The sequence below is a fragment of the Ranitomeya variabilis genome, chromosome 5, assembly GCF_051348905.1.
Source record: "Ranitomeya variabilis isolate aRanVar5 chromosome 5, aRanVar5.hap1, whole genome shotgun sequence".
Taxonomy (NCBI): domain Eukaryota; kingdom Metazoa; phylum Chordata; class Amphibia; order Anura; family Dendrobatidae; genus Ranitomeya; species Ranitomeya variabilis.
This window is the reverse complement of record NC_135236.1, coordinates 274,199,534-274,343,712: the sequence shown is the minus strand read 5'-3', so window position 1 is coordinate 274,343,712 and position 144,179 is coordinate 274,199,534. Positions and strand designations below refer to the sequence as shown.

At 43.5% G+C, this 144,179-nt stretch overlaps 3 protein-coding genes and 4 non-coding genes across 9 annotated transcripts; 5 read left to right on the top strand and 2 right to left on the bottom strand.

Moving 5' to 3' along the window:
- Positions 1-36,385: 36,385 nt before the first annotated feature.
- Positions 36,386-36,457, top strand: TRNAP-UGG (transfer RNA proline (anticodon UGG)). The gene has a single exon. It is a non-coding gene; the product is annotated as a tRNA-Pro (tRNA).
- A 467-nt stretch (positions 36,458-36,924) lies between these two features.
- Positions 36,925-36,996, bottom strand: TRNAP-UGG (transfer RNA proline (anticodon UGG)). Its single transcript has one exon. It is a non-coding gene; the product is annotated as a tRNA-Pro (tRNA).
- A 253-nt stretch (positions 36,997-37,249) lies between these two features.
- OPN1SW (opsin 1, short wave sensitive) lies at positions 37,250-75,916 on the top strand. The gene is made up of 5 exons (XM_077264352.1): positions 37,250-38,169; positions 41,571-41,739; positions 43,784-43,949; positions 73,195-73,434; positions 73,686-75,916. The coding sequence occupies exons 1-5, from the start codon at positions 37,824-37,826 to the stop codon at positions 73,812-73,814; spliced, it is 1,050 nt and encodes a 349-aa protein (XP_077120467.1). The 5' UTR covers positions 37,250-37,823; the 3' UTR covers positions 73,815-75,916.
- Positions 41,866-41,939, top strand: TRNAT-AGU (transfer RNA threonine (anticodon AGU)). Its single transcript has one exon. It is a non-coding gene; the product is annotated as a tRNA-Thr (tRNA).
- On the top strand, positions 54,814-54,885 carry TRNAP-AGG (transfer RNA proline (anticodon AGG)). The gene has a single exon. It is a non-coding gene; the product is annotated as a tRNA-Pro (tRNA).
- Positions 75,917-76,543: 627 nt separating the features above from the next.
- Positions 76,544-97,069, bottom strand: CALU (calumenin). Of its 2 annotated transcripts, none has more exons than XM_077264354.1 (7): positions 96,952-97,069; positions 94,838-95,069; positions 91,836-92,029; positions 82,852-83,018; positions 81,704-81,764; positions 81,334-81,533; positions 76,544-79,223 (listed from the first exon to the last, which is right to left on the bottom strand). In XM_077264354.1, the coding sequence occupies exons 2-7, from the start codon at positions 95,056-95,058 to the stop codon at positions 79,119-79,121; spliced, it is 948 nt and encodes a 315-aa protein (XP_077120469.1). In that variant the 5' UTR covers positions 95,059-95,069; positions 96,952-97,069; the 3' UTR covers positions 76,544-79,118. The 2 variants fall into 2 exon arrangements, with proteins under 2 accessions (XP_077120469.1, XP_077120470.1); XM_077264355.1 differs by lacking the exon at positions 91,836-92,029 and adding an exon at positions 91,591-91,784.
- Positions 97,070-111,543: 14,474 nt separating this feature from the next.
- On the top strand, positions 111,544-133,561 carry GCC1 (GRIP and coiled-coil domain containing 1). Of its 2 annotated transcripts, none has more exons than XM_077264349.1 (4): positions 111,544-111,768; positions 126,667-127,161; positions 128,977-129,499; positions 131,048-133,561. In XM_077264349.1, the coding sequence occupies exons 2-4, from the start codon at positions 126,689-126,691 to the stop codon at positions 132,155-132,157; spliced, it is 2,106 nt and encodes a 701-aa protein (XP_077120464.1). In that variant the 5' UTR covers positions 111,544-111,768; positions 126,667-126,688; the 3' UTR covers positions 132,158-133,561. The 2 variants fall into 2 exon arrangements, with proteins under 2 accessions (XP_077120464.1, XP_077120465.1); XM_077264350.1 differs by lacking the exon at positions 111,544-111,768 and adding an exon at positions 126,244-126,327.
- Positions 133,562-144,179: the final 10,618 nt, after the last annotated feature.

Below are 144,179 nucleotides of genomic sequence, written 5' to 3'. Positions count from 1 at the left end.
AGACACGGCAGAGAACACAGGGCTGGCAGAGACACGGCAGAGAACACAGGGCTGGCATCACGGCAGAGAACACAGGGCTGGCAGGCACGGCAGAGAACACAGGGCTGGCAGGCATGGCAGAGAACACAGGGCTGGAAGGCACGGCAGAGAACACAGGGCTGGCAGGCACGGCAGAGAACACAGGGCTGGCAGGAATGGCAGAGAACACACAGCTGGCAGGAACGGTGTATGAAGGTGTGGTGTAAGAAGGAACAGGTTGGGACCTGTTCACACAGGAGATGCAGGTATGGAAACAAGCCAGAAGTAAAGGAGAATGAAGGAACAGGTTGAGACCTGTTCACACAGGAGATGCAGGTACGGAAACAAGCCAGAAGGAAAGGAGAATGAAGGAACAGGTTGGGACCTGTTCACACAGGAAGAAAAGTGCAAGGCTGCAGATAAGAGCAGAAGAGGAGCAAGAGATAGCGTAGCAACAAAACCTAAGCAGAACTGCAAGGAATGCGGAGAGGAGCTGCAGCAAGAGATTACTGCAGAAGCTAAGCAGAGCGGAGCCACAAGGAATGTGGAGAGGAGCTGCAGCAAGAGATTTCTGCAGCAGCAAAGCAGAGTAGAACCGCAAGGAATGCGGAGAGGAGCTGCAGCAAGAGATTACTGCAGCAGCAGAAGCTAAGCAGAGTAGAAAGGAGCAGAACCACAGGAGTGCAGAGCAGAGGTAAAGCCACAAAGGTACAGAGCAGGCAGAGCCACAAGAGTGCAGCGCAAAAGCAGACTGAAAACACAAGGAAAGACACAACAGGGAAGGAAGCCACAGACAAGGAGACCGAGATAAGACTAAGTTCAGACAAGGAAAGGGAACAAGACAAGAACAAAGACACAGGGACCAGGATATTCTACCTCCTGGAGGGCGGACAACAAGATCAAGGCAAGAACACTGAGAAAAGCCTCTAGAGAGGGAGTAACACAGAGCAAGGCCTGGCAAACTCAGAAGCTAAACACAAACTGAGCTAACACATTGCACAGGCCCAGTCCACTGGGTGGAGCTGCACTAAATACTGGAGGCCTCTTGGTAATTGGTCAGGAACAGATTAGACAGGTGCACCTGATTCCTATAAGAACCAGAGAGTTCAGGCGCCACCCCCCTATACACACAGCCAGGAAGCATGCAGAGAGCAGAGGAACAGAATATGGAGCTGGCAAGAAACAGAAACCACATCATGGCCTGGAGCAGTGGGGAAGATACACTATGTTCCAAATTATTATGCAAATAACATTTTTATCAGATTTTCCTAAATGGTTGGTGCAAATGACAGTCAGTCTAATAAAAGTCATCACCCGTTAGATTATACATCGAATTTTATTGAAGAAGCCTCCCAATGATAACAGTATAATCTCCAAAATGAATAAAAACTCAAAATGCACTGTTCCAAATTATTATGCACAGTATAATTTCTATACATTTGATATGTTTTAAAGAACTGAAAATGCTCATTTGTGGAATTTGCAGCATTAGGAGGTCACATTCACTGAACAAAAAAGCTATTTAACGCCAAAACATCCCAACAGGCCAAGTTACATGTTAATATAGGACCCTTCTTTGATGTCACCTTCACAATTCTTGCATCCATTGAACTTGTGAGTTTTTGGAGAGTTTCTGCTTGTATTTATTTGCAAGAAGTTGGAATAGCCCCCCAGAGCTGCTGTTTGGATGTGAACTGCCTCCCACCCTCATAGATCTTTTGCTTGATGAACCTCTAAAGGTTCTCTATAGGGTTGAGGTCAGGGGAAGATGGTGGCCACACCATGAGTTTATCTCCTTTTATGCCCATAGCAGCCAATGACTTAGAGGTATTCTTTGCAGCATGAGATGGGGCATTGTCAGCATGAAGATGATTTTGCTCCTGAAGGCACGTTTCTGCTTTTTAGACCATAGAAGAAAGTTGTCAGTCAGAAACTCTATATACTTTGCAGAGGCCATTTTCACACCTTCAGTAACCTTAAAGGGCCTTACCAGCTGTTTCCCATGATTCTGGCCCAAAACATGACTCCTCCACCTCCTCGCTGACGTTGCAGCCTTGTTGGGACATGGTGGCCATCCACCAACCATCCACTACTCCATCCATCTGGACCATCCATGGTTGCTCAACACTTATCAGTAAACAAGACTGTTTGGAAATTAGTCTTCATGTATGTGTGGGCCCAATACAACCAATTCTGCTTGTGAACACTGTTTAAGGGTGGCCGATTAGTAGGTTTATGCACCACAGCAAGCCTTTGAAGGAGCCTACACCTTGAGGTTCGAGGGACTCCAGAGGCACCAGCAGCTTCAAATATCTGTTTGCTGCTTTGTAATGGCTTTTTAGCAGCTGCTCTCTTAATCCGATGAACTTGCCTGGCAGAAATCTTCCTCATAATGCCTTTATCAGCACAAACACATTTGTGCTCAGATACAGCCACAAATCTCTTAACAGTACAATGATCACGCTTATGTTTTTGGAAAATGTCTAATGTTTTCATCCCTTCACCAAGGCATTGCACTATTTGATGCTTTTCAGCAGCAGAGAGATCCTTTTTCTTTCCCATGTTAGTGGAAAACTGTGACCTGCTTAATAATGTGGAACATCATTTTTAAGTAGTTTTCCTTTAATTAGAATCACCTGGAAAACCAATTATCACATGTGTTTAAGATTGATTTCAGTGATCCATTGAGCCCTGAGACACAATACCATCCACGAGTTTATTTGAAAAACAAAACAATTAAATCTTTATGACACTTAAATCCAATTTGCATAATACTTTGGAACACAGTGTAGTGTGAGAGGTGAGAGGCCATGCCGTGATGCCAGCAGAGTTGTTACACCAGTCAAGAATGGTCAGAGTTGTTCTGAAGCCACTCCTTTGTTATTTTAGCTGTGTGCTTAGGGTCATTGTCTTGTTTGAAGGTGAACCCTCGGCCAAGGCTGAGGTCCAAAGCACTCTGAAGAGGTTTTCATCCAGGATACTTCTGTACTTGGCTGCATTCATGTTTCCTTCAATGACAACCAGTCGTCCTGTCCCTGCAACTGAAAAACACCCCCATAGCATGATGCCACCATCACTATGTTTCACTGTTGGGATTGCATTCGGCAGGTGATGAGCAGTGACTGGTTTTCTCCACACATACCGCTTGTCACCAAAAAGGTCTATCTTCGTCTCATCAGACCAGAGAATCTTATTTCTCATAGTCTGGGAGTCCTTCATGTGGTTTTTTTAGCAAAGTCTATGCGGGTTTTCCTATGTCTTGCTGTCACAAAGTGACTGTGCTGGCGTGACACAAAACGGCGAAACACCCAAGGATACACCGGGGACACTTTAACAACGTGGGCCCTGTTGGTAGGGAATGGACACCTTCTACACTCACCTGAAGGTGTGTCCTGCTCTTACTACCGTTCCTATATGGGTTCTTTCAACCCGTCGGCGAGCAAGATACCTAATCCCTCACTTGCCCTGCTCTTATCCCTAAGTAGGGAACTGGCAGGTGAGAGCACTGGTCCCACCGCTGCACTAATACAACACAGGGGAAGTTACAGACAACAAAGGGACAAAGCAACAATAAACACCACACTTAGCTTTCTATGCTGCAATGCACCGCACAGCAGAGTAATGCACCAGATATCAGTATTCAGCTGAAGAACCACAGCACTCAGCAAGCTCCTTCTCCAGCTAGGTTGGTCTCCAAAAGGACCTGTATAACCAAGTCAGCTGATGCATCAGGTGACCTTTAAAAGGAAGGTAGGTGGGAGTGGGAGTTAATCTGAGATGCCAGATCCAAACATGGATCTTGACAGTACCCCCCTTTCAATGAGGGGCCACTGGACCCTCAACACTGGACTTCACCAGTCAACAACCTAGGATGAGGACGCCTCGATCCACCAGAGTTCACCTCGGCAGTCACCTAACCCTCAAGTTTATGGCAAACATGGCCTGAAGAAAATACCAACAACATAGGCTCTGGAGGTGCCACAAATCTCTAGAGCGCCGACCTGGGGAATGAGTTGTGTACATGCATAACTGGAGGTAACTCCAACTGAAAAGTCCCTGGGCTGAGAATGACCGACACCCGATATGGACCAATCACCTTGGAACTCCAGGTCCCAGTTGCACACTTCCACCTAATATTTTTGGTGGACACCCATACGTACTCATTCACACACAGGTCCGGACCTGAACGTTTATTTCCATGCATGTTTGCCACAAGATGGTGAATTCTTTGAGGAATTTACAACAGAGGCGTCCCCCTGTGTCACCACACTCAAACCCCCAAAATGCTCAGAGGGAACCCCCACCCTCCCCTGACCAATCCTCCTAAGGGGGCTCTGACATTCAGGGTTAGCATGTGGTGAAGGTTGAGTAAAAATAGAGGAAATATACACTCTCTGGTCGAATCCCTCCACACGACCAGGGGGACGCGGCTTCTTAGGTTGTACAGGTATTTTGGTGCAAGCTGGGAAGACACCGATGAAATGACCAGTCTGCTCACAGTAAAAACATGCCCCCACACCACGGCGAACCGCAGGCAACCCCGTTTGGGAACCAACTCTTCCCACCTGAATGGGTTCGTCCGCCTGCTCAGGTGTGTCCCCCTCCCTAGCAAGGACTACCAGGGGCACATTTGGTGTATCTCTCCCTCAAGCGTCTATCTACCCGGATGGCAATGGACATGGCTGCCTCCAACGACCTGGAGGCAGCGTACCGCAGAAGAGTATCTTGCAACCTTGGAGACAGATCCTGCCTAAAATGGCTCCTAAGGGCAGGGTCATTCCACTGTTGGGGATGACCCTTAAGAAGGGAGATTATAATCCCCACACGCTGTTCCTCACTCCCTGATGAACAGGGGAGGAACCTGCAGTACAATTTACAGGCTTCCTGAAAAACCAAAAATGTATCTCTCCCTCCAGAGAACCTGTCAGGGAAGAGATATTTTGGGTTCTGTTTGATCCTGCACCTGGACCGATACCCAAAACCCCTCAAACTGCTGCATCTGCTGCACCACCTCACCACGCAGCATCTTAAACTCCTCGGTGAGGTTCTGAAGCAGTTGGGAAAAGGCCTGCATTTGAGCCATGGCTCACCAGAAAAAAATGGGATGGTTGGTTACAATGTCACTAAGTGACTGTCCTGGCGTGACCCGACCCGACGAGGGGACGGTCACAAAATGGCGAAACACACAAGGGTACACCGGGGACACTTTAACAACGGTGGGCCCTGTTCGGAGGGAGCAGGGAATAGACCCCTCCTGCACTCACCTGAGGATGTGCCCTGTTCTTACTAGCGTCCCTATACGGGTTCTTTCAACCCGTCGCCGAGCAGGATACCTAATCCCTCACTTGCCCTGCTCTTATCCCTAAGTAGGAAACTGGAAGGTGAGAGCACTGGTCCCACCACTACACTAATACAACACAGGGAAAGTTACAGACAACAAAGGGACAAAGCAACTATAAACACCACACTTAGCTTTCTATGTTGCAATGCACCACACAGCAGAGTAAGGCACCAGATATAAGTATTCAGCTGAAGAACCACAGCACTCAGCAAGCTCCTTCTCCAGCTAGGTTGGTCTCCAAAAGGACCTGTATAACCAGCAGTCAGCTGATGCATCAGGTGACCTTTTAAAGGAAGGTGGGAGTGGTCACCACCTGCATAGGCAAACTAGGCAGCAATGTAATTACACCAGCGGCCACCAGGGAAAAACTGCATTAACCCCCGATAGCTTGAAAGGAAAAAAGTTTTAATCTGAGAGGCCAGATCCAAACATGGATCGTGACACTTGCACTGAGAGGCTTCGGTCGGCCCCTCTGCTATAAAGGCCCGACTCGTGGAGGGCTGCAGTGATAACTGACTTTGTGAAACTTTCTCCCATCTCCCTACTGCATCTCTGGAGCTCAGCCACAGTGATCTTGGGGTTCTTCTTTACCTGTCTCAACAATGTTCTTCTCCCACTTCAGGTGGTCCCAAACTTCTTCCATTTAAATTTAACTTTTAATACAATGGAATTAAAAAAATTCCCTAGAAAAATTCTTAATTCTTAACAAATGCAAATCGCACCTCCCAAAGGTTTAGATCAAGGAATATTGCCAGGGAACAATGGACAGTGTAATGATACAGTCCTCACGCTGCCCCTATAAATGCCCTAATAAGCTGATAGCCTGCCTGACAGCTGAGGTTGGCACCCTAAAATTCGATGTGGCGCCCCCACTCAACGTCGGCTGTCCTTTGATATTGCTGCAGGCCCCTATTACTAAACCCGTACCAATACTACCCAACATGCACACAAATGAAACAAAGTATCTATGATCTCGCTAATAGTCTCTAGACTCTCTTATAATACTGAAGGGTTTTTTGACATATGATAATGTAACTATATTAACCCTTCCAAGATAAGAATGGTTATCTTCACCTCTAAAGCATAACCAAATGTTCAGTAAAGTGCATAAGTGTTTTAATGTGAACAATAGAGCTCCACACCTGTACTTGCACTACCCCTAATAGGGATCAAGGGTTTTTAACATGTGATAATGTAAGTATATAAACCCTTTCAAAATAAAGATGGTTGTCTTCACCTTTGAGCCATGGCCAGATGTTCAATAAAGTGCATAAGTAACTCCCTTTGGGACAAGATTTCTTATTATATAATAAACAATACATAAAGCACCCTTAAAAAGGTACCAAAACAATAACCAAAAACCAGAATTACTTATTATATCCTAGACAATACATTAAGTACCCTGCACAGGGTTGTATAGAAGCAAGATTTCAGAGATAGTGCATCATGCACCCCCAAAAAGGAGCTAGGGTACACACAAATTTTTTTCTAGAAGGTGATAAAGAGTTCATTGACCACCATTCATATAGAATTCTAGAGGTGTAGCATACACCAATAACCAAGCTTTCATTTAAAGATCATAGGTTGTTCATTTGTCACTCATAATGCAGAAAAAGATGATAGTAGATCACTTATCAGGTTAAGATAGCCAGAGTAGCCAGTAGACCCTTGTCCCTATGCGTTTCGCCCCCTCCTGTTATCGGGACTCATCAGGGGACCATAAATAGGAGCATGCCATAATAGCCAAAGGTGAAGACAACCATCTTTATTTTTTAAAGGGATTATATACTTACATTATCACATGTTAAAAACCCTTGAGCACTATAAGGGGTAGTGCAAGTATAGGAGTGGAGCTCTATTCTTTACATTAAAACACTTATGCACTTTATTGAACATTTGGCTATGCTTTAGAGGTGAAGATAACCATTCTTATCTTGGAAGGATTTATATATGTACATTATCATATGTCAAAAAGCCCTTCAGTATTATAAGAGAGTCTAGAGACTATTAGCATATAATAGATACTTTGTTTCATTTGTGTGCATGTTGGGTAATATTGGTGCGGGTTTAGTAATAGGGGCCTGCAGGGATTTCAAGGGACAGCTGACGTTGAGTGGGGGCGCCACATTGAATTTTATGGTGCCAACCTCCGCTGTCAGGCAGGCTATCAGCTTATTAGGGCATTTATAGGGGCAGCGTGAGGACTGTATCATTACACTGTCCATTTTTCCCTGGCAATATTCCCTTGATCTAAACCTTTGGGAGGTGCGATTTGCACTTGTTAAGAATTAAGAATTTTTCTAGGGAATTTTTTTAATCCTATTGTATTAAAACTTAAATTTTAAGGATTGTTTTTCTTTCTGGTTTTGAACTGAATACTTATGACCATGTGATATTTCAGTTTTTCTTTTTTATTAAATTTGCAAAAATGTCTATGTTAGGGCTAGCGGAACGCACCGAGTAAATGGATCGCCCCCAGGCGCAGGGCAGTGGGGTACTCGGTACTGGGTCTCTCCGTCTCGGTTCTGGGGATGTCACGGTGGCCCGACCCAGTCCGTGGCCCTTCTGAGGGGCGTCCAATTAAGTCTACGTTCACATTTGCGGTCTGCGCCGCAGCGTCGGGCGCCGCAGCGTCGCCGCATGCGTCATGCGCCCCTATATTTAACATGGGGGCGCATTGACATGCGTTGCACTTGCGTTTTGCGACGCATGCGTCACTGCGGCGCCCGCGTCCGGACACAGAGGACGCAGCAAGTTGCATTTTTGCTGCATCCAAAATCAACCAAAAAAAGGACGCATGCATCGCAAAACGCAGCGTTTTGCTGCGTTTTTGTTTGCATTGTGCGTTGCGTCGCCGACGCTGCGGCGCACAACGCAAATGTGAACGTAGCCTAAAGGTGTAGTTTGTCAAGTGTTCGTGACGCCACCTGTGGTATTCGGTCAGGGTGACCGACGCTGCTAGGGGTCCGCTGGGGTGATGGAATGGCAGCTAGATGGTATACCTTCCCACAGGTGAAGTAGGTCCCCAGGGCTTCCCTTGATGAGTAGGTGGCAATGGTGGATGTTGTAAGGTGCGATGAATAATGAGGACACAAAGGTTGCAGTCTCTTTACCTTTTACTGAAGACTTCAACGTCCACAGTCCAGAGCACTGTTCACAGGGCTGGCTGAATCCGGCCGGTCTGAAGGCACATCCTGAGTTCCCTTTGCAGGTGGAAATCAGTAGCTTTCCTACTAGCGCCTGTGTGTTGAAGTACCTCCCTGCTGATGTTTATTATTATTGATGCGTTCGCAACCCGGGATCCACCGTGCAGGGGAACCTGCTAGTAAATGGTGGCACTATATGGCGGTATAGACTAGCTCTGTTACATCACAGAGTAGCCAGGAAAGGAAAGCTCTGCGCCCTGTTAGACTTCACAGGAGCACAGGTTAACTGCCCATCAGAGAGCAGTCAGTGGTCATGCAAACATACAATCTCCTCACCGGAGGAGCCGGTATTCTAGGGGCTTATTTCAGCCGGGGCCCTAAATCCACGCACACAATTTCCTCGCCGGAGGTGCCGGCATTCTAGGGGCTTATTTCAGCTGAGTCCCTGAACACACATAAATGACCACACTGGCACATGCACGTAACAGATTCAATACTAGCGCATGGCCGTGCAGTCATGAGAGCCTTAAATAGCTGCAGCAAGTACAGGACCTTCCTAGAAGGACCAATGAGAGGCTGCTACAGAGCCTGAGCACCTTCAGGACCTTCCTGGAGGACCAATGGATTTAGCTGCAGTATCTGAACATGTGACCCTCGATCTCCATTGAGAGATCTTACTCTGGGCATGCTCAGAACGAGAAAAGCAGGACTTAGTCCCAGAAGCGTCTGCTTGCTGCTGCCCAGCACTGACTTCAATGGCAGAAGCTGGAAAAGCAGCAGTAACACTTTGTACAGAGTCAGACTGAGCGAAACGCTGCGACCAACGTCTCTGCTGAGCCGGCTCCACTGCGGCAGAAGAAAGAATGGGAGACTGCAGCGGAGATGGCCCCAGATTCCCCCTGTGCAGAGGCGGGAACTCAACCCCTAACAGTCTACATCTCAGTTTTTTTTCAGTCAACATGGGGCGAGAGTGTACATTAATGAGAGAAAATGAACTTTCTTGAATTTACTAAATGGCTGCAATGAAACAAAGAGTGAAAAATATAAAGGGGTCTGAATACGTTCCGTACCCACTGTACGTACAACTTGGATGTTGAAGATTAATATTATTATCTATTTATATAGCACCATTAATTCCATGGTGCTGTATATGAGAAGGGGTTACATACAGAGTTATAGATATCGTTTACAGTAAACAAATTTACAATGACAGACTGGTACAGAGGGCAGAGGACCTGTCCTTGCGGACTTACATTCTAGGTTATTGTTCACACACGTAGGTATCCGGAAACAGTTCTGAAGCTGACCGCTCTAGGACCAAGGCCAATGGACACAGGACTGGCCGCACCAGGACCAGGAGACTGGGTATAGGAACCACAGATGAGGTTTCAGGATTATAATACCGCCAAAGAGGTCACAGGAACACGGAAAAACAATGCTAGACTAACAGGAACACAGGAATAACTTTAACAGACTAAGGACGGAGGACCTGGAAACATACAGTTGTACAAAGCAACACAACTAAACTATAGGGGTTGCTCAGGCACCTCTCAATTAGGGAGGGTTCCTTTTATACAAAATGCCTCTCAGTTATTGGCTGGGAGACACCTTGCAGGTGATTACTTTAACTATATGCTTCCCAGCTGCTTCCCTGCTGGAATACAGTGCAGAGTGCACAGAGAAGGAGGAGACAGCTCACAAGGAAGCAGCTGCAGCTGGGCAAGTGAGTAAGTCGGCGTCCTCACATGATGGGAGAAAAGGAACCATGAGTAGGCACTGGTTTACAGTGGAGACTACCGTGGAGGCCATCATACTGTGTGGAAACTACTGTGGGTGCCATCATACAGTGTGGAAACTACTGTGGGTGCCATCATACAGTGTGGGGGCTACTGAAGGGTCCATCAAGCAGTGTGGTGACTACTGTGGGGGCATTATACAGTGTGGGATTACTGTGGGTGCCTACATACAATGTGGGACTACTGTGGGGGGCCATCAAACAAAGGTTGGACTTCTGTCGGGGCCATCATACATTGTGGGGACTACAAAAAAAATGAGAGAAAATGAACTTTCTTGAATTTACTAAATGGCTGCAATGAAACAAAAAGTGAAAAATTTAAAGAGGTCTGAATACGTTCCGTACCCACTGTACGTACAACTTGGATGTTGAAGATTATTACTATCTATTTATATAGCACCATTAATTCCATGGTGCTGTACGTGAGAAAGGGGTTACATACAGGGTTTTAGATATCGTTAACAGTAAACAAATTTACAATGACAGACTGGTACAGAGGGGAGAGGATCCTGTCCTTGCGGACTTACCTTCTAGGTTCTTGCTCACACACGTGCTGTGGGTGCCAACATACAATGTTGGACTACTGTGGGGGCCATCAAACAAAGGTTGGACTTCTGTGGGGGCCATCATACATTGTGGGGACTACTCTGAGTCCCATCATACATGGAGGGGACTACTGTGAGTCTATCCTGTTTATGGGGGCTTTAGGGGCATTATACTGTGTATTGGGGATATTTGGGGTATTATTCTGTGTGAGGACTAGTGTTGGGGCATTAAACTGTGTATAGGGTGATTGTATTGTGTATAGGGGCTTTGGGAGCAATATACTGTGTGAAGACTATTCTTGGGGCCATCACACAGTGTAGGGAGCATTATACTGTTCTTATGGGGTTTAATACATCATACTCTGTTTAGGGGACCAATGTGGACTTCATACTGTGTATAGAGAAGCAGTGGGGGACATCATACTGTGTATAGGAGGTTGAGAAGGCATAATACTGTACATAGGGGAACTGAGGGACAATCATACTGTGTATGGGGAGCAGAAGAGACATCATTCTGGGGGGGGGGTCTTTGTGAACCATCACACTGCATATGAAGCTGAGAAGGCATTATATTGTGTATAGTGGAGCGACAGGCTCATAATACTGTGTATAGAAGAGCTGTGAGACCATCATTTTGTGTATAGGGAAGCTGTGGGCCCATCATACTGGTTATAGAGGAGCTGTGGGGACATTACATTGTACATAGCGGAGCTGTATGCACATCAAGCTGTGCCTAGGGAAGCTGTGGGTGTATTAATATTTTCTAGGGGGCAATTTTAGAGGAAACGAAGGAGCCATTTTACCTTGGGAGGGGCACAGTGGTGAGCATTTGTATGCAGGGCACTAACAGGAGAACTGTTTTTGTCCCACACAGCATGTTTAAATACAGAAGCTGCAAGCTGAGAATTGGGTTATCAGTAGGGTAAGGAATTTGTGTGGGTTGGTAATAGATGGGGATAGTGCTGGAGATTTGAGACGTCAAATGTGTCTTTGCTGCAATCTCTGCAGGTGAGTTTTGGCTGAAGAGGTTCTAATGATGGTCTGGGCAGATGGAAAAGGAGGGAAAAGTAGACGACTCAATCAGGAAAGGGCAGCATAGTGGCTGAGTGGTTAGCACTGTTGCTTTAGAGTGCTGGGTTCATGCTGGGTTCTTTGTTCTCCCTGTGTTTGGGTGGGTTTCCTCCCAAAGACATACTGATAAGTTATTTAGATTGTGAACCTCAATGGGGACAGTGATGATAAAGTATGTAATGTGCTACAGCATATGATGTTACCTCATAAACCATGCATAATAAGTCAGAAAATCATCTGTAAGTCTATATATACAGCTCTGACAAAAATTAAGAGCACTGCAAAATGTTCAGTTTGTCTGATTTTTTTCTTTATAGGTATATTTTTGAGTAAACTGTAAATTGTTCTTTTAGTCTATAAAGTTCTGACAACATGTCTCCGAATTTCCAAGCAATAAATTTTGTATTTTTTTCTGACAAAGAAAAATTGTCAAAATTAAAAAACAAAACAAAACAGTGCTTTCAGACCTAAAATAAAGCAAAGAAAACAAGTTCATAATAATTTAGAAACAACAATACTAATGTTTTAACTCAGGAAGAGTCTCTCAACGCATTTCGAAGTTCACATAACTTCTTCTTCAGGAGTCCCATAGTGCAGGAGTCAGTGGGGTGTGAAGGTCCCATACTTACCTTCTGGCAAGAATCAAACTGCTAATGTGGTAAAACTATCACAAGGACGGTGAGTGCTCTTCATTGTCTTCATATTTGGACATAATATAGTAGTGTACACAGTTACAAACAACAATTGTGTTTTCTCCATAGAAATATTGAAACATATCTTGGAGGAAGTGCTTCTTAAGCAAAAAATAAATAAATAAAACAATGAACCTAAACTGAACTCGGGTTCCCATAGTGCCATACATAGGGTACACATGTAATGATAGATAACAAGATAACAAGCAACTAAAGGATTATCCAGCTTTACAGAGCAGGATTAATTAACGCAAAGTCTTCCTAAGTATCTTACTGAACAAAAATCAGAATGGTCTACAATAAACTTAGTACCACCATCTACATCCTGTTTTTGCCATTTAGCCCAGAATTGGTTCATATGGTACACTATTACTTACTCAGTTATCATAAATCACACATCAGAAGAAATTGGACAATTTGTCTTGAGGTTTTTCTGAAGTGTGTTCTTCCCGCTGCTAACTGATAATGCAGGATAATGTTATAGGAAATGAGGGCAGCACTTTGTGAGAAAGGTCACATTAAGAGGATTTAAAATATCTCCATTTGCTGACAGGTCAGCCTTCAAGCTACTGTGTTAGCACGGTTTACAGCAGAAAGCTGAAGATTATAGAAATCAGGATTGCTTTTGGAATAAAGTGAGGCACATCTGATGCATTGTTATAGAACTGTCCACCTCCTCTAATGCCGAACCAATGAAAACAAAATTAAGATTTTTACTGTACAGCCATATGTGCATTGTGTTATCATTTCACGTAAGGCCGGGATGAGGGGTAGGCAGAGTAGGCACCCGCCTATGGCACTGCCTCCTGCATCCTGGAGGGGGGCGCACTTGGGAGGGAAAAAAAAGTGCCATGACTGAATGTCTGCGGCCTAACAGCACCTTCCTCTGGTAGCAGACATTCAGCAAAGTGACAGCCGGCATGAATACAATTGATGTCAGATCTGCAGCGGGACAGGAGCAGAGGAGTCGTCGTTAGCTTCCTGCCCTGCTGAGATATCCAGCAAAATTAAGGCCACTTCTGCCTGCGCCCTGATGGAGAAAGCGCACACAAGGGATGGCGCAGCATGGTGACATCATCGCGCCATCCAGCATCCACTGCTGTACAGGGAGCAAGAGGAAATGGCAGCCACGGTGTACAGGGAGCTGAGATTAGGCGAGTATAAGCTTTTTTTGCCAATGAACGGGGGACATAAGAGGGGTTGGCTATGGAGGACATACTGTATGTGGGAATTGTTATGCAGGACATATGTGGGGTTGGCCGTGGGGAACCTAAGATATGCTGGCTGTGGGGAACATAAGACAGTCTGGGTGAGGGGACATAAGTCATGCTGGCTGTGGGGACATACGAATGGGCTGCCTGTGGGACCTATAACAAAGGGGCTGTGGGGGACATCATGTTATTTCAGAGACTGTGGTGAACATTATACTGGGAGCTGTGGGGGACATTATACTGAGAGCTGTGGGGGATGTTATACCTGGACTATGGGTTCATCATACTACAGTATATTGAATATGTGGGGGCATCATTGCATAGGAGGCTGTGGGAGGGAATCATCCTGTATAAGGCGCTGTGGAGAAAATCATACTGTATATGGGGGGATGTCAGGGACATCATAGTGTATATTAGGGGGACGTTGTACTGTCTGAACGGCTGTGGTCACCATTATACCATGTAGGAGAACAGTGTGGGGGGATACAGTTTGGAGATGAGCAATTGTAAGTACACAGTGCTATATAATATGATTGAAATTTATTAAGAGAATAAAAATTTTGATGGGAGGAGTGCTTCTTTGAAAACAATCATGCTTATTATTAGTTTAGTTTCTATTAGGGTATCTGTCAAATGATGGACATTTTAATTGAAACCAACCAGCCTCACTCCCTGTTGAGCCTCACTGCTAAAGTACATCATTTTTTTTAACTTTTGCTGGTAATTTTTTGGGAAAAAGGAGGTTAACGTACTTTAGGGATCCTTTTAACTTAGTCTCTGACTCATTCCTTTACTTAGTTGCTGAGTATTCATCAGGGCGGAGGTGGTGGTGGGCGCCATCAGCCTAGGGCACCAAAATACCTTGTCCCCGGCCCTGATTTCATGGTTTGGGACAATAGACCTTAGGATCTTAGTTTTAATGGGGTTCTCCTATAATAGAAGGAAAATATCTATAATTAGAAAATCACACTTGTTTTGTCCAGAGAAGAAATTACTGTAGTAAATCAAAATGGTCACTGCCTTGTTACACTTGTTAAATCTCTAATGGAATATTAATAGGACAGATGTCTGTAAGCATGTGTAGTCGGAAGTCCACTGCTGTGACCTGGAGATAACCTATACCATGTACTAACAATTAATTTCACCATGTCAAAGCAGCCACTTTGTATTCAGAAAGACATGCTGTACAACCGTGTGAGTGGTCTCTTATAACCTCAGCGGGGAAAAAAAGTATTTAGTCAGCGACCAATTGTGCAAGTTCTCCCACTTAAAAAGATGAGAGAGGCCTGTAATTGACATCGTAGGTAGACCACAACTATGGGAGTCAAAATGAGAAAACAAATCCAGAAAATCACCTTGTCTGATTTGGCAAGATTTATTTTGCAAATTATGGTGGAAAATAAGTATTTGGTCATTAACAAAAGTTCATCTCAATATTTTGTTATATATCCTTTGTTGACCATGACAGAGGTCAAATATTTTTAAGGTGACCCCTCAACACAGGAAGAAGTTGTCAGCGTCCGAAGAACCAGGGACGTGCAGGGACCGTGCCAGGAGCAGGTGAGTATAATGGGGGCATTGTGCGATATTCACCTCTCCTCGTTCCACTGCCGGGCTCCGTATTCCGCGTCCTCTGTCTGTGACGTTCAGGTCAGAGGGCGCGATGACGTGTTAGTGTGCGCTCCGCCCTCTGCCTGAATAGTCACTGCGGAGGAACAGCGGGCAGCGACAAGAGGTGAGTATGTCATTTTTTTTTTTTTAATTGCAGCAACAGATATACTGTACAGTTAATAATATCTGCATAAACTGCATTTTATGGGGCCATAATCTACTTTGATGCAGCATTATATGGGGCAAATTTCCTATGGAGTATCTTATGGGGCAATAATCAACTTTTATGCAGCATTATATGGGCCAAATGTTTCCATGGAGCATCTTATGGGGCAATAATCAACTTTTATGCCGCATTATATGGGGCAAATTTCCTATGGAGCATCTTATGGGGCAATAATCAACTTTTATGCAGCATTATATGGGGCAAATGTTTCCATGGAGCATCTTATGGGGCAATAATCTTTTATGCAGCATTATATGGGGAAAATTTCCTATGGAGCATCTTATGGGGCAATAATCAACTTTTATGCAGCATTATATAGGGCAAATTTCCTATGGAGCATCTTATGGGGCAATAATCAACTTTCATGCAGCATTATATCGGGGAAATATCTTTATGGAGCATCTTATGGGGCCATAATCAACATTTGTGCAGCATTATATGGGGCAAATGTCTCTATGGAGCATCTTATGGGGCCATTATTAACCTTTGTGCAGCATTATATGGGGCATAATTTAATATGGAGCATCTTATGGGGCCCATCATAAACTTTATGGAGCATTATATGGGGCGTATTTTGTATGGACCATCTTATGGGACACATCATGAACTGTATGGAGCATTATATGGGGCTCCTGATTCAATATGGATATTCAAAAACACTTAACCTACTGATATCGAAATTAATTTTACTTTTATTGGTACCTATTTTTATTTTTTAAATTTACCGTTAGCTGCTGCATTTTCCACCCTAGGCTTATACTCGAGTCATTAAGTTTTCCCAGTTTTTTGTGTCAAAATTAGGGGTCTCGGCTTATACTCGGGTCGGCTTATGCTCGAGTATATACAGTAATTAATAACCAGCAAAAGCTAGGACGACAGCTGCGGGCTGATATTAATAGCCTAGAAAGCAGCCATGGATATTAGCCCCATCCCAGACTGCAAACATCAGCTCTCCGCTGCCCCAGAAATGTCAAATCCATAAGCCTTGCTCTTCACACTTGCCCTGGTGTGGAGACAAGTGGGATGATAGTATTGGGGTTGATGTCACCTTTGTATTGTCAGGTGACATCAAGCCCAGGGGTTAGTAATGGAAAGGTGTCCCCAATACTAACCCCATAGTCAAATTGTGAAAAAAATAACATCCAGAATAAAGTCCTTTTATTTGAACAAATGACACAAACTACTTTGTTGACTCTACATTCTGAAAAACTTTTAAAGCAGCTCGCAGCTGCCTAGCCTTTGCTGGTTAATAATTATAGGGGACCCCATTTTAATAACCAGTAAAAGCTTAGTATACAGCTGTGAGCTGATAGTAATAGCCTGGGAAGCTCCATGGGTATTACCTCCTTTCAAGGCTATAAACATCTGCACCCAGCTGTCCGCTTTCCCTCTGAGAATCATTTATTTATTAATAAAACACATGTACAATAAGCTAAACAGGCAAAGCACTGTACTAAAGATATATCTCAATCACATATTTATATCTATCTATATGTTTCTCTCTCTATTTATCTTTCTTTCTGTATATCTATCTATATTTATCTATACTGTACATACAGTGGCAAAGTATGGTGACCCCTACACAGTATGATGCCCCACCTGTGATTGCCACACAGCCCTTGATACAGTATAATGAGCCTCCATACCATATAATGGCCCCCACCTACCTCCACTCAGTATGATGGACCCAACTTAACGATCCACACTCTATAATGGTCCTACTAGCCGTCCAAATAATATAATGGCCCCAAACATAGCCCTCCAAATAGTGTAATGGCACCCAAATAGCCCTCCAAATGGTATAATGGCCCCCACATAGCCCTTCATATAGTATAATGGCCCCCACATAGCCCTCCATACAGTATAATATGCCTCACATATTCAGCCATACAGTTTTATGTGCTGTATGTGTTTATCGGTCTCATGTAGTCCTATATACATTATTATAGGTCTCATGTAGTCCTCCTTAAAGTATTATGGGCCCCACATTAAAAATAAATACTCACCTCTCCACGTTCCGAGCAACTCTGGTCTCTGCAGCACATTTTCTGACTCTCTGCACTGCTCAGCACAGAGGGCATGATGTAATGACGTCATCGTGACCTCTGCACTGAGACGTCACAGAGCTCAGAGGGGGGAATGATGAAGAGAGAGTGTCAGCTGACGGCTCCCTATCCCATCATTTTCAACTGTATCGGCATCCAGGATCAGGAAGCTGATACAGTTGAAAGAACAATGCCAGGCAATGGAGGGCTCAGTGCCCCGTACCCCGACTCACGGGCCCCATAGTGACCGCTCGGACTGCCACCATTGGCGGTACGCCACTGAGTGTATGTCCTGTCAATGAGCTATTGTCTGGCGGCATGTGCGCTGAGCGAATCCCAATATTTTTTGTGGCATGATGTATGACATGAAAGTGCCTTTTGGCAAATGGTGTACCCTGTATGTCACTGAAACAGATTTAGGTGACTGCTCTTTTCTATATAAAGCAGAGGTGTACACATATTAATGGGCCTCTTATCTTATCTTAGTATGTGCCACAAATTTACACACATTTTTAAAAAGGTCTTTTAGGGGGAGATTGGTTAATGATGATGCTCAGTATAATAAGTGTTAGTATCCCTCACAGTGTTCTGTATATGACAAATGTATCAACAGAGAGCATGTCTCGCTCATTGATCTGGCTGTGTAAAACAACAAAGTTAAGAGGAAAAGTGGAGCAACATTTTAATAAATAAGATGAGGCACTACTCTACCTTGGCCATTTCACCTGACTTATATTTTGGAAAAAGTGGAAAGGGTGCTTTATATAATTGGTGTAAAAATGCTTTAAATGTCACAAAACTTTGTGTTTTATACCAGTCCCAGCTAGACCCACCAACGTTTTAAAAAGTGGCCAAAGCTTAGCCAAGAAAGAACAAGGTCAAGTGCGGTTGGCAAATTCATCATCACTTATGCCACAAAAGAGGTATATATTACAACAGGAATGTACTCCAGTTTACACCGAGAGTACATTTCTTGCAGTGGCACATGTAGGCTGAAAGATGCACCAAATTCCTTGAGAGGCCCAGAACTTTAATGAATTTGGTGCTTCTTACTGTGCAGCGCACTGTTCTTGAAGAATTGGGGCCTATATTTTTCATTATAATTAAAAATGTAAGCCCAGCAGAAGTCTATTATGTCTAATTCTGAGATGTGGTTAGATCACTAACGTTGGTCAGTATTTAAAAATACTTATATAAATAAAGCAGGAACAAATCAGATTAAAGGACACTTGGCTCATGATGTGTTAAAGAGAACCTGTCACCACTTTTCTGTTCTACCAGCTAGAAATATCATTTTATTCAGTGTCAGCTATGCATTCCCTAAATATTTATGTAACCCCCGGACTCCCCATGTAGCACCCATAAAAACCTTTTATATTTCTCCCGCGATGTATGCTAATAGGGTCCGTCCAGTCCGATGGGCTTGGCTTCGGTTCACTCCCTTCACCCCTCTCCTCGGCTGCTGCACGCAGTCCTTGATGGCTGTGAGATATAGCGCCTGCGCAGTCAAATGGTTTCTCACGCGTTCTCATCCAATAAACACAATAGTGACGTTGGTTGATGTCAAGCGGGGAGGTGCTCTGTCCTAGCAGTAAATTTGTTGTCTAAAGTTTAGTCATTTTTTGTGTCTCAGTTATTACAGGAATATTTTTCTGTATATATATTAATCCGTCCTATATTTTTATATTGTAAGGTAACAGCACTATCTGCTGGCGGTTTGGTGTATGCATTCTAGTTCAGATTGCAATGCATTATGGGAAGTTCCTAGGGCATTGTGGGGATTGCTCCTGTTGCATTGTGGTCTTATTATGACACTGTGAAAGGAACAGCGGCCATTGTTCCTGTATTCTCCTGAGGAGAAACCAAACCACATCACTCATTTTTCTGTCATGCTCCTTGTAAACAGCCTGCTCTAGGAATAGTCGGTAAGCCATTATCTATGTGTTACAGTTCACTGTTTATAAGTACATTTGCTGTATTAAATAGGTAATCATAACTTTGTATATTACCTCATGTTACTGTGTATTGCAGACTATCTGTATTTTATGCACTGTACAGTTATATATTCTGAAATGCTCCTGTTATTGCATCTTATAGTTTCACCCATTCCTGTCACATCTACAAACAATAAAAGAAGGTTACAATTTACAGCCTCTTTTTCTTAAAGAAGACAGAGGGTTTAGCTACATGTCTCAATACACATTGTGTTAACGTGTATGAGTACAGCATAGTAGGTGCAGTAATAGGGACACATATGGCAGCAGCGGCTCAGTATTGGGGTATCAGGTGCAGTAATAGGGACACATACGGCAGCAGAGGCTCAGTATTGGGGTATCAGGTGCAGTAATAGGGACACATACGGCAGCAGCGGCTCAGTATTGGGGTATCGGGCAGTAATAGGGACACATACGGCAGCAGCGGCTCAGTATTGAGGTATCAGGTGCAGTAATAGGGACACATATGGCAGCAGTGGCTCAGTATTGGGGTATCGGGCAGTAATAGGGACACATATGGCAGCAGCGGCTCAGTATTGGGATATCAGGTGCAGTAATAGGGACACATACGGCAGCAGCGGCTCAGTATTGGGGTATCAGGGGCGGTAATAGGGACACATACGGCAGCAGCGGCTCAGTATTGGGGTATCAGGTGCAGTAATAGGGACACATATGGCAGCAGCGGCTCAGTATTGGGGTATCAGGTGCAGTAATAGGGACACATACGGCAGCAGCGGCTCAGTATTGGGGTATTGGGCAGTAATAGGGACACATACTGCAGCAGCGGCTCAGTATTGGGGTATCGGGTAGTAATAGGGACACATATTGCAGCAGCGGCTCAGTATTGGGGTATCAGGTGCAGTAATAGGGACACATACAGCAGCAGCGGCTCAGTATTGAGGTATCAGGTGCAGTAAAAGGGACACATACGGCAGCAGCGGCTCAGTATCGGGGTATCAGCAGGATGAGGAGTTTGTACCAATTAGGAATAGATGGGGCCGTTCTGGAAATGTGAGAAGTCATATGTGTCTTTGTTGCAATCTCTGCAGCTGAGTCGTGACTGGAAGAAGTTGTCATCTCTGTCTGAGGCCAGATGGAAAAATGGGAAAAGTGAACGATTCCACCAAAGAGAACGTCACCTGTAAGTCACTACCTGTAACTGTACTGTAATCTAGTACATGTTCTGCAGCACTGGTGTTTACTAGTGAAGAAGAGCGATCATGCTCGGATAACGTCTTATCTGAGCACGGTCGGGTGTTATCAGAGTATCTGGGTGTGCTCATATATTATGTTCAAGTCTCTGTGGCTGCATGATTTGTGGCTGTTAGACAGCCTAAACACGCGGGGATTGCCTGTTTGCAGGGCCACCATCAGGGCATTACTGCCCTTACAGGCGTAGCGGGCCCCCTCTCTTCTGCTCACCTGGCCCCAGTGGCAGGATTCTGCCGGCTCAGTAACTACCTGTGCGTCCTTAGATACACGGGCAGTTAAAATTTGTTGCCATGCTGGAGATTCCTCACGCACGGCAACAGTTAGGGTAAGGTCATACTGGGCGTTTTCGCTGCTTTTTTTCTGCAGCAAAACCTGATTTTTTGGCAGGAAAGAAGCTGCAGCAAAAACACAGGTTTAGGTGCGTTTTTTGTGTGCGTTTTTTGTGTCTCTTTGTCCATGCTAATGTCCATGACTTCTGCAGAAAAACGCTGCAAATAATGATACCTGCATTTTTGCTGCGTTTTTTTCAACACCCATTCAAGCCAATGGGTGAAAAACGTTGCAAAAACGCTGAAAGAAGTGACATGCTCTATGTCCAAAAAAAGCACAAAATCCTGATGACACAAAAAACCAATGTGTGTGCATGAGATTTCTGAAATCTCATAGGCTTTGCTGGTACTGTAAAAAGCAGCTGAAAATTAGCATAAAAAATGCAGCAAAAAAAGCCTAAAAAACGCCCAGTGTATACATACCCTTAACCCCTTAAGCCCCGAGGGTGGTTTGCACGTTAATGACCAGGCCAATTTTTACAATTCTGACCACTGTCCCTTTATGAGGTTATAACTCTGGAACGCTTCAACGGATCTTGGCGATTCTGACATTGTTTTCTCGAGACATATTGTACTTCATGTTAGTGGTAAAATTTCTTCGATATAACTTGCGTTTATTTGTGAAAAAAACGAATATTTGGCGAAAATTTTGAAAATTTCGCAATTTTCCAACTTTGAATTTTTATGCCCTTAAATCACAGACATATGTCACACAAAATACTTAATAAATAACATTTCCCACATGTCTACTTTACATCAGCACAATTTTGTAACCAAAATTTTTTTTTGTGACGGAGTTATAAGGGTTAAAAGTTGACCAGCAATTTCTCATTTTTACAACACCATTTTTTTTTAGGGACCACATCTCATTTGAAGTCATTTTGACGGGTCTATATGATAGAAAATACCCAAGTGTGACACCATTCTAAAAACTGCACCCCTCAAGGTACTCAAAACCACTTTCAAGAAGTTTATTAACCCTTCAGGTGTTTCACAGGAATTTTTGGAATGTTTAAATAAAAATGAACATTTAACTTTTTTTCACACAAAATTTATTTCAGCTCCAATTTGTTTTATTTTACCAAGGGTAACAGGAGAAAATAGACCCCAAAAGTTGTTGTACAATTTGTCCTGAGTACGCTGATACCCCATATGTGGGGGTAAACCACAGTTTGGGCGCATGGCAGAGCTTGGAAGCAAAGGAGCGCCATTTGACTTTTCAATGCAAAATTGACTGGAATTGAGATGGGACGCCATGTTGCATTTGGAGAGCCCCTGATGTGCCTAAACATTGAAACCCCTAACAAGTGACACCATTTTGGAAAGTAGACCCCCTAAGGAACTTATCTAGATGTGTGGTGAGCACTTTGACCCAACAAGTGCTTTACAGAAGTTTATAATGCAGAGCCGTAAAAATAAAAAATCATATTTTTTCACAAAAATGATCTTTTCACCCCCAATTTTTTATTTTCCCAAGGGTGAGAGAAGAAATTGGACCCCAAAAATTGTTGTGCAATTTGTCCTGAGTACGCTGATACCCCATATGTGGGTGTAAACCATTGTTTGGGCGCAGGGCAGAGCTCGGAAGGGAAGGAGCGCCATTTGACTTTTCAATGCAAAATTGACTGGAATTGAGATGGGACGCCATGTTGCATTTAGAGAGCCCTTGATGTGCCTAAACATTGAAACCCCTAACAAGTGACACCATTTTGGAAAGTAGACCCCCTAAGGAACTTATCTAGATGTGTGGTGAGCACTTTGACCCAACAAGTGCTTTACAGAAGTTTATAATGCAGAGCCGTAAAAATAAAAAATCATATTTTTTCACAAAAATGATCTTTTCACCCCCAATTTTTTATTTTCCCAAGGGTAAGAGAAGAAATTGGACCACAAAAGTTGTTGTGCAATTTGTCCTGAGTACACTGATACCCCATATGTGGGTGTAAACCATTGTTTGGGCGCAGGGCAGAGCTCAGAAGGGAAGGAGCGCCATTTGACTTTTCAATGCAAAATTGACTGGAATTGAGATGGGACGCCATGTTGCGTTTGGAGAGCCCCTAATGTGCCTAAACATTGAAACCCCCCACGAGTGACACCATTTTGGAAAGTAGACCCCCTAAGGAACTTATCTAGATGTGTGTTGAGCACTTTGACCCAACAAGTGCTTCACAGAAGTTTATAATGCAGAGCCGTAAAAATAAAAAATCATATTTTTTCACAAAAATGATCTTTTCACCCCCATTTTTTTATTTCCCCAAGGGTAAGAGAAGAAATTAGACCACAAAAGTTGTTGTGCAATTTGTCCTGAGTACGACGATACCCCATATGTGGGTGTAAACCATTGTTTGGGCGCATAGCAGAGCTCAGAAGGGAAGAAGCGCTATTTTACTTTTCAATGCAAAATTGACTGGAATTAAGATGGGATGCCATGTTGCGTTTGGAGAGCCCCTGATGTGCCTAAACATTAAACCCCCCCACAAGTGACACCATTTTGGAAAGTAGACCCCCTAAGGAACTTATCTAGATGTGTTTTGAGAGCTTTGAACCCCCAAGTGTTTCACTACAGTTTATAACGCAGAGCCGTGAAAATAAAAATTATTTTTTTTTTTCAAAAAAATGATTTTTTAGCCCCCAGTTTTGTATTTTCACAAGGGTATCAGGATAAATTGGACCCCAAAAGTTGTTGTCCAATTTGTCTGGAGTACGCTGATACCCCATTTGTGGGGGGGGACCACTGTTTGGGCGCATGACAGAGCTCGGAAGGGAAGGAGCGCCATTTGGAATGCAGACTTAAATGGATTGGTCTGCAGGCGTCACGTTGCATTTGCAGAGCCCCTGATGTACCCAAACAGTACAAACCCCCCACAATTGACCCCATATTGGAAACTAGACCCCCCAAGGAACTTATCTAGATGTGTTGTGAGAACTTTGAACCCCCAAGTGTTTCACTACAGTTTATAACGCAGAGCCGTGAAAATAATTTTTTTTTTTTTTTCACAAAAATGAAATTTAGCCCCCAGTTTTGTATTTTCACAAGGGTATCAGGATAAATTGGACCCTAAAAGTTGTTGTCCAATTTGTCCTGAGTACGCTGATACCCCCTATATGGGGGGGAACCACTGTTTGGGCGCATGACAGAGCTCGGAAGGGAAGGAGCGCCATTTGGAATGCAGACTTAAATGGATTGGTCTGCAGGCGTCACGTTGCATTTGCAGAGCCCCTGATGTACCCAAACAGTACAAACCCCCCACAAGTGACCCCATATTGGAAACTAGACCCCCCAAGGAACTTATCTAGATGTGTTGTGAGAACTTTGAACCCCCAAGTGTTTCACTACAGTTTATAACGCAGAGCCGTGAAAATAAAAATTATTTTTTTTTTCACAAAAATGATGTTTTAGCCCCCAGTTTTGTATTTTCACAAGGGTATCAGGATAAATTGGACCCTAAAAGTTGTTGTCCAATTTGTCCTGAGTACGCTGATACCCCCTATGTGGGGGGGAACCACTGTTTGGGCGCATGACAGAGCTCGGAAGGGAAGGAGCGCCATTTGGAATGCAGACTTAAATGGATTGGTCTGCAGGCGTCACGTTGCATTTGCAGAGCCCCTGATGTACCCAAACAGTACAAACCCCCCACAAGTGACCCCATATTGGAAACTAGACCCCCCAAGGAACTTATCTAGATGTGTTGTGAGAACTTTGAACCCCCAAGTGTTTCACTACAGTTTATAACGCAGAGCCGTGAAAATAAAAATTATTTTTTTTTTTCACAAAAATGATTTTTTAGCCCCCAGTTTTGTATTTTCACAAGGGTATCAGGAAAATTGGACCCTAAAAGTTGTTGTCCAATTTGTCCTGAGTACGCTGATACCCCCTATGTGGGGGGGAACCACTGTTTGGGCGCATGACAGAGCTCGGAAGGGAAGGAGCGCCATTTGGAATGCAGACTTAAATGGATTGGTCTGCAGGCGTCACGTTGCATTTGCAGAGCCCCTGATGTACCCAAATAGTACAAACCCCCCACAAGTGACCCCATATTGGAAACTAGACCTCCCAAGGAACTTATCTAGATGTGTTGTGAGAACTTTGAACCCCCAAGTGTTTCACTACAGTTTACAACGCAGAGCCGTGAAAATAAAACATATTTTTTTTCCCACAAAAATGATTTTTAGCCCCCCAAATTTTTATTTTCCCAAGGATAACAAGAGAACTTGGACCCCAGAAGTTGTTGTTCAATTTGTCCCTAGTACGCTGATACCCCATATGTTGGGGTAAACCCCTTTTTGGACGCACGGGAGAGCTCGGAAGGGAAGGAGCACTGTTTTACTTTTTCAACGCAGAATTGGCTGGAATTGAGATTGGACGCCATATCGCGTTTGGAGAGCCCCTGATGTGCCTGAACAGTGGAAACTCCCCAATTCTACCTGAAACCCTACCCCTAACCTCACCCCTAACCGTTTACTGAACATTTTCTGACAGTCATAAGTGCCACGTATATAAGTGCCACGTATATAAGTGCCACGTATATAAGTGCCACGTATTTAAGAGCCACGTATTTAAGTGCCACGTATTTAAGTGCCACGTATTTAAGTGCCACGTATTTCAGTGCCACGTATTTCAGTGCCACGTATTTCAGTGCCACGTATTTCAGTGCCACGTATTTCAGGCACTGAAAAATATGTGGCACGTAAATACTTCAGTGCCACGATATTTCAGTGCCACGATATTTCAGTGCCACGATATTTCAGTGCCACGTATTTCAGTGCCACGTATTTCAGTGCCACGTATTTCAGGCACTGAAAAATACGTGGCACGTAAATACTTCAGTGCCACGATATTTCAGTGCCACGATATTTCAGTGCCACGTATTTCAGTGCCACGTATTTCAGTGCCACGTATTTCAGGCACTGAAAAATACGTGGCACGTAAATACGTGGCACGTAAATACGTGGCACGTAAATACGTGGCACTTAAATACGTGGCACTTAAATACGTGGCACTTAAATACATGGCACTTATATACGTGGCCACTGAAATATCGTGGCACTTATATACGTATATACGTATATAAACGTATATTTCAGTGCCACGTATTTCAGGTTAGGGGTAGGGTTAGGGGTAGGGTTAGGGTTTTTTGTTTTTTTCTTGTTTTCTTGTGTTTTTCTATAAAAACGCATGCGTTTTACCGCGTTTACATGCATTTTTTCACACATGCGGTTTTTTTAAAAAACGCATGCAGATAAAAACGCAAGTGTGAAACCAGACTAAAAGACGCTTTTTATAGCAAAAAAGTTTTTGCGTCTCCACATTTTGAGACCTATAATTTTTCCACATTTTGGTCCACAGAGTCATGTGAGGTCTTGTTTTTTGCGGGACGAGTTGACGTTTTTATTGGTAACATTTTCGGACACGTGACCATTTTTTATCACTTTTTATTCCGATTTTTGTGAGGCAGAATAACCAAAAACCAGCTATTCATGAATTTCTTTTGGGAGAGGCGTTTATACCGTTCTGCGCTTGGTAAAATTGATAAAGCAGTTTTATTCGTCGGGTCAGTACGATTACAGCGATACCTCATTTATATCATTTTTTTATGTTTTGACGCTTTTATACGATAAAAACTATTTTATAGAAAAAAATAATTATTTTGGCATCGCTTTATTCTGAGGACTATAACTTTTTTATTTTTTTGCTGATGATGCTGTATGGCGGCTCGTTTTTTGCGGGACAAGATGACGTTTTCAGCGGTACCATGGTTATTTATATCCGTCTTTTTGATCGCGTGTTATTCCACTTTTTGTTCGGCGGTATGGTAATAAAGCGTTGTTTTTTGCCTCGTTTTTTTTTTTTTTTTCTTACGGTGTTTACTGAAGGGGTTAACTAGTGGGCCAGTTTTATAGGTTGGGTCGTTACGGACGCGGCGATACTAAATATGTGTACTTTTATTGTTTTTGTTTGTTTTTTTTTAGATAAAGAAATGTATTTATGGGAATAATATTTTTTTTTTTGTATTATTTATTTAGGAATTTTTTTTTTTTTTTTTTACACATGTGGAAATTTTTTTTTTAACTTTTTTACTTTGTCCCAGGGGGGGACATCACAGATCGCAGATCTGATAGTGTGCACAGCACTCTATCAGATCCGCGATCATACTTTCATCGGAGCAGGCTGCAGCTTTCATCTGCAGCCTGCTCCGACCCGGAAGTGCTCCCTGCAGGACCCGGATACAGCCCCTCGGCCATTTTGGATCCGGGGCCTGCAGGGAGAAGACGTTCGGTACGAGGTGAGTACATCGCCTTGTACCGATCGTCTCAGGGAAGCACGCAGGGAGCCCCCTCCCTGCGCGATGCTTCCCTGTACCGCCGGTACACCGCGATCATGTTTGATCGCGGTGTGCCGGGGGTTAATGTGCCGGGGGCGGTCCGTGACCGCTCCTGGCACATAGTGCCGGATGTCAGCTGCGATATGCAGCCGACACCCGGCCGCGATCGGCCACGCTCCCCCCGTGAGCGCGGCCGATCGCGTATGACGTACTATACCGTCACCGGGAATTAAGGCCCACCCCACCTCGACGGTATAGTACGTCAGATGGGATTAAGGGGTTAAGAGCCGCCAGCCAATCACAGGTCGGCAGCTGATATCTTTAGGCACGTCTTCAGTGTATGACGTCACTTTAATATGCCGGAACGAAGGTCCGTGCCTCAGCTGAATTGAGGGGGAGGGCACCGCTGGATCTCGGCTAGGTAAGGAGAATTTTTTTAATTTTTTTTGTAAAGCCAAGGTATGGGGTTCATTATACTATGGGGGGCAAAAGGGCCAACAAGTGCTAAGCATCTCTGGGAACTCCTTCAAGATTGTTGGAAGACCATTCCCGGTGACTACCTCTTGAAGCTCATCAAGAGAATGTCAAGAGTGTGCAAAGCAGTCATCAAAGCAAAAGGTGGCTACTTTGAAGAACCCAGAATATAAGACATAATTTCAGTTGTTTCACACTTTTTTGTTAAGTATATAATTCCACATGTGTTAATTCATAGTTTTGATGCCTTCAGTGTGAATGCACAATTTTTATAGTCATGAAAATACAGAAAAATCTTTAAGTGAGAATGTGTGTCCAAACTTTTGGTCTGTACTGTATATATTATATATATAGCCACACACACATACATGTATATATATTACATAGTCCCCTTTATTATGTATATTGCCGTCACTTATTATACAGTGCCCTCTCTTATTTTGTACAGTACCGTCTCTTACATATTGGATTATATAGAGCCTGGTTTTTTTATGACATACCGTCCTGTCTTGTTAGCTGTATAATGCAATGATGGCCGATGAAGCATGGGAAAGCTTCTTTTATAATGGAGGAGCTGATGGACTGGTCGTCTGGTCTCCGGCTCCTCCATCAGCAGTCATTTTATAGAGGGGACTATGTAATAAAAGAGGGTGCTGTGAATAGCAAAATTAACAAGAATACACTATGTAAGGTCTCTTTCACAAGTCAGTGTCTCCGGTACGTGTAGTGACAGTTTTCTCACGTACCGGAGACACTGACACACGTAGACCCATTCAAATGAATGGGTCTATGCACATGTCTCCGTGTTTTCACGGACCGTGTGTCTGTGTTGAAAACACGGAGACATGTCCGTGTTTCTCCGGCAGCACGTACAGCAATACGTCCTGCACACGTGCACATGGAGAACAGTGTGCACTCTCCTCCGTGTGCACTTACCGCCCGCAGGAGAGACAGCGCTACAGTAAGCGCTGTCCCCCCCGGTGTGGTGCTGAAGGCGGCATTCATCTCTTATCCCCCGCCGGAGAGAAGAGATGAAAGATCAAGTTTTTTTTCTTTTTTGTTAAAAATAAAGTTTGCTGGTGACCTCCCGCCTCCCATCCCCAGTGCGGTCCCACCGCTCACACAGGACAGGCTGCCAGCGCAGAGAGGAGAGTGGAGACATCGCGGGAGCTGCGTGATCATTTCTCTGCAAGGGGCCGGGCGGCGCACTGGGGATGGGAGGCGGGAGGTCACCAGCAAACTTTATTTTTAACAAAAAAGAAAAAAAACTTGATCTTTCATCTCTTCTCTCCTGCGGGGGAGAAGAGATGAATGCCGCCTTCAGCACCACACGTGGGGGAACAGCGCTTACTGTAGCGCTGTCTCTCCTGCACGGTCTGTGTGGTCCTCAGGCGGCACACGGGCAGCACACGGCTGCCGCACGTGTGCCACACGGATGTGCCACGTGAGCACACGGACACGGATAACTCCGGTACCGATTTCTCCGGTACCGGAATTATCTGGACGTGTGAGACTGGCCTGAGAGACAAGAAAAATAGAGAGGATAGCGGCACACCACTGATGAAAAAATGAAAAAAACTTTATTCAGGCATAGCAAGCCATATTAAAAACATGAAAAGCCTTACGTGTTTCAGGTGCATGCAGCACCCTTAGTCATAGGATATACTATACAATTAAAATCACAGCTAGAATAAATATCAATGAACAACCAATCACAGATGACAAATGATTAATTTGCAGAAGGTGTGGATGCAAACACAGCAGCGAATGAAAAAAAAACCCCATGTCAATAAATATAAAATAAATCATTTCTTGAGTTCATGCCCATCGGATATCTCATGTCCAGCTTTAGAATCCAGAATGCCTCCCTTGAAGTCAATAGTTTCTGTTTGTTTCCACCCAGAAGAGGATTAAAAATCTTTTCAAATGCATAAAAAGCAAAATGTGTGACATCTCCTTGGTGAATATTTACAAAGTGTTTGAGGCACCGGAGTAAGCTGCATTTTTGTTTTGAATGTTGGTTAAATGTTCTGCTATGCGTTTCTTAATTTTTCGTGTAGTGCAACCAACATATTGCATTTTGCACGACGAAAAACCTGAAAAAGAACTAATAGTTTTTCACAGAAGATTATGTCTTTCATGAATTGTGACACACAATATGTAATTTACTGCATCTGTTGTTTGTCATGCAAAATGAAATATGTTGGTTGCACTCAGCTGAGTGTCGATGACAATCGCAACATGCTGCGATTTCACTCGCACACTGAAAATGGCTGAGGGAAAAACCGGTGATGTGAGCTGCCCCATAGAAGAATACTGGACCGAGTGCTATGCGATTTTTGTATCGCATAGCACTCGTCCGTATTATACGGTAGTGTGACTTCGGCCTAAGGGTGCTGCATGCACCTGAAACGTGTAAGGCTTTTCATGTTTATAATATGGCTTGCTATGCCTGAATAAAGTTTTTTTCATTTTTTCATCAGTGGTGTGCCACTATCCTCTCTATTTTTCCTGTTTGGCTGTGCTCAATAGCCTTGCGAGCACCCACCTGCCTTCTGATTTGGCTCTACCCATTTGGTGTTGCATGTGGATCCCGTTGAAGCTCCCAGACCTCCTTCTCCTGCATACTATGTAAGAGACAGTACTGTACATAACAGCAGAGGAAGCTATATAATAAGAGACGGCACCATAAACTAAGGATGGTGTTATATAGAATTAGTGAGTACACTATAACTAATGTTATACATAATAAGTACGTACACTGTATACTAAGGGACTGTGTTAGACATAATAAGCGATAATAATGTCTTCCTCCACCTCCCTCTGTTCCTAAGTGCATTGTAAGTTCCCCTTCCTCCCATCCCAATCCCCCACACCCATCATTGTCCTCTCCCACACCCCATCATTGCCCTCTTCAATACCTACATCATTGCCTTCTCCGCCACCACTATCATTGCTTTCTCCCCCACCACCCCATATCATTACCAATTCCACCACCTCCATCATTTCCTCCTCCCCCACCACCCCCATTATTGTCCTTTAAACCACCACCACCATTGCATTCTCCCCCACCAATCCCATCATTGTTCTTTCCACCACCTCCATCATTACTTTTCCCCCACCACCCCATCATTGCCCTTTCCACCACCTCCATCATTCCCTCCTACCCCACCACCCCCATTATTGCCCTTTCCACCACCACCTTCATTGTCCTTTCCACCACCACTGTCATTGCATTCTCCCTACCACCCCATCGTTGTTCTTTCCACCACCTCCATCATTGTTTTCTCCTCTACCACCCCATCATTGCCCTCTCCATCACCCCCATCATTGCCCTTTCCACCACCTCCATCAAAGCCTTCTCCACCACCCCCATCATTGCCTCCTTCCCCACCACTCCCATCATTGTCTTTTCCACTACCACCATCATTGCCTTCTCCCCCACCTCCATCATTGTCTTCTCCCCCAGCACCCCCATCATTGCCCATTCCACCACCTCCATCATTTCCTCATTTCTTCCTCCCCCATCATCACCATTATTGCCCTTTCCACCACATCCATCATTTCCTCCTCCCCCACCATCCCCATCATTGCCCTTTCCACCACCACCATCATTGTCCTTTCCACCATCACCATCCTTGCCCATTCCACCACCTCCATCATTTCCTCCACCCTCCATCATTGCCCATTCCACCACCTCCATCATTTCCTCCTCCCCCACCATTCCCATCATTGCCGTTTCCACCACATCCATCATTTCCTCCTCCCACACCACCCCATCATTGCCCATTCCACCACTTCCATCATTTCCTCCTCCCCCCCATCCCTATCATTGCCCTCTCCTTCACCCCATCATTGCCTTTTCCCCATCAGCCCCATCATTGCCTGCCCCCTACACACATAGTACCATTCACCTCTTTGCACGCTCCCCCGCAGCACTATGCATGCACGCACACACAACACACGTACACACACACAGCACCTCTACGCACGCTCTGCCACAGCATCACCGTCGCCTTCCTCTCTCAATCAATCAAATAAATAAGGCAGCACACTGCGGCGCCAAAACATGCAAACATGAAACATGAAAATTGAACTGCATTACTGCACTAGAAATATGAAAAAATGAGAGCGTTTAGCGCATAAATTGGCCAATTCATGTGTACCTGGTAGCCAAATTAATGCATCTCTCGTATACCAGGTCCTAGACTTTCCTTTCCTCGCTGAGAATAAACGTCTTCATCTGAATGCTCTCATTTATTCATATTTCTAGTGCAGTAATGCAGTTAAATTTTCATGTTTCATGTTTGCATGTTTTGGCGCCACAGTGTGCTGCCTTATTTATTTGACTGTATACGAGTTGGTGACTCTAGGTTCAGCACCTGTTCACACTTAGTCTGTTTGGATGTGACGGTCAGTTTTTTAAAATTTGCCTTCCTCTCTCTGTCACAGCCGGCCTCTGAATGATGACATCATCCAGCGGCGCTGCTGTTTGTGTGAGAGGAAGCGCAGGCAGAAAGCAGGACAGATCACTGCATATCCGCTGCTATTTTCTCTTGTAGGCTCTTTCCCTGCCCGCCGCACATGATGGCAATCTGACCAAGGGCCAGATTGACCTCATTATTAGCCACCCTGCAGGGGCCCCCCTCCACCTCTGGGCCCCGATGCAGCCACATGGGTGTCCGCCTATGCTCCTTTGTACAATTTCACTAGTGATCATGGTATTACCTGTACTCTGACACTATATACAGAGCTCCTGTGCATAATATCACTGGTGATCACTGTATTATCTGTACACTGACACTAAAATACAGAGCTCCTTGTGTTTCAAGGGGCCCCTGAAAATTTTGCCAGTTTGTTACGCAATCCCCACATGTGTTGAGGCTGTCTAACAGTGACCCCCCCAAAACCAAAACCCTAGCTGACATGCCCAACTAAACACATTTGCTGCTTCTACTGATGCCTTGGGGCATCTCAGGAGGTAATGGTGCATGTCAGGAAACTGCAGAGATGGTGGGGGGTGGGAGAGGAAGAAGACTTTAGCGCTATCCCTCTTTCCTCTCACCACAGGCCGTTTTTACAGATTAGGCCTCATAGCAGTGATAGAACCTAGGTTGGACACCAAGAGTGATTTAAAGTGTACCTAAGAGGTATGGTATAGGACAAAAAAAGGTCATGTACAAAAAATGCAAACATGGATCATATAAGGAAAATATGTGCAAACAAGACCATGCGTAGAAATAAAATACAAAAGTTTACTAAATAATGAATAACAAAACGTTTAAAAACAAAAGTTGACCCGGTTGCACACCTTTGCTTGGGTAAGTATTGCTTTACAACCCTTACTACCTCTATCTGCATTTACACTTTACTATACCTAACCATTTAGCACATGCATGGACTATAATTTGCACCTTACCTTCAGGCTTTTTGTTGGTATTTGGTACTTATTGTGTTATACCAATTCAAGTATCAATACACATAAGCTGGTCCACCATTTTTTATGTTGTCCTCTTTGCTGCATTTTTATATAGAGGTACTATTATTACATATTGTATCCCAAGCATTTTGACTTTGTTGTGCACCGTTTCATGGGTTCAGCTGGTCACCTTTTGTTTTTAAACATTTTGTTATTCATTATTTAATAAACTTTTGTATTTTATTTCTACTCATGATCTTGTTTGCACATTTTTTCCTTATGTGATCCTCATAGAAGTGATGTATTCAGTCATGATGAGTATCATATATACCGTACTAACAAAGATACAACTTTTTGGAAATTGTCCACATTGCAAAACAGTGGTTATTTTTCTGAGCACTTTTTGAGCAAAGAGTAGCATCTTTTTTTTTTCAGTATGTTGTAAAAATTGCTGAAAATTTACTGGCATACCTAAAATTACTCCAGGGTGGACTGAAGTCCTCTGGGACAAATATTGTGACGTTTTGTAAACCATGCCCACAGTGGCAAACTAGAAAAAAACCCTGACGACCAGATATAAAATAGAGTTAAAAAAAGGTGCAAATGTAAAGATAGACTTTGTGTAAACACAAAAAAAGGTGCAAAACATTGGGCCCTATAAGTTGCCTTTCTTTTTCTTTGCTTTCATTTTTCCTTGTCAGTTTTACTTATCCAAATGTTTTAGGCCGGTTTCACACGTCAGTGGCTCCGGTACGTGAGGTGACAGTTTCCTCACGTACCGGAGCCACTGACACACGTAGACACATTGAAATCAATGCATCTGTGCAGATGTCATTGATTTTTTGCGGACCGTGTCTCCGTGTGCCAAACACGGAGACATGTCAGTGTTCGTGGGAGCGCACGGATTACACGGACCCATTAAAGTCAATGGGTCCGTGTAAAACACGTACCGCACACGGACGTTGTCCGTGTGCAGTCCGTGTGCCATGCAGGAGACAGCGCTACAGTAAGCGCTGTCCCCCCCACATGGTGCTGAAGCCGCCATTCATATCTTCTCTGCAGCAGTGTTTGCTGTAGAGAAGATATGAATAATCCTTTTTTTTGTTTGTTTCTCGTGTTTAACATAAAGATCCATGTCCCCACCCCCCTCCCACCCCCTGTGCGCCCGCCCGCTGTTATTAAAATCCTCACCCGCCTCCCTCGCAGTGTCCTGTCCTGGCCGCAGCGTCTCCTGTATGCGGTCACGTGGGGCCGCCCATTACAGAAATGAATATGCGGCTCCACCCCTATGGGAGGTGGAGCCGCATATTCATCAATTGTAATGAGCGGCACCACGTGACCGCTCATACAGAAGCTGCGGGGCGGAGAGCAAGCGTCAAGGGAGGCGGGTGAGTATTTTAATGCCGGCGGCCGGGCGCACAGGTGGTGGGAGGGGGGTGGATGCCCTAAAGTTTATTTTAAACACACAAAAAAAAAAAAAAAAAAAAAGATTTTTCATCCCTTCTCCCCAGCGAGCGCTGGAGAGAACAGATGAATGGCGGCTTCAGCACCATGCTGGGGGGACAGCGCTTACTGTAGCGCTGTCTCTCCTGCACGGTCCGTGTGGTACCCAGGCGGCACACGGCTGCCGCACGTGTGCCACACGGATGGCCTACGTGAGCTCACGGACACGGATAACTCCGGTACCGATTTTTCCGGTACCGGAATTATCTGGACGTGTGGGACAGGCCTTAGGGTGTGTGCAGACGATCCAGAAGTGGCAGTGCTTTGGATGTAGCACATGTCCGCTGCGTCCAAAGTGCTGCCGGCTATTGAACACAGGTGATTCCGCATGTTATCACTGAACCGTGCGGAAACACCGTGCCCAATACATTGTAAGGTGACATTTCTCTTGCAGAGGGTCGCGTCTCCGCAAGATAAATAGACATGTTGCATTCTGGAGAGACGTGACATGTGTCCCTCTCCGCGGGGGGAGCCGCGGACGTCCCTGGACACATAGTGGACATTTCTTGAAATCCCATACATTATGCTGTAACATCTGGCCACTGGGGGTTGGACGCTGCTGGACGCTGCACAACTACGCAGCGTCCAACCCCCCGCAGTGTTTACTAATCGTGTGCACATACTGTTAGACAGATTCATGCGACTTTTATGAAATGAGGCATTTTTCAGGGCACATCTCTTGTCCCTGCCTGGAGTAAGGTATCTGGAGTATTTTTTATGTTTGGCGCATTGCGGCTTTTTACGTAATTTGTTATTTTTAGTGCTAAAAAGTCATAAAAACCAGTGACAGTATGGGTGAAAAAAAATAATTTTGGGATTTTGTGCCAAATTTATGACTGCATGCTCCATTCTGAAGAATTTGGTGTAAAAACGTTAATAAAATCCAAAAGACAAAGGCTCGATTCATCAATTACAGTATTGTTTATGCCACTTTGGATGCGAGTGCCTGCCGGAGGCGCTGGATTCATTAAGAGCTTACTATGAATTAGGTAAACCGTAATGATATTGGCAAAGGTCACAACATTTTTGCGCAACCTTACATTGTGTAAAAAGTGTTTGAGAAATCCGAAGCAATCACTGAAAAGGACTTAAAATTGAAAATTATTACACATGCACTACAGCCTTTTTTCCATGTTTTTTATTTAATTGTATGCTGTATTATAATGTATTAGGTATTCTATATAAATAATTTTTTAGGGGAAAAACATTCTTTTATACTTGTGTTTAATGCTTGAGTATACTGTAGAACATGAATCCCTTGTTTGCAATCTCAGCCATTAGTTCTATGAACATGACATGTACTGGATGATGCAGGTTGTGTTATGTGGGAGGTATTTGCTCAGCAGACATCACTGTATATCATATACATAGAGCACCAGCTCTGCGTTACGCATCGATATCCTCCGGTACAATGTTCTGATAGTGAAGTTGGCTCGTTGGTCTAGGGGTATGATTCTCGCTTTGGGTGCGAGAGGTCCCGGGTTCAAATCCCGGACGAGCCCTGTTTTTATTTTGCGATTTTTTTATTATTATTTAATTCATTCATTCATCAATCAATCACCTATTATCTAAAGTTTTCAGATTAGATCATTAATTACGTCATAGCAATAAAGGTTATATCGTTTATATCTTCAACGATATAACGCCATGTTTTCACTGGATAACTTTATGGAGCATTATATGGGGCGTATTTTGTATGGAGCATCGCTTGGTGACAAGAGATTCTCAGTGCTGCAAAGCTTGCCCCCATCGGGACGTCACCACCCTCCCAATGCGATAGCATCGGGCCTCATCTAGTTTAAAATAAAAAGACTTGAGACTCAATTCCCCAAATCATTACCCGTTTTAGCAAAGTTAGTGCCGCTGTTACTGGAAAGTCAAGTGTTGTGAAGTTGTCCATTGTAATATCTAAATACATAATAAGCCTATGCAACATTTCCTGTGTACAAAAACATTGTCCCACAAAATAGGGCTCGTCCGGGATTTGAACCCGGGACCTCTCGCACCCAAAGCGAGAATCATACCCCTAGACCAACGAGCCACTCACATTAGCAAATGGTGATCCTGTAATTTCCATAGTGTCAGATCTCCGCCACTGAGTGTTCAAACTCCCCACATTGGCAATGAATTATGACGCTGTCAGACATCACAGATATTGTTGCAAAGTCAATAGAACACAGCCCACAAAGCATCACATCTCCATGGATACCAGGACTTACTGCAAAGAAATAGTTGTACACCCGATACAGATAATCTGTATGTGGAACTTACTGTGTATTGGTGACAGTGGCAGCTTCCATTATAAATATGACGCATAAAAAGGACATAATTATTTTAAATGTAATTGAAATCAGGCAGTGGCACATTACTAAGTATCCTCTACTGTAGTATAAAAAGTATGTTACAGTGCTTGCATGATGGTGTACTGCCAGGACCCTCTTCCATACAGCCCCCTAATAATCATGAGATGTTTAGACTGTGAAATAAAAACACCAAATTATTGCTTTGGCCATGGAAGGGGTTAGAATATTGATGTAACGAGCATAATTATGTCTGTTGTATGTACACTGCATATAACAATGGTTCCTATAAAGGTGCGATTCCTAAGTTGTATTCCAAAGACTGGAGTAGCCACGGTCGGTAAATTCTACTCCCATTATTGGCTCCCAATCCTAATCTGTCCCCCGACAGGCATTACTTGTACTTCTGCATCTTGCTAAGAACACAATATCCATAAATCCTTGAGGGTGAGCAGGATTATTGGCTGATCCCGATGAGAACTTAAAAGGATTGGACGGAGAATACTGCCTATAAAGCAGCGCAAAAAGGACAACTTCAGGAGAATAGTGAAAACACGGACAGGGTGGGATGTTGGGGGACGACGAATTCTACCTCTTTAAGAATATATCTGATATTAGTCCCTGGGATGGCCCTCAATATCATATTGCACCAAGATGGGCATTTAACTTACAGGCCATTTTTATGGGTGTGGTGTTCATCTTTGGCACACCTTTAAACTCGGTTGTATTGGTGGTAACCGTAAAATACAAGAAACTGCGGCAGCCGCTCAACTACATCCTGGTGAACATCTCGGTGGCCGGGCTCCTCATCTGTATCTTCTCCATATTTACTGTGTTTGTTTCCAGCTGCAAAGGGTATTTTGTCTTCGGCAAGACTGCCTGTTCTATTGAGGGGTTCGTTGGCACTCTCTCAGGTAAGGCCGTGCTTCCGTAGACCTTGGCACAGTTTTTACAATTTGTCTAAGTTTCTTTCGCCTGATTATCAATATTGTTAGAAGTTGCAGATAGCAGATGTAGGTCATGGAAGGTGGGATTATTGGTACCAAACAAGGCCAGCGTGGCGAGTGATCTAGGAGAGACATGAGATTTGGTTACGGCTACCAGCAATCACATCAAAAGCCTTATTGTATCACAGCGGTATACAACCGCAGCCCTAGAGCCCCCCAGTGTCTTGAGAGCCATGTGGCACACAGTCGCCAGCTCTGGTAGAGGCCTACACAACCAAAACCAGCTCTTCCTAGACCTGAAAACCACCTAAAAGCCCACAGAATATCTGTATATCAAGCACCGTTAACCTCAACTAGAAACCTAAGGCTATGTTCACAAAGCTTGTTTTTCCACCAGTCTAAAATGTCCACTTTTTAAGTGGAAGATGCTCTAGAAATTGCTTCTTGTCTTTGGCATTTTATTCTCTTTTAGCTTTTTCGTTATCGTTCTTCGGGCGTCTTTTTTTTTTTAGGTGGAAACACTTGAACCAAAAACATGGTCAAAAGCTTGAACATAACATATGAACAGCAAGTCTTTTACAAAGCAATGAATACACAGATTATTTCCAGCGTTTTGTGAGCGTTTTTTCTGGCATTTTTTGGAGCAGAGTCCCACCAAACATGCTGGAAAAAAAATATTGTGAACATACACCCTACGGCTATGTTCACACAGGGTTTATTTTCAGGTGCTCAAAAATGGCTCGTTTTCCAAGCAGAAATCCCTTTAGGAAATGCTCCTTTGTCGAGGAGTTTTTGCAGAATGCTTTTTCAAGAGGTTGAAAGCTATGTGCACAAGCTGTCTCTAAACGCTGGTGCAACTGCTGAGTTTCTCGCATTACACTCGCAAGTGTGATCCCCCGGCCATACTCCGAGAGAGGGCATGAGCATGACTGGTACTTCTTTTATCTTCTTCAGGGTTTCCGAGCCATGTGCACAGCAATATCGTTTTGACATTGCTGAGCATTATGATCATTTTATAGAGCTCTTTTTTGGAGTGTTCTCTAGTGGCTTCTAAGCGGAATCCACCTGAAAAAGAAAACGCCTTAAGGGTATGTGTCCACGTTCAGGAAACGCTGCGTTTTTGACGCAGCGCTGAGCCGCAGCATCAAAAACACAGCGTCCAGATGTTACAGCATAGTGGAGGGGATTTAATGAAATCCCGTCTCCACTGTGCATTAAAAAACGCATGCGTTTTTCCCGCAAAAACGCACATGCGTTGCGTTTTTTCAGAACGCAGCATGTTGCTACAATGAGCAAAACACGCAGGAACACCGCAGGTGACCTGCCAGTGACCTCAGGTGCATTTTTGGTCAGGATTTTACCTGCATAAAATCCTGACCAAAGCCTGAAGCAAACCTGAACGTGGACACATACCCTTAGGGTATGTGTCCACGTTCAGGATTGCATCAGGATTTGGTCAGTATTTTTCATCAGTATTTGTAAGCCAAAACCAGGAGTGGAACAATTAGAGGTAAAGTATAATAGAAACATATTCACCACTTCTGTATTTATCACCCACTCCTGGTTTTCGCTTACAAATACTGATGAAAAATCCTGACCAAATCCTGATGCAATCCTGAACGTGGATACATACCCAATGGCAATTTCAAAGAGGTTTTTTTTAAAAAAAAAAAATAATTCCCCTGAAGTGTCCTTTCTACAGCCTTTTTTGACTCGATTTGTCAAGTTTGAAGTGGATTCCAGGATGAATCCACCTCAAAGAATGGACAAGAACTTCTTTTATTTCCTCCGGAACTTTTCTTTAAAGCCTGAAAAGGAAAAAAAATGCTAAAAAAACTAAACTCATACACCACAGTGGATTGACATTGAAATGATGAGAAAAAGTCCTTCAAGTGTTTTTGCGGCAATATCTGAGGAGATTTTTGGAGCAAACGAGCTGCAAAAAAAAAAAAATCACCAAAAACCTGTGTTTTACATATGTGCCTGTAAGGACTGCGCCCCCATAACCCTGTAACATGAGCCCATAATGGTGCCCTCACCACCACAAAACGACGCAGATCGTGCATTCACACAATTGGGTGCATGTTTTCCGCGGTTTTCACACCATTGACCGCATGATTTTTTAGGAAGGATTTTCTTGTATGAAACATTGCAGAAAGAAAAAGCGATTGCATAGAATCTCACAAGACCTGATTTTCTATTTTCCCTCAATTTTCTAAAAAATTGAGTAATAACAGAAATATATGTTTTTCACATAGCAAAATATGTTCCCTCATGTTCTCCTGCAAGGAATCTCATGCAGCGCCGGTGCAGTGTGACGGTGCAGCACTTGTAGCTCACCCCATTGCTCGTCTCCTCAGGTTTGGTCACTCACCCCATTCATTGCTCGTCTCCTCAGGTTTGGTCACTTAACCCATTGCTCGTCTCCTCAGGTTTGGTCACTCACCCCATTCATTGCTCGTCTCATCAGGTTTGGTCACTTACCCCATTGCTCGTCTCCTCAGGTTTGGTCACTCACCCCATTCATTGCTCGTCTCCTCAGGTTTGGTCACTTACCCCATTGCTCGTCTCCTCAGGTTTGGTCACTCACCCCATTCATTGCTCGTCTCCTCAGGTTTGGTCACTTACCCCATTGCTTGTCTCCTCAGGTTTGGTCACTTACCCCATTCATTGCTTGTCTCCTCAGGTTTGGTCACTTACCCCATTCATTGCTCGTCTCCTCAGGTTTGGTCACTCACCCCATTCATTGCTCGTCTCCTCAGGTTTGGTCACTTACCCCATTGCTCGTCTCCTCAGGTTTGGTCACTCACCCCATTCATTGCTCATCTTCTCAGGTTTGGTCACTCACCCCATTCATTGCTCATCTTCTCAGGTTTGGTCACTCACCCCATTGCTCGTCTCCTCAGGTTTGGTCACTCACCCCATTCATTGCTCGTCTCCTCAGGTTTGGTCACTTACCCCATTGCTCGTCTCCTCAGGTTTGGTCACTCACCCCATTCATTGCTTGTCTCCTCAGGTTTGGTCACTCACCCCATTCATTGCTCGTCTCCTCAGGTTTGGTCACTTACCCCATTGCTCGTCTCCTCAGGTTTGGTCACTCACCCCATTGCTCGTCTCCTCAGGTTTGGTCACTCACCCCATTCATTGCTCGTCTCCTCAGGTTTGGTCACTTACCCCATTGCTCGTCTCCTCAGGTTTGGTCACTCACCCCATTGCTCGTCTCCTCAGGTTTGGTCACTCACCCCATTGCTCATCTTCTCAGGTTTGGTCACTCACCCCATTCATTGCTCGTCTCCTCAAGTTTGGTCACTCACCCCATTGCTCGTCTCCTCAGGTTTGGTCACTCACCCCATTGTTCGTCTCCTCAGGTTTGGTCACCGGCTGGTCCCTGGCGTTTCTGGCCTTTGAAAGATACTTTGTTATATGCAAACCAATGGGAAACTTTTGCTTCAGCTCCAAACACGCGCTGGCGGTGGTCCTGGTCACCTGGCTCATTGGTTTCGGGGTGTCTGTACCCCCATTCTTCGGCTGGAGCAGGTAAGCGATAATACTGCGGAGCTTCCTTATGGCGGCGAGGCGACTATTCAGGAATCCCGGGCACTCAGCAGCTGACACTGAGACTCAGTGTGTCTAGTACAGAGGAGGAGAGGGCAGAGACCGTGCGGCGCTGTGGCTTAGTTGGTTAAAGCGCCTGTCTAGTAAACAGGAGATCCTGAGTTCGAATCTCAGCAGTGCCTAGTTTTTTTTATGCTTTGCTTTTTATACAAATAAGCTATCAAAGTGGGTTTTAGTGGAAAAGGGGTTAATGAACTGCTCAGATTTGCCAATCATAAATGTTTTGTGCTACAGGGAGAAGTTATACAGCCCATGTTCTCACTCTGAGCTGTATTCTTTCCTTTTTTCCCCGCAGATTTCAGAGCTGAAATCTGACTGTTTCTACCTTCTAGCGATTTGCCATGACGGTGCAAATTCATCATTTACGGGGTTTTTTAAGTAAATTTTTTTGTGTGTTTTTTTGTCTCATCATATTCATTGAATGTTTTTGCATCAAACTCTCCCAAACTGCAAAATTAATTTTGAGCAAAATCAAAAATGCTCTTGGGGCCCTGATTCATTATTGCATTTGTGCTGTTTTTGTCTTGTTTTTAGATGGCTTTTTTGTTTTAATTTAAAGGGAACCTTTCATTGCAAAAAATGCGATTTACCTGCCAATATAGGGTTACTCTGCAGGTTACTAGTATTCTGAAACCTTGCGGCCACCGCACTGAGAGCCCCGCTATCAGAAGGAAATTAACTTTAATTCAGCTTGCAGGCCTCGGCTTTCAGTCACAGAGGTGTGGCTTCAGTCAGCGCTTAGTACATAGTGAGCAACTACTGTAACCGCGCCCCAGCACTGACTGAAAGCCGGTTGTGTACTGATGCACTCCTGAGTCGGCTGTCAGTCAGTGCCGGGGCGCGGTTACAGCCGCTGCTCACTATGTAGTAAGCACTGACTGAAGCCACACCTCTATGACTGAAAGCCGGAGCCTGCTGAGAGGAAAAAAATAATTTCCTCCCTGGCAGCCAATCTGTCAGTGCGGCGGCCACACAGCTTTAGATCACTATTAACTTGCAGATTAAACCCACAGCTGCAGGTTAATAACATTTTTTACATGACAGGTTCCCTTTAATTCTTCTTTCAATCAGCATTTTTAAAGTCTATTTTTATGCCTGTTTGCTTGTTTTTTAATTTGCTATTGTGGCCGGGATTTGGGATTTCCGGATGTTTTTCTCTAATTCATCAATTTACAACCTATTAAAAAGTATAAAGAAAATTGTCGCCTATGTACTCCAGCCTCGTACTGCCGCGACTTTATGTGCGCCAGTTATTCTGGCACAATTTTTTTGCCATTAGCACAATGTAAGATTTTTTTAGTTAAAAAGATTAAGGACAAAAATAAAGACCATTTTTATCTTTGCCCAAAATTCGTGAACCTTGGGTGCTCCATTTTAAACAGTTTGGCTCAATAAACAGCATGAAATATCACAATGCAAAAAAAGAAAGTGACTTAGAGAAAAACGCAGAGGATGAATTCGGGCCTTTATTTCTGGGTTTAACATGTTCCACTAAAATGTTGCAAAATTAGCAGTAAAAAACAGATATGCCTACACTGACTCCAGGGGGGTGACTGGAGAACTTTTGTGCAAACATTTAGCGATTTTTAAAAAGTCACCGTTGAAGAATAAGCCAAAAGCGTTCAGAAACCTCAAAACCCACCCACTTTGGCGACCATAAAAAACAGGCTGACACAGATAAAATAGAGGGAAAAAAGGCGCAAATTAAAGGAAAAATTAGGCACTAAAGAAAAAAAACCAGAACGGACAAAAAAGAGAACACAGGAGTATGGATGAGCAGGCCAAAGCTTGGGTTCGCCGGGTTCCACAAACTTTAGTCCAAAGTTTGGATTCCAGTACTGTACCCGAACTTGAACCCATTGAAAACTTTCTCTCACCCATTATTTACTTGTTTTCTTTTTTATCTCTATTTTCTATTTAAATTGTGTTATTTATTATTGTTTATTCTCCTTCTCTTTCCCACCAGGTATATGCCAGAGGGTTTACAGTGTTCATGTGGTCCAGACTGGTACACAGTGGGCACTAAATATCGCAGTGAATACTACACATGGTTTATATTCGTCTTCTGTTTCGTTATTCCCCTGACCCTTATCTGCTACTCATATGCGCGGCTCCTGGGAGCACTGCGGGCGGTAAGTTTATTACTCATGGAACTATACTGAGATGGAGTGTGTCACTGTTTCGGAGGGTCACTAATTTGCAACCCTGGTGTTTTTGCATTGTGATAAGAAAGCTGAAAGATGGAGATGGAATTACTCCTATTGATCTGAGGATACAGTAGCTGTAACAACACAGCTACCGAATCACTGCTGACATGAGAGGAACTATTATTCCTAGAGACAAAAGTAACTGCACTAAGGCCAAGTTCAGATGAGCTTATGAAAAATTGTCCAATTTTCATCCAGAAAACTCAGACGATTTTCAGATATTCCATTCTTAGGTCCGTTTTTTCATCCATTCATCAAAGTGTTTTCTACAGAATTCTGGTGTAAAACACTTTGATAAGTAGCAACATTTTTGCGTAACTCGAAGCTGTACAAAAATGTTGTAACTTTTGGCGTTTTCTCGCCAGGTTAGCCCAACTCCACCAAAAGATGTGGACCTGGAGTGGGATGGAGGCGTGAGGCCACAGCTTGTCTAATTCATGGAAAATTGTGATATTCCTTATGCCAGAAATCTTACTCCAATCATCGACTGGAGTAAGATTTGGGGTGATGCCCTTGCCACTTATCAGATGCACCAGATTAGTTAAAGGCGTCAGTCTCCTACACGATCCCTCATCAAGATCAGCCTTGTTCACACCAGCTTTGATGAATCGGGGGATTTTGTCACTGATTCATCAAACAGAATTTGATCGTGAAATGGTGCAACATTGTTGTGCAACTTGTAGATCAGCAAAGATTGTGCCACTTGTTTTATGCCAATTCTGAAAAGTGAGCAGAGCTTAGCTAGGAGGGATGTCAAATGAATCATGCATAAAATGTACAAGCGTGGCGTAAAGTATGAATGAATAATAATAATAATCTTTATTTATATAGCGCCAACATATTCCGCAGCGCTTTACAGTTTAAGGCCGGGGTCACACTAGAGAGAAATACAGACGAGGGAGAGGAGCAAAAACAACGCATTGCACTCGGACCAATGCTTCTTTATGGGGCAGTTTCCATCAGCCCTATATTTCTCGGCCGTATTTTACGGGTTGAGAAAATCGCAGCATGCTGCATTTGTCAGCGTATTGTGCAAAAAATCTGCCAATGAAAGTCTATGGGAGCGAGAAAAATACGGATTACACACGGACCATGCGTGTGACTTGCAAGAAATACGCACTGGTGTCCTGTAGAAAAGCCGGTAATTCAGTGCGGTGTACAGTAAAATCACACTGACAGGTTAGAATAGAATAGATAGAATAAATGTCTACACATAGAATAGGTATATATATATATATATATATATATATATATATATATATATATGTGTGTATATATATATATATATACAGTTAGGTCCATATATATTTGGACAGACAACATTTTTCTAATTTTGGTTATAGACATTACCACAATGAATTTTAAACAAAACAATTCAGATGCAGTTGAAGTTCAGACTTTCAGCTTTCATTTGAGGGTGTCCACATTAAAATTGGATGAAGGGTTTAGGAGTTTCAGCTCCTTAACATGTGCCACCCTGTTTTTAAAGGGACCAAAAGTAATTGGACAATTGACTCCAAGGCTATTTCATGGACAGGTGTGGGCAATCCCTTCGTTATGTCATTCTCAATTAAGCAGATAAAATGCCTGGAGTTGATTTGAGGTGTGGTGCTTGCATTTGGAAGGTTTTGCTGTGAAGTAAACATGCGGTCAAAGGACCTCTACATGTAGGTGAAACAAGCCATCCTTAAGCTGCGAAAACAGAAAAAACCATCCGAGAGTATTGCTGCAATATTAGGAGTGGCAAAATCTACAGTTTGGTACATCCTGAGAAAGAAAGAAAGCACTGGTGAACTCATCAATGCAAAAAGACCTGGGCGCCCACGGAAGACAACAGTGGTGGATGATCGCAGAATAATCTCCATGGTGAAGAGAAACCCCTTCACAACAGCCAACCAAGTGAAGAACACTCTCCAGGAGGTCGGCGTATCAATATCCAAATCTACCATAAAGAGAAGACTGCATGAAAGTAAATACAGAGGGTTCACTGCACGGTGCAAGCCACTCATAAGCATCAAGGATAAAAAGGCTAGACTGGACTTTGCTAAAAAACATCTAAAAAAGCCAGCACAGTTCTGGAAGAACATTCTTTGGACAGATGAAACCAAGATCAACCTCTACCAGAATGATGGAAAGAGAAAAGTATGGCAAAGGCGTGGTACAGCTCATGATCCAAAGCATACCACATCATCTGTAAAACACGGCGGAGGCAGTGTGATGGCTTGGGCATGCATGGCTGCCAGTGGCACTGGGTCACTAGTGTTTATTGATGATGTGACACAGGACAGAAGCAGACGAATGAATTCTGAGGTATTCAGAGCCGCCATACTGTGTGCTCAGATCCAGCCAAATGCAGCCAAACTGGTTGGTTGTCGTTTCATACTACAGATGGACAATGACCCAAAACATAAAGCCAAAGCAACCCAGGAGTTTATTAAAGCAAAGAAGTGGAATATTCTTGAATGGCCAATTCAGTCACCTTATCTCACCCCAATTGAGCATGCATTTCACTTGTTAAAGACTAAACTTCAGACAGAAAGGCCCACAAACAAACAGCAACTGAAAACCACCGCAGTGAAGGCCTGGCAGAGCATCAAAAAGGAGGAAACACAGCGTCTGGTGATGCCCATGAGTTCAAGACTTCAGGCAGTCATTGCCAACAAAGGGTTTTCAACCAAGTACTAAAAATGAACATTTTATTTAAAATTATTGAATCTGTCCAATTACTTTTGGTCTCTTTAAAAACAGGGTGGCACATGTTAAGGAGCTGAAACTCCTAAACCCTTCATCCAATTTTAATGTGGATACCCTCAAATGAAAGCTGAAAGTCTGAACTTCAACTGCATCTGAATTGTTTTGTTTAAAATTCACTGTGGAATGTCTATAACCAAAATTAGAAAAATGGAAAAATGTTGTCTCTGTCCAAATATATATGGACCTAACTGTATGTATATATATATATATATATATATATATATATATATATATATATATATATATTATATATGTCATTGACACACATATATATATTTATATTTAATGCAGAGCTAGATAGCTTAAAAGCCGGCAATTCAATTGCCGGCTTTTGCTATCTCCTTATCAAACCCAACAGGATATGAGACATGGTTTACATACAGTAAACCATTTCATATCCGTTATATTTTTACATATTCCTCACTAATAATGTTAGTAGTTTGTGTGTGTAAAATTTGGGAGCTATAGGTGTTAAAATAAAGGGTTAAATCACGGAAAAAACTGTCATGGGCTCCCGCGCAATTTTCTCCACCAGAGTGGGAAAGCCAGTGACTGAGGGCAGATATTAATAACCTAGAGAGGGACCATGGTTATTGGCACCCCCCGGCTAAATACATCTGCCCTCAGCCACCCCAGAAAAGGCACATCTGTAAGATGCGCCTATTCTGGCACTTAGCCACTCTCTTCCCACTCCCGTGTAGCGGTGGGATATGGGGTAATAAGGGGTTAATGTCACCTTGGTAATGTAAGGTGACATTAAGCCTGGTTAATAATGGAGAGATGTCACTAAGACACCTATCCATTATTAATCCAGTAGTAATAAAGGGTTAAAAATACACACACACATTATGAATAAAGTATTTGAATGAAATAAATAAACACATGGGGTTTTAATATCTTTATTGCACGCTCAGTCCAACTGACGACCCTCGTCTTCTGAAAAAAAAAGGAAAATAAAAAAGCAACAATATCCCATACCTGTCCACGGTACAGTCATGTCCCAGGCTGTAAATCCATCTGAAGGGGTTAAATACAGCTACAACCAGGAGCCTGCTAATGCAGCCGCCCCTGGCTGTAAAAACTGGGGAATGAATGGAATGCAGCTTCGTTGACTTGTGGTGCCATCATAGAAGCTGCGCCCCCTGGTGGCATAAAATCATATGAACTCTTGCATGAGAAAATATTCAGAAAAATTCCCACGCTAGAGTTCATATGAGTTTATGCCACCAGGGGGCACAGCTTCTATGAAGGCAACGCAAGTCAACAAAGCTTCATTCCAATAATTCCCCAGTTTTTACAGCCAGCAGCCAGGGGCAGCTGCATTAGCAGGATCCTTTTTGTAGATTTATTTAACCCCTTCAGATTGATTTACATTTTTTTCAGAAGACTAGGGTCGTCAGTTGGATTGAGCATACAATAAAGATATTAAAATCCCATGTCTTTATTTATTTCATTAAAATACTTTATTCATAATGTGTGTGTGTATTTTTAACCCTTTATTACTATTGGATTAATAATGGATAGGTGTCTTATTGACATCTCTCCATTAAACCCCTTTCTGCCATATGACATACTATCCCTTCTAGGTGACCTGGGACTTAATATCCCAGGGACAGGATAGTACGTCATGGGCGATCAGCCGTGCTCACGGGGGGAGCGCGGCCGATCGCCGCCGGGTGTCAGCTGATTATTACAGCTGACATCCGGCACTATGTGCCAGGAGCGGTCACGGACCGCTCCCGGCACATTAACCCTCGGAGCCCTGCGATCAAACATGATAGCAGCGTTCCGCCGGCATAGGGAAGCATTGCGCAGGGAGGGGGCTCCCTGCGTGCTTTGATGAGACCCTTGGAACAATGCGATGTGATCGCGTTGTTCCGAGCGTCTCCTCCCTGCAGGCCATGGATCAAAAATGGCCGCGGGGCTCCTTCCGGGTCCTGCAGGGAGGTGGCTGGCAAGCGCCTGCTGAGAGCAGGCAGCGGCAAGCCTTCATCACTGCTTGTCAGATCGCTGATCTGACACAGTGCTGTGCAAAGTGTCAGATCAGCGATCTGACACTATAACATGATGTCCCACCCTGCGACAAAGTAAAAAAATATATATATTATCATGTGTTAAAAAAAAAAAAAAAAAATCCTAAATAAATAAAAAATATATACATATATATTGTTCCAATAAATACATTTCTTTATCTAAATTAAAAAACAATAAAAGTACACAATTTAGTATTGCCGTGTCCTTAACGACCCGACGTATAAAACTGTCGCACTAGTTAACCCCCTTCAGTGAACACCGTAAAAGAAAAACAAAGAAAAAACGAGGCAAAAAACAACACTTTATTATCATACTGCTTTACAAAAAGTGGAATAACACGCGATCAAAAAGACGGATATAAATAAACATGGTACCGCTGAAAACATCATCTTGTCCCACAAAAAACGAGCTGCCATATGGCATCATCAGCAAAAAAATAAAAAAGTTATAGTCCTCAGAATAAAGCGATGCAAAAATAATTATTTTTTATATAAAATAGTTTTTATCGCATAAAAGCGCCAAAACATAAAAAATATATAAATGAGGTATCGCTGTAATCGTACTGACCCGAAGAATAAATTTGCTTTATCAATTTTACCAAACGTGGAAAGGTATAAATGCCCCCCAAAAGAAATTCATGAACAGCTGGTTTTTGGTCATTCTGCCTCACAAAAATCGGAATAAAAAGCGATAAAAAAATGTCACGTGCCCGAAAATGGTACCAATAAAAACGTCAACTGGTCCCACAAAAACAAGACCTCACATGACTCTGTGGACCAAAATATGGAAAAATTATAGCTCTCAAAATGTGGAGACGCAAAAAATTTTTTTTTGCAATAAAAAGCATCTTTTAGTATGTGACAGCTGCCAATCATAAAAATCCGCTAAAAACCCCCGCTATAAATAGTAAATCAAACCCCCTTCATCACCCCCTTAGTTAGGGGAAAATAATAAAATAAAAAAAAGTATTTATTTCTATTTTCCCATTATTATTATTATTTATTATTATTTATTTATATAGCACCATTAATTCCATGGTGCTGTACATGAGAAAGGGGTTACATACAGAGTTATAGATATCATTTACAGTAAACAGGTTTACTTAGGATTGGGGCTACAGATAGGGTTGGGGCTACAGTTAGGGTTGGGGCTAAAGTTAGGGTTTAGATTACATTTATGGTTGGGATTAGGGTTGGGATTAGGGTTAGGGGTGTGTCAGGGTTAGGGGTGTGGTTAGGGTTATGGTTGGGATTAGGGTTAGGAGTGTGTTGGAGTTAGGGGTGTGGTTAAGGTTGGGATTAGGGTTTGGGGTATGTTGGGGTTAGGGGTGTGGTTAGGGTTATGGTTAGGGTTGGTATTAGGGTTAGGAGTACTCAGGACAAATAGGACACCTACTTTTGGGGTCCAATTTCTCGTTACCCTTGGGAAAATAAAAATTTGGGGGCTAAACATTCATTTTTGTGGAAAAAAAAGGATTTTTTATTTTCACCACTCTGCTTTATAAACTGTAGTGAAACACTTGGGGGTTCAAAGTTCTCACAACACATCTAGATAAGTTCCTTAGGGGGTCTACTTTCCAAAATGGTGTCACTTGTGGAGGGTTTCCACTGTTTAGGCACTTCAGGGGCTCCTCAAACGCGACATGGCGTCCTATCTCAATTCCAGTCAATTTTGCATTGAAAAGTCAAACGGCGCTCTTTCCCTTCTGAGCTCTGCCATGCGCCCAAACAGTGGTTTACCCCCACATATGGGGTATCAGTGTACTCAGAAGAAATTGGACCCCAAAAGTTGTTGTGCAATTTGTCCTGTTTCCATTGGCAAAATAAAAAATTGGGGGCGAAAAGATAATTTTTGTGAATAAATATTATTTTTTTATTTTTACGGCTCTACATTATAAACTTCTGTGAAGCACTTGGTGGGTCAAAGTGCTCACGACACATCTAGATAAGTTCCTTAGGGGATCTACTTTCCATTATGATGTCACTTGTGGGGGGTTTCAATGTTTAATCACATCAGGGACTCTCCAAACACGACATGGTGTCCTATCTCTTTTTCCAGTCAATTTTGCATGCCATGCGCCCAAACAATGGTTTACCCCCACATATGGGGTATCAGCATACTCAGGACAAATTGTACAACAACTTTTGTGGTCCATTTTCTGTTAGCCTTGGTAAAATAAAACAAATTGGAGCTGATGTAAATTTTTGTGAAAAAAAAGTTAAATGTTCATTTTTTTTAAACATTCCAAAAATTCCTGTGAAACACCTGAAGGGTTAATAAACTTCTTGAATGTGGTTTTGAGCACCTTGAGGGGTGCAGTTTTTAGAATGGTGTCACCCTTGGGTATTTTCTATCATATAGACCCCTCAAAGTGACTTCAGATGTGATGTGGTCCCTAAAAAAAAAATGGTGTTGTAAAAATGAGAAATTGCTGGTCAAGTTTTAACCCTTGTAACTCCCTAACAAAAAAAAAATGTGGTTCCAAAATTGTGCTGATGTAAAGTAGACATGTGGGAAATGTTACTTATTAAGTATTTTGTGTGACATATCTCTATGATTTAAGGGTATAAAAAGTTGGAAAATTGCGAAATTTTCACCAAAATTCCGTTTTTTTTCACAAATAAACGCAGGTAATATCAAAGAAATTTTACCACTATCATGAAGTACAATATGTCACGAGAAAACATTCTCAGAATCATCAGGATCCGTTGAAGCGTTCCAGAGTTATAACCTCATAAAGGGACAGTGGTCAGAATTGTAAAAATTGGCCCGGTCATTAACATGCAAACCACCCTGGGGGGTTAAGGGGTTAATGTCACCTCACATTAGCAAGGTGACATTAACCCCTTATTACCCCATATCCCACCGCTACAGGGCATTGGGAAGAGAGTAGCTAAGTGCCAGAATAGGCGCATCTTACAGATGTGCCTTTTCTGGGGTGGCTGGACGCAGATGTTTTTAGCCGGGGGGGGGGGGGGCAATATCCATGGTCCCTCTCTAGGCTATTAATATCTGCCCTCAGTCACTGGCTTTCCCACTCTGGCGGAGAAAATTGCGCGGGAGCCCACGCCAGTTTTTTCCGTGATTTAGCCCTTCATTTTAACACCTAGAGCTCCCAAATTTTACACACACACAAACTGCTAACATTATTAGTGAGGAATATGTAAAATTATAACGGATATGAAATGGTTTACTGTATGTAAACCATGTCTCAATATCCTGTTGGGTTTGATAAGGAGATAGCAAAAGCCGGCAATTGAATTACCAGCTTTTAAGCTATCTAGCGCTGTATTAAATATAAATATATAGATATGTGTCTCACTGATATATATATATATATATATATATATATATATATATATATATATATCAATGTTTTCACGAATATTTGATGCCATAGATCCATTCTATGATTCTATGTCCATTTTGCAAGCCGGCGAGAAAATCTCGCCTTATGGATGCCATACGGATCATTTTTGGAGAAAAAATTGCATCCTCCTACATTGAATACGGATCACTGTTCAGGAACTTTTCTGCGTATCTCTGCCATAAAAAAAACGGACCGTATTTTGATATGTTAGGTGTGACCCCAGCCTAACAGTTTCAAACGCAAGTCATAAGTAACAACATTAACAATACAATAACTAAAGCAAAATAAGATGACCCTGAGATCTTACAATCTACAATGAGGTGGGGGAGATACAAAGTACAAGTGTGTATTTACAATGATAGTTCAGCCATCTTCAGGGGGGATAGATGGAAGTAGTGAATGGGCTACACACAAACACACACAAACCTCAAATGACTTTTATCATGGAATGTGATAGGCCGCTCTGAACAAATATGTTTTGAGGGCGTGCCTAAAACTAATGAAGTGGAAACATACTCTAGTGTATTTCTTCCGGTGGCGCACACTGGAGCTTAAAGATGCTCCAAATTCTTTAGATGTGTAGGGCTCTTCATGAATTTGTCTTATCTCACTCCAGAGTACTTCATTAGGACTATCGTACAAATGGCCAGTCTTTGTTCAATTATCCAATTTTTACTTTAAATGCATTGGTCAATAAAAGCATGATTTTACAAATGCACATACAGGTCCTTCTCAAAAAATTAGCATATAGTGTTAAATTTCATTATTTACCATAATGTAATGATTACAATTAAACTTTCATATACTATAGATTCATTATCCACCAACTGAAATTTGTCAGGTCTTTTATTGTTTTAATACTGATGATTTTGGCATACAACTCCTGATAACCCAAAAAACCTGTCTCAATAAATTAGCATATCAAGAAAAGGTTCTCTAAACGACCTATTACCCTAATCTTCTGAATCAACTAATTAACTCTAAACACATGCAAAAGATACCTGAGGCTTTTAAAAACTCCCTGCCTGGTTCATTACTCAAAACCCCCATCATGGGTAAGACTAGCGACCTGACAGATGTCAAGAAGGCCATCATTGACACCCTCAAGCAAGAGGGTAAGACCCAGAAAGAAATTTCTCAACAAATAGGCTGTTCCCAGAGTGCTGTATCAAGGCACCTCAATGGTAAGTCTGTTGGAAGGAAACAATGTGGCAGAAAACGCTGTACAACGAGAAGAGGTGACCGGAACCTGAGGAAGCAGTGGACTGAGTCTGGTGTGGAAACATCCAGAGCCACCGTGCACAGGCGTGTGCAGGAAATGGGCTACAGGTGCCGCATTCCCCAGGTAAAGCCACTTTTGAACCATAAACAGCGGCAGAAGCGCCTGACCTGGGCTACAGAGAAGCAGCACTGGACTGTTGCTAAGTGGTCCCAAGTACTTTTTTCTGATGAAAGCAAATTTTGCATGTCATTCGGAAATCAAAGTGCCAGAGTCTGGAGGAAGACTGGGGAGAAGGAAATGCCAAAATGCCTGAAGTCCAGTGTCAAGTACCCACAGTCAGTGATGGTGTGGGGTGCCATGTCAGCTGCTGGTGTTGGTCCACTGTGTTTCATCAAGGGCAGGGTCAATGCAGCTAGCTATCAGGAGATTTTGGAGCACTTCATGCTTCCATCGGCTGAAATGCTTTATGGAGATGAAGATTTCATTTTTCAGCACGACCTGGCACCTGCTCACAGTGCCAAAACCACTGGTAAATGGTTTACTGACCATGGTATTACTGTGCTCAATTGGCCTGCCAACTCTCCTGACCTGAACCCCATAGAGAATCTGTGGGATATTGTGAAGAGAAAGTTGAGAGACGCAAGACCCAACACTCTGGATGAGCTTAAGGCCGCTATTGAAGCATCCTGGGCCTCCATAACATCTCAGCAGTGTCACAGGCTGATTGCCTCCATGCCACGCCGCATTGAAGCAGTCATTTCTGCCAAAGGATTCCCGACCAAGTATTGAGTGCATAACTGAACATTATTATTTGATGGTTTTTTTGTTTGGTATTAAAAAACACTTTTATTTGATTGGTCGGGTGAAATATGCTAATTTATTGATACAGGTTTTTGGGTTATCAGGAGTTGTATGCCAAAATCATCAGTATTAAAACAATAAAAGACCTGACAAATTTCAGTTGGTGGATAAGGAATCTATAATATATGAAAGTTTAATTGTAATCATTACATTATGGTAAATAATGAAATTTAACACTATATGCTAATTTTTTGAGAAGGACCTGTAGGTTACAGTACAAATAAGTAAATTGGGTAAGAGGTTCACGAGCCTCGCGTCTAGCCGATCGATCCATTCATCTCTAGTTGATGCTTAAAAAGAAAAAGAAAAAAATGGTAAGTGTAGTTAAAATAAAAAGTTGTTTTAAGCTTTATATAACCATATTAGTTATGATACCTATGCTAGATTGTTTAGTTGCATTTTGCAACTGGTGGAAGACGTGTCTGATTGTGTATAAAGAATCAATGTCTCTCTTAAAAAGGAAAAAAAAAAACTTGGAATGCCAAATGTTAATGTGGCGACCACATGTTTCAACTGTAGGAATATCCCATGCACAAAACTCTATAAAAGGCTCGTTGGTCTAGGGGTATGATTCTCGCTTAGGGTGCGAGAGGTCCCGGGTTCAAATCCCGGACGAGCCCTGTTTTGTTGGACAATGTTTTTGTACACAGGAAACGTTGCACAGGCTTATTATGTATTTTGACATTATAATGGACAACTTTTGCAAAAGCTGCAATCTTTCCTCTACTTCCTTATGTTACCCTTCACACTGACTATGTATACCATAGTTCAAAGGGTCAAATCCTGGATCCATTTCAACTTTAAAGTGGTTGTGCACTAATTGGCAACCCCTGTTTAATCAATTTTTTACCCCAATTAAAATAACAGCTTATCAATATTTGGCTGCAGCTTATCAATATTCTGTCAGGGCATTCATCTGCTCTGACGAATTAATAATGGCTGCAGCTGACAAGTGGCCCAATCATTGACTACAGCCGGCACGTAGCACAACACTTCACTTTCCAGCAACAGCGGCACTGACATTGCTAAAACGGGTACTGATTTGGGGAATTGAGTTTCAATTCTTTTTATTTTAAACTAGATGAGGCCCAATGCTATCGCAGCGGGAGGGTGGTGACGTCCCGATGGGGGCAAGCTTTGCAGCACTGAGAATCTCTTGTCACCAAGCAATGCTCCATACAAAATACGCCCCATATAATGCTCCATAAAGTTCATGATGGGCCCCATAAGATGCTCTATAATAAAATATGCCCCATATAATGCTGCACAAAGCTTAATTATGGCCCCATAAGATGCTCCATAGAAACATTTGCCTCATACAATCCTGCATAAAGGTTGATTATGGCCCCATAAGATGCTCCATAGACACATTTGCCCCATATAATGCTGCATAAAGGTTGATTATGGCCCCCATAAGATGCTCCATAGAAAATGTGCCCCATATAATGCTGCACAAAGGTTGATTATGGCCCCTGTTATGATCCCTAGTGGCTGAGGATCACAAATAGATCAGCAAGTGATTAAACAAAGGACGAGCTCTAGGGAGATGGTAACTGGACTGATCGCAAATCTGAACCTATCCAAAACAACTAGAGGTAGCCGGTGAACGTGCCTAAAAAATTCCTAGACGTCTCGAGCCAGCCTGAGGAACTAGCTACCCCTAAAGAGAAAGAAAGACCTCGCTTGCCTCCAGAGAAATAATCCCCAAAGATATAGAAGCCCCCAACAAATATTAACGGTGATGTAAGAAGAAGGCACATACATAGGGATGAAATCAGATTCAGCAAAAGAGGCCCACTAGTACTAGAAAGCAGAAAATAGAGCAGGGGTCTATGCGATCAATAAAAAACCCTTACAAAATATCCATCCTGAGATATCAAGAACCCACACACCAACTAACGGTGTGTGGGGAGAAACTCAGCCCACTAGAGCAACCAGCAAGCGAGGGAATTACATTTTAGCAAGCTGGAACAGAAAACATGATAAACACTGCTGATCAAAAAATGAGCAAACAAAACTTAGCTTATCCTGGATGGACTGGGAGCAAGGTAGTCAGAAGGAATCTGAGTAGCACTGATTACATCGACAGCCGGCAACAAGTGGAAGTAAAACAGAGCTATATAGGAACCTCCCAGAGGATAACGAACCAGCTGATAGCCAGAGACCAGCAGGATAACAGGCAAAGCCACCAGGGGGAGCCCAAAGCAAAAGTCACACCATACCACCAGTGACCACAAGAGGGAGCCTGAACACAGAGTTCACAACAGTACCCCCCCCTTGAGGAGGGGTCACCGAACCCTCATGAAAACCACCAGGGCGATCAGGATGAGCCACATGGAAGGCACGAACCAAATCGGCTGCATGAACATCAGAGGCGACAACCCAAGAATTATCCTCCTGACCATAGCCCTTCCATTTAACCAAATACTGGAGCCTCCGTCTAGAAATACGAGAATCCAAGATCTTCTCCACCACGTATTCCAATTCTCCCTCAACCAGCACCGGGGCAGGAGGCTCAACCGGAGGAACCACAGGCACCACATACCTCCGCAACAACGAGCGATGGAACACATTATGAATAGCAAATGATGCTGGGAGGTCCAGACGAAATGACACAGGGCCAAGGACTTCCAGAATCTTATAAGGACCGATAAACTGAGGCTTGAACTTAGGAGAGGAGACCTTCATAGGAACGAAGCGAGAAGACAACCACACCAAGTCCCCAACGCAAAGTCGGGGACCCACACAGCGACGGCGGTTGGCAAAGAGCTGAGCCTTCTCTTGAGACAGCTTCAAATTGTCCACCACCTGATTCCAAATCTGATACAACCTATCAACCACAACATCCACTCCAGGACAGTCAGAAGGCTCCACCTGACCCGAGGAAAAACGAGGATGAAACCCCGAATTACAAAAGAAAGGAGAAACCAAAGTAGCAGAACTAGCCCGATTATTAAGGGCAAACTCGGCCAACGGCAAAAAAGTAACCCAGTCGTCCTGATCAGCAGAAACAAAACATCTTAAATAAGTCTCCAAGGTCTGATTAGTTCGCTCGGTTTGGCCATTCGTCTGAGGATGGAAGGCCGACGAAAAAGACAAATCAATGCCCAATTTAGCACAAAAGGTCCGCCAAAATCTAGACACAAACTGGGATCCTCTGTCAGAAACAATGTTCTCAGGAATCCCGTGCAAACGAACCACATTTTGAAAAAACAGTGGAACCAACTCGGAGGAGGAAGGCAACTTAGGCAAGGGCACCAAATGGACCATCTTAGAAAAACGATCACACACCACCCAGATGACAGACATTCTCTGAGAGACAGGGAGATCTGAAATAAAATCCATGGAAATGTGCGTCCAAGGCCTCTTCGAGACAGGCAAAGGTAACAGCAAACCACTGGCTCGAGAACAGCAAGGCTTAGCCCGAGCACAAATTCCACAAGACTGCACAAAGGAACGCACATCCCGCGACAAGGAAGGCCACCAAAAAGACCTGGCCACCAAGTCTCTGGTACCAAATATTCCAGGATGGCCCGCCAACACCGAAGAATGAACCTCGGAGATGACTCTGTTGGTCCATCTATCCGGGACAAACAGTCTCTCCGGTGGACAGCGATCAGGTCTATCCGCCTGAAACTCTTGCAGCACACGTCGCAAATCTGGGGAGATGGCAGACAAAATCACCCCTTCTCTAAGAATACCAGCCGGCTCTGAATCTCCAGGAGAGTCAGGCACAAAACTCCTAGAAAGAGCATCAGCCTTCACATTCTTCGAACCAGGCAGGTACGCATGGCATGTCGCCACTCCTCAAATGCCCACTTCATAGCCAACAACTCCCGATTACCGACATCATAATTCCGCTCGGCAGGCGAAAACTTTCTTGAAAAGAAAGCACATGGCTTCATCACAGAGTCATCGGAGCTTCTCTGCGACAAAACAGCCCCCGCTCCAATCTCGGAAGCATCAACCTCCACCTGGAAGGGAAGTGAGACATCTGGCTGACATAAGACCGGAGCCGAAGAAAACCGGCGCTTCAGCTCCCTAAAGGCCTCCACAGCCGCAGAGGACCAATTAGTCACATCAGAACCTTTCTTGGTCAAATCCGTCAAAGGCTTAACAACACCAGAAAAATTAGCTATGAAGCGACGGTAAAAATTAGCAAAACCCAAGAACTTCTGAAGACTCTTAACCGATGTAGGCTGCGTCCAGTCATGAATAGCCTGAACCTTGACTGGGTCCATCTCAATAGTAGAAGGAGAAAAAATTAAACCTAAAAAAGAAATCTTCTGGACTCCAAAAAGACAATTTGAGCCCTTCACAAATAAAGCATTGTCACGCAGGACCTGAAAGACCATCCTGACCTGCTTAACATGAGACTCCCAATCATCCGAAAAAAACAGAATATCATCCAGATACACAATCATAAACTTATCCAGATATTCACGGAAGATGTCGTGCATAAAGGACTGAAAGACTGAAGGAGCATTAGAAAGTCCAAAAGGCATCACCAGGTACTTAAAATGGCCTTCAGGCGTATTAAATGCAGTTTTCCATTCATCACCCTGTTTTATACGCACAAGGTTATACGCACCACGAAGATCTATCTTGGTGAACCAACTAGACCCCCTAATGCGAGCAAACAAATCAGTTAACAATGGCAAAGGATACTGAAATTTGACCGTGATTTTATTCAAAAGGCGATAATCAATACAAGGTCTCAGGGAACCATCCTTCTTAGCCACAAAAAAGAATCCCGCACCAAGAGGGGAAGAGGACGGGCGAATATGTCCCTTCTCCAAAGACTCCTTTATATAACTCCGCATGGCAGCATGCTCCGGCACAGATAAATTGAAAAGTCGTCCCTTAGGAAACTTACTACCAGGAATCAAATTTATAGCACAATCACAGTCCCTATGAGGAGGTAGAGAATAGAGTTTGGGCTCCTCAAATACATCCTGGTAGTCTGACAAAAACGTAGGGACTTTAGAAGGAGTGGACGAAGCAATTGACACCACAGGAGCGTCACCATGAATTCCCTGACAACCCCAACTTGACACAGACATAGCTTTCCAATCCAGGACTGGATTATGAGTCTGCAACCATGGTAGACCCAACACGACAACATCATGCAAATTATGCAATACAAGAAAGCGAATCACCTCCTGATGAACAGGAGTCATGCACATGGTCACTTGTGTCCAGTACTGAGGTCTATTCGTAGCCAAAGGCGTAGAGTCAATTCCCCTTAGTGGAATAGGGAATTTTAAAGGCTCCAAATCAAAACCACAGCGCCTGGCAAATGACCAATCCATCAGACTCAGGGCAGCACCTGAATCTACAAAGGCATTAACCGGGTAAGATGACAGGGAACAAATCAGGGTAACAGACAAAATGAACTTAGGCTGTAAAGTACCAATGGTGACAGATTTATCAACCTTTTTTTTTGCGCTTAGAGCATGCTGAGATAACATGAGCTGAGTCACCACAGTAAAAGCACAACCCATTTTGCCGTCTATAATTTTGCCGTTCACTTCTGGTCAGAATTCTGTCACATTGCATAGATTCAGATGTCTGTTCAGAAGACACCGCCAAATGGTGCACAGGTTTGCGCTCCCGCAACCGCCGATCAATCTGAATGGCCAGAGTCATTGACTCATTCAGACCTGCAGGCGTAGGGAACCCCACCATGACATTCTTAATGGCTTCAGAAAGACCTTCTCTGAAATTTGCAGCCAGGGCACACTCATTCCACTGAGTAAGCACCGACCATTTCCGAAATTTCTGGCAGTACACCTCTGCTTCATCTTGCCCCTGCGAGAGGGCCAATAACGCTTTTTCAGCCTGGTTCTCAAGATTAGGTTCCTCTTAGAGCAATCCAAGGGCCAGAAAAAACGCATCCACACTGAGCAATGCAGGATCCCCTGGCGCCAATGCAAAGGCCCAATCTTGAGGGTCACCACGCAAAAAGGAAATAATAATAATCCTAACTTGCTGAACGGCATCACCAGAGGAACGAGGTTTCAAAGAAAGAAACAACTTACAATTGTTCTTAAAATTTAGGAACCTAGATCTATCTCCAGAAAACAACTCTGGAATAGGTATCCTAGGCTCAGACATAGGACTGTGAACAACAAAATCCTGAATACTCTGATCTCTAGCAGCAAGATGATCCAGACTGGAAGCCAAGCTCTGGACATCCATGTCAGCAGCTGAACTCAGAGCCACACCAAGATTAAGAGGAGGAGAGAAGCTAGCACAGCAGCTAGACACACGGCAACAACAAGAAAAAAAAATAAAAATTCTCAAGGCTTCTTTTCTCCTGCTTCTGCCATGCAATTAACACTTTGCGGGCCGGCTGTACTGTTATGATCCCTAGTGGCTGAGGATCACAAATAGATCAGCAAGTGATTAAACTAAGGACGAGCTCTAGGGAGATGGTAACTGGACTGATCGCAAATCTGAACCTATCCAAAACAACTAGAGGTAGCCGGTGAACGTGCCTAAAAAATTCCTAGACGTCTCGAGCCAGCCTGAGGAACTAGCTACCCCTAAAGAGAAAGAAAGACCTCGCTTGCCTCCAGAGAAATAATCCCCAAAGATATAGAAGCCCCCAACAAATATTAACGGTGAAGTAAGAAGAAGGCACATACATAGGGATGAAATCAGATTCAGCAAAAGAGGCCCACTAGTACTAGAAAGCAGAAAATAGAGCAGGGGTCTATGCGATCAATAAAAAACCCTTACAAAATATCCATCCTGAGATTTCAAGAACCCACACACCAACTAACGGTGTGTGGGGAGAAACTCAGCCCACTAGAGCAACCAGCAAGCGAGGGAATTACATTTTAGCAAGCTGGAACAGAAAACATGATAAACACTGCTGATCAAAAAATGAGCAAACAAAACTTAGCTTATCCTGGATGGACTGGGAGCAAGGTAGTCAGAAGGAATCTGAGTAGCACTGATTACATCGACAGCCGGCAACAAGTGGAAGTAAAACAGAGCTATATAGGAACCTCCCAGAGGATAACGAACCAGCTGATAGCCAGAGACCAGCAGGATAACAGTTAGATATATCTCAAGGCACGGTGCATTCAATAATTGTAATTAAGAGAAAAAAATGTATATATATCTAAATCTATAACCACTAATGTGCACCAATGGAAAAATAGAATGGACATTCGGAACCATATAGAACAACAAACGAAGAAAAACCGAAGCAAAGTCCAAAATATGAATTACAAATTTTATTAAAATATATATTATATGATATAACAGTGGGAAAAATACCGTAAAAGGAACATCCCCAGGGACAAATAGTCAAATTAAATAAATATAACACCTAATGTGATAGTATATATAAATCTATACCCATGGGCAAAAATTACATGTAGCAGCCAGGAAAATAATAATAAATAAATAATCATTAAAAAGTGCATATACAACCAGTACAAAATATATATATATATATGTATATGTGTGACTCAAAAGAAGACCTGAGTTTGCAGATATTAGTGCCAAATAATAATGCTGGATCTAAGCGATATAAATTATGTAGTAATCATAGTGATATGGTCATAGTGACCCTAAAGATAAATTGTCCAACAAGAGGCAAAAACAAAGTATACAAAGAAAAGGAGGCCACCTAATATTACCTGCTGCGTGAGCCAAATGGGGTAGAAGTCCCTGGGATGTGCCGAGCCCCGACGCGCGTTTCGGCGTCTGCCTTCGTCAGGCCAGCAGGATAACAGGCAAAGCCACCAGGGGGAGCCCAAAGCAAAAGTCACACCATACCACCAGTGACCACAAGAGGGAGCCTGAACACAGAGTTCACAACAGGCCCCATAAGATGCTCCATAGAAACATTTGCCCCATATAATGCTGCATAAAGGTTGATTATGGCCCCATAAGATGCTCAATAGAAACATTTGCCCCATATAATGCTGCATAATGGTTGATCATGGCCCTGTAAGATGCTCCATAGAAAATGTGCCCCATATAATGCTGCATAAAGGTTAATAATGGCCCCATAAGATGCTCCATAGAAACATTTGCCCCGTATAATGCTGCATAAAGGTTAATAATGGCCCCATAAGATGCTCCATAGAAACATGTGCCCCATATAATGCTGCATAATGGTTGTGTAATAATTATAGGGGATAACTCAGGAGACTCTTTGCGTGAAACAAGACAACTACAGGACACAGTTTTATAAGTGGTAAAGTCTATATTATCACATGGTGATTCAAACAGCTGCAGAGAGAAACTCAAGTCCACAACACTTGGAGTAAATATTAAATGCAGCTTAGCAGTCTATAGGAAACTTCAGAGGAAAATTCAATCATGCAGAAAGTCTATGAAGCACAATTATTCTTGAGGATACTTGACACGAATGAGTCCTTGCTTAGTCCAAAACACAGATAGATATGCTTATAAGGCAGTTCAAATAATATCTTAGCTCAACCAGGGAGGTCTGGGTAATAGTCTCAGGTTCTTGCAGAGCAGAAACAGCTTACATGTCCAGCAAATGCAGATGGAAGCAAACACGAGCAGCAGATGAAGGAGGATTACTGGAACTGGTGTATGCAGCAGGAACTCAGAGCAGAGTAGCAGGATAACCCTACAGGTTCACAGGAGCAGGTATATAGCCAGGGAGTCACCAGAGGTCAGGAGCTGGATGCAAGGCAGAATACTCTAGCACAGACTGAAGGCTGGGGTGGAGTTTTATAGCAGGAAGATTCAGTGCACATGAGACCAAAGACGCCATCTTGGAAAAGGGCAGTAATGCACAAAAGGTAATAAAAAATGTTCAGAGTCCTGACAGGTTGATTATGGCCCCATAAGATTTTCCATAGAAACATTTTCCCCATATAATGCTGCATAATGGTTGATTATGGCCCTATAAGATGCTCCATAGAAAATGTGCCCCATATAATGCTGCATGAAGGTTAATAATGGCCCCATAAGATGCTCCATAGAAACATTTGCCCCCTATAATGCTGCAGAAAGGTTAATAATGGCCCCATAAGATGCTCCATAGAAGCATTTGCCACATAGAATGCTGCATAAATGTTGATTATGGCCCCATAAGATGCTCCATAGAAACATGTGCCCCATATGCTGCTGCGATAAAAAAAAATAACATACTCACCTCTTGTCCTGAGCAGGCCCCCGACACTTGCGATATTCACCTGTCCCCGTTCCACACTAAACACGTCGTCGTGCCCTCTGACCTGAACGTCACAGCCAGACGACGTGGAAGACGGAGCGGCGCCCGGCGGTGGAACGGGGACAGGTGAATATCGCGCAATGCTCACCCTCCCCTGTTATACTCACCTGCTCCTGGCGCCGTCCCTGCTTCTCACTGACAGATGGTCTCTGACGTCGGCAGCTTCTTCCTATGTTCAGCGGTCACATAGTACCGCTCCTTACAGTAATGAATATGCGGCTCCACCCCTATGGGAATGGAGTCGCGTCCATATTCATTACTTTAATGAGCGGTACCACGTGACCGCTGAACACAGGAAGAAGCTGCCGGTGCTGGAGAAGCAGGGACATGCAGTGACGCGTCTTGAACAGGTGAGTATGATATGACCTGCTGGTGGTACTGCGCAAGGGCCCGGTACCACCAGCGGGTGCCATATTGGAATACCCATCACTTGGGTATTTCAATATGGCAGTCGGCTACTTCCGGCGCGGTGGATTGTGGTAGCGACAAAATCGCCGGAAGCTGTGACAGAGCCGATTGGCAATTATATATTAGATGAGGTCCAAGATTGATTAAAGGGAATTTGTCAGCAGGTTTTGGCTATTAAATCTGAGAGCTGCATAATGTGGGGGCTGAGACCCTGATTTTAGAGATGTGTTACTTATTAGGCTGTGTGCTGTAGTTTCAATACAATCAGCGTTTTATCAACAGGAGATTATCACGCGAGGACTAGGCCTCCTGTGCAGGTTAGTCTGTCTAATCTGTGTAACTCAGCCAGGGCTGGGGCAAGGTATTTTGGTGCCCTAGACAGATGAAGCTGATGGCGCTCCACCACGCTGAACCCTCAACAACCAAGTAAAGGAATAGGTCAGTGACTAAGGACATGACCCCTAAAGTACCCCCCTTCCTGTTTCACCAAAAAATACAAGCAATAGAGTGATGTACTTTAGGGGGTTAGGCCGTTTGTTTTCAATTAAAGTGTTCATCATTTAACAGATGCCCTAATGGAAACTAAACAGATAAAGGGATACGGATACAAATAATTGTTTTTAACCCCTTTATGCCATTGGACGTACTATTCCGTCCATGTGGGGTGGGCCCTAATTCCCATGGACGGAATAGTACGTCGAGCGCGATCAGCCGCGTTCACGGGGGAAGCGCAGCCGATCGCGGCCGGGTGTCAGCTGACTATCGCAGCTCATTAACCCCCGGAACGCTGCGATCAAAGATGATTGCAGCGTTCCGGCGGCATAGGGAAGCATCATGCAGGGAGGGGGCTCCCTGCGTGCTTCCCTGAGACCCTCGGAGCAGCGCGATGTGATCGCATTGCTCCGAGAGTCTCCTACCTCCTCCTCCTTGCAGACCCAGATCCAAAATAGCCGCGGGGGGCCTTCCGGGTCCTGCAGGGAGGTGGCTTTCAAGCGCCTGCTCAGAGCAGGTACCGGGAAGCCTCCCTGCTGTGCCTGTCGGATCGCTGATCTGACACAGTGCACTGCAAAGTGTCAGATCAGCGATCTGATCATATATATAGTGATGTCCCCACTGGGGAAATGTAAAAAAGTAAAAAAAATAAATAAAAATAAAAAAAAAATTATAATGTGTAAAAAAAATAAAATAAAATAAAATAAATAAATTCCTAAATAAAGAAAAAAAATATTGCTCCAATAAATACATTTCTTTATCTAAATAAAAAAAACAATAAAAGTACATATATTTAGTATCGCCACGTCCGTAACGACCCGACCTATAAAACTGTCCCACTAGTTAACCCTTTCAGTGAACACCGTAAAAAAAAACAACAACGCTTTATTATCATACCGCCAAACAAAAAGGAATAACACGCGATTAAAAAAACGGATATAAATAACCATGATACCGCTGAAAACATCATCTTGTCCCGCAAAAAATGAGCCACCATACAGCATCATCAACGAAAAAATAAAAAAGTTATAGTCCTCAGAATAAAGCGATGCAAAAATAATAATTTTTTATATAAAATCATTTTTATCGTATAAAAGCGCCAAAACATAAAAAAAAGATATAATTGAGGTATCGCTGTTATCGTACTGACCCGAAGAATAAAACTGTATAAACGCCCCCCCAAAGGAAATTCATGAATTGCAAAAACAAGACCTCACATGACTCTGTGGACCAAAATATGGAAAAAATTACAGCTCTCAAAATGTGGAGCATATTTTAGTGTGTAATGGCTGCCAATCATAAAAATCTGCTAAAAAAAACGCTATAAAAGTAAATAAAAACCCCCATCATCACCCCCTTAGTTAGGGAAAAATAATAAAATTTTAAAAAATGTATTTATTTCCATTTTACCATTAGGGTTAGGGTTAGGGTTGGGGCTAAAGTTAGGGTTAGGGTTGGGGCTAAAGTTAGGGTTAGGGCTACAGTTAGGGTTGAGGTTAGGGTTATGGTTGGGGTTAGGGTTGGGGCTAAAGTAAGGGTTAGGGTTGGGTCTAAAGTTAGGGTTAGGGTTAGGGCTAAAGTTAGGGTTAGGGTTTCGGCTAAAGTTAGGGTTTGGATTACATTTACGAGTTGGGATTAGGGTTAGGGTTGTGTTTGGGTTAGGGTTTCAGTTAGAATTGGGGGGTTTCCACTGTTTAGGCACATCAGAGGCTCTCCAAAAGCGACATGGCGTCCAATCTCAATTCCAGCCAATTCTGCGTTGAAAAAGTAAAACAGTACTCCTTCCCTTCCGAGCTCTCCCGTGCGCCCAAACAGGGGTTTACCCCAACATATGGAGTATCAGCGTACTCAGGACAAATTGGACAACAACTGTGGGGTCCAATTTCTCCTGTTACCCTTGGGAAAATACAAAACCGAGGGCTAAAAAATAATTTGTGTGGAAAAAAAAAGATTTTTTTATTTTCACGGCTCATTGTTATAAACTTCTGTGAAGCACTTGGTGGGTCAAAGTGCTCACCACACATCTAGATAAGTTCCTTAAGGGGTCTACTTTGCAAAATGGTGTCACTTGTGGGGGGTTTCAATGTTTAGGCACATCAGAGGCTCTCCAAACGCAACATGGCGTCCTATCTCAATTATCAGTTAATTTTGCATTGAAAAGTCAAATGGCGCTCCTTTCCTTCTGAGCTCTGCCATGCGCCCAAACAGTGATTTACCCCACATATGGGGTATCAGCGTACTCAGAACAAATTGTACAACAACGTTTGGGGTCCAATGTCTCCTTTTACTCTTGGTAAAATAAAACAAATTGGAGCTAAAGTAAATTTTTTGTGAAAAAAAGTTAAATGTTCATTTTTTTGTAAACATTCCTGTGAAACACCTGAAGGGTTAATAAACTTCTTGAATGTGGTTTTGAGCACCTTGGGGGGTGCAGTTTTTAGAATGGTGTCACACTTGGGTATTTTCTATCATATAGACCCCTCAAAGTGACTTCAAATGTGATGTGGTCCCTAATAAAAATGGTGTTGTAAAAATGAGAAATTGCTGGTCAACTTTTTACCCTTATAACTCCCTAACAAAAAGAAAATGTTGGTTCCAAAATTGTGCTGATGTAAAGTAGACATGTGGGAAAACTTATTAAGTATTTTGTGTGACATTGCGAAATTTTCGCCAAATTTCCTTTTTTTTTCACAAATAAACGCAGGTAATATCAAAGAAATTTTACCACTAACATGAAGTACAATATGTAATGAGAAAACAGTGTCAAAATCACTGGGATCCATTGAAGCGTTATAACCTCATAAAGGGACAGTGGTCAGAATTGCAAAAATTGGCCCGGTCATTAACGTGCAAACCACCCTTGGGGGTAAAGGGGTTAAAGAAGCACTCCCCCTCCTTCCCGTTGTCCTCATCCAATCAAATTTTTTATTACCTCAATATATTGCAGTGATCATATTATATGACACTGTGTACTTACAGTTGCTCATTTTTCCCTTCTACCTAGATAATTGTTCCCTATTCCATTAGGTTTATGACATCATGTGATTAAAAACTGACAAGCTGAATCCTTCTAAGTCAGGCCCGTATACATTTGTATCCATGAACCTACAGTTTCCAGTATGTCCTTAACAATGGTAATAAAATGCTGGGAGTTTTTATCAGTCTGCGGACCATACAGGAACCACAGTACTGATGATTCGTAGTCAATATCAATAAGTAAACATTTACATCCAGATACGTTATGGTGACCTCTTCTCTGAGTCTTTTTTTTCTTTTCGTCTCCATCTTGTCAAGATGTCATAATGACTTTTCATATCCACAGCTTGTCTCTTCAGACTTCACTCTTCTGCAGCACATCCCAACATGGTCCCCCATAAAAATAACTGTTATTAAAATGCTCTGTGCTTATCTGTCCATATTATGACTTAAATAAGCCTTTTATGGTATACTAGATGGTGGCCCGATTCTAACGCATCGGGTATTCTAGAATATCCGAGACAGATAGACAGACAGACGGAAGTACCCCTTAGACAATTATATAGTAGATGACCTCCACATTGTCCACCTTAATGAGCCACACTGTCTGCCACTATCAGCTATAACCGCCACACTGTCCGCCCTTATAAACCACGGTCTATACCATGGCTGTTCCCCCTCTAGTTTTCCCTTACACTCTCTATATTTCCACATTGTCCCCCCACAATGCTAACCTCTCTCCATACTGTGCCCCCAATTCACGCTGCCTCCTCTCCATAGCCATTCTTTGTTCCCTTTCAGATTATGCCCTCATACTGCCCACCACATTGTCCTCTCCAAACTATATCCCCCCCACTGTTCTCCTACACTGTATGATGGTGATCACACGCATCCACACAGTGTGATATCCACAACATCCCACAATATACATTATGATGTCCACCACAGCCCCAATGTACAGTATGATATCCCCCACAGCCCCTATACAGAATAATTCTCCCCACAGCCCCCTACACAATGTTGCTCGCCACATATTCTATATAGTATGATGTCCCCACAGCCCAGGTATAACGTTTCCCACAGTCCCACATATGTCCCACATAACTAGCCCCTCTTATGTCCCACATAACCAGCCCCTCTTATATCCCCCATAGTCAGCCCCTCTTTTGTCTCACATAGACAGCCCCTATTACGTCCCACATACAGTACAGACCAAAAGTTTGGACACACCTTCTCATTTAAAGATTGCTCTGTATTTTCATGACTATGAAAATTGTACATTCACACTGAAGCTCATCAAGAGAATGCCAAGAGTGTGCAAAGCAGTCATCAAAGCAAAAGGTGGCTACTTTGAAGAACCTAGAATCTAAGACATAATTTAAGTTGTTTCACACTTTTTTTGTTACGTATATAATTCCACATGTGTTAATTCATAGTTTTGATGCCTTCAGTGTGAATGTACAATTTTCATAGACATGAAAATACAGAAAAATCTTTAAATGAGAAGGTGTGTCCAAACTTTTGGTCTGTACTGTATGTCCCACATAGCCAGCTCCACATACAGTGGGGCAAAAAAGTATTTAGTCATTCAGCAATAGTGCAAGTTCCACCACTTAAAAAGATGAGAGGCGTCTGTAATTTACATCATAGGTAGACCTCAACTATGGGAGACAAACTGAGAAATAAAAATCCAGAAAATCACATTGTCTGTTTGACAGAGGTCAAACGTTTTCTGTAAGTCTTCACAAGGTTGCCACACACTGGTGTTGGTATGTTGGCCCATTCCTCCATGCAGATCTCCTCTAGAGCAGTGATGTTTTTGGCTTTTCGCTTGGCAACACGGACTTTCAACTCCCTCCAAAGGTTTTCTATAGGGTTGAGATCTGGAGACTGGCTAGGCCACTCCAGGACCTTGAAATGCTTCTTACGAAGCCACTCCTTCGTTGCCCTGGCGGTGTGCTTTGGATCATTGTCATGTTGAAAGACCCAGCCACGTTTCATCTTCAGTGCCCTTGCTGATGGAAGGAGGATTGCACTCAAAATCTCACGATACATGGCCCCATTCATTCTTTCATGTACCCGGATCAGTCGTCCTGGCCCCTTTGCAGAGAAACAGCCCCAAAGCATGATGTTTCCACCACCATGCTTTACAGTAGGTATGGTGTTTGATGGATGCAACTCAGTATTCTTTTTCCTCCAAACACGACAAGTTGTGTTTCTTCCAAACAGTTCCAGTTTGGTTTCATCAGACCATAGGACATTCTCCCAAAACTCCTCTGGATCATCCAAATGCTCTCTAGCAAACTTCAGACGGGCCCGGACATGTACTGGCTTAAGCAGTGGGACACGTCTGGCACTGCAGGATCTGAGTCCATGGTGGCGTAGTGTGTTACTTATGGTAGGCCTTGTTACATTGGTCCCAGCTCTCTGCAGTTCATTCACTAGGTCCCCCCGCGTGGTTCTGGGATTTTTGCTCACCGTTCTTGTGATCATTCTGACCCCACGGGGTGGGATTTTGCGTGGAGCCCCAGATCGAGGGAGATTATCAGTGGTCTTGAATGTCTTCCATTTTCTAATTATTGCTCCCACTGTTGATTTCTTCACTCCAAGCTGGTTGGCTATTGCAGATTCAGTCTTCCCAGCCTGGTGCAGGGCTACAATTTTGTTTCTGGTGTCCTTTGACAGCTCTTTGGTCTTCACCATAGTGGAGTTTGGAGTCAGACTGTTTGAGGGTGTGCACAGGTGTCTTTTTGTACTGATAACAAGTTTAAACAGGTGCCATTACTACAGGTAATGAGTGGAGGAAAGAGGAGACTCTTAAAGAAGAAGTTACAGGTCTGTGAGAGCCAGAAATCTTGATTGTTTGTTTCTGACCAAATACTTATTTTCCACCATAATATGCAAATAAAATGATAAAAAAACAGAAAATGTGATTTTCTGGATTTTTATTTCTCAGTTTGTCTCCCATAGCTGAGGTCTACCTATGATGTAAATTACAGACGCCTCTCATCTTTTTAAGTGGTGGAACTTGCACTATTGCTGAATGACTAAATACTTTTTTGCCCCACTGTATGTCTCCCATAGCGACCTACTCTTATGTCCCCATTAATTGGCAAAATATGTATAAAAAAAAGGCTTATACTCACCTAATCCCGGCTTCCCGTACACCACAGCCGCTGGATGCTGGATGGCGCAATGACATCACCGCATCACACCATCCGACATCCCCTGCATGTGCCTTCTCCAACAGCGCACAGGCTGGAAGTGGCCTGCGTTCTGCTGGAGAGACTGGCAGGGCAGGGAATCGATGACAGCTCCTCTGCTCCTGTCCTGGGTGGCTCTGACATCAATTGTATTAATGCCGGCTGTCACTTTGCTGAAGGTCTGCTACCAGAGCATGTGCGCCACCCTCGGGGAGGCAGCACCCTAGGCAAGTGCCAACCCTGCCTACCCCTAGTCCCAGCCCCTGCACTCAGCCCTCACCACTGATTGGCAACTTTCTGCCAATTCGCAGTGTACACAAAACGCTGCCAATCAGGGCTCAGCATTTTTACCAGTGCTACAACTATAACAAAGAAAACAAGGATTCTATCCAAACTACACCAAGAAGTCCAGAAAGTGATACATCCCTGTAATCAGGGTCTCTGCCTACAGCACGCTATTCTTTAAGCAAGGCTTGCCTCGTACTGGACACTGTCATAAGGAGGATCTGTCACCGGATGAAAAGCTGCCCATTTTTACTCTTAAAGGGAACCTGTCACCCCCCCAGGTTTTTTTAACTAAAAGAGCCACCTTGTGCAGCACTAATGCTGCATTCTGTCAAGGTGGCTGTTTTAGTTCTGGTCCCTGCCAACGCTGCGATAATCGCTTTTATAATGTGCCCCCTCATACCTCGAATTAGACCTGGGGGCAGGTCTTTCTCCCCTAACACAGACGCACCACAGCCGTCACTCAGGGCCTCTGCGCGCCGGGCGCCGCCTCCTCTTCCTTCATTATCGTCCCCGATGCCTGCATTGTAAGTTTTTTTTTCAGGCATGCGCAGTTGTGCTGCCTTTCGAACTTACGGCGCAGGCGCCGGGGACGCTAATAAAGGAATAGGCGGCGCCCAGCGCACAGAGGCCCTGAGTGACGGCTGTGGTGCGTCTGTGTTAGGGGAGAAAGACCTGCCCCCAGGTCTAATTCGAGGTATGAGGGGGCACATTATAAAAGCGATTATTGCAGCGTTGGCAGGGATCAGAACTAAAAGAGCCACCTTGACAGAATGCAGCATTAGTGCTGCACAAGGTGCCTCTTTTAGTTAAAAACGCCTGGGGGGGGGGGGTGACAGGTTCCCTTTAATTTATTCCCGCTCCTCACAAATAGAAAAAAAAAACATTTTTGTTTTTTTAACTGCCATATGGTTATGAGTCTGTTTATTCAGTTTTTCTGTCTTTACAAGGGGGCAAAGCTCACAGGATTCTCTGGGGGGAACATGTCTTTAGGCTGCTCTGCATTATTGCCCTCTGAGCCACACCCCCTTGGAAAGAGCATAAAAATAAGCACTAAATAAAAAGGCCATATCTTTTGAACAATACAGCTGATTTAAAAAAACAAAAACAAAAAAACAACAGAATGATACACTTTTAAGAGGAGCTGAAATATACTAAGAAAAAAATGGTTACTTTTGATCTGGTGACAAGTCCTCTTTAAATATGAACTGGTCTTCTCTAAAAAAAAAAATGTATTTTCCTCAATTTGCGAGCCAGGTTTCCAGTTAGGTGCTCCCAGATTGGTGAGTGGACGTCCATCTTACCTGTTCCCTCTCCTAATCTGGCATTAGGCAGGCATGCCCCCATTCCACCCTCCACGATAGCAATAGAGCTTCTTGACAGACTGTTACAGACATTTTGGGGTCTCCAGACAGGCTGAATGGTTGAAACAGACAGCTTCTATGCTAAAGATATTCAATATACCGAGGCCAAAAAATGTGGTCCAAATTCTACATCATTCTCTTTAATATGGAAGGAATCGAAGCTAACCTGCTCGAAGACTTCGCTTGGCCAGTGATTTACTGTGTGAGCATTCCCAGTGTGTGATGCAGATGAGCTCTGGCATGGGACCTGAAGGCAATCAGGGAGGGTATAATTTCTTTACATTTTTGTTTTGGGTCAGACCAGTGGTCCCACTGATTCCAAGAACGGGCGTTTTATGTCACCTATATGAATATAGCAGTAGTGCACATGCATGAGCAGCACTCCATTCACTTCTATGTGTCTATAGATCCATATGTGGTGACTGAAGTGATGGTCATGTAGCGCTCCATTCATGCAAACACGGACTCTGTTCTCCGGATCGGTGAGGGACCCAGCCGTCTAACTGCCGAGTGATCCTACATTCATCACCTCTTCTTTAGATGGATAATATTGTTCATGCGATAACCCCTTTAACTTATTCTGCTTCTTGAGGAACACAAACAGGGAACAAAGTGCTCAGCGACAAGCTGAACACTGCCTTACATAGAATGCTAGAGTTGGAAGGGACCTCCAGGGTCATCATGTCCAACCCCCTGCTCAATGCAGGAGTCACTGAACCATCTCAGGGAGATGTCAGTTCAGCCTGTTTGAAGACTTCCATTGAAGGAGAACTCACTACCTTTCGTGGCAGCTATCTCCACTCATTGATCGCCCTAATTGTCATGTTTTTTTTAGCAGGCTCACAAAGATACCTAAAGTAATTTTCAGAGGCTGATATGCTTGTTCCTTACATTAATAAATGTGCCCTTCTGTTTACTTCTACCCTTTCTGTAGGCTCTTTTTTGTTTTTACAATGTTTTTTTTCCTTCTAGGTTGCGGCACAACAGCAGGAATCTGCAACCACCCAGAAGGCTGAAAGAGAGGTGTCTCGTATGGTGATAGTTATGATCGGATCCTTCTGTCTGTGTTATGTTCCTTACGCGGCTATGGCCATGTACATGGTGACTAACCGAAACCATGGGCTTGACCTGCGTTTTGTAACCATCCCAGCTTTTTTCTCCAAGAGTGCTTGTGTCTACAACCCCGTCATATATTCCTTCATGAACAAGCAGGTAATGAGTATGATTAAGCACAAAATATAGCATACTAGCCAATAGTATGGCAAGTGTGGCCTTGACTCAAAGGACAGGAACTTTTAATCTGGCACAGCAGCTACTACAATAGTCAGAGAGATTAATAGAAAGCTTTAGCAGATAAATTATACACATTCATTAAATGTGCTAGAATCAGAATGACAATACCGTTTTATTCTTGTAGATGAATGACATATATCCGAATCTCAAAGAAAGTCTTATTGTTTCAGTTTCGGGGATGCATCATGGAGACAGTATGCGGGAGACCTATGACTGATGATTCTTCAGTTTCCAGTTCCAGTCAAAAAACTGAGATGTCCACAGTGTCTCAGAGCCAAGTCAGCCCATCGGGAAGTTAATGTCCAGAATATGCTAGAAATGCAGAAGACTGAGGCATGTGTCCACAGTCCGCACCCGTCACAAACTGATGAAGCTCCAAGTGGAACTGCAGCTGAAATGTTTCTGTTTTTCCAAGCATTTTCTCTTCACATTGCCCAATGTTCTACCTCGCTGGGCATTATTAGTGCACTAAAATTCATATTCTGGAACTGCACATTAATAAAGAGAAAAATGTATGGTCTTTAATTATAGCAGAACAATTTACTCTGTAATGTTATATTCACATTGTTTATACAAGACAGAAATGATAGGTAAAAAAAACAAAGTTATTCCCATCTTACAAAGTGAAGGCATACTGCTAGGATAGGTCTCCACTTTAATTGTTGGGGGTTCAACTTCTGGGATCTCACTGAAGCCCTCTCTGCCCCCATCGGTGACCTGCAGTACAACCTCACTCAAGTGATGAACTAACAGACCCATGCTTGGCAGCACACATCACAGCTCTCTGTATTATGGGTCCAAGGTATTTATAAAATCTGTTGTAGCCAAATATAAGAACACATCCTGAAACTCTACTTTGTTAAATAATTATGGTTACTTTTCACCCAACTATCACTTGTTACACATGGAACCAATGAGCAATAATGGAACAGGAGAGCTGTTGAAGGCCGATGACAACCAAATCCATTTAATGCCGAGGCAGGTCATCAATGTTTGAGCTCGTATTATATATTACATACCACAGTACAGTGAGTATAATGTAACATATGATGTCCTGAAGCATGCTGTGTAAAGTGGGACAACTTTATATGAGGCCTCAGTGCAAGTCTGCAACAATAGATTACCTTTTGTTTCTCATACGTGAAAAGAAGAGACATTTTCATCAGTATTTAGTCCGTTTTTACTATATGCAAAATAAATTGATGGAGACGTCTCAAGCTTCTATCTAGCAATCAGTGAAAAATAGACAAAGATCATGAAGGACACCTGAAAGGGGCCTTTGTGTTATTCTAAACCAGAAAGCAAGGTTTCCACAGATTCAAAGACTCCTGCCTGTAAATATAGGGGACTAGTCTGTGTTTGTGAAAAAAAATGAATGCATCGGTGTGTCCATATTGCCAGCAGAAGACATGAACATGGGTTTTTGGTGCACCATATTCTTGCATAATAAAGGGAGTTTATCAGCACAAAATGACAGTTCAAACCAAGTACAGGAGCTCGGTGCATCATGGCGAGGACAGATATTTATATACACCTTCCCATCAACTTATTTTCCCTTAGTGAGTGACAGCTCTGGCTTTATAGAGCCAGAGAAGGGAGGAAAGATGAAAAACAAGCTTTTTCTATATGCAGCAATTCCGCAGTATACAGTATCTGTATATAGCAAAAAAAAAAAATCAGTCTTTCAACAGCGCTCTGTAATGACAAGCACAGGGGTCTTCAACAGACCCTCAGCTGTTAGACCAACCTGTCAGTGACCCTTAGTCACATCAAGAGTGATGGGCGCATAGAATACCGCCTCCATGCTGGCGAGCTGTTAATGCCGCTATCAGAAATAGAGCCACCCACAGTTGTTAGGGGCAGGTCCTGGCTGTAACAAAGCCATTATCTGCCAGGTATGGTGCTGGCTCATCCCATGAGCCCACTCCACACACCTTATACTAACTTGCACCGTACATGTTTGGCGGATATCAGTAAGGCATCTTCCACACTTCCGTCGGTAGTCGCCCGTCACGAAGCGTCGGCGCGACGTACCGACGGAAGTGTTTGCTTGCACATTTCCGTCTGCGTTGCCGGGCAGGAAAGAGTCAGAGACATTTCCTGCCGGGCATGCGCAGACGGGAAAACTGGATGTGACGTACAGAAAAACGTTCCCTTAAACGTTTTTCTGTGACGACGGTCAGCCAAAACCCGACGCAATCCAGTACACGACGGACGCAACGTGCGGCCACACGTCGCGATCCGTCGGCAATACAAGTCTATGGGAAAATGCAGGATCCTGCATTTTCAAAAATCAACAGATTGCGACGTGACACAAAAGACGGAAATGTGAAAGTAGCCTAAGTTTTTAAAAGGACTCTCCGGGCTTAGAAAACTCTAACTGAAGGTTAAAGTCATTATAAATTCCTAAATACATTTAATTAGCAAATCACAACAGTTTTGATTAGGTAGGTAATCGCTATGGAATTAAAATGGCCGTCATCTTGTTTCACTGAGAGAATCCTGTCTTAGAATGTTAGGACGTTGCTCCACTAATGCTGGAGATACCAGAGGTGCTGAGGTAAGAAGAGGCCGCTCGCACTTCTGTGTGCCCTGCATTTCTGAATAACAATAACACCAGGTCACGGCAGCGGAGCTTCCTACTGCACATGCTCACTGGCTTCTGTCCTAACATTCCAGGACAGGTTTCTGTTGGTGCAACAAGGAGGCAGCCATTTTAATTCTATAGTGATTACTTCTCTAGACAAAACCATTGTGATTTGCTAATTAAATGTATTTTGGAATTTATTTACAATGACATTCTGCTTTAGTTATTTCTTTTGTCCATTCCCTGAGAACACCTTTACCCTTTAACTTAATCTCTTCCAGTGCTACTAAACACTACTAAGCCCAGCAGTTCACACTCCCCACATTCGCAAACTGTCTACCTCAGATTTCATCATCACAGCACTGTATTACAGTGAAAACCCTGCAACGTGTGTCATAGGATGGAACATGAACAGAAATTGTAAAGAACAACAAAAACAACTATTTCAAATGTCTTTTAATTGCAAATCCTGTGAAGAGCTCAATGGTGTTAAGTTCTTGGAGCACCCATGAAAATACTGCAGCTTGACAAAATGGGTGTGAGGGTGTTAAAGCAGTGACAATGAACAATTAAAGCAAAGCTGACCATACACAAAATAATGTAGACCAAATCCAGCAATTTTGGCATGGGTGGGCAACCATCTAATAGGAATGAGCGCCTCCAACTCTTCCATGACAGATGACCGGGTAAAGAAGGAACAGGTACATTGAATTTGAATGTCCGATCCTTTTTTTAACCCCCCAGTGGAGTTAATCCTCCCCCACTAGAGGCGTCCCCTAGCAGACCACTCCAATATAAATATGAATTCTCAGCCAGACTGAGTCTGCATATACTGTATATGGCGGGCAGGATACAAGAGTGGTCGCTCGGGTGTTCTGATGTGTATGGCCATCTGTAGCAACTGATGGAAAGGATTGCATAACATCCTACTTTGATATAGGCAAAACATGAAAACCTCTCTCGTAAATATGTTTGGGTTGGACTCAAATTAAACTTTTGATAAAGTTTCTGGAGCCAAAGTCAGGATTTGTGTTTCCTTTCTGTTAATTCCAATTCTTACTAAAGACAAAAACTGCATTAAAACTGTGTGTGTAATTCTAGAATTAACAAGTAGGCAGCATTCCTACATCAATATCACAAAAAGTAATCTCATCAAAGACATGCTCATTCAGTTAAAGAAGCACTCCCAACTATTTTTTTTAATCCCATTAAACTATGCAACGTTGTTTAGGTGCATTAATATACTTTGAGACTGTGGTCTTCCCTGCTATCCAGCATCAATACGGTCATAACTTAAATTCTGATACCTTGGATCACACATACGGTTTTGTGTGTGGCCCAGATGTTTCACAATGTAAATAATTGGAGACTCAGAATGAGACTTCATAGATTTAGGCTATGTGCACACGTTCAGGTTTTTTCACGTTTTTTCGCGATAAAAACGCACAAAAAACACATACATATGCATCCTATCATTTAGAATGCATTCTGCAATTTTTGTGCACATGATGCGTTTTTTTCCACGAAAAAAAAACGCATCGCGGTAAAAAAAGCAGCATGTTCATTAATTTTGCGGATTTTTGCATTTTTCCTGCTATTTAATGCATTGGGAAAAAAAGCGAAAAAAATGCATGCGGATTTCTGGCAGAAATGTCAGTTTTTTGTCAGGAAATTTGTGCAAGAAATCCTGAACGTGTGCACATACCCTTACACTAAGAAAGTAGCACAGCTACGCACAAAGGTCTGTCTGAGCCGGCAAAGAAGAGTAGCACATATGACCTAGAAGAAGATCAGAGCGGAGCTGGAAGGTGGGCAAGATGGTGATCGGTAACTATGTTGATGTACTTAGACCAAATTAGGGAAAATAATTGTTGGCAGTGCTTCTTTAAAAAGCGTTTTGCAAAGAACATATGCATTAAGGAGAAACAATAACTAAAAACTAAGTAAAAACAGGGATTACTACTAAATGAAAAAAAAAAAAATCCACGTTCTTATGCAGCTTACTGAGTTTATAGCTGAAACCGGTGAAAACATTTCATTTAAGTTTGTCCTGTTGCTTTCCATTGTATCTATTTTAAGCAATCCATAGATAATTATAACAAAAATCTCACAATAAAAATGTACATTTATAGCCCTCTAAAATAACACTGGAATCACTGTGGTTAGCTAAATCTATTTTATATATGACGACTTATAAAAAAATATGCATAAATGTAAGAAAAAAAAAATTGTTTAAATTTCCCTGCAAAATCTTGTGTGGATACTGGACTCACTGTTTAATAGCCAAGCACAATAACCTAGCACTCTGTGCACAGTCTAAAAAGGAAAAAACAGTGTAAATGAAATGAATTAGGAGCCAATACTGAATTTGTGCTGGGGTTGTAAACCATTAGGCCATTCAGTAATACAATATTTGTATAAAAAAAAAGGCAGCAAAGTGACCTTTATGAAAAGGATTAAAAATGCACATAATACTTTGAGCAAGCATACAATACTAAATCACAAATAAGGCGTTAGGTTTTGTTTGGACTGTTATAGAAAGTCTTTTTCACAATTAGCAGACAGCACTGGTCCTAATAACTAGGATAATCCAGCATCAATCGGATCTTTAGCAAGTTTTTTTGCAAACGTTGTATAAAAATAAAAGTGCCATATCAACAAAGACAAAAGGGGATTATAACAAATAGATTTCCATAAGTTTCAGTGATGAACATAACATGTGGCATCAAGAACAAATGATATTGAAAATGTATGCGCCTTAAACAATAACATTAATTAGAAAGGTTAAAAAAAAAAATAGTGTTAATATGAGGCAGAGTTTAGGATGTAACGTCTGTGTGGCCTCAGAAGACGAGTTTTGTTTGCACGTGTCCTTTTCTACTTCGTGTTTCAGAAAGTCAGCAGTTTACAATAAATTACTTTTGTTCCGAGCTATGTTCTTTCTCCACCCGCTGAAGCCCTAGAAAAGGGCGAGGTTCGCCTGATCGCTGTGGAGAAGGATGTGTCACCCTCATCTTTAGAATTCATCATGCCTGACCAGTGCCTCTCCAAAATCTGTAGCTTGGCTACCCACGAATAAGTCGTATTTATCCACAATCTCTTCTCTTGTCAGTTTTCCATCCTGAAAGGTAAATACAAGTCAGAGTAAGTGGAGATGGGCTAAACTGTAGCATTTTTATTCAAAGAATACATTTTGGATTGAATACATATGACAATTATGAGAGTGGACAGTCAGTATATAGTATATGATTAAAGGGACTGTCCACTACTAGGACAACCCCTTCTTGATCAAAATATTTGGCCCCAATAATAAAACCTATACATACCTCTTGTGTCGGCACTCGTGGTCCCAGGGCTCTCATGTGGTATTGTGACCCCGGCGCACAATCAGCACTGATGTCACTGTCTCTGCCTTCGGACAAATCGAACATGGAGAGGAATCCGAGCTGCAGCTGATCCCTGGCTTCCTCTTCATGCCCAATTCGTATGAAGGCAGGGACAGTGACACCAGTGCTGATTGAGTGCCAGCGTCACGTGTCATACAGCAGCACGGGAGCAGTTAAGGGTACTTATTACTCAGCGCCGCTTTTCAACAGCGCTGAGAAATAAGGGTATAGCGCCCCCCAGTGGAATAACAGCTATCGCAAAAAAAAAATCCACTTTCCCATTCATTTCTCTCTCCTCTGATATGATCTAGCATAGCAGAGGAGAAGAGAGAAATGGGGTCCCCCCAGCCACCCCCCCATACCTCCAGTATCCCCAGACCCTCCGGCTCCATCCCCCAGCAGGCGCATGTGCAGTGATCTCGCCAAGATCTGCCGGACGGTACCCGACAACAATAGGAGATTTTTCCTATTGGTTCATTTTGATCACTCTGATAGGGTCTATCACAGTGATCAAAATAAAATAAAATAAAATAAAATAAAAAAAAAAATAGTAAATCAAACCCCCCTTTATCACCTCCTTAAGTTAGGTAAAAATAATAATAATTAAAAAAAAGGACTTTTTTCCATTAGGGCTGGAGTTGGGGCTAGGGTTATGGTTGGAGTTAGAAGTGGGGGTTTCCACTGTTTAGGTACATCAGGGGGTCTCCAAAACACGCCATGGCGTCCACCATTGATTCCAGCCAATTTTGCGTTCAAAACGTCAAACAGTGCTCCCTTCCTTCTGAGCTCTACCACGCACCCAAACAGTGGCTTTCTCCCACATACAGGGTATCGTGTGCTCAGGACAAATTGCACAACAAATTTTGTCCATTTTCTCCTGTTACCCTTGTGAAAATAAAGTTTGGGTCTAAAGTAAATTTTTTGTGAAAAAAGTAAAATGTTCAGTTTTCCCTTCAACATTGCTTTAGTACTCGTGAAGCACTTGATGGGTTAATAAACTTCTTGAGTGTGATTTTGAGCACCTTGAGGGGTGCAGTTTTTAGAATGGTGTCACTTTTGGGTATTTTCTGACACCCCAAACTCACTTCTGATGTGAGGTGAACCCTATATATAAAAAAAAAAGTTTTGTAATTTTTTTGGGGATAAATGAGAAATCGCTGGTCAACTTTTAACCCTTATAATGCCTTAAAAAAAAAAAAATGTTTCCAAAATTGTGCTGAGACATGCTGTTTACATGTGAGAAATATTATTAACTATTTTATGCGACACGACTGATTTAACGGCACAAAAATTAAAAGTTTGAAAATTGCAAAATTTTCAACATTTTTGCCAAATTCCGGTTTGTTTGTTTTTTTTTTTCCCCATAAATAAACGCAGGTCACATCAAGAAACTTTTCCACTAACATGAAGTACAATATGTCACAAAAAAAACAAATCTTAGAATCAGAGGGATCCGTTGAAGCATTCCAGAGCTATAACTTCATAAAGTGACAGTGGTCAGAATTGTAAAAATTGGCTCGGTCAATAAGTGGTTAAGCAGTTTCTACAGTGAAGCAGAAAGTCAAACTACTGAACAAAGATTTTTTTCTAACCTTGCATATGATCATAATCAGGTACCTAGAAGTACTAAATCATTGAGAATCTGTTTTTTGCTCTACCTACAGTTTACAACATGTTTGCTGCACTACGGTATAAAGAGACATGCCTGCGGACCTCATAACCTAGGAAAATATATTTTCAAAGGACCAGTCAGTGTTTGGACAGGTTATATTTTTCTATACCAGGTTATGGGGTCCACAAGCCTATTTCTTTACTCTAGTTACCATACCCACAATTTAACATTACCTTGTTTTGATCAGATTCATAAACAAGGTGGCGAGCTTCAGCTTCAGCATGGTCGTAGTCCGATGGGAGAATCCAATCTTTAGTTTCTTCTTTGTCCATTTTACCATCACGGTTCTTATCTCTGAACTCCACAAACTGTTCCCTCTCGGTTTTCACCCACTCTGGCTCATCGGCATCACCATCATGACTGTACATATCACCTGCAATTTACAGGAAGTGAAACAATTTATTAGACAAAAGCAATTTTATGTAAGTTTTACAGAAAAAAAATTGTAAATACAAAGCATTTAGAGAGACAAAAGTATGAGCCGAAGTTCATTTTTCCTGCTCACACAGATCACATTATGCGTTTACTGCATAGACTGCTCACCTATGTATTCGTCCAAGTCAATCACACCATCTCCATTTTTGTCAATATCTTCCATTGTTTCCTGTAAGATTAAAATAAAAAATGCTCATGGTAAGAAGACAGCAGAAAGCAATCAGAAAGGAGCGTCTATAATGTAATTACTAAAGGCAGAGTTTAGATAGACATATGAAAAAAAAAATGCATGTTTATCAGACAAAAAAACAACAAACAAAACTGTTTTTAACCCACTTTGTCATGCACATGTCAGTTTTTGACATTCATCCAAACTTAACTCCATGGATCCAGAGTAGTTCACTCCAGTGTTTTGCAGCAGGAAAAGAAGCAATGATGAGATCGTTATTCAGTTACCAATACGGAACACTGGTTGCAACAGTCACATGAATGGAATGGAGTATGATCAGAGATACATCTGATGATGTGCTGTTCCAATCACAAGCCTCAGAAATCAGGATGTCCGAAAAACAAGACATCAGAGCCTCTAGTCCCAACAGACCACTGGTAAGCCAGTTTACAGTTTTGAAAAACAATAATGCTTCAGTTAACGATATGAAGCTCAGAACCCCACTATAAGGGGGGGGGGGTTGTATTATATTATAAGGAAGACCTAACCACTGGATCGGTTATGAATCTCAGATAGGTGCGTAGAGGAGGTATCAGATTCATACCCAGGAGGGCCACTAAACAGTTCCACTCCTTACACTGTTTATATCTGGTTGCTGCCAATAGCTCATTGGTGGCGTGTCGGGTGTTTGATCCTAACAATCTGACATTCTCTATTTTAAAGTGAACCTGACAGCTGATACATGCTGCCCATGGATCGGGCAGAATGTATCAGACATCACACGTATAGGCAGAGACCTGTTAATCCAGGGCAGTGGGTGGGAAGAAGCTGCCGGGAATCCACTTGTCCGATTAGTCTACAGCACGACTCGGTCCCCAGCAGCTAATAACCTATGTTTATCTCTGAAACGACGCAGCATAATATAGTCACTATCTGATACATGCAGTCTGTCAAGTTGGCAAGGTTCACTTTAAGGATAGGTTACCGGTATAAAAAAAGAAAAAGAAAAAGCCCTTTAAGTTTACCAAGTTTCATTCAAACAATAGTAATGAACTATTTTTTTTATTAAGGGCATGCTAGTACTGACCAGTACAACAATATCTTTCATGTAGTCATACTCTTCAGGGTGAAGGAATGCTGTGAACTCCTCCTTGGTAGCAATCAGATCACCATCTTTATCAGCCATTTTAAAGCGGCGCTCATCTCGAACCATCATTTGCTTATAGTTAAAACTGTTGTCAGGATCTGGATCATCTGCAAAATTAAGAAAAAAGCTGCAATTATAGACTAAGACTAAGTCTGAAGGGAACAGCATAATATATTTTAACCTGTAGAATAGTAGAAAAACATAAATAAAAGCAGATAAGCCGTAGGATTTTCTGCATGTTTCTGAAACAAATCAGTGTTGAAGAAAATCTGTACAGGTGGTTAATCTTTTGCTAATGTTTTCTATTTTCAACAGGAGGCTGACCAATGAGGAGGCACATCAGGAGGCTTCTACTCCAGCAAGAAACTAAGTAGTGAGAAACACAGGCTATGGCCGATTTCTTTATCGCTTCATTGGGGGACACAGACAACCGTGGGTGTATGCTGCTGCTGCTGCTAGGAGGCTGACAATATGCACAAAAGGAAAGTATACACAGTATACACCCACCAACAGGCACTAAGCACCTCAGTTTGTGCTTAGTGTCTGTAGGAGGCGGACCTAGATCGTCAGATCCGCTAACCTTTGTTCCCTTACAGGTTTTATTGTTTTTAGTAACATTCTCTTTTTGTCTTTCAGATACAGCAATTCAGGGAAACAGGGTGTTATTCTCACTCTGCCTTCCCAGGAGAGGTGGCTGAGCGAGCAGTGTGGTGTCGCCCACATCGCAACTCTCAGACCGCCGGCAGGACATTATACCGTCACCCTCACAGGTGCTCCAGGGTCTAACTGGTGGCGGTCCTAGCCAAAAATATCCCCCTCACCCCTCTCCTCAGAGAGGGCTGAGAGGAAGACTGATCACCGGCGGAGACCTTCCCCCTGCGCTATAGGGGTTGATGCTGTCTTCTGGATGAAGGATTCCTGATCCAGCGACCCTCTCTATCATGGGCCCCTGGATGATCCTCATATCATGTGGAGCCGGATTACAAGGAAGGTAATGGATCATCGTCCCTTAACTCCGCAGCGCCCGGGGGGGTTTGTTCCCCTATAGACTCCTCCCGCTCCCCGCAGCAGTATTCTAACATTACCGGGTATCCCTGCGCTCCCCCGATTCTCTTGCTTCCCGACATCTTACTTTCACTTTTGCCGCCCCGGCTGGCCACGCCCACCGCCTCGGGCGCGCTTTCTCGGCGCTCTTTTTCCTCTACTCATGACCGCTCTTTCAAATGTGGCATGCCCACTTTATTGCGCGGCGCTATCAGGAGCTTTGGCTCACTCACCTCAGCGGTCAATCTTTAGGCACTGCTGCTCCTCTTCACTGCAGAGACTTCTGCTTCTGCAACTCTGTGCACGGAGGGATCGTGGTGTTGGGGGACACATAACTCTGCTATCTGCGGTACGGTAGGCTTGTTTCTCGGCACGATCTCTGCTCCTCTCCTCGGTATCTCCCTTATACCGCTACAGGTTCATCTAAGCCTGTTATTAGTATAGCGTTTTCACAATCTCCTTATGTCCAACTCTTCTGGAGCCTCCCTCTCCAAACCTACCATAACTCATTACGCCTGCGCTTGCTGCAAGAAAAAGTGGTCAGTAGGCCAATCGTTGCCTTTCTGCCAGTCCTGCAGTCCTCCTACCATGTCTGCACCAGAGGAAGCTTCCGACTCTTGGGATGAGTGCACTCCCCCTCCCCCAGAGTGGGCCGTTGCTATGTCCCAGTCAGCATCTGACTTGACTAAGGTTTCCCAGTCTCTGGTCCAGGCGCTTGAACGACTTCCACAGCTATCTGCAGCCACCAGGGCTCCGAACGTCTCATGGAGATTTGCACGCACCTGGTAACGACCCTCAGAGAGACAAACCAGCCAGCCGTTATAGAAAGAGGACTGTCTGGCTCTTCGTCCAGCTCTCCTGGTCCCTCCGCAGCACTCAAGCTGCTCTCCTCTTTCCAATTCCCCTCTTCAGAGGAGGACCTTGGGTCTGATGTGGATTCCCAGTCCGGGTCTGACTCCGATTCAGACCAGACTTCTAGTATGCAGGCTATCGTGGATAGTCTCATCTTGGCTCTCTCTCAAACACAAACTAAAACAGGACGAGGCTCCTCCCCAGGATCCTTCTGTTTCCTTTAAGCGGGTCAAACGTCCCTCTCGCTCCTTTCCCAACCACGAGGAGTTTGAGTCTCACCCTGGGAGCACTGGGAGCATCCCGAAAAGTGTTTTTTGGGCAGAAAACATCTGGACGTTCTATATCCTTTTAGTGCCGATCTTCTTTCTAAGTGGGCAGAGTCCCCCAAAGTGGACCCGCCGGTCTCTCATCTTTCTTCTAAGACGGTTCTGTCCTTACCGGATGGTGCGTCTCTTAAGGACACAATGGACAGACAAATTGAGGCACTAGTCAAATCAGCCTTCGAGGCAACGGGCGCTTTCCTCTGTCCCAGTTTCGCCTTCACCTGGGTGGCGAAGGCGGTCTCTGCCTGGGCCAAAATTCTTCGCCGGGGCATTTTGGCTTCAGCTTCTCCAGACGAGCTAGCCGATCTTGCAGACCAGATTAACCACGCTGGCAAATATCTTCTCACTGCCTCCTTGGATGCAGCAGCCTGTGCGGCCAGGGCGAGTAGCAACATCGTCGCTATTCACCGCATTCTTTGGCTGAAGGCATGGAATGCTGATACTACTTCTAAGAAGTCCCTCACCAACTTAGCCTTTCAGGGTTCCAGGCTTTTTAGAGCTCGGTTGGACCAGATTATTTCAGACCCAACTGGAGGCAAGAGCACATCCCTTCCTCAGTCCAAGCCAAAACGCTTTTTCAACAGAAAAGGCCCTCTGCCTTTTCATCCCTTTCGCCCGTTTGCAGCCTCAGACTTCTCATCACAACAAGAGCGTCCCGCGGCCTCGGGCAAACACAGAAAACCTTCTTACAAGCCAACCCCCAGTTGGAGGCCCAGGGGTCAACCTTCCAGGTCCTCTGAGTCCCGTTCCAACAGATTCCGTTCTAAGTGATGGGTCACCCCCACCTGCGAGTCTTTCCAGGGTGGGAGGCAGTCTTCTTTTCTTCAAGGACGTCTGGTTGTCAGTGGTCAGCGACGCCTGGGTCAGAGAGATCATTACCTCCGGCTACAAAAATCAAATTTTCCTCCCTCCTGGAAAATCGCTTTTTTCTCTCTCATCCACCCAAACAACCGTCCCAATTACCCGGTTTGCTTCAAGCCGTGGCGTCCCTGGTTGCCGCCGGAGTAGTCATCTCCGTTCCTTCCAACGAGCGGTTTTCCGGGTTCTACTCGAACCTCTTTGTAGTCCCGAAGAAGGACGGCTTTGTCTGTCCGATTCTGGATTTAAAGCTTCTGAACCTCCATGTCCGACCCCGCCACTTTAGGATGGAATCCCTGCGGTCATTGATCGCCGCCATGGAACCCGGGGAGTTTCTCTGCTCGGTGGACATTCAAGATGCGTACCTTCATGTTCCCATTTGTGTACAGCATCAGAAATTCCTTCGGCTTGCAATCCAAGACAATCACTACCAATTCACGGCCCTTCCTTTCGGCCTGGCGTCTGCCCCCAGGGTTTTCACCAAGATCATGGCGGCGGTCATGGCCATTCTTCGTTCCAGGGGGATTCTAATTATACCCTACCTGGACGATCTGTTGATCAAAGGGTCGTCTCATCGAGACTGTGCTCGAAGTCTCCAAATCTCTCTGGACACTGATTCGTCTCGGCTGGATTATCAACCGAGGCAAGTCCTCTCTGATTCCTTCCCAGCGCCTGTCCTTCCTGGGCATGCATATATATGCAAAAAAGGTTGCACTCTATCGTGCCAAAGCATGTCTAATATGAAATACATGAAATATGAATAGCAAAATGGCTTTTGAACATTAGGAAAATATTTAAGAGACGCTTTGCACAGAATTTGATCTAATCAAATAGTGTGAGCCCATCAACCATCGTCAAGGTGGTCTCATAAAACTGATGGGTCCCTGACCTCCCTGTCCAAATGTGAACACTTACCGAAGGCCAAGGTCTGTAGGCCTGGGTGAATGTGGACACCTCTGTTCAGCAAAGCCTATATACGAGTTGGCCGGGACCAAGTGTGATGAGATGCAGTTAAAAACCACATGGTGATGGGAGGAGTGCTCAGTCAGTCAGCTTCCTGGGCATGCAGTTCGACACTAACTTGGCTCGGGTTTTTCTCCCAAAAGACAAATTCACCGTTCTCCTCAAAGTGGTCCGTTCTCTGAAACACCCAGCTCCCTTCGGTTCTGCATGGGAGTCCTGGGAAAGATGGTTGCCTCCATGGAGGCCGTACCCTTCGCCCGGTTCCACATGCGCCCTGTCCAGCCCTGTCTTCTATCCACCTGGAACAGGTCCACGAATGCCCTGGACCGTCCCATTCGCCTTCCTCTCCAAGTTTGTCAGTCCCTAACCTGGTGGACTCTGTCCTCTTTAGTCCTGAGAGGAAGATCCTTTCTTCCCCTTCAGTGGCAGGTCATCACCATTGATGCCAGTCTGCTTGGATGGGGAGCAGTCTTCCAACATCACACAGCGCAGGGTCACTGGTCCACCCAGGAGGCTCTTCTTCCCATCAACCTCCTGGAGATCAGAGCAATCTTCCTTGCCCTACTCCACTGGCAGTCTCTCCTGATGGGCCTACCCGTCCGCGTTCAATCGGACAATGCCACGGACGTGGCGTACTTGAACCACCAGGGCGGGACTCGCAGCAGTCAAGTAATGGCGGAATCAGCAAAGATTCTTCAGTGGGCAAAACGTCACGTTCCGGCAATATCAGCTTTTCACATTCCAGGGGTCGAAAATTGGGCAGCCGGTTTCCTCAGCCGCCAAGGTCTGGCAGCGGGCAAGTGGTCTCTCCATCCCACAGTCTTCGATCAAATTTGTCTTCGCTGGGGCACTCCGGACGCCGACCTTATGGCATCTCGGATTAACCACAAGGTGCCTCAATTTGTCGCCAGATCTCGGGACCCTCTGGCCATCGGCCACGACGCTCTGGTAATACCGTGGTCCCAGTTTCAATTTCCCTACGTGTTTCCCCCTCTTCCCTTGATCCCAAGGGTAGTAAAAAAGAAAGTTATAGGGGATTCCTGTTATCCTGATAGCGCCAGACTGGCCAAGGCGTCCTTGGTACGCGGAGCTAGTAAACATGCTCACGGATACCCCTTGGATTCTCCCAGATCGGCCAGACCTTCTCTCGCAGGGCCCTCTCTTCCACCAGAGTTCTCAGCCTCTGAGTTTAACGGCATGGCCGTTGAGGCTGTGGTCCTAAAGGAGTCCGGCCTTTCTCCAAAGGTCATACAGACCATGATCAGTGCCAGAAAGCCAGTGTCTTCTCGCATTTACCATAGGTACTGGAAGGCTTTCTTCACATGGTGCGAAACAAATGAAGTCTTTCCGATGTCTTTTTCCCTTCCGGACTTCCTTCAGCCAGGTCTCGACTCGGGTTTGTCCCCTCAGTACCCTAAAGGGTCAAGTCTCCGCTTTGTCCATTCTTTTCCAAAGGGACTTGTCTTCCATTTCTCAGGTAAAGACCTTTCTACAAGGAGTTGCACATCTTGCCCCTCCTTTCCGTACCCCGTTGGAACCTTAATCTGGTTCTCTGTGCTCTTCATGCCGCTCCCTTCGAACCTCTTCAGGACGTGTAATTTTCCCTTCTTTCTTGGAAGGTGGGCTTCCCTCATTGCTATCACATCTATTAGGAGGGTCTCCGAGCTGAGCCCTATCCTGCCGTTCCCAGTTTCTGATTCTTCATCAGGATAAGGTCGTTCTTAAACCGGTCCCTGAGTTTCTTCCCAAGGTGGTCTCTGCTTTCCACATCAATGAGGACATTGTCCTCCCCTCATTTTGTCCTTCCCCGGTTCATCCACTGGAGAGGTCTCTTCACAAACTGGACGTGGTCAGGGCCACTCGGGTCTATCTTTCTAGAACTGCCCCTTTCCGTCAATCCGATTCTCTCCTTGTTGTTTCCGAGGGTCGTCGGAAAGGCCTTCAAGCGTCAAAATCCACGATCTCGCGTTGGTTTCGCTCAGCGATATCAGAATCCTACCGTGTTCATGAGATAAGGCCCCCCCTCCAAGGATGCGAGCACACTCCACCAGAGCTGTCGGAGCTTCTTGGGCTGTTCGTCACCAGGCCTCCGCCTTGCAGGTTTGCAAGGCCGCAACCTGATCGCCTTTGCACACTTTTACGAGGTTCTAAAGGATTCACACCCAAGCCTCGTCTGATGCAGGTTTTGGTAGGAAGGTGCTACAGGCGGCGGTTGCGCACCGGCCGACCTGAGCCATTCTCTTAGTTTTTTTCTACCCACCCTGTTCTGGGACTGCTTTTGGACGTCCCACGGTTGTCTGTGTCCCCCAATGAAGCGATAAAGAAAGAGGGATTTTTGGTACTTACCGTAAAATCTCTTTCTTGGAGCCTTCATTGGGGGACACAGCACCCTCCCTACTTGTTTGTTCTGGTACCATGTTTGGGGCCCGGTGCCCCAGTTGAGTTGGTACTTATACGTTCTGAGTTATGTCGCTTCTCCTACTGCTTTTTACACCAACTGAGGTGTTTGGTGCCTGTGGGTGGGTGTATACTGTCAGGGAGGAGCTACTCTTTTTTCGTTTTTGCATAGTGTCTGCCTCCTAGCAGCATACACCCACGGTTGTCTGTGGCCCCCAATGAAGGCTCCAAGAAAGATTTTACGGTAAGTACCAAAAATCCCTCTTTTCCAGAGGTTTTCGGAGAAAAATGCCTGTGATTTATTTTTGCAGTTTCTATTTTATTAGCTTAGTGTTCCTTTAACAAAGTTTAAAAATTACCTAACATGAAAGGGTAACATGTTACAATTAGTAACATGAAGTCCAAGTTGGGATTTACTACCCAAACATAATGCTGCAGAGGAAAACGCATTCCATCCCTCAAGCTGCAAATCATAGGGTCATTCACAGAAAGCAAATATGCTGAAAAGAGTACATTAAAAAAAAGAAAGAGTGATTTAAAGGGGTATGTGCACTATCAGGACAACGATTTCTCAATCTAAATGTTTGGCCCCGATAAAATAAAAAAACCACACACAAAGAAAAAACCGCTTATACTCACCTCCCATGCCGGCAGTGTTTTAGTGGTGTCTGCACTCGCTGTCCTTGGGCTCTCGTGCGATTGAACGACATGTGGCGCCTGACACCCAATCAGCGCTGGCGTCACTGTCCCCGCCTTCGTACGGATTGAACATGAAGAGGAAATCAGATCAGCTGCAGCACTAACTTCCCCTTCATTTCGACATTATCAGGACTAAGGGTACTGTCACACAGTGCAATTTTGATCGCTACGACGGCACGATCCGTGACGTCGCAGCGATCATATGATTATCGCTCCAGCGTCGTAGACTGCGGTCACACGTTGCAATCACGGCGCTGGAGCGATGCCGAAGTCCCCGGGTAACCAGGGTAAACATCGGGTTACTAAGCGCAGGGCCGCGCTTAGTAACCCGATGTTTACCCTGGTTACCAGCGTAAACGTAAAAAAAACAAACAGTACATACTCACATTCCGGTGTCTGTCCCCCGGCGTTCTGCTTCTCTCCACTGTGTAAGCACCATAGCCGGAAAGCAGAGCGGTGACGTCAGACGTCACCGCTGTGCTCGCTTTCCGGCCGGCAGGCGCTCACAGTGCAGAGAAGCTGAGACGCCGGGGACAGACACCGGAATGTAAGTATGTACTGTTTGTTTTTTTTACGTTTACGCTGGTAACCAGGGTAAACATCGGGTTACTAAGCGCGGCCCTGCGCTTAGTTACCCGATGTTTACCCTGGTTACAAGCGAACACATCGCTGGATCGGTGTCACACACAACGATCCAGCGATGTCAGCGGGTGATCATGCGACGAAAGAAAGTTCCAAACGATCTGCTACGACGTACGATTCTCAGCAGGATCCCTGATCGCTGCTGCGTGTCAGACACTGCGATATCGTAACGATATCGCTAGAACGTCACGAATCGTACCGTCGTAGCGATCAAAATTGCACTGTGTGACAGTACCCTAAACATTTAGAACGAGAAGGGGTTGTCCTAGTAGTGGACAACCCCTTTAATATACATTTTAAATTATAATCATGTCATCAAATGTGCACGGTTTTCTTGAATATGCCTAATCTGTCATAACATCCCAAAAGAGAGGCCATCTGGGTAAGGTCTGGTCACCATTGTGGCCATTCAACCAGGCATCGTCTACCTATCGTCTAGTAATGAAAAAAATAAACACACTGTATGCCTTCATATTCACCCCCACCTGTAATATTGAAGTTTGAAGGGCCAATTATTTTGTTTTCATCAGCCACATGTGGCTTTTTTTCCCAGTCATTAAATGACTATTGCTGTTTTAGACTTTCATGTATACTGCCCCTTTAATTTAAAATAGTTTAAGGTTGAGCTAAAAGTATTTAATAAGACATTAGTTTGCAATTCAAAGTCATCACCAAGGTGTAATAACCTATACAAAATATGTTAGGACCACCTCATACAACTGTAACACTCCTGTATATGGAGAATGGAAAGTTTATGATGATGCATAAAAATAAAATAAAAAATAAATCACAATAAAAAGGGTCAATAGCACAATATAAAGAACTATTTTACATTTGGACTATTTTTATTTTGTCAGCCCAGGCACTATACCCATCCACTATCACTCGCCTTCTCCCTTACCCAGGTAAGTGCCATAGGTGACATTTCTGTACTCTTCCCATGATATGAGTCCGTCCTGGTTCATGTCAAACTCCTGCCATTGTCGCTCCACGTTGTCGTACACATATCTCCTTTGAGCCTTCTTGATCCATGCTGTCAGCTCCCCCTCCGTCACAAACCCATCATTATCCAAGTCTATTTTACTTACAATCATTCTAAAAAGACAAAATGCAATGAATAAAGGTGACGCACTGACAAGCACCTACCGAGAATGTAACCATAGGTGGCATTTTTATATTCTTCCCACGACACCAGGTTGTCACCATTGAGATCATGACCCTTCCATTGCCGTTCTACATCCTCATAAATCCACCTCTTCTGTGCAAATTTTATCCAATCCCTTAGTTCCTCGACTGTTACAAGACCATCCTTGTCTGCATCTATCTTACCCACAATCTTTCTGTGGGGCCATGATAGCACCCAGTAACAAAAGAGAGAAAACATTAGAAGGTAATGAGGGTCGTGTAGATAGAATAGTAGTTAAGGTCACGATATGAAGCATAGGAGAAGAGCTGATCCTATGTATTCATATCATTACTCAGTTTACAGTAGTGTTTATTTTCTCAATATTAATACATGCATAATAAATTAGTAGTTGGCTAGTTTAGTACAAGAGTGATTTTAACTTGAATACTCCATAAAATCAAAGTTACTATGAAGCATTACAATTAGTCAGAAGTATATAAAATATCAGTAGCCAGAAGTATAATAATAATAATAATAAACATTTCCTTCATATAGGTCAGAAGTCTAAGGGGTAAGGTTTCTCCATGTAGAGAGTGACATACCAGCTCTGGCTTGTCAATCAACCCTTTAACGAGTCTTGTAATATGACTTAGGGTATGTTTCCACGGTCAGGAAACGCTGCTTGTTTGACGCTGCGCAGAGCTGCAGCGTCAAACAAGCAGCGTCCAGATGTTCCAGCATAGTGGAGGGGATTTTATGAAATCCCGTCTCCACTATGCGTGGAAACCCGCACGCGGCGGCCCTGCGACTACGGACATGCTGCGCGTCTTTTCAGATCGCAGCATGTCCGTACACCTTGCGGGGACGCTGCGTCCCCGCAAGGCATATCACAGGGCGCTATGGGAGAGAGCGATCATCCCGGATGTGAAGAGTTAACACATCCGGCATGATCGCGTCCCAGAAAGGGGGCGGGGCTTAGCGCCGAGCGGCTTCGCCGCTGCGGCGATACCGCCGGCCATCCTGACAGTGGAAACATACCCTAAGGATAAAAGCCAAATCAGTATCTCAATTTTTTAAAGGGCCACTGTCACCCCCTCCAGCCGTTATAAACTAAAAGAGCCACCTTGTGCAGCAGTAATTCTGCAGTCTAACAAGGTGACTCTCTTAGTTTTTGTTGCTGATATTCCCACAATAAAGGTATTTATAATTTTGCTCAAATACCTATCTTTGTACCTGGAGGCAGGTCTGAAGCCTCCTCTTTGAAGCGCCCAACTGCCGTCAGTCATCTCTTCTGAGGCGATTGTCGCCGCCCCCTCAGCGCTGTTTTCGTCCGAAATCCGGCGCCTGCGCTCTGCTCTTCTGCCTGGAGCAGGCGCATAGAGCATTGGCCGTCCTAGCTCTGATGCCGGGTTCCGGTCTGCGCCTGTGCGGCCACCCTGTTACTGAATCCCCGCCCCGCACTGTGTTATGCATTATGCACACTGCGGGGCGGGATTCAGTAACAGGGTGGCCGCACTGCCCGCACAGGCGCAGACAGGAACCCGGCATCAGAGCTAGGACGGCCAATGCTCTATGCGCCTGCTCCAGGCAGAAGAGCAGAGCGCAGGCGCCGGATTTCGGACGAAAACAGTGCTGAGGGGGCGGCGACAATCGCCCCAGAAGAGATGACTGACGGCAGTTGGGCGCTTCAAACCTGCCTCCAGGTACAAAGATAGGTATTTGAGCAAAATTATAAATACCTTTATTGTGGGAATATCAGCAACAAAAACTAAAAGTCACCTTGTTAGACTGCAGCATTACTGCTGCACAAGGTGGCTCTTTTAGTTTATAACGGCTGGAGGGGGTGACAGTGTCCCTTTAAAGGGTTGACTGACTTGTAGGATTGGCTACTTCCAGCAGGTGGTGCTATAGAGTTCAAGTCCTCTTTTTCTCTTAAGAGGCAATTTGCACTTCATATAGGTCAAAATATACTATTTAAAGGCAACGTGTCAGTAGCCCTATTACCTCTAACAGCCGCCATGTGTCAGCTCCAAGCCATTTCTGCATTCTTGCAACTCCCTTCTTGTAACTTCTTTGATCTCTATATCCTCAAAAATCAAGCTTTATTATGCATTTGCACTAGGTAAATATTTCAAGACTAGCCAGGAGAGGTGGTACCTGGATTAGTTCTGCCCCCATACTTTAACCACTCCCCTTGGAGTGATTTACTTACCGTAAGTTGCAAGAGCGATGTCACTGAAGGCACCATGCAAGTTGAGTACAGTGTTCTGCCTCCCTTGCAATGAAGCCAGTCAGTGCCATGCAAATGCCCAGTTTGGTGGTGGGAAAAATTTAGAGCCCATATGTGAGATTTTCAAGGAGCAGCTGGTGACATTCTTGCAGATTATATAAATCATGCACAAAGGGGCATAATACAAAATTGGAGGCAGGACTAGTCCCAAGGAAATCAAAGCCAGACTAGTCTTGAGATATTTGCATAGTGTGAAGCAGAATAAAACTTGATTTTGAAAGTATATACAGATTGCAAGGCCACAAGAAGGGGGTTGCTAGAATGCAGAAATAGCCTGGAGCAAAGATATGGAGGCAGTTTAGGTGGGATAGGGCAACTAACAGGTTCCCATTAAGATCTCACTTATAAGCTGAATAAGGCAAGTTTATGTTATGTTTTAGCTCAAATCTAAAAAGTCAACTTTTATTTTAGGGGAATTTATAAACACAGCACGAGAAAGATAATAAAATGGTGAAAATCACTAGTAGAGGCTGTAAGAAGCACAAACCAGGAAAAAGATTTTAGAAGTTTTATAAAGCAGATAAGATAGACCTGAAAGATGTCTTGAATTTTGTGGTGACATTGGTTCATTTGTATGTGGGTATAACAACTTGAGGACATAAATATTTGCTTTAGAACAACAATGGGAAACCTGTACTACTCATTTTAAAAGTTGTTATATAATTAAAATATTCAACACACACACAGAGTATGTACACACAAACACATAACCAGGAGAGTCAGCGGTCATACCCCAGCCTTTCTTTGCTCTCCTCTGCTGTCAATTGGTCAAACGTTTTAGCTTCCTCAGCCCCAAGAAAAGCATCATGGTCATAGTCAAAGTTCTGTGCATCATCATGTAACTTATCACTAAGTTGAGGGTCATGATGAATGCGATCTTTCTTTTCTGTAGGTTTGGAAAGTGCACAAAGGGCCCAAAGGCCAAGGCATAAGAGAAGGTAAGATTTTGCCATTGCTTCTTGACCTAGGAAACAAACAAGTCAACTTAAAGTTAGCATTCTTTAGAAATGGACATCGAAACAAAGCAGCAAATGCTGGAGGCTCTGAATGCAATAAATCTATAGAGATCTCATAGCATCAGCTGAAAGATGAAATGTAGAAAACTTGTTCATATGATAAAGACAAACTGGAATCACAACTTTGTATACGCCGTGTGCTAATTTTCTATTAGATCATTTCAGACCATAGTGGCCCAGACTTAAGAGCCCTCACCCTGATGCTATATGTACAGTCACAAGTAAGGCTGGGTTCACATTGCGTTATGGCAGTCCGTTAACGCTGCCATTAACCCCTATTATTGGGCGCATCGCCGATGCATGCCATAAGCGATGTGCCGTCATTCAGTGACGGAGCCTCGGACGCGGGCTGCAGCGTCTGAGGCTCCGTCACTGCTAACACAGATGAATCATCTGCGATAGCGGTATAGCATAATGCGATGCCGTGTATGTTATAACGTTAACGCAGCCCGTCAACGCTATGCGTTGAACAGGCTGCTTTAACACAATGTGAACCTGGCCTAACTCTTGTTCCAAAATGCATTCAGGGCACAAATCTAGACAATGTTCAGACTGACGATCTTGGAATAGCACCATTGTACGGGATTCCTGCAAGTAGACACATAACTAGACTCCTTCACAGGCAACCAGCACCTGGGGCACATAAAACCACACACACACCCTTATGTGCATAGATTAGGAGGTAAAATAAGTGTTATGTCCCAAAACAATGAACAGAACTTTCCTCATGTTTTTCCCACTAACATCTTGTATTAGCCCATGACTGCTATAACCCTCTCTGTCAGAGACTACCAGTTTGCCATCTTACGGAGTCTTCGGTCAGGCTGATCAGACCCCTACACTACTGGCCAGAGCTGATAAGCTCCTTCGCTCTACGGCCATTACATGTACTGTATCCAGTAGGTTGTGTGCGCCACGACCACCCGGGATCAGAGTCTGATTTATCACTGACATAGCGGAGTCTACATCTAGAGCACTTTACAACTATTGTTCAGCGGATAGCTTTCTCCTGTACATGCGAATGCTCTGTTCCCTGGGGCATTCCTGTGTTCTCTGAGAGAGCTGTTACTAGAATCATCTGACAGTGGGTTCTCTCTGCAGAAAACAAAAGGATCAGGTGACTGCAATACCTGAATGCCCCTGGACATAATTGTCAGGGGCAGCCAAAAGGTTTGGGGGCTTTAAAGGGACTCTGTCAGCACAGTATGACTGATCAAACCAAAGCAGGTGGGAAGATTATATATATATATGTGTTTGGCTCCACCATGAAGCACCGAGTGCCCATACTTGGTTTGATCAGTCATTTAAAGGAATTGACAGCGGGAGCTGAGTTATCACCTATCCACAAGCTAGGCAGCTTGTATCCCTGTTGGGATGGCGTGGCACTGCACATGCCCGACCACCACTACATTGGGGCTGTTAGTAAACAGCTGAACACCTCGCTCGGCAGCCCCATAGGGAGTGAATGGAGCAGTGGTGAAGAGTGTGCACTGTTGCTCTATTGCTCAGCCAATCAGTGCAGGGCTCAGCCATCAAATCCCCACTGATCCATGAATTCTCTGGGGGCAGGAGAGCACTTCCCCCACCACAGAGCCCTGTATGAGCCGGACCAGTGTATATGGGATATGGGGGGCTTCCCTGGTCAGTGTCTGCAGGTGGCCCTAATGCAGCCATAGTACTGCAGCCTTACATTACATGTATTATTGCCTCCATTACAATTATGGGCAGAAAACGCCTCACACTTAGAGAGTGATAACCGCAGACATTACTCCAGCTCCTGCCGCCCTCATGTGCGGTTACTGCCGCTATCAGCAGCCCCAGTCCCGTTACCTGCACTGTTCTCCCTGCTCCGCCCGTCCTGCCCTCACTCGCCGACACCGGAAGCAGCTGCTCTCCCTGGTGGGCGTGGCTTCCTGCGCCAACGTTGCCTCCATTGTCTCTGCTCATTGGTGAGCTGCTGGAGAGGGGCGGGCCACGTTTCCCGGTTGGTTGGAGAGCGCCACGTCCACACGGGGGCGCGCAATGACAGAGAGGCCGCGGCTGAGGGCTAAGCGCGTGCTGGTTTGGCGGGAGATTTGTGGACCAATGTAGAGCGGCATGGGTGGGAGGAGCCACTACAGCCACGCCCTCTTGTGCTGGGACGTTCATAGTGGACGCTCCTGAGCCGCTGTGGACTTCTCCTGTAATGTTGTGTATTGTTACATGATTCTGAGGTGACAAAGGCCGGATTTCGGGGTCTAGGCCCCCCTGCACGTGGATGGTTCTTTCATGCGTTATCGCAGTGTTACCTTCTCCCTGTTCACACGACGGTTTTGTAAATCTTGAGAGCTACACGTCTATATAATGTCATCAAAAAGAAATGCTGCAGGTAAAGCCAGGAATGTGTCCTAGATGAACCTGGCAGCGGCTACGTATTCCATACAGAGGAGGGAGATTATGAGAGTGCTTCACCTAGATCAGCAGTTTAGTAACACACATCATTGTGCTATGTGCACACGTTCAGGATTTCTTGCAGACATTTCCTGAGAAAAACTTAATCTGCAAATTGCCTCTTCTGAGAAAAAGAGGACTTAACTCCATAGCGCCACCTGTTGGAAGTAGCGATCCTACAAGTCACAATCAATCCTCTAACGAGTCGTGCAATATGACTTAGGCTTCTTTCACACTAGCGTCGGGCTCGGCCCGTCGCAGTGCATCGGGCCGAGGTTACCGACGCTAGCGTTGTATACGCCGCACAACAGGGGCAGCGGATGCATTTTTCCAGCGCATCCGCCGCCCCATTGTGAGGTGCGGGGAGGTGGGGGCGGAGTTCCGTCCGCGCATGCGCGGTCGGAAAAAGCAGACCGTCGGCACCAAAACACGTTACATGTAGCGTTTTTTTGTGCCGACGGTCCGCCAAAGCACAACGCATCCGTCGCACGACGGTTGCGACGTGTGGCAATACGTCGCAATGCGTCACTAATGCAAGTCAATGGAGAAAAAACGCATCCTGCAAGCACTTTTGCAGGATGCGTTTTTTGTCCAAAACGACGCATTGCGACAGAGGACAAAAAACGCCAGTGTGAAAGTAGCCTTAGGATAAAAGCCAAATCAGTATCTCAGTTCGCAGACACGGTGTTTCGGGCTGTTGGCCCTCGTCAGTGCGAAGCATGAGAACTGATTTGGCTAGGTGAGAGGCTCTGGACTGGGGTCTAAGGGGTAACGTTTCTCCTTAAGGAGAAATGATACCCCTGAGAAAAACTTGAAATTTTCTGCAAGAAATCTGCATGTGTTTTTTTGCGGATTTTTTTAGACATTTCCCAATGCATTCTATAGTGGGAAATCCGCAAAAAATCCGCAAAATTAATGAACATGCTGCGTCTTTTACCGCGATGCGTTTTTTTCGCGGGAAAAAAAAACCGCATCATGTGCACAAAAATTGCGGAATTCATTCTAAATGATGGGATGCATAATGTATGCTGTTTTTTTGCGGTTTTATAGCGAAAAAAACGCGAAAAATCAGCGTGTGCACACAGCCTAAAACATGACAGACATGATAAAGATGGCCTCAGAGGCTGGAGCTCACACCTGCATCTGGTGCACTAAGTCCAATGTGGTGGTTTCACCGCCATATAACATAATCACAAGTATTTGTACAAAGGTATCAGGTACGAGCACAAGATGGGGCATGCGGCTGTGCACCTGTAATCAGAAACTACATAGCAATATGAAAGGCCCTAGGAGGAGGGTCAGCCCCAGAGCAGGACCCCTATGTCCCTACACTATTTAGATGTAGCGCTTCATCATGGGAGACGGTTTACAATTCACCTGACAGCGACAGGACCTTATAGCGTCACAGCAGCGGAGTAATGTCCAATGAGAATGGTAAAGGCAGGGCATGCGCCCCTCCCTCGCGTCACATATCTGTTCCCGCTGGCGTCATGTACAGGCATTTTCATAGCAGAAACAAGCTAATAAAAATAAACACATGCTCTTTTTTTGTGATGTAATTTCTTGGTTCAACACCATCTTTTTCATTCTGATGCAGTAGCATCAGGGTAATGGGATTAGGGTTTGGTGTCAGCAGCTGTCATTGACACCAAGCCCTAGGCTAAGTAATTAAAAAGTGTCAGTCCGACACCCTCATTACTAAGGCTATGTGCACACGTTGCGGATTTTGCTGCGGATCCGCTGCGGATTTGACGCTGCAGATCTGCAACAGTTTTCCATGCGTTGTACAGTACCATGTAAATGTATGGAAAACAAAATCCGCAGTGCACATGCAGAAGAAAACACTCAGAAACGCGTTGTTTTTTCCGCAGCAGGTCAATTCTTTGTGCGGATTTCGCAGTAGTTTACACCTGCTCCTCAATAGGATTCTGCAGGTGTAAAACCGCAGGTGTAATCCGCACAAAAACTGCAGTAAATCCGTGGGTAATCCGCAGTGCGGTGTACCTGCGGATTGTGTAAAAACAGTGCGGAAAAATCCACACACCATTCCTCAACGTGTGCACATAGCTTAAGTCGGTAAGTAAATACACAGGCTATGTAGGAGCGTACACAGAATGAACCTACATAGACTGTAACCAAGCAGCAATTGTTTTTACAAAAAATGGAAAAAAAAATGCTCAGGCTCCCCACCTAATTTTCATAACCAGCAGAGGGAAAGCTGACAGCTGAGGTCTGATGTTTATATTCTGGGAAGGAGCCAATAGCCATAAAGGTTCCCAGGCTATTAATATCAGCTCACAGCTATTTGCTTAGCCTTTACTGGTTAATTTACAGGGGGACTGCAGAAAAAAATGACATTGGGTCCCTCTAAAATCTAACCAGCAAAGGCTAGGCAGACAGCTTTTGGTTGATATTAATAGCCTAGGAAGGGGCCATGGATATTGGCCCCCTCCCAGACTCTCAGCTGCCCCAGAAATGGCACAGCTATAAGATGCACCAAATCTGGCACATAGCATCGCTCTTCCCATTTGCCTTGTAGCGATGGCAAGTGGGGTAATGGTTGGGGGGTTGATGTCACCTTTGTATTGTCAGGTGACATGAAGCCCACAGGTTTGTAATGGAGAGGCGTCTACACTGTGTTCCAAATTATTATGCACAAAGAGTTTAGGAGTGATAAGGTTAGAATTTCTTTGTCATTTAAACTCATTGATGGTGATGTGTGTCAGGGCTCTTTATATCACTGAAAGCAATTGCAGATACCTGTGTAAATTAGTTTGGCAGGTGTGTCCAAATAAAGGCAAGACTACTTAAGAAGGCTGTTCCACATTATTAAGCAGCCTACATTTTTTGCCAAAATGGGAAAGAAAAAGGATGCGTCGGCTGCTGAGAAGCAACAAATTGTGGAGTATTTAGGTCAAGGCATGACTACAATCAACATTGCCAAGACACTTCATCATGATCATCGCACAATCAAGAAGTATGTAGCTGATCCCCAGCACACACGTGTGTGTGCTGATAAGGAAAAATTGAGGACTCTTTCCAACAGGCAATTGCGTAAGGTTAAAAGAGCAGCTGCAAAAATGCCTTGTCATAGCAGCAGACAAGTTTTTGAAGCTGCTGGTGCCTCCAACGTCCCCAGAACAACAAGATGCAGGGCCCTTCAGAGGTTTGCAGCTGTGCGTAAGCCATCCTGTCGACCACCTCTATCCACTGCACACAAGCAGAAACGGCTCCAGTGGGCCAAACCAGGGCCGCCATCAGGGCATTACAGCCATTACTGCTGTATGGGGCCCGGTCAGCAGCCGTACACAGAGGGGTCCGCTCGCAGATCCGGGGCCCCACTGTTGTGCTTCTACTGATCGGGCCCCATCGTGCACTAAAATACTGTGCACTGCAGCGCACATGTCGGCGCTGGGGCCAGGGAGCCGTTTTGGAGCTGTGCACGGCCGTCTTACCTAGTCGGCTGCACAGCTCCTGCTCGGCTGTAGCTAGAATGTATGGGCTCCCTGCAGGTCCTGACTACAGCCCATCCATTCTAGCAATCTCAGTAGTGAATGTGCTAGAATGTAGGGGCTCCTGTCAGGTCCTCTCAGCAGCCCATCCATTCTAGCTGCTTCTTCACTGCTGGAAACACTAGACGGCCGGAACGACTGAGGTAAGTATAAAAAACATTTTTATTTTTGTTTTTTAAAATGGGTGAGGTGGGGGAGAGTGAGAAAAGCAGATATAGCGGGCACCACATCAATGTACTCAACAGGGATCTACCAACTGCATATGAAACAACACAGGAAAAAAAACAAGAGAAAGGATATGCATATACAAGGGATCAACCTGAATATTCCACTTTATTTAAATGACTTATATAAACAAGGCAAAAAAGGGGCAACACATTTAAAAACATTTAAAAACCACAAAAGGCTAAATAGCCCAAACATAATCACCCCAAACGGACCCAATAATGGAATGATGGCAGTGCTCATACAGGATATATAAATAGATTAAATACAAATCTCCAAATACGGAAACTCTCATGTAAATAAAAAAATATATACAATACAATAGGCTGCCAGCTGAGCTGACCCATCAAAAAAGGCTTGTTCTAAATATACATAGGACATAGGAGATATACTGGTGGGTATCTTGTCCCCATAGTTTAATACAAATCCAGTATAGCCCCTATGTGTCCTGTCAGCCCTATGTAACGTACAATTAAAGTGCACTACCGACTAAGCACCCCCTGGGTGCTCAGGGGAGAGGGCTCAGGAAGACGCTCTAGCAGCGTCGATACGCGTGGGGCCTTCTCACTCCTCACGGACTGTATTTGGTATCATGCTACTGCTCTGGCAAATCTGACCACCATTATGGAATTGAGATGCCGGCCGCTCCAACAGCGCCTGTGTTATTTTGTGAGATATTTTGCTTAGGCTGGTCACTATACTTGTGTGATATTGTGGTCAGTATGATTCTTTAATACTTATATGCCAGGGGGTGCTTAGTCGGTAGTGCACTTTAATTGTACGTTACATAGGGTTGACCGGACACATAGGGGCTATACTGGATTTGTATTACACTATGGGGACAAGATACCCACCAGTATATCTCCTATGTCCTATATATATTTAGAACAAGCCTTTTTTGATGGGTCAGCTGGCAGCCTATTGTATTGTATATATTTTTTTATTTACATGAGTTTCCGTATTTGGAGATTTGTATTTTATCTATTTCTATATCCTGTATGAGCACTGCCATCATTGCATCATTGGGTCCGTTTGGGGTGATTATGTTTGGGCTATTTAGCCTTTTGTGGTTTTTAAATGTTTTTAAATGTTACCCCTTTTTTGCCTTGTTTATATAAGTCATTTAAATAAAGTGGAATATTCAGGTTGATCCCTTGTATGTGCATATCCTTTCTCTTGTTTTTTTTCTGTGGGGGGGAGTGAGACTGCAGATGATGGAGTGTGTTTGAGGGGGCACTGCGCATGATGAAATGATAGGGGGCTGCAGATGGTGAAGTGTGTTTGAGGGGGCACTGCGCATGATGAAATGATAGGGGGCTGCAGATGATGAAGTGTGTTTGAGGGGGCACTGTGCATGATGAAGTGTGTTTGAGGGGGCACTGCGCATGATGAAATGATAGGGGGCTGCAGATGATGAAGTGTGTTTGAGGGGGCACTGTGCATGATGAAGTGTGTTTGAGGGGGCACTGCGCATGATGAAATGATAGGGGGCTGCAGATGATGAAATGATACGGGGCTGCAGATGATGAAGTGTGTTTGAGGGGGCACTGCACATGATGAAATGATAGGGGGCTGCAAATGATAAAGTAAGGGGGACTGCAGATGAAGTGAAGGGGGAATAGTCGACTAAATGATGAAGTAAGGTGGACTGCAAATGATGAAGTGGGGGTGATGGGGACTGCACATCAAGTGAGTGTGAGGGACGGTGGACAGCAATTGAATTGAAGGTGGGGGTGGGGAGAGCCAATGGTGTATTGAAGGTAGGGAGAGCAAATAATGAATTTTGAGGGTGGGGGAAGAGCAGATGATAATGAATATTGGGTGGGAGAGAGAAGACATGACAATGGATTGAGGCAGAAGGGGCATGTAACTATAATGAATCGGAGTTAGGGTTAGAGCGGGAGGTACATAGTGGGATCGTTGAGGATAAAGTGACTGGAAATAAATTGGGGGAAAGAGTACAGGTGCTAATTAATTTATATATTAAATGGGGAAAGTGGCTATGTATAGCTAGAAGGGGCTCAGTGGCGTATTATAATTTATATTTGGAATGGTGGGTTCCATAATAACCAATTACAGTATACACTCACCGGCCACTTTATTAGGTACACCATGCTAGTAACGGGTTGGACCCCCTTTTGCCTTCAGAACTGCCTCAATTCTTCGTGGCATAGATTCAACAAGGTGCTGGAAGCATTCCTCAGAGATTTTGGTCCATATTGACATGATGGCATCACACAGTTGCCGCAGATTTGTCGGCTGCACATCCCAAAGATGCTCCATACAAGGCAGGATGGATCCATGCTTTCATGTTGTTTACGCCAAATTCTGACCCTACCATCCGAATGTCGCAGCAGAAATCGAGACTCATCAGACCAAGCAACGTTTTTCCAATCTTCTACTGTCCAATTTCGATGAGCTTGTACAAATTGTAGCCTCAGTTTCCTGTTCTTAGCTGAAAGGAGTGGTACCCGGTGTGGTCTTCTGCTGCTGTAGCCCATCTGCCTCAAAGTTCGACGCACTGTGCGTTCAGAGATGCTCTTAGGCCTACCTTGGTTGTAACGGGTGGCGATTTGAGTCACTGTTGCCTTTCTATCAGCTCGAACCAGTCTGCCCATTCTCCTCTGACCTCTGGCATCAACAAGGCATTTCCGCCCACAGAACTGCCGCTCACTGGATTTTTTTTCTTTTTCGGACCATTCTCTGTAAACCCTAGAGATGGTTGTGCGTGAAAATCCCAGTAGATCAGCAGTTTCTGAAATACTCAGACCAGCCCTTCTGGCACCAACAACCATGCCACGTTCAAAGGCACTCAAATCACCTTTCTTCCCCATACTGATGCTCGGTTTGAACTGCAGGAGATTGTCTTGACCATGTCTACATGCCTAAATGCACTGAGTTGCCGCCATGTGATTGGCTGATTAGAAATTAAGTGTTAACAAGAAGTTGGACAGGTGTACCTAATAAAGTGGCCGGTGAGTGTATATTAATGGTGGGTGAATGTCTGTATTCAGATGTGTAGTGTATAAGAAAGGGAAAAAGTGGGGAATGTGCTCTGGAAGCGGTGCTCTAGATAACTGTTATTTTATGCAGAGACGAGTCCTGGCTGAAAGAAGTGATGGCGGTCTGCGCTGGATTAAAAAGAAACGCAAAGATGAAGGACTTCAGCTAGAGACGTCACTGGTGAGTCAGTATGTTACCTGTACACTGACACCATACACTGTATACAGAGCTCCTGTGTATAATGTCACCGGTGATCACTATATTATCTGTACACTATATACAGAGCTCCTGTGTATAATGTCACTGGTGATCACTGTATTACCTGTAAACTTACACTATACACAGAGCTCCTGTGTATAATGTCACTAGTGATCACTGTATTACATGTACACTGACACTATATATAGAGCTCCTGTGTATAATGGCACCGGTGACCACTGTATTACCTGTACACAGACACTGCATACTAAGTACAGATCTCCTATGTATAATGACACTTATGGTGATAGTATTTTTTTTATTAATGATCAGTATTGTACTATTTAGTCACAATGTGGTGGTAATATGTTGTCCGGCCATGGTGTGGCGGTATTTGTTTCTTGTACGTGCTATTATTCGGTCACCGTATGGTGGTAATATGTGGTCTGGTCATGTTGTGTTGCTATTTGTTCCTTATATGTAGTTGGTCACCATGTGGTGGTAATATGTGGTCTGTACATGCTGCGGTGGTATTTGTCCCTTGTATGTGATATTGTTCGGTCACTGTGGTGGTAATATGTGGTCTGCACATGGTGTGGCAGTATTTATTCCTTGTAGATAGTATTATAGGTCACTATGTGGTGATAATGTGGTGTCTGGTCATGGTGTTGTGGTATTTGTAAGAAGGAATATAAACCAGCTCACCCGTGATGCATAAACCAATCTTCGGGAGCACGGACCCGCTGTGTTCAGGCGTATAGAGTCCAAAAAAGAAAAGAATGTCCAGCTTCACCGAATCCGTAAAAAAGAGTTTTCTTTATTCACATACTATTGAGCATAGAGGATACAGACTTCAGCACAAGCCATATGGGTAAGAATCTCAACGCGTTTCTGGAGACTAAGCTCCCTTAATCATGACAAATGTCATGACATGTCATGATTAAGGGAGCTTAGTCTCCAGAAACACGTTGAGATTCTTACCCATATGGCTTGTGCTGAAGTCTGTATCCTCTATGCTCAATAGTATGTGAATAAAGAAAACTCTTTTTTACGGATTCGGTGAAGCTGGACATTCTTTTTTCTGTTGTGGTATTTGTCCCTTGTATGTGGTATTATTGGTCATTTGAAAAATTGAAAAATAAATAAAAATATACCTAAATTGTATTGCATATTTTAACAAATGTTTAATAAGTTAGAGTAGAGTAGGGCCCGGCCAAAAGAGTCTACCTTGTCATCGTGGCAGATTAAAAAAACCTTTGGGCCAAAACAAAATCTGCTGGCTATGTGTGTGATCTGGTGATGGGAACTGTTAATGTGTGATTGGTGAGAAGTGGAGTTTTTCCAAGGGACAGCGGTGGTGCTGTGGACAGTTCGAGGGTTGGAGGCGGGGCTGGGGTGGAGCCTGGGTGGAGTCTTAAGGGGGCCCCGAAAATTTTGCCAGTATGGGGCCCCGAAATTTCTAGTGGCAGCCCTGGGCCAAACGATACATGAAGACTGACTTCCAAACTGTTTTGTTCACCGATGAGTGCCGTGCAACGCTCGATGGTCCAGATGGATGGAGTGGAGGATGGCTGGTTGATGGACACCCCATGAAAAAACGGCTAAGGCGCCAACAAGGAGGTGGAGTAATGTTTTGGGCTGGAATCATGGGGAGACAGATTGTCGGCCCCTTTATGATCCCTGAAGGAGTAAAGATGAACTCCATAATCTATGTGGAGTTTCTAAAACAACACTTCCTGCCATGGTTCAAGAGGAAGAACCGTGCTTTCCGCAGCAAGATCATTTTCATGCATGATAATGCACCGTCTCATGCTGCAAAAAACACATCTGCATCTCTGGCTGCTATGGGCATAAAAGAGGACAAACTTATGGTGTGGCCACCATCTTCCCCTGACCTCAACCCCATTGAGAACCTCTGAAGCATCATCAAAAGGAGTGTCTATGATGGTGGGAGGCAGTTCACATCTAAGCAACAGCTCTGGGAGGGTATTCTGTCCACATGCAAAACAATTGAAGCAGAAACCATCCAAAAACTGACAAATTCAATGGACGAGAGAGTTCAGAAGCTTCTTTCCAACAAGGGGTCCTATGTGCAAATGTAACATCACCTAGAATAAAGTTTTCACTTGAAAACTGTTTGATTTCATTTTGTAATAAGCTGATAATGCTTATAACTTCACAATTGACCATTTTTTTGTGCAAAATAAAAAAAAAGGTGGAAAACTCTGCTGTGCATAATAATTTGTAACATGCATTTTGAGTGTTTATTTTTTTTTAAAAGATACTGTTTTCATAGGCAGTTTGTTCCAAAACATTGCAATTATACTAGAATAGTAGATGACTGGAAAGTAACAATGACTGCAATTCAGATAGGTAATTGAGAGAAAATTGAGGAAATATTATATGCATAATTTGGAACACAGTGTATAGGACCCCATAGTGATATAAAAAAACACCCAGAATACAGTCCTTTATTTGAAGTAATGAGACACACCTTTATTAAATCTAAATTAAACCATACACAGCGAATTCCTAATCCACTGAAGCCAATGTCTCCTGTCACAAAAATACAATAATAAACCACAATATTCCTCACCTGTAAACAGAGAAGACAATCCATAATGTCCCACGACGATCCTGATGACTTTGAGAGCAGTCACTGATGTGGCTGCTCTCAAGGACAGCTTGCTATACAGTGACACAGAAGGTAATCTATTCCGCAGTGTATAGCATTGAGCTGCGGTGAGAGAGTTCACCGGAGTTCATCAGCTGATCAGCTCTGTGATCTCCCTTACAGCACCATCACTATGTGAGAAAGTTCTCACGCAGCGGTGGTGTTATAAAGGAGATCACTGGAGCTCATCTGCTGATGAACTTGTGTGACCTCTCTCAAGACAGCTCAATGCTATACACTGCGGGAGTGATGATGCTCCTGTCAGTGTGTAGTCGGTGGCCGATTAGAGCAGTCACATCTCCCGATTATGTGTACTACGGCCGGCAGGAGAGTATATGGTGGTTTACAGGAGACATGGCCATAGGGGATTGGATGTTAAGGTGAGTTTATCTTGTTTTTTAATCTTACATTTTATATAGGAGACAAGGGCATTGGGGATTTGGTGTTTGGTGAGTATATTGTGTGTTATGATCCGGTGACCTAGGAGCCGCATGAGAGACTTTCTCAGGAGTAAGTGGTATCTGTACTGACCGCAAACCCTAAACTGACACCGCAACTAGAAGTAGCCGTGGGGTGTACCTATCCCGTCCTAGACACCTCGACACAGCCGGAGGACTAAATACCCCTATAGGTGGAAATGGGAATTCTATCTTGCCTCAGAGCAGAGCCCCAAAGGATAGACAGCCCCCCACAAATATTGACTGTGAGTATAAGAGGAAGGACACACGCAGGCAGAAAAACAGAATTTAGCAAAAGAGGCACTTCTAGCTAAATAGCAAAGGATAGGACAGAATTCTAAGCGGTCAGTATTAAAATCCTAAAAATATCCACAGCAGAAAATACAAATATACTACATCTAACTAAAGACATAGCAAGTATATCTGCAACTCCTGAGAATCCAGCATGACTGAAAAATCCAAACAAAGTCTAAGCTGGACAAAAACACAAATGAATTGCACTGAATTACAAGCAAACTGCATGTGTGCACAGAGACAAAAAAACAGACACTTATCTTAGCTGAATTGGCAGCAGAGCATGAGGAACCAGAGAGAGATGCAATTCCTCCAAGAACAATGGACAACTGGCCAGGAGTAATGGATCCTGCAAACCTAAATACCTAGTAAAGCTGCCGTCAGCAGAAACACCTGCCCTGTATTACAACCCCAAGACAACTGCACTACCACTAACAACCACCGGAGGGAGCCCAAGAGCAGAATTCACAACAATTGTGTTTCTTATTTTTATTTGAATATGTACGTAATTATTTTACATGTTGTGGTCGTTTTTTTATGTTTGAGCACAGGCGCCGGCTGCCGAGAGACTACTCCTCCCATCAGCGGGTCCTTCTATCACTGTTATCAGTGACAGGAGACATAGCCTGATGGGAAAAGTAGTCTCTAGTGATGAGCAAGAGATTAAGTTTTCATCGCCGCAGTTGAATGATTTATAGCTATTAGCCAGGCTGAGTACATGTGGGGGTTGCCAGGGAATCCCCACATGTAATCAAGATGGCTAATAGCTGTAAATCATTCAGCTGCGGAGATGAAAACTTAATCTCCGAACACTAACAAATACTCGGAGATCACCCGAGCAATGAGTACACTCGCTCATCACTAGTAGTCTCTCATCAGGCCATGCCTGCTGACCTCCGTTAAGCGTTTTACCCTGGGTCACTGCTGTAGATCGCAGTATCTCTGCAGGGTCACGCTGAAATCTGACAGCATGACTTTGCAGCGCTCTGACCGACGGTCTTTGTTGTGAATTCTGCTTTTGGGTTCCCTCCGGTGGTAGTAGGTGGTAATGCAGTTGTCCCTGGGTTGCAGTCCTGGTCAGGTGTGTCTGCTGGTTGCAGTTCTGACTGGGGTATTTAGCTGTGCAGGATTCATTAGTCCTTGCCAGTTGTCAATTGTTGTTGGGAGGTGTTGGACCTCTGCCTGGTTCCTCCTGCCTTTCTGCCAAATCAGCAAAGATAAGTGTCTGGTTTTGTTTCTGTGGCACACATGCTGTGTGCTTCATAATTCAGTGCTATTCTTTTGTGTTTTCTTGTCCAGCTTAGATTGTGTCAGCATTTTCTCAGTCTTGTTGGCTTCTCTGGGGTTGCAGATATTCATTCCACGTCTTTAGTTAGATTGTGGAATTTTTTGTATTATCTGCGGTGGATATTTTTGGAAGGGTTTTATTACTGACCGCCTAGTATTCTGTCCTATCCTTTCCTATTTAGCTAGAGTGGCCTCTTTTGCTAAATCCTGTTTTCTACCTGCGTGTGTCTTTTCTTCTCCTACTCACAGTCACTATTCGTGGGGGGCTGCCTATCCTTTGGGGTTCTGCTCTGAGGCAAGGTAGTATTCCTATTTCCATCTATAGGGGTATTTAGTCCTCCGGCTGTGTCGAGGTGTCTAGGGTTTGTTAGGCACACCCCACGGCTACTTCTAGTTGCGGTGTTAGTTCAGGATTTGCGGTCAGTACAGGTTCCACCGACTCCAGAGAAAGTTTCATGCGGCTCCAAGGTCACCGGATCATAACAGGTCTTACCGGTAGTAACGTTACCGCCAATCAATACCGCTGCGTCGATGTTTCCCACACTGTCACACAGATGAGAGCGTGGGAAACACCATAGGATGCCCGTAAAAACGCAAACAAAAACTGAGCAAGTACGCATTTTGATACCTGCGTTTTTGCTGTGGATTTGACTGACTCAATTGAAGTAAATGGGTGAAAAATTGCTAAAAATTGGCACAAAGAATTGACATGCTGTGGAAAAAAATGCACTGCTAATACTCAAGGAAAATTACTGATCTTGTGCACAGCACTTCAGGATTCTCATTAAATTAGCTGACATAAGGATTTCATAGCGTTTTTTACCCTTTTCTGTGTGGAAAAAACATGAAAATGCACCAAAAACACACCGTGTGCACATACAGTACGGACCAAAAGTTTGAACACACCTACTCATTTAAAGATTTTTCTGTATTTTCATGACTATGAAAATTGTACATTCACAATGAAGGCATCAAAACTATGAATTAACACATGTGGAATTAAATACTTAACAAAAAAGTGTGAAACAACTGAAAATATGTTTTATATTCTAGGTTCTTCAAAGTAGCCACCTTTTGCTTTGATGACTGCTTTGCACACTCTTGGCATTCTCTTGATGAGCTTCAAGAGGTAGTCACCGGGAATGGTCTTCCAACAATCTTGAAGGAGTTCCCAGAGATGCTTAGCACTTGTTGGCCCTTTTGCCTTCACTCTGCGGTCCAGCTCACCCCAAACGATCTTGATTGGGTTCAGGTCTAGTGACTGTGGAGGCCAGGTCATCTGGCGTAGCACCCCATCACTCTCCTTCTTGGTCAAATAGCCCTTTCACAGCCTGGAGGTGTGTTTGGGGTCATTGTCCTGTTGAAAAATAAATGATGGTCCAACTAAACACAAACCGGATGGAATAGCATGCCGCTGCAAGATGCTGTGGTAGCCATGCTGGTTCAGTATGCCTTCAATTTTGAATAAATCCCCAACAGTGTCACCAGCAAAGCACCCCCACACCATCACACCTCCTCCTCCATGCTTCACGGTGTGAGCCAGGCATGTAGAGTCCATCCGTTCACTTTTTCTGCGTCGCACAAAGACACAGTGGTTGGAACCAAAGATCTGATATTTGGACTCATCAGAGTTCGCATCTCGGCTTCAGGAAAATGGCCGCCGCGATCTCCATCTGCGCACGGGCGGCCATTTTCCTGAAGCCGCGGCCAGCAGAGTGCCGCTTCTGCGCACGCGCAGCCAAAGGAAGATGGCCGCCCCCACCGATCACCAATGCAATAGCACACATCGTGCTCTTTTCACTCCCCTGTGCAGTGGATTCGGGACCTTGGGCATACGCACACCACCAAGCCACCAACGGAAAACTAAGCAAGATCTGGGGGAAGACACCACGCCCTTTTGACCAGACCAGCCTGATTGACAGGCGAAAACGGCTACTTTGGTAACGTATTTCGGCAGCATAGGTGGGGAATCGGGGTCCACAAAATACACTATTGTAATGCACAGCTCAGGCCCTATTTAACGGTATTTTTATCTCATACGGAAAAAACGGGGTGACAGGTTCCCTTTAAATGAATAGATTACAAGTTATACTACACTACATCTTTTCCAACAAAACTATAAATCAATTTGCTCCCCCAGATCTATAACATGCTGCCTGTAAATCATACTACATGTTCTACATGACAGGTTCCCTATAGCAGTACTGTGACTGTGAGGAAACAGTACGGAGGTCGGAGTGAGAATCAGGGGACTGGTGACTCCTCAGGGCATTCATCGTTGGAGCTAGACCCCATCCCCCTCCCCCTCCCCCAACTGCACTATGGCGAACGCTGCCACATCACGTGACCCGGGAAGCCGCCACCAGAAGGACAGGACTTGTCATCCCTGGTATCTTGCGTACAGGAAGCAGCGCGCCGTCCGACATATTTGTACACCCGTCTGTGAAGTAACCGGAAGTAATGTACATACCGGAGATGGATCCGGGTAGGCACGGTTGACCAGCTGGGGAGCGGACACGTCAGTCGCACCTCCCGGGTGCTTACCGGCTTATGGGAGACCTGGGAGGTAAGTATCGGGGTGCGGGGCTGTGGCCACCTGGTGTGGGCAGTGTGCTGCTCCGGCCTGGCACCTGGGAGGGTAAGAAGTGATCACTGCGGGAAGTCTGCTCAGTGCAAGGGATGGAGCTCTCTGCCCCTGGGGACAGCCATAGAGAGCATCTGTCACCTGCGTGTCCTCTGTCAGTCATATCTATCTGTGTACATGGAATGTATCTGCATGTCACTCATCTATCTGTATGCATGTCACTCATCTATCTGTATGCATGTCACTCATCTATCTGTATACATGTCACTCATCTATCTGTATACATGTCACTCATCTATCTGTATGCATGTCACTCATCTATCTGTATGCATGTCACTCATCTATCTGTATACATGTCACTCATCTATCTGTATGCATGTCACTCATCTATCTGTATGCATGTCACTCATCTATCTGTATACATGTCATTTATCTACATGTCACTCATCTATCTGTATACATGTCACTCATCTATCTGTATACATGTCACTCATCTATCTGTATACATGTCATTTATCTACATGTCACTCATCTATCTGTATACATGTCACTCATCTATCTGTATACATGTCACTCATCTATCTGTATACATGTCATTTATCTACATGTCACTCATCTATCTGTATACATGTCACTCATCTATCTGTATACATGTCACTCATCTATCTGTATGCATGTCACTCATCTATCTGTATGCATGTCACTCATCTATCTGTATACATGTCATTTATCTACATGTCACTCATCTATCTGTATACATGTCACTCATCTATCTGTATACATGTCACTCATCTATCTGTATGCATGTCACTCATCTATCTGTATACATGTCATTTATCTACATGTCACTCATCTATCTGTATACATGTCACTCATCTATCTGTATACATGTCACTCATCTATCTGTATGCATGTCACTCATCTATCTGTATACATGCCACTCATCTATCTGTATACATGCCACTCATCTATCTGTATACATGTCACTCATCTATCTGTATACATGTCACTCATCTATCTGTATACATGTCACTCATCTATCTGTATACATGTCATTTATCTACATGTCACTCATCTATCTGTATACATGTCACTCATCTATCTGTATACATGTCATTCATCTATCTGTATACATGTCACTCATCTATCTGTATACATGTCATTCATCTATCTGTATACATGTCACTCATCTATCTGTATACATGCCACTCATCTATCTGTATACATGTCACTCATTTATCTGTATACATGCCACTCATCTATCTGTATACATGTCACTCATCTATCTGTATACATGTCACTCATCTATCTGTATACATGTCACTCATCTATCTGTATACATGCCACTCATCTATCTGTATACATGTCACTCATTTATCTGTATACATGCCACTCATCTATCTGTATACATGTCACTCATCTATCTGTATACATGTCACTCATCTATCTGTATACATGTCACTCATCTATCTGTATACATGCCACTCATCTATCTGTATACATGTCACTCATTTATCTGTATACATGCCACTCATCTATCTGTATACATGTCACTCATCTATCTGTATACATGTCACTCATCTATCTGTATACATGTCACTCATCTATCTGTATACATGCCACTCATCTATCTGTATACATGCCACTCATCTATCTGTATACATGTCACTCATCTATCTGTATACATGCCACTCATCTATCTGTATACATGTCACTCATCTATCTGTATACATGTCATTTATCTACATGTCACTCATCTATCTGTATACATGTCACTCATCTATCTGTATACATGTCACTCATCTATCTGTATACATGTCATTTATCTACATGTCACTCATCTATCTGTATACATGTCACTCATCTATCTGTATACATGTCATTTATCTACATGTCACTCATCTATCTGTATACATGTCACTCATCTATCTGTATGCATGTCACTCATCTATCTGTATGCATGTCACTCATCTATCTGTATCCATGTCACTCATCTATCTGTATACATGTCACTCATCTATCTGTATACATGTCACTCATCTATCTGTATGCATGTCACTCATCTATCTGTATACATGTCACTCATCTATCTGTATACATGTCACTCATCTATCTGTATACATGTCATTTATCTACATGTCACTCATCTATCTGTATACATGTCACTCATCTATCTGTATACATGTCACTCATCTATCTGTATACATGTCATTTATCTACATGTCACTCATCTATCTGTATACATGTCACTCATCTATCTGTATACATGTCACTCATCTATCTGTATACATGTCACTCATCTATCTGTATACATGTCACTCATCTATCTGTATACATGTCACTCATCTATCTGTATGCATGTCACTCATCTATCTGTATACATGTCACTCATCTATCTGTATACATGTCACTCATCTATCTGTATACATGTCACTCATCTATCTGTATACATGCCACTCATCTATCTGTATACATGTCACTCATCTATCTGTATACATGTCACTCATCTATCTGTATACATGTCACTCATCTATCTGTATACATGTCATTTATCTACATGTCACTCATCTATCTGTATACATGTCACTCATCTATCTGTATACATGTCACTCATCTATCTGTATACATGCCATTCATCTATCTGTATACATGTCACTCATCTATCTGTATACATGTCACTCATCTATCTGTATACATGTCACTCATCTATCTGTATACATGTCATTCATCTATCTGTATACATGTCACTCATCTATCTGTATGCATGTCACTCATCTATCTGTATGCATGTCACTCATCTATCTGTATGCATGTAACTCATCTATCTGTATCCATGTCACTCATCTATCTGTATACATGTCACTCATCTATCTGTATACATGTCACTCATCTATCTGTATACATGTCACTCATCTATCTGTATGCATGTCACTCATCTATCTGTATACATGTCACTCATCTATCTGTATGCATGTCACTCATCTATCTGTATGCATGTCACTCATCTATCTGTATACATGTCACTCATCTATCTGTATACATGTCACTCATCTATCTGTATGCATGTCACTCATCTATCTGTATACATGTCACTCATCTATCTGTATACGTGCCACTCATCTATCTGTATACATGCCACTCATCTATCTGTATACATGTCACTCATCTATCTGTATGCATGTCACTCATCTATCTGTATACATGTCACTCATCTATCTGTATACATGTCACTCATCTATCTGTATACATGTCACTCATCTATCTGTATGCATGTCACTCATCTATCTGTATACATGTCACTCATCTATCTGTATACATGTCACTCATCTATCTGTATACATGTCACTCATCTATCTGTATACATGTCATTTATCTACATGTCACTCATCTATCTGTATACATGTCACTCATCTATCTGTATGCATGTCACTCATCTATCTGTATGCATGTCACTCATCTATCTGTATGCATGTCACTCATCTATCTGTATACATGTCATTTATCTACATGTCACTCATCTATCTGTATACATGTCACTCATCTATCTGTATACATGTCACTCATCTATCTGTATACATGTCACTCATCTATCTGTATACATGTCACTCATCTATCTGTATACATGCCACTCATCTATCTGTATACATGTCACTCATTTATCTGTATACATGCCACTCATCTATCTGTATACATGTCACTCATCTATCTGTATACATGCCACTCATCTATCTGTATACATGTCACTCATCTATCTGTATACATGCCACTCATCTATCTGTATACATGCCACTCATCTATCTGTATACATGTCACTCATCTATCTGTATACATGTCACTCATCTATCTGTATACATGCCACTCATCTATCTGTATACATGTCATTTATCTACATGTCACTCATCTATCTGTATACATGTCACTCATCTATCTGTATACATGTCACTCATCTATCTGTATACATGTCACTCATCTATCTGTATACATGTCATTTATCTACATGTCACTCATCTATCTGTATACATGTCACTCATCTATCTGTATACATGTCACTCATCTATCTGTATACATGTCACTCATCTATCTGTATACATGTCACTCATCTATCTGTATACATGTCACTCATCTATCTGTATACATGTCATTTATCTACATGTCACTCATCTATCTGTATACATGTCACTCATCTATCTGTATACATGTCACTCATCTATCTGTATGCATGTCACTCATCTATCTGTATGCATGTCACTCATCTATCTGTATGCATGTCACTCATCTATCTGTATGCATGTCACTCATCTATCTGTATACATGTCATTTATCTACATGTCACTCATCTATCTGTATACATGTCACTCATCTATCTGTATACATGTCACTCATCTATCTGTATGCATGTCACTCATCTATCTGTATACATGTCATTTATCTACATGTCACTCATCTATCTGTATACATGTCACTCATCTATCTGTATACATGTCACTCATCTATCTGTATACATGTCACTCATCTATCTGTATACATGTCACTCATCTATCTGTATGCATGTCACTCATCTATCTGTATACATGTCACTCATCTATCTGTATACATGTCACTCATCTATCTGTATACATGTCACTCATCTATCTGTATACATGCCACTCATCTATCTGTATACATGTCACTCATCTATCTGTATACATGTCACTCATCTATCTGTATACATGTCACTCATCTATCTGTATACATGTCATTTATCTACATGTCACTCATCTATCTGTATACATGTCACTCATCTATCTGTATACATGTCACTCATCTATCTGTATACATGTCACTCATCTATCTGTATACATGTCACTCCTCTATCTGTATGCATGTCACTCATCTATCTGTATACATGTCACTCATCTATCTGTATACATGTCACTCATCTATCTGTATACATGTCACTCATCTATCTGTATACATGCCACTCATCTATCTGTATACATGTCACTCATCTATCTGTATACATGTCACTCATCTATCTGTATACATGTCACTCATCTATCTGTATACATGTCATTTATCTACATGTCACTCATCTATCTGTATACATGCCATTCATCTATCTGTATACATGTCACTCATCTATCTGTATACATGTCACTCATCTATCTGTATACATGTCACTCATCTATCTGTATACATGTCATTCATCTATCTGTATACATGTCACTCATCTATCTGTATGCATGTCACTCATCTATCTGTATGCATGTCACTCATCTATCTGTATACATGTCACTCATCTATCTGTATACATGTCACTCATCTATCTGTATACATGTCACTCATCTATCTGTATGCATGTCACTCATCTATCTGTATACATGTCATTTATCTACATGTCACTCATCTATCTGTATACATGTCACTCATCTATCTGTATACATGTCACTCATCTATCTGTATACATGTCATTTATCTACATGTCACTCATCTATCTGTATACATGTCACTCATCTATCTGTATACATGTCACTCATCTATCTGTATACATGTCACTCATCTATCTGTATACATGTCACTCATCTATCTGTATACATGTCACTCATCTATCTGTATACATGTCACTCATCTATCTGTATACATGTCACTCATCTATCTGTATACATGTCACTCATCTATCTGTATACATGTCACTCATCTATCTGTATACATGCCACTCATCTATCTGTATACATGTCACTCATCTATCTGTATACATGTCACTCATCTATCTGTATACATGTCACTCATCTATCTGTATACATGTCACTCATCTATCTGTATACATGTCACTCATCTATCTGTATACATGTCACTCATCTATCTGTATACATGTCACTCATCTATCTGTATACATGTCATTTATCTACATGTCACTCATCTATCTGTATACATGTCACTCATCTATCTGTATACATGCCATTCATCTATCTGTATACATGTCACTCATCTATCTGTATACATGTCACTCATCTATCTGTATACATGTCACTCATCTATCTGTATACATGTCATTCATCTATCTGTATACATGTCACTCATCTATCTGTATACATGCCACTCATCTATCTGTATACATGTCACTCATTTATCTGTATACATGCCACTCATCTATCTGTATACATGTCACTCATCTATCTGTATACATGCCACTCATCTATCTGTATACATGTCACTCATCTATCTGTATACATGCCACTCATCTATCTGTATACATGCCACTCATCTATCTGTATACATGTCACTCATCTATCTGTATACATGTCACTCATCTATCTGTATACATGTCATTTATCTACATGTCACTCATCTATCTGTATACATGTCACTCATCTATCTGTATACATGTCACTCATCTATCTGTATACATGTCACTCATCTATCTGTATACATGTCATTTATCTACATGTCACTCATCTATCTGTATACATGTCACTCATCTATCTGTATACATGTCATTCATCTATCTGTGTACATGCCACTCATCTATCTGTATACATGCCACTCATCTATCTGTATACATGTCACTCATCTATCTGTATACATGTCACTCATCTATCTGTATACATGTCACTCATCTATCTGTATGCATGTCACTCATCTATCTGTATACATGTCACTCATCTATCTGTATGCATGTCACTCATCTATCTGTATGCATGTCACTCATCTATCTGTATACATGTCACTCATCTATCTGTATACATGTCACTCATCTATCTGTATGCATGTCACTCATCTATCTGTATACATGTCACTCATCTATCTGTATACATGCCACTCATCTATCTGTATACATGCCACTCATCTATCTGTATACATGTCACTCATCTATCTGTATGCATGTCACTCATCTATCTGTATGCATGTCACTCATCTATCTGTATACATGTCACTCATCTATCTGTATACATGTCACTCATCTATCTGTATACATGTCACTCATCTATCTGTATGCATGTCACTCATCTATCTGTATACATGTCACTCATCTATCTGTATACATGTCACTCATCTATCTGTATACATGTCACTCATCTATCTGTATACATGTCACTCATCTATCTGTATACATGTCATTTATCTACATGTCACTCATCTATCTGTATACATGTCACTCATCTATCTGTATACATGTCACTCATCTATCTGTATGCATGTCACTCATCTATCTGTATGCATGTCACTCATCTATCTGTATACATGTCATTTATCTACATGTCACTCATCTATCTGTATACATGTCACTCATCTATCTGTATACATGTCACTCATCTATCTGTATACATGTCACTCATCTATCTGTATACATGCCACTCATCTATCTGTATACATGTCATTTATCTACATGTCACTCATCTATCTGTATACATGTCACTCATCTATCTGTATACATGTCACTCATCTATCTGTATGCATGTCACTCATCTATCTGTATGCATGTCACTCATCTATCTGTATACATGTCACTCATCTATCTGTATACATGTCACTCATCTATCTGTATACATGTCACTCATCTATCTGTATACATGTCACTCATCTATCTGTATACATGTCACTCATCTATCTGTATACATGTCACTCATCTATCTGTATACATGCCACTCATCTATCTGTATACATGTCACTCATTTATCTGTATACATGCCACTCATCTATCTGTATACATGCCACTCATCTATCTGTATACATGTCACTCATCTATCTGTATACATGCCACTCATCTATCTGTATACATGCCACTCATCTATCTGTATACATGTCACTCATCTATCTGTATACATGTCACTCATCTATCTGTATACATGCCACTCATCTATCTGTATACATGTCACTCATCTATCTGTATACATGTCATTTATCTACATGTCACTCATCTATCTGTATACATGTCACTCATCTATCTGTATACATGTCACTCATCTATCTGTATACATGTCACTCATCTATCTGTATACATGTCACTCATCTATCTGTATGCATGTCACTCATCTATCTGTATGCATGTCACTCATCTATCTGTATACATGTCATTTATCTACATGTCACTCATCTATCTGTATACATGTCACTCATCTATCTGTATACATGTCACTCATCTATCTGTATACATGTCACTCATCTATCTGTATACATGCCACTCATCTATCTGTATACATGTCATTTATCTACATGTCACTCATCTATCTGTATACATGTCACTCATCTATCTGTATACATGTCACTCATCTATCTGTATGCATGTCACTCATCTATCTGTATGCATGTCACTCATCTATCTGTATACATGTCATTTATCTACATGTCACTCATCTATCTGTATACATGTCACTCATCTATCTGTATACATGTCACTCATCTATCTGTATACATGTCACTCATCTATCTGTATACATGCCACTCATCTATCTGTATACATGTCACTCATTTATCTGTATACATGCCACTCATCTATCTGTATACATGCCACTCATCTATCTGTATACATGTCACTCATCTATCTGTATACATGCCACTCATCTATCTGTATACATGCCACTCATCTATCTGTATACATGTCACTCATCTATCTGTATACATGTCACTCATCTATCTGTATACATGCCACTCATCTATCTGTATACATGTCACTCATCTATCTGTATACATGTCATTTATCTACATGTCACTCATCTATCTGTATACATGTCACTCATCTATCTGTATACATGTCACTCATCTATCTGTATACATGTCACTCATCTATCTGTATACATGTCATTTATCTACATGTCACTCATCTATCTGTATACATGTCACTCATCTATCTGTATACATGTCACTCATCTATCTGTATACATGTCACTCATCTATCTGTATACATGTCACTCATCTATCTGTATACATGTCATTTATCTACATGTCACTCATCTATCTGTATACATGTCACTCATCTATCTGTATACATGTCACTCATCTATCTGTATACATGCCATTCATCTATCTGTATACATGTCACTCATCTATCTGTATACATGTCACTCATCTATCTGTATACATGTCATTTATCTACATGTCACTCATCTATCTGTATACATGTCACTCATCTATCTGTATACATGTCACTCATCTATCTGTATACATGCCATTCATCTATCTGTATACATGTCACTCATCTATCTGTATACATGTCACTCATCTATCTGTATACATGTCACTCATCTATCTGTATACATGTCATTCATCTATCTGTATACATGTCACTCATCTATCTGTATGCATGTCACTCATCTATCTGTATGCATGTCACTCATCTATCTGTATACATGTCACTCATCTATCTGTATACATGTCACTCATCTATCTGTATACATGTCACTCATCTATCTGTATGCATGTCACTCATCTATCTGTATACATGTCATTTATCTACATGTCACTCATCTATCTGTATACATCTCATTTATCTACATATTATCAGCCATCTGCATGTCATCTATCTGCAGATCTACATGTCACCGATCTCATATCTCCCCCATGTGTATACATGTCATTTATGAACAGATTATCATTGATCTATCTTGTATATCAATCATGTAATTCATCTGTATATCTACTTTTCATCTACCTATCATTGATGTTAAAAAAAAAATAAAAAAAAAAAATATATTATATATATATATATATATATATATATATATATATATATATATATATATATATATATATATATATATAGTAATTTATCTAATCTCGTCACAGGACCCCGCTATCACTAGTAATTTCAGTGGATACCTGTCATCCTACAATTGCTTCTCTCAAAAAGCCACTGCTACCACTGGAGTAAATAGTGTGTGAAGGTTTGGGGATTATGTGTGTTTACATTGTGGTAGTATTGGGCTTACTGCAGCATCACTGTCATCCTTAAAGGGAACCTGTCACCCCGTTTTTTCCGTATGAGATAAAAATACTGTTAAATAGGGCCTGAGCCGTGCATTACAATAGTGTATTTTGTGGACCCCAATTCCCCACCTATGCTGCCGAAATACGTTACCAAAGTAGCCGTTTTCGCCTGTCAATCAGGCTGGTCTGGTCGGATGGGCGTGGTGACATCGCTGTTTCTTCCCCCAGATCTTGCTTATTTTTCCATTGGTGGCGTAGTGGTTTGCGCATGCCCAAGTGCCGAATCCACTGCAGAGTTGTGAGGAAAAAGAGCGCGATCTGCGCTATTACCCTGGTGATGAGTGGGGGTGGCCATCTTCCTGTATCCGCGCGTGCGCGGATGGAGCGCTCTGCTGCCCGGGGCTTCAGGAAAATGGCCGCAGGATGCCGCGCGTGCGCAGATGGAGATCGCGGTGGCCATTTTCCTGAAGCAGAGTTCGCATCTCTGCTTCAGGAAAATGGCCGCCGCGATCTCCATCTGCGCACGCGCGGCATCCCGCGGCCATTTTCCTGAAGCCCCGGGCAGCAGAGCGCTCCATCTGCGCACGCGCGGCCACAGGAAGATGGCCGCCCCCACCGATCACCAGGGGAATAGCGCAGATCGCACTCTTTTTCCTCACAACTCTGCAGTGGATTCGGCACTTGGGCATTCGCAAACCACTACGCCACCAACGGAAAAATAAGCAAGATCTGGGGGAAGAAACAGCGATGTCACCATGCCCATCCGACCAGACCAGCCTGATTGACAGGCGAAAACGGCTACTTTGGTAACGTATTTCGGCAGCATAGGTGGGGAATCAGGGTCCACAAAATACACTATTGTAACGCACAGCTCAGGCCCTATTTAACAGTATTTTTATCTCATATGGAAAAAACGGGGTGACAGGTTCCCTTTAAGGTACCGTTACACTAAACGACTTACCAACGATCACGACCAGCGATACGACCTGGCCGTGATCGTTGGTAAGTCGTTGTGTGGTCGCTGGGGAGCTGTCACACAGACAGCTCTCTCCAGCGACCAACGATCAGGGGAACGACTTCGGCATCGTTGAAACGGTCTTCAACGATGCTGAAGTCCCCCTGCAGCACCCGGGTAACCAGGGTAAACATCGGGTTACTAAGTGCAGGGCCGCGCTTAGTAACCCGATATTTACCCTGGTTACCATTGTAAAAGTTGAAAAAAAAAACAGTACAGACTCACATTCTGATGTCTGTCACGTCCCCCGGCGTCCACAGGGTTAAAACTGCTTTCGGCATGAGCGCTGGTAATGCACGCGCTGCTGCCGAGAGCTTCCCTGCACTGAATGTGTCAGCGCCGGCCGTAAAGCAGAGCACAGCGGTGACGTCACCGCTGTGCTCTGCTTTACGGCCGGCGCTGACACAGTCAACCCTGTGGACGCCGGTGGACGTGACAGACATCAGAATGTGAGTATGTAGTGTTTTTTTTTTAACTTTTACAATGGTAACCAGGGTAAATATCGGGTTACTAAGCGCGGCCCTGCACTTAGTAACCCGATATTTACCCTGGTTACAAGTGAACACATCGCTGGATCGGCGTCACACACGCCGATCCAGCGATGACAGCGGGTGATCAGCGACCAAAAAAAGGTCCTGATCATTCCCATCGACCAACGATCTCCCAGCAGGGGCCTGATCGTTGGTCGCTGTCACACATAACGAGATCGTTAGCGGGATCGTTGCTTACGTCACCAAAAGCGTGACGTTGCAACGATATCGTTAACGATATCGTTATGTGTGACTCAGCCTTTAGTGTTTGGGGAACAATGCAGGAAGGGCGAGCGGTAATGCTTGTTATATGCCACTACACACGGCATCTGGCTCCGGTGTTAATTATTATTATTGTATTATTATTATGCTTTTTTTTATAGCGCCATTTATTCCATAGCGCTTTACATGTGAAAAGGGGGCAAAAATAGACAAATACATTAAACATGAGCAAAAAACAAGACACAGGTACATAAGGAGGGAGGACCCTGCTCGCGAAGGCTCACAGTCTGCAGGGGATGGGAGAGGATACGCTAGGAGAGGGTGGAACTGGTTTTTCAGCGGTCCACTAGGTTGAGGATCACTGCAGGCTGTAGGCTTGTCAGAAGAGGTGAGTCTTCAGGTTCTTTTTGAAGGTTTCTGTCGTAGGCGAGAGTCTGATATGTTGGGGTAGAGCATTCCCGAGTATGGGGGAAGCACGGGAGAAGTCTTGGATGCGGTTGTGGGAAGAAGAGATGAGAGGGGAGTAGAGAAGGAGATCTTGAGAGGATTGGAGGTTGCGTGCAGGTAAGTACCGGGAGACCATGTCACAGATTTATGTAGGAGACTTGTTGTGGATGGCTTTGTATGTCATTGTAAGGGCTCATACTCACTTGCAAGCAAAACGGACGAGTGCAATCCGATAAAAAATCGGATTTCACTCGGACCAATCTTATTCAATAGGTGACATCTCATTTGCGATTTTTTTCTCAGCCGAAATTGGACAGAAAAAAATCGCAGCATGCTGCAAATCTCGCCAATGCAAGTCAATGGGTGCGAGAAAAAAAACGGATGGAATACGGACCATCCGTTTTCCGTCCATTTTTTACAGATACCTTACCATTCTGTGGCATAGAACACTGTAAATGGTCCTGTAAATGACTGTATAAAAATTGTTGAAGAGAAAAAAAACGCATTGCATACGGATGTCATACAGATGGTGCGATTAAAAATCGCATTGAACTCTCATGACAATCGCATGACAATCACATAGTTTGCATCCAATTTTTTCGGTCCAGATTACGGACCATTTTTTTTCTAGCAAGTGAGTATGGGCCCTAAGGGTTTTGAACTGGAGTCTCTGGGCGATAGGAAGCCAGTGAAGGGCTTGGCATAGGGAAGAGGCTGGGGATTAGCGGGGAGACCGGTAGATTAGTCGGGCAGCAGAGTTTAGGATGGATTGGAGTGGTGCCGGAGGGCAAGAGGGGAGGCCAGAGAGTAGGAGGTTGCAGTAGTCAAGGCAGGAGATGATAAGGGCATGCACTAGTGTTTTTGTGGTGCCGCGGTCAAGGAATGCGCAGATACGGGAAATGTTTTTGAGTTTGAGATGGCAGGAGGAGGTAAGGGATTGGATATGTGGCTTGAAAGAGAGGGCAGAGTAGAGGATCACCCCGAGGTGTTAATAATGGGACGTGTACACGCGTGACATCCCTCCCGGCTGTATGCTCAGAGCTCGGTGTTTGTGGAACAAGTGAATAATAAATTACAAAGATCTGATCATATGAATATTTATATACCCGGAGAACACCTTTAACCAGTTTGATTCTCCCTAACTCTTACATTTTGTTATTGTCTGTGTATTCCTTTGTATTATTTTCTTAAAGGGAATCTGTCGGCATTATATCCCTTTAATCTGTTGTCATTGCTATAAGAACATAGAAATGTGTATCTTAGGTATCTCATACTACTAGTGATTATCCATCATTATTGTTTGTTGTAAACAGGCTGGTAATTGAGTGCTGAGCAACTTGTGTATAGTCAGTCAGTGTTTGTTAATGGTGTATTGATAAGCACAAATCACCACTTGTAAATGCATCATTAGACCTGTCTAGTGGTCCATATTTTCAGCAGGGAAGTGTGTTATGATTTTTGGGCCAAATTTTTCCATCTAGGGGAGGGGACGTGGTCAAACGATTTGCCATATAGCAGCTAGTCACAGCAATGATAATGTCCTAGTGATGAAACCTTCATTGTAAGTAAACAGCACACAGCTTGATAAGTGACTCCTTGTTGAATTCTGTGTCTCAGCCACTATCTCCTGCTGTCTTCAGATTATATAGCAAAAACCTACTCACTGATTATTTTTAATCAATGCAGTGGCCCACAAAAACTTAAAACAATGTATACTCCCCTCCCGCAGCGGCACCATTCCAGCAATGCCATCACTGCTGTTGGGTGACTTGACATTTCTATGTTACGTGATCACTGCAGCCTTTTCTATTTTGTCAGAGGGGACTTTTGATCTAATGGAATATTGATGAGCTGCAATCTGTGGACAACAACGCCATACCCACCAGGGAAAGCAGTGCTGACATTACAAGAACGGCGCTGCTGTGGGAGGAGAATATAGATTGTTGTTTTGTTTTTTCCTGTGGGGCACTGAATTGATTAAAGGGTGTCAAAAAACGCTACTAACCTGCAGATATGGGGTTAATCTGCAGCTGTGTGGCCGCCGCACTGAAAGCATATCTACTGGGAGCCTCAGGCTTTCAGTCATAGGGGCGGCGCGGCTTCAGTCACCACTCAGTACAAATAGTACTCAGTACTGAGCTGGCTGTCACTCACTATGTACTGAGTAGTGACTGAACTCGCACGTCTGACTGAAAGCCAAAGGGTGCAAGGAGGAATAAAGTTAATTTCCTACCAGCAGCCAGGCATTCAGTGCATAGTTTTACATCAATATTAACCTGCAGATTAACCTCATATCACCCAGTAAATAGCATTTTTTGGGTTGTTCAGTAGTGGACAACCCCTTTCAGCCTGAATAGCAGGGGGTGCTGCTGAGATCAGAGGACAGTTGCCTGGTGAAGAAACAACCAATGGATACTTTGGAAGGTATTTCAGATGCAATGTTCTATTCCCCAGATATGCATAATTACAATAACACACCAATGTGCCTTACGCTTCTCTGTAGCCCCAGTACTGTGGTCAGCTTCCATTTAAATCCTATTTTTGTATTCTGTCCAATGGAATCTGTCCCAGCTATGTGGCTCCCGATTACTTGTGCAGGGCTATAGTCATTTACTGATAGTTGATTGGTTGAGTGTTTGCGGTCTTTACGTTTTTTTGCAAGACGAAAAAAAAAGTACAAAGCACATCTACTGGGATTGGATATTACCCCGCAAGTAGGATTTGTGATCTTATGTTTAGATTTTTTTATTTTATTCCTTGCAGGGTGAAGACTTGAGTTGCAACCATGGAGAAGCTGGGTATGAATTTCGGTGGTGGCCCCAGTAAGAAAGAACTACAAGAATTGGTGGAAACTCAGAGGAAGCAGCTGCTTCAGTATCAGGCTCGGCTAAAAGATGTTGTGCGGGCATACAAGAGTCTCTCAAAAGAAAAAGAGGCTCTGGAGGCCAGCCTTCATGTCTTGTCCACTTCTCAGGAGCCTGGAACACTTTCCTCGGAGGGCGAGGAGCCACATGACGACCAGCACTCCACACACAGTGAGGATAGTGTGGACACCGCAGGCAGCCTGCCCAGTGCTAGAGGCGGAGAGACCAGTGAAGATGAAAGAGTGGAACCTGCTCAGCACCATGGTGGTGTGGAAGAGGCGAGTGGCTCAGAAAGTGGGGTCAGCACAGCCAGCGGAGATGGTGGTCCCTCTACTGTGGCAGATACAGACAGAAGGATGGTGCAGCTTAAAAACCAGCTCGCCACTCTAACTAGGTGACCTGTCCATTGCAGTTATTACACTCATTTACCACCTTGTCCTCCCATTTATATTTTGTTTTAAAACTAATATTACAGACATTATAAAAGGGAGTGAAAACGTTATCATGTTAGAGGGAGTCTTAAAATAGTTTTCTGGTCCCACTTTCTTGTAAGCATCTTTGAAAGAGGGTGCAGACGATATATCATTTCTCCATTTATTCTCCAACTGGATGAAACAGGACCCACATTCATTGGCTGCTGTGGAGAAAACTGATTGATACAGTAGACTTCACGCATACAAACTGTAAAGGGCTACTCCAGGGAGATAGAAATTATTTGAATGACATGCCTTCATAAACTATAAAGCTAACATCCATAATGTTGTTTGTAACCCTGACAGTACCTGCTATTGTATGTGACGATGGATCGGCTCCTCAGTGCCCCCTTTGTCACGGATCAGGGTGCATGACCTGCTTCTGACTTCTGCTGACAGCTAGCCTCTGATAACATCTCCCTCCATGCTGTCCGAGATCAGGGCGCGTGGTCAGCACCTGCCAAGCTTTTAGACGCTCTAGCTGAGCTGTACCAGCCCTCACCTTCCTCTTTAAGCTATGTGCACACGTTCAGGAATTTTCGCGTTTTTTTTGCTATAAAAACGCGATAAAACCCGAAAAAAAGCATACATTAAGCATTCTATTTATTAGAATGCAATCCGCATTTTTTGTGCACATGCTGCGTTTTTTTCCGCGGCGGAATCGCATTCTGGAAAAAAACGCAGCATGTTCATTCTTTGTGTGGAATCGCGGCGATTCCACACACATAGGAATGCACTGATCCGCTTACTTTCCGCATGGAGCTATGCCCACCATGCAGGAAGTAAGCGGATCATGTGCGGTTGGTACCCAGGGTGGAGGAGAGGAGACTCTCCTCCAGGCCCTGGGAACCATATAATTGTTAAAAAAAAAAAAAGAAAATAATAAATCGTGATATTCTCACCTTCCGGCGTCAACCGCAGGCTTCACGCTCCTCGCGATGCTCGCGTTCCCAATAATGCTTTGCGGCAATGACCTGTGATGACGTGGGTCTCGTGAGACCGCTACGTCATCTGGAGTCATTGCCGTAAAGCATTACTGGGACCGGAGCATCGCGAGGAGCGGGAAAGGCTGCCGGGGACGCTGGAAGGTGAGAATATCACGATTTTTTCTTTTTTTTATTATTTTTCACATTAGATCTTTTTACTATTGATGCTGCATAGGCAGCATCAATAGTAAAAAGTTGGTCAAACACTATGTTTGACAAGTGTGACCAACCTGTCAATCAGTTTTCCACGCTAGCATTCTGCAAGCAAATTACGCTTGCAAAACGCTAGTGTTAGCGGGGAAAACGCACGCCAATTCCGCATGCGGTTTTTCCCACGGCAGGGAGTTCCGGAATTGCCGCTGCAATTCCGGACTTGTGCACATAGCCTAACACTCAGGATCCATGCCTTCTAATTTCACAGCTTCTTTATTACAATCATAGCTCCCTCCACACTCCTGTACATGACATAAAGAAGCTGCAAACACAGGCTGCGGTCAGCTGCAGAACAAGCCATGATGGTGCCTAATGTGTACTGTCATGTGTCAGGCTGAACGATACATCAGTGCTCTGAATAAAGACAAAAAGGAGGTGTCAAAGAAGACATTACAGGAAAAACACCTTGGGAGGTTTCCTATATCATCTCTTGACGCACTAACATTTTTAGTTTCTGTGGGATAAAAGATTACATCCTATATGTTAGATTGAAGAACATCGTGGTTATAATATATATATTTTTCTTTCTTCCGTCAGTGCATTGGCAACAGTAACACAAGAGAAGTCTCGCATGGAAGCCTCCTACCAAGCAGACAAGAGAAAGGCAAAACAGGAGATGGAGGAAATGGCACAAAGAATGGAGGAAGAACATGACCACTTACGAGCGGAGATTCAGGGACTACAAACTCAGATAGCAGAGAACAGGGCGAAACGGATCAGTCACCAAAATGACCGCGCACAAGAGCAGGCAGATCACGCTGCCATGCTGAAGGAATTACAGCGTCTAGTGCAAGGAGAGCGTGACCAGAGGCAAGAGGTAGAGCTGCGGCTGGAGGAAGCGAGGCAAGAATTGGCGGGAAGATCTGAACTGGCTGTTAGAGCTGAGGTAGCAGAGGAACAAAGCAAAAGGCTGCGCAGGGAAATTGAAGAATTGAAAAAGGACCTTTCTGAGGCAAGGAGGCAGAGAAAAGAGCCTGACCCTATGGTTCAGGAGCTGCAGGGAGAGCTTTGTGCAGTGAAGAGAGAGCTGGAAGCCCTGCTACAAGAGGAAAGACACAAGGTAAGCGTTATGGAATAAGTGTGCCCAACCTGGATGAAAAGGAGAGAAGAGATCACACAGGCTGCTGTAGGCATCACTTATAGCACAAAGCGTATTAGATATTTGCATAACTTCCACATTAACGATGATTAAACTTTATTTGCTTATAAAATGGAAGACCAGCTTCATAATGCCTAGTTAGTCTATAGTAGAAGTCACAAACAATAAGTGCATGGGTTATATATTTCTGTATGATTTCCGAACCTCGGTATGTCATCCAGAATCTATATGTACAAAACGATTGGTCACCAGATTTCACGATACAAACTGCTTTTACTATTTAATAGACATGGTGAGGTTGGTGTACTAACTTTGACGATCCAAGTCATAATGCCTATTTCTAATGTTTTCTTGCCTAACACTGAAATATCCATTATATGAGTCCAGCAACTTATCCAATTCACATTTCAATATTAGGCTTATTCAGGCATTTTGACATGGATATTCAAGTTCAGTACACCTGCCTCCTCCGTGTTCTCAGTTAATACTTTTACTGCCAAGGACCTATGTGATACTTATGACTGTTACTTCTAAGCTAGATTACCATTTGCCTCACAGCTGGTGACAGTGGAAGGATTGATGTAGTAACTCTTCCTAAGGCTACGTTCACATTTGCGGTCAGCGCCGCAGCGTCGGGCGCCGCAGCGGCGCCGCATGCGTCATGCGCCCCTATGTTTAACATGGGGGCGCATGGACATGCGTTGTGCTGCGTTTTGCGCCGCATGGCCGCAAGCGTTGGACGCAAGAAACGCATCAAGTTGCATTTTTTTTGCGTCCAACTTTCGGCCAAAAACGACGCATGCGGCGCAAAACGCAGCGTTTTAGCGTGCGTTTTGCCGCGTTTTTGTTTGCGTTGTGCGCTGCGGCGCCGACGCTGCGGCGCACAACGCAAATGTGAACGTAGCCTAAGATTACCTTCACAAATTAACAAAAAAAAGCTGCTTTATTAAAGAAGAGTATTAAAAAGATTGTGTCCAGTATCGAGGTAAGCTCCATTTATTTTCTGGTAGAAAGCACAATTTTTTGTTTTAGGTGTGTAAATTTTGCACCAAGGCATGTCATACACATTACATAAAAGTTGGAAGAACCCGCAGATAATCGGCTAGCCATTCAATGTATTTTGGGGCCTTCATACTCTCCCGACAGATGAGGCTGGGGGAAGGGAAAGACTCAGTCTGATGACTTTTCAGCACCTGATCCTTTGGTTCTCCAAGATATAAGCTGCTGCCAGACAATTCTGGGTGTAACCTTCTCATGGAGAACATAGGAATGTTCTGCTTGGGAACTTGGGAGATAGCTGTCGGCTGAAAATTGTGTGGCCAACACCCATCTGATGTGCATGTTTTTGGTTTTTTTTAGATGTGGAAAGATAAACTGTGTTTTCAATCAGATGGTAAATCTGTGTCTTCTAATGTGCTTCTAACCATTGAAATGGCGTAATATTAGTCTCATTCGTAGTTTATAAGTCCATTTATTTTTCCTTACATTATCATTTCAAATTTGTTTCAGAGGCTGGAGGAGGATCAGCATAATCAGCAGAGGTTCCTTCAAGAAGAGGAAAGGATACGCTCTCTTGAGTCCCAAGTATCTGAGCTATCTGAGCTCTTGGGAGCAGCTGAGACATCGAAACAGAGGGACCATGTTGCTATTCGTAAACTGCGAGAGCGCCTTTTACAACTAGAAACAGAGAACAAAACCATTGCAATGGCCACCTCAATTCATCCTCCACCTGAAGCATTTATTATGAAATCATCAGTGGGTGACGACGTGGATGAGAGTGCAGAGCAGCGTGGATCTGCTCTCTTTTACCAGCAGGAGCTTCAGCAGGTAAAAGAAGAGTTTGAGCGATACAAAGCTCGAGCTCAGGGAGTGTTGAGATCCAAAGGGGCACGTGAAGGAGAGCTGGAAGCTGGCAAGCAGAGGTTGGCAGAATTGAAAGAAAAGTATCTCAACCTGAGATGTTCTTCTGAGGAAGCAGAGAATAAACACAAGGCGGAAATGGAGACTGCACGCAAGGAACTTGTGCTATTGGCTCAGGCTCACAGGCAAGAGCTTGACCAAGTGCGCAAAGAAAGTCGTGAGAATATGGCACGAATGGAGGAAGAGTTAAGGCAACACAGAGAACGTGTCTTGGCTGTGCTTAATGAAAAGGAGCAAGAACTAGAAAGGTTGAGAGAAACTAAGATACCCACCATATGCCCACCTTTTCCAGACCCCTTAGAAAATGGGTTGGAGCTTCCTCCGAACAACTCCTCAGCTTTTCTTGTATATGTAGATCAGCTGTCTCGAAAAGAAGCAGAGATTGGGAACCTGCGGCGCAGGAAACATGAACTAGAGGCAGAACTACAAAGCATGCAGGAACGGATAGCAGAGAACCATGAGGAGTCTCACACTTTACGTGAGCAGGTCGATAAGGCTGTGCGTGACCGAAGCAGGGAAGGAGCAAATATGGAATATCTGAAAAATGTCTTGCTAGGGTTCTTGACTCTACCAGATCCCCTGGGTAGACAACGTACATTGAGCGCACTTCTGACAGTCCTGCATTTCTCCCCAGAAGAAAGAAATGCAGCCCTTAGAGCACAGGATGGGAGTAGGTGGTGGGCAGCGACTAAAAGGTGATCTAAAGTATTACATAAGGGAGTGTTGTAAAAAGTGTTGTCAATGACAATAATATTATAAGTGATTTTGACGTTTCCTGAACTATGTGGCATTCTATCTTGGGACCATAAATAATAGATGACCGTAAAGAATATTAGAGAAATCCTTTGTAAACACCGTACCAGAGTAGAAACCATGTTTATTGCTATTAAACTCTATTAACTATGTAATCTATGTTTTGTATCAATCTACAAGAAGTTATGGGTTAGTATACTGTACGGGCACAACTATCAGCAGTATTCTACACCTTAGCCTAAGTATAATACCTTTAATAATTCATAACGCAACCACACAGACTCATTTTGGCCTAACCTGCCGATACCAGTGAGCTCGGCCTGCAGTCTGTACATGGCCGCTTAACGACTTCTCCCAACTGACGATGTTGGAAGAGCTAAGGATGTCAGATTTCAGACTGTCGATCATTTTGTTATTGGTTAGATAAGCTCCAAAGGAGTCGGGCAGTGGCTTGTTCATTGGAAGGATAGGAGTTCTCCTGTGTACGGAGGAATTGGGAAAGATGGCTGGCCAACAGCTCTCTTGTGTATGTGGGGCTTTAAGCTGACCATACATTGACTATTTAACCACAGATCATTGGCTGAACTAGCTTTATTTAGTAACTTCCGGAGTTAATCCTATTTTTATAACCACCACACACATCATACAATCAGCACATCTTGGCAAATTTGACGGCATCTGCTTATGGTCTGCAAATATCTCATTTATGGTTCGCTTCAGAATACAGCTACAGTTTGATAATGTAAAACATTATTATGCCTTTCTCTTTTGGTACACCATGACGAGATCACAAACTAAGTTATTAACAGCAAAAGCATAAGCTGAACAGTGTAAAGTTACCACTTCTCTAAGGTTTGGACTTCAATACGGCTTTAAAGGGAACCTCTCAGCAGGATTGTGCACAGTAACCTACAGACTGTGTCAGGTCGGCGCCGTTATACTGATTACAGTGATACCTTTGTTGATGAAATCCATCTTGTAGTTGCTGTTTAACCCCTTCACCCCCGGAGTTTTTTTCGTTTTTCGCTCCCCTCCTTCCCAGAGCCATAACTTTTTTATTTTTCCGTCAATATGGCCATGTGAGGGCTTATTTTTTGCGGGACGAGATGTACGTTTGAACGATACCATTGGTTTTACCATGCCGTGTAACTGAAAACGGGAAAAAAATTCCAAGTGCGATGAAATTGCAAAAAAGTGCAATCTCACACTTGTTTTTTGTTTGGCTTTTTTGCTAGGTTCACTAAATGCTAAAACTGACCTGCCATTATGATTCTCCAGGTCATTACGAGTTCATAGACACCAAACATGTCTAGGTTCTCTTTTATCTAAGTGGTAAAAAAAAATTCCAAAGTTTGCTAAAAAAAAAAATAAAATTGTGCCATTTTCCGATACCCGTAGCGTCTCCAATTTTCCTGATCTGGGGTCGGGTGAGGGCTTATTTTTTGCGTGCCGAGCTGGCGTTTTTAATGACACCATTTTGGTGCAGATACGTTGTTTTGATTGCTCGTTATTGCATTTTAATGCAATGTTGCTGCGACCAAAAAAACGTACCGTATTTTCCGGCGTATAAGACGACTGGGCGTATAAGACGACCCCCCAACTTTACCAGTTAAAATATAAAATCTTCTTAAAAGTCGGGGGTCTTCTTATACACCCTATGTCGTCTTATAGGGCCGGTGAATATGTGCCTTTTGGGGGGGGGGGGAGTGATCCTGATGACGAGGGGGCGTCTCACAGGAAAGTGAGTATCCCCCATTACCTTATCGTAGCGGTGCAGCGTGGGGGTCTCAGTGCTGGGAGTGGCGGCGGCGGCTGCTGTGCTCTGGTGCGGCGGCTGCTGTGCTCTGGTGCGGCGGCTGCTGTGCTCTGGTGCGGCGGCTCCTCTTCTGTGTGGGGCCTCTGTGCTGTGAGGTGGCGGTGGCATATCTTTATCCAGTTGGGGCTCCTCCGGCATCTCCTTAGCCCTGGAGGCCCCGCCGCAACTCCATCGGTGCAATGCAGCGGCCATTTTCCCGGAGGCAGCTCAATAGGTGCGATGCGGTGGCCTCCGGGAAAATGGCCGCTGCTCAGATTCAGATCTCGTCCCGAAATCTCGGGACACGAGATCTGAATCTGAGCAGCGGCCATTTTCCCGGAGGCCACCACATTGCACCGATGGAGTTGCGGCGGGGCCTCCAGGGCTAAGGAGATGCCGGAGGAGCCCCAACTGGATAAAGATATGCCGCCGCCACCGCCACCTCACAGCACAGAGGCCCCACACAGAAGAGGAGCCGCCGCACCAGAACACAGCAGCCGCCGCCGCTCCCAGCACTGACACCCCCACGCTGCACCGCTAGGATAAGGTAATGGGGATTACTCACTTTCCTGTGAGACGCCCCCTCGTCATCAGGATCACTCCCCCTCCCCACCCACCATATACACCGGCGTACAAGACGATTCCCGGCGTATAAGACGACCCCCGACTTTTAAGAAGATTTTCGGGGGTTAAAAAGTCGTCTTATACGCCGGAAAATACGGTAATTTTGGCATTTTGATTTTTTTTCTCGCTACGCCATTTAGCGATCAGGTTAATCCTTTGTTTTTATTGATAAATCGGGCGATTCTGAACGCGGCGATACCAAATATGTGTAGGTTTGATATTTTTTTTTTTTTATTGTTTGATTTTGATTGGGGCGAAAGGGGGGTGATTTGAACTTTTATATATTATTTTTTTTTAAAATATTTTTAAACACTTTTTTTTTTTTTTAAATTTTGGCATGCTTCAATAGCCTCAATTGGAGGCTAGAAGCATGCACTACACGATCACCTCTGCTACATAGAGGTGAAGCACAGATCACCTCTATGTAGCAGAAATGCAGGGTTGCTTTGAACGCTGACCACAGGGTGGCGCTCAAAGCAATCGGCCATCAACAACCATAGCCATGTTATGGCAATGCACCAATGACCCCCGATCATGTGACGGTGGTCAGCGGTGCGAGCACTTCCGGCTGCGCGGCTGGGAGCGCTAGTTAAATGCCGCTGTCAGCGTTTGTCAGCGGCATTTAACTAGTTAATGGGCGCGGGCGGATCGCGATTCCGTTCGCGCTCATTGCGCGCACATGTCAGCTGTACAAAACAGCTGACATGTCGCGGCTTTGAGGTGGGCTCACTGCCGGAGCCCACCTCAAAGCGGGGGTTCTCCCAGCTGACGTACTATTCCATCAGCTGGCAGAAAGGGGTTAATCTTTACTTTCAGTTTTGTTATATGATGATATGCTCATGCTCCGAGGTGGGACTGTGGGGGGTCTTCATGTGGTGCTCCGAATTATATATTCATCTGTATGGCTTCTGATAGGTCACTGATCCCTCACTGACCTGCCCACTAATTTACATAATATTATATATATTTTGGAAAAAATAAATCCTCCTCCAAGATGGCGGCACTTGCGCAGTATCACCTATCACCGATGGCTGCTATTGCGCAGGCGCCCGCTGCGCCATCTTGGAGGAGGATTTTTTTTTCTCTAGCAAGATGGCGCCGATAGCTTCTACTGCACAGGCGCCTCCGGCGCCATCTTAGAGGAGGAATTTTTTCTTTCTCAAGTTATATATAATATTCATTATGTAAAATAGGGGGCAGGTCAGTGAGGGATCAGTGACCTGTCAGAAGCCATATAGATGAATATACAGTGCCTTGCGAAAGATTTCGGCCCCCTGGAACTTTTCAACCTTTTCCCATATATCATGCTTCAAACATAAAGATACCAAATGTAAATTTTTGGTGAAGAATCAACAACAAGTGGAACACAATTGTGAAGTTGAACGAAATTTATTGGTTTTTTTCACTTTTTGTGGAAATTCAAAAACTGAAAAGTGGGGCGTGCAATATTATTCGGCCCCTTTACTTTCAGTGCAGCAAACTCACTCCAGAAGTTCATTGTGGATCTCTGAATGATCCAATGTTGTCCTAAATGCCTAATGATGATAAATATAATCCACCTGTGTGTAATCAAGTCTCCATATAAATGCACCTGCTCTGATAGTCTCAGGGTTCTGTTTGAAGCACAGAGAGCATCATGAAGACCAAGGAGCACAACAGGCAGGTCCGTGATACTGTTGTGGAGAAGTTTAAAGCTGGATTTGGATACAAAATGATTTCCAAAACTTTAAACATCCCAAGGAGCACTGGGCAAGTGATCATATTGAAATGGAAGGAGTATCATACCACTGCAAATCTACCAAGACCCGGCCGTCCCTCTAAACTTTCATCTCAAACAAGAAGAAGACTGATCAGAGATGCAGCCAAGAGGCCCATGATCACTCTGGATGACCTGCAGAGATCTACAGCTGAGGTGGGACAGTCTGTCCATAGGACAACAATCAGTCGTAACCTGCACAAATCTGGCCTTTATGGAAGAGTGGCAAGTAGAAAGCCATTTCTCAAAGATATCCATAAAAAGTGTTGTTTAAAGTTTGCATCAAGCCACCTGGGAGACACAACAAACATGTGGAAGAAGGTGCTCTGGTCAGATGAAACCAAAATCGAACTTTTTGGCAACAATGCCAAACGATATGTTTGGCGTAACGGCAACACCATCACACTGAACACACCATCCCCACTGTCAAACATGGTGGTGGGTGCATCATGGTTTGGGCCAGCTTTTCTTCAGCAGGGACAGGGATGGTTAAAATTGATGGGAAGATGGATGGAGCCAAATACAGGACCATTCTTGAAGAAAACCTGTTGGAGTCTGCAAAAGACCTGAGACTGGGACGGAGATTTGTCTTTCAACAAGACAATGATCCCAAACATAAAGCAAAATCTACAATGGAATGGTTCACAAATAAACGTATACAGGTGTTAGAATGGCCAAGTCAAAGTCCAGACCTCAATCCAATCGAGAATCTGTGGAAAGAGCTGAAAACTGCTGTTCACAAACGATCTCCATCAAACCTCACTGAGCCAAGGAAGAATGGGCAAGAATTTCAGTCTCTCGATGTAGAAAACTGATAGAGACATACCCCAAGCAACTTGCAGCTGTAATCGCAGCAAAAGGTGGCGCAACAAAGTATTAAGTTAAAGGGGATGAATAATATTGCACGCCCCACTTTTCAGTTTTTGAATTTCCACAAAATTTAAAATAACCAATAAATTCATTCAACTTCACAATTGTGTTCCACTTGTTGTTGATTCTTCACCACAAATTTACATTTGGTATCTTTATGTTTGAAGCATGATATGTGGGAAAAGGTTGAAAAGTTCCAGGGGGCCGAATACTTTCGCAAGGCACTGTATAATCAGAGCACCACATGAAGACCACCACCCCGGGGCACGAGCATATCATCATATCTCCAAAACTGAAAATAAAGATTAAACAACAACCACAAAACAGATTTCATCAGCCAAGGTATCATTAATAAGTATAACGGCGCCGACCTGACACTCTGTAGGTTACTGTGCACATTCCTGCTGACCGCTTCCCTTGAATTATGCAACTGTTGAATAAATTGGACATCTACATGCAATATCTACATCGCCACCAATGACTGTAACTGATTGTGTTTCTAAGACCTGGAGATGCATAAAAGTGGTAACTTTAAGTTGACGTTTTACCGAATAAAATCAAATGGGGACATGCCTGTTCTGCAAAATTTTCTTATCAACATTTCATTGAAGCTGAAAAGTGTTAGGCCCATGAATCATGGAAGCTATAGGCCAACATAGAAAATCAATGGTTAAAAAAAAAAAAATTTGGAAAGCTGGATATGTGATTAAAAACTAAAAAGGTATATTTCTTGGTAAATCTTTTGCTACTCAGTTCGTCCTGTTGGAATTATTAATAGCTGTCCTACAGTGATGATCTGATCAGCAATTCAGTGCAGTATAAGTCTCTGGCCCCAGTGGTTTGTCAGATAACTAAGACCAAGAATTGCAGCTTTAATATACCTGATAGTCACATTCCAAAAAAAAGATGCCCAGCCATGATGGAAACAGGTATTGTGTACACTGAGATTTACTTGGCTAGACTTTTCATATAAATTCAGTTATTGTAAAATAAAAAGATCCTTTGTAGTCAATATAATGAAAAAAATGTCTTCGTAAAAAACTAGATGAACTGTTCATAGTAAAGTCAATGGATCTGTCAGCATTACCTGAAAACCTAATAAAAGGTTATTCAAATTTAATACACAATTGTTTTATGTCTATATACACACGAGCTGCACACCAGTTGATAAAGTTGTCCCGTGTAAAAGAAAAGACAGCTGTCACTGTGATGGCAGACTGCCAAATCATAATGGGGTGCCATGTGTACACTGTCATGGTTCCCCTCCCATTTCCTGTGCGGTTGGAAGCAATTTGCATACTCTGAGGTCTCATGCGAGCTAGACTCTCCTCCACTAGAACATTGAGAAGTAGAGGAGAGTCTAGTCAGTATGTGACTGCAAGTATGCAAATCACATAAAAGTAGTTACATGACCACCCAAGTGCATGGGGAATACAGGGAATTCGTGAGACTGCACACATCATACACCGTCATTCATACGACAGTGTGCAGTCACAAAGTGACAGTAGGCTTTTATTCTTTGACTGGGCAACCTCTGACCACTGTTTTGCATTTGACTGCATTTATGTACACACCGCTATATATTTACATACTTTTTTTTTTAAAGATTACAAGTAATTTTATGCAACATTATTAAAGATTAAGAAGTGTGCTCAACTGCTGGCATAGAAGCACATTATTTTTTAGGGTGTCATGCAAGTCATCTTTGCTTAATTAATTCAAACCGTGAGAGATTCTTATCAATAGTGTAGCGCCGACATCCCTGTGCGATTCCCATCCTCTTCTCCCCCGGCAGGGACGCCGACTCACCACTCATGCGAATCTTCCTGCTGCTGCGGTCTCCGTGCTTTTTTGCTAGATCCCTGGGCACTGTGATTAAGGAGCGCGCATATGCAATCCCGGTCTCTTAAAGATACAACATGCATTGTCCTAAAGTGTTCCCAATCAATAGCTGAAAGACACTTATTATTTAAGGCACCTCCACCTGTTGGGAGGTGCCTGAGCAATGTGTTCACTCAGTTTGTTTGCTAGTTGTCAGGTCCCCTGTGCTTGCATCCCTGTATACCAGCAGTGTCAGCCAGCATCTGCCATGCCTGTCTGTATGCCAGCTGTGTCCACCAGCACCTGCCATGCCTGCCTGCATACTAGCCATATCTGCCGTGCCTTCCAGCACCTGCTGTGCCTGCCTGTATACCAGCCGTGTCCGCAAGCATATGCCATATCATCCTGTTTTCCAGCCGTGCCTGCCAGCACTGGCCATGTCCACCTGTTTACCAGCCGTGTTTGCCAGTACCTGCCCAGCGCCTGCTGTGCCATCCATTGCTGGCTTCACTGGCTTCCTACTCCTTTGGGGGTCAGCTGCCGAGTGTTCAAAGTCTGTCTTGGAAAGCACCTGGCATGCATCTGGAGCCAAGTCTAATCACACCATCAGAGACTCTAGCAAAGAGTCAGGTGTTTGCCTAGTCACGCCCCTCCAGGCTCTCCTCGGTCCACGGCACAGTGGTTCCACTACCACGTGCATTACAGATAGTGTGAGAAATGTGCTAATAAAAGATGGTTTTGATGGAATCCCCCAAAAAATATATACAGTTGTGTGAAAAAGTGTTTGCCCCTTTATGGTTTTCTATTCTATTTGTTGTTTGTCACACTTAAATTTTCAGATCATCAAACAAATTTAAATATTAGGCAAAGACAACACAAGTAAACACAAAATACACGTTTTAAATGATGGTCTTTATTAGGGGAAAAAGAAATCCAAACCTACAGAGCCCTGTGTGAAAAAGTGATTGCCCCCTAAATCTAATAACTGGTTGGGCCACCCTTCGCGGCAACAACTGCAATCAAGCTTTTGCAATAACTGCCAATGAGTGTTTTTCAACGCTCTGGAGGAATTTTTGGCCCGCTCATCTTTGAAAAATTTGTTGTAATTCAACCATGTTGGAGGGTTTCCGAGCATGAACTGCCTTTGTAAAGTAAAGGAACAGCATCTCTTCCGGCTTAAGGTCAGGACTTTGACTAGTCCACGCCAAAGGCTTAATTTTTTTGTTTAAGTCATTCAATAGCATTAATATTCTATTGGTCCAGTTCAACAGTATTGACTATAATTTATTTTAACCCAACATCTAGCTCTATCCATCAGATCACTACTTTTTTACTACAATATTACTAAAACACCCTCTGTCCAAGCCAATTGAAGATCACCAATTTTAAATCATTATTCCTTGTGCAAGTTCACAAACCTATCAAGAACCATCTCCTAAGCGGATCCATTTGGTCATCGATCAGCTTAGTTTGTTCATGAGAAGAAAGATTACAATTAGTGATGAGCGAGTGTACTCGTTGCTCGGGTTTTCCTGAGCACGCTCGGGTGACCTCCGAGTATTTGTTAGCGTTCGGAGATTTAGTTTTCATCACGGCAGCTGAATGATTTACAGCTATTAGCCAGGCTGAGTACATGTGTGGGTTGCCTGGTTGCTAGGTAATCCCTACATGTAATCTAGCTTGCTAATAGCTGTAAATCATGCTGCTGAGGCGATGAAAACTTAATCTCCGAGCAGTCATAAATACTCGGAGGTCACCCGAGCGTGATCAGGAAAACCCGAGCAATGAGTATACTTGCTCATCACTAATTACAATCCCTACTATCAGATGAGATCACTGACTGATTTCACTGTTTACTCATTCTGCAGTGGGATACATGCAAAACCAAATTATCCAAACCTTTTAATTAAACTTGTCAAAAAATGTCGACAAAAAGTCATTATTTAGCACCCAAAGACATCTATAGCTTTATAAGGCAGTGGAATATTAGATATGAACATGTTGTTTTTCACATTAAATTATCACAAAAAGTAAAGAACACCACCGAATAAATCACTTACGGTAAGTATTGCAAATTTTGGGGGATTTTTTTAATTTTATTTTAAAAGGACAAAATATTCAGTTTCCATGCATGCAATACAGGACTACACAGCACATGGTAACACTATTAACAGCATAACATTATAATTGCAAGTAAACATTTTTTTAAAGCTTTATGAAACAATGTAAACTGTAAATCTAAAGATGTATTTCTTATCCATTAAAAACACACACCAGTAAAGCCAAACATGATGGACAATTATAAATAGGCAAACTCCAGAGCATGGCCGTCCTGTTTGACAAATGTACCATTGTGCCAGTTTAGCACTGGTAGTGCGTGCCTCCATGAAAATGTAAATGCTTTTATGGGGGGATTAGTAACATGTACATATGAGGGTCACTGATTCTCCTGCGTATGACAAACAGAAGAAATAATACATTGATATTTACAGGTGTAGAATAAAGACCATTTTTAAGAAATTTCCTGCATAAAAGGGTGCATGGATTTTTCTATTGCGTAATTACACTGAATGAAATCTCAGATACCTACGGTATGTATATTATTTTTATGCTGCAGGTTTATAGCTAATAGAAAACTTACATGAGGACAGCAGCTGTTAATTGGGGCTGGAAATGGGACTTGCAACAACTTTCGGATCAGTATCACCTCTGATCTTGAGCTCCAGAATATAGTAAGGGCCCAATTCATTATTGCATTTGTGCCTGTTTAATCCAGGTTTTTGAAGTTTTAGCCTTTTTTTTTTCATTTGAGCCAAATCGTTCTTTTAGTTTGAATATTTTAGTTGTCTATTTTGTGTTTGCTTTTTTCATCTTTTTATGATCACCAAGGTAAAAGACAAAAATATGCAGCATGCTTTATTTTGCACAAAATTCATGAACCATATGGGCCATTTTGAAGAATTTGATGAAAAATAAAAGTGACTTCAAAAAACACACAAAACTTTAATTGGGCCCTAATTATAAGCCCACTGTGTATTATCAATTGGGCAGCATGAAAACTGAATTTTGCTTTTCTTTACAGCTAGCTCCGCAAAAATTAAAGAAATCTAAAAATGTAATTTATGGAAAGGTACTTTTCTGATGATACATTCTCTTTGAGCCATTATAAATACTTAGTGTTCACAATGCTGCTAAAGTATTGCATCAGTAAATGAGTGGCTGACGTTATCTTTCAGAGATCAAATAACTATATAAACAGCTTGAGTGCGGGATTCATCTTACAGATTCCTTTAAGATTTTTTCTATATAGGGGCGCATTTATCACTTTTTATTCACTGTTCATTTATACTCTTCTCTATACTATACTCTCTGATTATGAACCTGTGACTGCATACAGATCTATACTGACATTGCATCATGAAACTTAAGCACACTGTTCTGAAATAACGTTTAAGGTCCTGGAGAGCAGCCTTAGCATTGACAAGGAAAAAAAAGCCTGGCAATTTCTTTTCTGCCTCCCATACAGTGAAGAATATATAGCCTGTCGCCCTGTATCTCGTACCTGTGACCCTCCGGTCAGTTGCTGCAGACACGGAGACTGCCCTGAATTGGAACCTGGTGACTACCTGCTACCCTAGCCTATCCTCACCATCAAAGGCCCTAGTGAAGACCATGCAGTCACTTAGCTACGCCCCTCCAGGGTAAGCCTAGTCTGTGGCGCAGTGGGTCCACACTTGTTATATATATATATATATATATATATATATATATATATATATATATATATATATATATATATATATATTGTATCTATCTATATCTCCTTATTAATATTCCATGTATGCCTTCTGTCTCTTTCAATTGTGCTCTTTGGAATTCTCGCTCTGTGTGTAATAAACTCTCCTTCACCCATGATTACTTCCTTTCTAATTCTCTTAATCTCCTGGCTCTTACTGAAACCTGGATCCAGCAGTCAGACACGACCGCTGCTGCTGCTCTCTCCTATGGTGGACTACACTTTTCTCATACCCCAAGATCAGACAACAGAGCAGGTGGAGGCGTTGGGCTGCTCCTTTCACCCAAATGTACCTTCCATGTTATCCCCCAAGTACCCTCACTTGTATTCCCTTCCTTTGAGGTCCATGCTGTCAGACTCTACGTCCCCTTCTCCATGCGAGTGGCGGTGGTGTATCGTCCTCCTGGCCCCTCTAATCAGTTCCTGGATCACTTTGCCACCTGGCTTCCACACTTTCTCTCCTGTGACACTCCCACCCTTATCATGGGTGATTTCAACATCCCCATTGCTTCTCCCCTTTCCCCGTCTGCTTCTCACCTTTTATCTCTAACCTCCTCTTTCGGCCTCTCGCAGCATACTAACTCTCCAACGCATGAAGATGGAAACTCCCTTGACTTGGTCTTCTCCCGGCTTTGCTCAGTGGATGATTTCACAAACTCCCCTCTCCCGCTCTCTGACCACAACCTTCTTTCATTCTCTATCAAGAACTGCCATCCCGCTCAGGTCACCCCCACTTTCCACACTTATAGAAACATACAGGCCATTAACACCCAGAAACTTATGAAGAACTTGCAGTCCTCATTGGCCCCAATCTCCTCCATCTCATGTCCTGATTCTGCTCTGAACCATTACAATGAAACCCTGCAAAGTGCCCTGGATGAAGCTGCTCCTCCTATACATAGAGCAACTCGACACAGACGGCGACAACCATGGCACACGCTGCAAACACGCTTCCTGCAGCGATGCTCCAGGTGCGCCGAACGTCTGTGGAAAAAATCTAATCTACCCGAAGATTTCATCCATTATAAGTTCATGCTAAAAACATACAACTCTGCCCTTCACCTCTCCAAACAAACTTATTTCAACACCCTCATCACCTCACTGTCCAATAACCCTAAACGTCTCTTCGACACTTTCCAGTCCCTACTCAACCCAAGAGAGCAGGCCCCAACCACAGATCTCCGCGCTGAAGATCTGGCCAATTACTTCAAAGAAAAAATTGACCACATTCGCCAGGAAATCATCTCCCAATCTCTTCATATCAGGCATTGTCCTCCCTCCCCCACTGCATCTAGTTCACTCTCTG

Excerpts from the sequence above, each read along its gene's own strand:
- OPN1SW (XM_077264352.1), top strand. The coding sequence starts at position 37,824 with ATGTTGGGGGACGACGAATTCTACCTCTTTAAGAATATATCTGATATT. Across the intron at positions 43,950-73,194 it reads TCCTGGGAGCACTGCGGGCG|GTTGCGGCACAACAGCAGGA; the intron begins GTAAGTTTATTA and ends TTTTCCTTCTAG. Across the intron at positions 73,435-73,685 it reads ATTCCTTCATGAACAAGCAG|TTTCGGGGATGCATCATGGA; the intron begins GTAATGAGTATG and ends TTATTGTTTCAG.
- CALU (XM_077264354.1), bottom strand. The coding sequence starts at position 95,058 with ATGGCAAAATCTTACCTTCTCTTATGCCTTGGCCTTTGGGCCCTTTGT. Across the intron at positions 83,019-91,835 it reads CACCTATGGTTACATTCTCG|ATGATCCAGATCCTGACAAC; the intron begins GTAGGTGCTTGT and ends TTAATTTTGCAG. Across the intron at positions 81,534-81,703 it reads TGACTTGGACGAATACATAG|GTGATATGTACAGTCATGAT; the intron begins GTGAGCAGTCTA and ends TGTAAATTGCAG.
- GCC1 (XM_077264349.1), top strand. The coding sequence starts at position 126,689 with ATGGAGAAGCTGGGTATGAATTTCGGTGGTGGCCCCAGTAAGAAAGAA. Across the intron at positions 127,162-128,976 it reads CAGCTCGCCACTCTAACTAG|TGCATTGGCAACAGTAACAC; the intron begins GTGACCTGTCCA and ends TTCTTCCGTCAG. Across the intron at positions 129,500-131,047 it reads TACAAGAGGAAAGACACAAG|AGGCTGGAGGAGGATCAGCA; the intron begins GTAAGCGTTATG and ends AATTTGTTTCAG.